Source organism: Lepidochelys kempii, chromosome 5 (genome assembly GCF_965140285.1).
Source record: "Lepidochelys kempii isolate rLepKem1 chromosome 5, rLepKem1.hap1, whole genome shotgun sequence".
In the NCBI taxonomy this organism is placed as follows: Eukaryota; Metazoa; Chordata; order Testudines; family Cheloniidae; genus Lepidochelys; species Lepidochelys kempii.
The window spans coordinates 51,152,115-51,264,949 of record NC_136384.1 but is presented as its reverse complement, the minus strand read 5'-3'; the positions used below and the strand labels follow the sequence as shown (position 1 = coordinate 51,264,949).

Sequence of the window (112,835 nt, the reverse complement as noted above, 5' to 3'; positions counted from 1 at the left end):
GAGGGGGCTGCGGGTTGAGGCAAAGAGTTGGCGTGTGGGGGGGTACTGGGTCTGAGCTAAGGGTGCAGGCTCTGGGGGTGGGGTTGAGGCAGGGGGTTGGGATGCAGGAGGGGGTATGAGCTCTGGGCTGGGGCCAGGGATGAGGGTTTTGGTTGTAGGAAGGGGCTCAGGGCAGGGGCACAGACTTACCTCAGGCGGCTTCGGGTCAGCAGTACAGCAAGGTTAAGGCAGGCTTCCAGCCTGTCCTGGCTCCCTACTGCACCCCAGAAGTGGCCAGGAATAAGTCTGGCTCCTGGAGGCAGGAGGCTTCACAGGGTGTTCTCACCTGCTGGCACCACCCCCCAGTTCCCATTGGTCACTGTTCCCAGCCAATGGGAGTGCAAAGCTGGTGCTCAGGGTGGGGGCAGCACATGCAGCCGTGTGCCTGGCCCCCCCACACCTAGGAGCCAGACTTGCTGGCCACTTCTAGGGTGCAGCGTGGTGCCAGGACAGGTGGGGACTAGCCTGTCTTAGCCCTGCAGCACCGCCAACCGGACTTTTAACCGCCCTGTCAGCAATGCTGAGCGGAGCCGCCACGGTCCCTTTTTGACCGAGCATTCGGTTGAAAACTGGACACCTGGCAACCCTATGTGAATGCCTTATGGTACAGGCCTCAATTACATCGGTGGTTCTCAAACTTTTTTTTCCACGGACCACTTGAAAATTGCTGAGGGTCTCAGCAGACCACTTAGGGTATGTCTACACTATGGAATTAGGTCGAATTTATAGAAGTCAGTTTTTTAGAAATCGGTTTTATATATTTGAGTGTGTGTGTCCCCACAGAAAATGCTCTAAGTGCATTAACTCGGCGGAGTGCTTCCACAGTACCGAGGCAAGCATCGACTTCCGGAGCGTTGCACTGTGGGTAGCTATCCCACAGTTCCCGCAGTCTCCGCTGCCCATTGGAATTCTGGGTTGAGATCCCAATGCCTGATGGGGCTAAAACATTGTCGAGGGTGGTTCTGGGTTCATATCGTCAGGCCCCTGTTCCCTCCCTCCCTCTGTGAAAGCAAGGGCAGACAATCGTTTTGCGCCTTTTTTCCTGAGTTACCTGTGCAGACGCCATACCACGGCAAGCATGGAGCCCGCTCAGGTAACCGTCACCGTATGTCTCCTGGGTGCTGGCAGACGTGGTACTGCATTGCTACACAGTAGCAGCAACCCATTGCCTTCTGGCAGCAGACGGTGCAATATGACTGGTAGCCGTCATCGTCATGTCCGAGGTGCTCCTGGCCACATCGGCCAGGAGCGCCTGGGCAGACATGGGCGCAGGGACTAAATTTGGAGTGACTTGACCAGGTCATTCTCTTTAGTCCTGCAGTCAGTCCTATTGAACCGTCTCATGGTGAGCAGGCCGGCGATACGGATTGCTAGCAGTCGTACTGTACTATCTTCTGCCGGGCAGGCAAGAGATGAGGATGGCTAGCAGTCATATTGTACCATCTTCTGCAGAGCAGCCATGAGATGTGGATGGCATGCAGTCCTTCTGCACCATCTGCTGCCAGCCAAAGATGTAAAAGATAGATGGAGTGGATCAGAACAAGAAATAGACCAGATTTGTTTTGTACTCATTTACTTCCCGCCCTCCCCTGTCTGGGGGACTCATTCCTCTAGGTCACACTGCAGTCACTCACAGAGAAGGTGCAGCGAGGTAAATCTAGCCATGTATCAATCAGAGGCCAGTCTAACTTCCTTGTTCCAATAAGAACAATAACTTAGGTGCACCATTTCTTATTGGAACCCTCCGTGAAGTCCTGCCTGAAATACTCCTTGATGTAAAGCCATCCCCTTTGTTGATTTTAGCTCCCTGAAGCCAACCCTGTAAGCCGTGTCATCAGTCAGACAACAGCAGACAATCGTTCCGCGCCTTTTTTCTGTGCGAACTCCACACCAAAGCAAGTATGGAGGCCGCTCAGCTCACTTTGGCAATTAGGAGCACATTAAACACCACACGCATTATCCAGCAGTATATGCAGCACCGGAACCTGGCAGAGCGATACCGGGCGAGGAGGTGACGTCAGCGTGGTCACGTGAGTGATCAGGACATGGACACAGATTTCTCTGAAAGCATGGGCCCTGACAATGCATGCATCATGGTGCTAATGGGGCAGGTTCATGCTGTGGAATGCCGATTCTGGGCTCGGGAAACAAGCATAGACTGGTGGGACCGCATAGTGTTGCAGGTCTGGCACGATTCCCAGTGGCTGCGAAACTTTCGTATGTGTAAGGGCACTTTCATGGAACTTTGTGACTTGCTTTCCCCTGCCCTGAAGCGCATGAATACCAAGATGAGAGCAGCCCTCACAGTTGAGAAGCAAGTGGCGATAGCCCTGTGGAAGCTTGCAACGCCAGACAGCTACCGGTCAGTTGAGAATCAATTTGGAGTGGGCAAATCTACTGTGGGGGCTGCTGTGATGCAAGTAGCCCACGCAATCAAAGATCTGCTGACATGAAGTGTAGTGACCCTGGGAAATGTGCAGGTCATAGCGGATGGCTTTGCTGCGATGAGATTCCCTAACTGTGGTGGGGCCATAGACGGAACCCATATCCCTATCTTGGCACCGAAGCACCAAGCCGGCGAGTACATAAACCGCAAGGGGTACTTTTCAATAGTGCTGCAAGCTCTGGTGGATCACAAGGGATGTTTCACCAACATCAACGTGGGATGGCCGGGAAAGGTACATGACGCTCGCATCTTCAGGAACTCTGGTCTGTTTCAAAAGCTGCAGGAAGGGACTTTATTCCCAGACCAGAAAATAACTGTTGGGGATGTTGAAATGCCTATATATATCCTTGGGGACCCAGCCTACCCCTCAATGCCATGGCTCATGAAGCCGTACACAGGCAGCCTGGACAGTAGTCAGGAGCTGTTCAACTACAGGCTGAGCAAGTGCAGAATGGTGGTAGAATGTGCATTTGGATGTTTAAAGGCGCGCTGGCGCAGTTTACTGACTCGCTTAGACCTCAGCGAAACCAATATTCCCACTGTTATTACTGCTTGCTGTGTGCTCCACAATATCTGTGAGAGTAAGGGGGAGATGTTTATGGTGGGGTGGGAGGTTGAGGCAAATCGCCTGGCTGCTGGTTACGCGCAGCCAGACACCAGGGCAGTTAGAAGAGCACAGGAGGGCGCGGTACGCATCAGAGAAGCTTTGAAAACCAGTTTCATGACTGGCCAGGCTACGGTGTGAAAGTTCTCTTTGTTTCTCCTTGATGAAACCCCCCGCCCCTTGGTTCACTCTACTTCCCTGTAAGCTAACCACCCTCCCCTCCTCCCTTCAATCATTGCTTGCAGAGGCAATAACGTCATTGTTGCTTCACATTTATACATTCTTTATTCATTCATCACACAAATAGGGGGATGACTACCAAGGTAGCCCAGGAGGGGTGGTGGAGGAAGGAAGGAAAATGCCACACCGCACTTTAAAATTTACAACTTTAAAATTTATTGAATGCCAGCCTTCTCTTTTTTGGGCAATCCTCTGTGGCGGAGTGGCTGGTTGGCCGGTGGCCCCCCCACCACGTTCTTGGGCGTCTGGGTGTGGAGGCTATGGAACTTGGGGAGGAGGGTGGTTGGTTACACAGGGGCTGTAGTGGCAGTCTGTGCTCCAGCTGCCTTAGCTGCAGCTCAACCATACACTGGAGCATACTGGTTTGGTCCTCCAGCAGCCTCAGCATTGAATCCTGCCTCCTCTCATCACACTGCCACCACATTTGAGCTTCAGCCCTGTCTTCAGCCCGCCACTTACTCTCTTCAGCCTGCCACCTCTCCTCCCAGTCATTTTGTGCTTTCCTGCACTCTGACATTATTTGCCTCCACGCATTCATCTGTGCTCTGTCAGTGTGGGAGGACAGCATGAGCTCGGAGAACATTTCATCACGAGTGCATTTTTTTTTCTTTCTAATCTTCAATAGCCTCTGGGAAGGAGAAGATCCTGTGATCATTGAAACACATGCAGCTGGTGGAGAAAAAAAAAGGGACAGCGGTATTTACAAAGACACATTTTATAAAACAGTGGCTACACTCTTTCAGGGTAAACCTTGCTGTTAACATTATATACATAGCACATGTGCTTTCGTTACAAGGTCGCATTTTGCCTCCCCCCACCGCGTGGCTACCCCCTCAACCCTCCGCCCTCCCCGTGGCTAACAGTGGGGAACATTTCTGTTCAGCCACAGGCAAACAACCCAGCAGGAATGGGCTCCTCTGAGTATCCCCTGAAGAAAAGCACCCTATTTCAACCAGGTGACCATGAATGATATCTCACTCTCCTGAGGATAACACAGAGAGATAAAGAACGGATGTTGTTTGAACGCCAGCAAACGTACACTGCAATGCTTTGTTGTACAATGATTTCCGAGTACGTGTTACTGGCCTGGAGTGGTAAAGTGTCCTACCATGAAGGACGCAGTAAGGCTGCCCTCCCCAGAAACCTTTTGCAAAGGCTTTGGGAGTACATCCAGGAGAGCCGCGAATGCCAGGGTAAAGTAATCCTTTCACATGCTTGCTTTTAAACCATGTATAGTATTTTAAAAGGTACACTCACCGGAGGTCCCTTCTCCACCTGCCAGGTCCAGGAAGCAGCCTTGGGTAGGTTCGGGGGGTACTGGCTCCAGGTCCAGGGTGAGAAACAGTTCCTGGCTGTCGGGAAAACCGGTTTCTCCGCTTGCTTGCTGTGAGCTATCTACAACCTCATCATCATCATCTTCGTCCCCAAAACCTGCTTCCGTGTTGCCTCCATCTCCATTGAAGGAGTCAAACAACACGGCTGGGGTAGTGGTGGCTGAACCCCCTAAAATGGCATGCAGCTCATCATAGAAGCGGCATGTTTGGGGCTCTGACCTGGAGCGGCCGTTCGCCTCTCTGGTTTTCTGGTAGGCTTGCCTCAGCTCCTTAAGTTTCACACGGCACTGCTTCGGGTCCCTGTTATGGCCTCTGTCCTTCATGCCCTGGGAGATTTTGACAAAGGTTTTGGCATTTCGAAAACTGGAATGGAGTTCTGGTAGCATGGATTCCCCTCCCCATACAGCGATCAGATCCCGTACCTCCCGTTCGGTCCATGCTGGAGCTCTTTTGCGATTCTGGGACTCCATCATGGTTACCTCTGCTGATGAGCTCTGCATGATCACCTGCAGCTTGCCACGCTGGCCAAACAGGAAATGAGATTCAAAAGTTCGCGGTTCTTTTCCTGTCTACCTGGCCAGTGCATCTGAGTTGAGAGTGCTCTCCAGAGCGGTCACAATGGAGCACTCTGGGATAGCTCCCGGAGGCCAATACCATCCTCCACTTGTCAGGGTGGAGTAAGGAAATCGATTTTAAGAGCCCTTTAAGTCGAAATAAAGGGCTTCATCGTGTGGACGGGTGCAGGTTTACATCGATTTAACGCTGCTAAATTCGACCTAAAGTCCTAGTGTAGACCAGGGCTTAGTGATCTTTCCAATGTTGTTTGTAGCATTAGCTAACTGTTGTAAAGCACTGTGAATAAAAGCACTATATAAAAAAAATTTATAATTAAACTTTTTGTTCTACAAATAAAAGCACACAACTCATATTTTAATATCAGTAGTCTTACCTTTCTAATGCAGTGGATGTGCCTTCTTTCCTGCCGCAGCAGCCCCCAAACTGGGGCTGGGAAGAAAGAGGGTGTCTCCCTCTCTCTCCCACCATAGCAGCCACAGAGCTCAGGCTGGGAAGGAGGGCCGTCTCTCCCCAGCAGCCGCAGCCCCAGAGCTGGGGAAAGTTGCCTCTTTCTCTGGCCGCCACAGCCCTGCACGTCCCAAATTCCCACCACCCCCTCTTCTGACCCCACTCCCTCCTCCCACCTACCCCCTATTCCCACCCAAGGCCACCACCTCACCTTAGAAGTGCATTTTCTTCAGGGTTCAGGCACCTAATTAGTGGAGCCACACCTGCATGGCTCCACTAATTAGGTGGGTGGCCCTTCATTCTCTTGTATGGTGCCGGCCAGGCGTGCACCTTAGAGGGAAATATCCACAGACCACCTGAATGGAGCTAATGGACCACAGTTTGAGAACCTCTGAATTATATGATCACATACTATCCCTAGCCTTGGGCAAGGAGACTGGTATGAGGAGGGGGAGGGTGGAGATTAGGACTGGCTGGATGAGGAGATGAAGACCAGGCCTTACCCAGCGTGTGGAGGAGACTAGGGGGAGGGGAACAAGAGGGATGGACAAAACTGGCACAAGGGTTGGCTAGTGGGACAGAGGCAAAAAGTCTGGGTGAATATGAGAGCCCACTGTCATCCAGCATCTGCTGTGGAACCCAAGATTCCTAACTCTCACCATTCCTCTCTATTTACAGCTGCAATTGAAGTCAACAGGAGTTGTGCTCTGCCTATATCAATGCTACATGAAAAATCAGGCACTAAGTGACTCAAATTGGGCACCCAAAATAAGTGGACACTTTGGATCTTAATCTCTCCTTGCCTCAGATCCTTATTTGTAAAATTAGGATAATAATAGCCTGTCACCTCAAAAGACTGTTATTAAGAAAAAATAATTAATGTTTATGAAGCACTCAGATACTATAGTGATGAATGTCACAGTTTCAGGGCAACTGCAACTGGATTTCTCCCACCATAGTCTCTGGAGGGCACCCACTTGAAGGTTTCTGGCTCCACCTCTTCTGGGTGGAGACCCACATCTCCCTACATCCTGACCAGGAGTTTTAAGGCTGCACAGTTGCCTATCTTACCATATGATATCCCCAGCAAGCCGTGCTTCCTCCCCAAAGGCTGTGACCAGTGTATTGCCTGCAATTGTAAGTTACCACACAGCTCCTTCTAAGTAAGTGTGTTTATTCGTATGGTAAAAGCATTACAGAGAAAACATTAAAACAATAAAAGTTCTTACATACATGTTAAAAAGCTTGCCAGAGGTCACCCTCAGCTCCAACCTAGCGTTCTGGTAGGCGTGGTTGCTCCGGGGCTGGAGCACCCACAGGGAAAATATGGTGGGTGCTGAGCACCCACCAGCAGCCCCTCATCAGCTTCTCCCCTCCTCCCAGTGCCTCCTGCCCACTGGCAGGCCTTGCAGATCAGCGCCTCCCACCTGCCACAATCAGCTGTTTTGCGGCATGCAGGAGGCTCTGAGGGGAGAAGGGAGGAGCAAGGACGCAGCGCGCTTGGGGAAGGGGGCGGAACTGGGTAGGAAGAGGTGGGGTGGAGGTGGGGCCTTGAGGGAAGGAGCGGAGTGGTGGCAGGGCCTCGGGCAGCACCCCCCAGCACATTGGAAAGTCTGCGCCTGTGCTGGTAGGTTTTAATCCTTCAAAACCCACAACTGGATTTTCTCTGTTAGAAATATATCTCTGTCTTAGATCCAGAGCAGAACAAAGGCATAACCTGTTTCTTTATATAGCTTTGATCTTGGCCTTGTGTACCAGGTAATCACCAGACAAAAAGACCCTCTCCTCACTGGGTAGCTTCAAAGGCTGGGTTTTTGCATAACTGGAGATGGGTAATTTGCATTCACCTCTCCTTAGGGATTCCCCAGGAGATCCACTTCACGCTTATTATCCCACAAGTCCATACTCGTCTGGCACATTTTCAATATAGTCTTTTGAACTCCCAGGTCTCACATCACATCTCTCTCCTAGAGAGGTTACATACAATCCCAGCCCACAATAATACATACATTTCGTGCAACAAGATCTTCCTAAGACATTGCAGAATATTCCCATATCCGTTACAATGAGCACCATGGAAAAGCCCATGAGGAAATTAATAATTCTATCTTCAGAGCAGGGTTTGTATAATATGCAGTAAATAAGTAAATAACGGATATGGGAATTTCCTGTGAGTACTATCCATTCTGTGCACTGAATAAGGCAAGGGTCCTATAGGAAAAATAAGTTGTGATCACAGAATTAAAGACTATCATAACGTATACACAAAAGGAGGATGAATTAAGGTTATACAAGTAACCTTACATCACCAGCTTCCTTGTACCACTCTGTCTTAATCCTATTTTGAAGCAAACACTGCATGAAAGAAGGATTTTTTTTTCAGGGGAAAGGCTAACTTAAATTGCTAGTTGGTAACAGTGTCAATTATGATGCTTTTAAAAAGTAGTAATTTAGCCAATAGTAACTTAATCAGAGACCAGGGTCACTACTGACACACACACACCTGCACTCCAGTCAGTCACCTTAACACCTTTCATTCATAATGGCCCTGTTCCACACTTGAGACTGTGACCTTAAGTTGTAAGACTCTGTATCTGAATACTGCCATTTCTTCTCCCCAACACAGGAATTATAATTTATATTTTAGCTATCATAACCAAACCTTACGAAAAGAATATTCTACAACTATTAGACTGATTTTTGTCAAAGCATCTGAACATATTCTCTTATTTTTAAAGCCCTTTAGCAGAAGGCACCATTCAGCATGCCGTCTGCTTGCAGCCTATGCTCTTGTGGAGCTAAGATTGGTACATTTAGTATTTGTTGCAAGATCTCCTTTACAATGCTCAAGGCCACAGATACTTTTGTACTACTTACAAACAATTCCATTATGATTTATATCGTACTTTCAATCTGCATGGAACTTTACAAGTGGCCAATTTCTCAAAGCTGAAAACAATTATGAGCCAGATCAGTTGGGAGGAAGAATCAGAAAAATCATTTAAGAACACCTTTCTAGATGCTCAAAAAAACACAATCCCAAACTCAAGAATGCCATACTGGTTAAAAAAAGTGACCTGGTATAGAGGGGAAGTGAAAGAAGCTATAAAAATAATACATAACAAATGGAAGAAGGGGGAAGTTGATAGTAATGAATATAAATCAAAAGTAAGGAATTGTAGAAAATTAATAAGGGAAACAGAGGAACACAATAAGCCCCACAAAAGGAGAATATTTGTCTAAGTACTCTGGTTTGATAGAAAATCACTGCTAGACCCAAGAGGGAAGAGAAGAGGGCAAATGGCCTGCAAAGACAGAAACTGCCACAAGGGTGTGTGTGCATGGATGGAGCCTATCTTTGGCTATTGCATTAGAAGCTTTATAAACACTAAAATAAGACTGTCCCTACTAGAGCTGGTCAAATTCACTGGCAGGTCCAAAAAAATCAGAATTTTGGTTTGGTTTGGAGGGAACTGAAATAGCTGTATTTCGTGATTCAGAAGCTGGAAAAATGTCATTTAGCCAGCAGTTAGGGCACTCAACTTGAAGGCGGGAGGGGGAAGAGGTGACTTCAAGTCCCTATTCCAGAGCAGAAATGAAAACCTTGCATCTCCCTCTTGCTAGGTTGAGTAGCCTAACCACAAAGCTACAGGGTATACTTGAATAGTCATTCATCCAGAGAGGGAGTGACACTTTAGTTCAATATCTCGGGCACTCACCTTAGAGGGATGGGACACCCAGACTCCAGTCACTCCTGCACTATTTGTGTGTACAAAGTGGAACAGGTTGTTGAGAGACTGAGAAAGATCCCCCAACAGACTAGCCTATAGCTTGGTACGTCAGGTACTCACCACACACAAGAGAAAACTGGGTTCAAGTCCCTGCATTGCTCAAATGTCAGATGAATGCCTTAGCTTAACATTATAAGGGGAAGTGTCAATGCAACCAGTCCTGGTGCCTAAGTCTCCTTGTGAACCCAGCCTGAAAAATCAAAACAAGATGTTTCACAAGCATCAAAACTGTTCATTTAGATATTTCTGATTCTTATTTATTTTCTAACTTGGACTGAAACAATTTGCTGAAGTCGACACAAATTTGCAAAATGTTGTGGTTGACCCAAATCTGCCTTCTTTGTTTAAAAAAAGTTTCAGACAAAAAATTTCACCCAGCTTTAGTCCCTATCCCAGAGAGCTTAGAGTCTTAGATAATGAAAAGATGCAAAAGTGGAAGAAACAGACAAAAGGAGGGTGCAAAGAGCACAGAAGGATGAATGAAAACATCATGCACAGCAAACACCAGTGCCCAAGACCCATTGAGATTGCTGTCCCAACCTCTCCATGCAGAAATAAAAAAGGCCATTAAAAACCTTTCTGAGGTGCTTTCCTCCCACTTCAGTGGTGGAGCTGGAGGCCAAAAGTGAACTGAGCTATTCCTGATTGAAGCTGGAATTTTTCTTTCTATTGTCCTGTCATACAGTCCAGCAGATGGTGTCTGAAAGGGAAAAATTTGCATCATTAGCCCTTCATTCCATCAAGGGCAAGACTTATGACACCACAGTAGTGTGCCATAGCTTCTGCCTTTTGTAATTCCCTTATGTAAGGTGATCACATTCAGAGATTGAGAAATAGATGTTCTATTTATTTTACACTTTTGCCTCCCCCCACCCCCCGATAAACGGCAGAACTCCATGTATTTTGGTTCCTTGGCCACACCATTTGCTGCTGATGCCACTCCTTGCTTCAGGATTGTGATCCAGCACCTAGATGACTTCGAAAAAGTACTTAGGCTCAGGCCTTAAATTCTCATAGAGTATTTCCCACAATTCCCTTTCCCCCATCATTCCCCCATGCTTTAAAAACTCCAGGGGGGTTGAAAATATTTACCAGATCTCTGCTTCAGACAGCTCCGACTGAATTTAATCCCTGCTTAGGCTTTATTATGAGGATAATTTTATACATGTGAATTAAGTGTAAAACTGATGCAGTACTGTGTCACCAGCCAGCCTGAAACAAATGAATGTCCCCCACTTATCTCAAGGGACCGTAAATTTACATTTTCATTTGTTGTTGGACACACTCGTCTAGCTGTGGTAGGAGTTCAAGTCACCTCTGCCTCTGAACACTATTCCTTGGGGAAGCAGGAGTGAGGGGGAAGCAAACAAATTCTCATAGTAGGTATCGCTAGTGCACTCTCATTACTGGATGATATTATGGAGTGTATGATTTTTTGTTTTTAAAAAACACATGCACCTGAAAGCAACCTTTTTAGGAATATTTTTATAAACTTGGAAAATAAAGAATGCACATAATATGTCAAACTAGGGCTTTGTCTACACTACACAGCTTTTAACGACAGGTCCATGTCACTAAAAGTCGGGCAGTGTAAACGCTGTTTATCAGCACTTTTGCCAACAAAATACTTCCACCCCATATGAGCAGGGTTCATGTTGTCAACAGAAGAGCACGCCTGCCAACAACAAGCCATTTACACTGCCACTTGCTACAGCAAAACTTTGTCTTTGGGGCGGGGGGGGGGGGGGAAGGGGATTCTTTAAGCACCTGTGAATGACATTTTTGTCATTCAATTGGCGGTGTAGACAAAGCCTTAGTCACTACAGAATGAGTAATTAAGGAAAAAATGACAGGTTTCAGAGTAACAGCCGTGTTAGTCTGTATTCGCAAAAAGAAAAGGAGTACTTGTGGCACCTTAGAGACTAACCAATTTATTTGAGCATGAGCTTTCCGATGAAGTGAGCTGTAGCTCACGAAAGCTCATGCTCAAATAAATTGGTTAGTCTCTAAGGTGCCACAAGTACTCCTTTTCTTTTTAAGGAAAAAATGTAAACATTTAATATACATGCTACACAAGAAAAAAAAAGTTTTATGGTCTGTTTTTCAGAGGTGCTCAGCAACCCAATCTTGTCAACAGAAGCACCTTTGTAAAGTTAGGCCACTACTGTAAGACTCCATCTAATGTACACATGTATGTATTGCCTGCATCACTACAATGCTGATTGATATAATACAGAATTTCATACTCAAATTAAAATATATTCATTTCTGTAAATGTTACAATTATCATACAATATGTGAAATGTTTGTGCCAGCATTTAAAACAATTTTAGAGAGGAAAGAAAGATGGGTAAAGAACAACTACAACATTGTTTAAAGATATTGCATTTCACATTTGGACTAATAAAAGTATTTTAATTCACATGCAGTTGATATTTCACAGAAATAAAGTCACCACTGATCTGTCCAGAAAGCACCAATTGTATGTGGACTCAGCAAGTAAACTTTTCTTGTAGCTTTCCTGATTTAGGAGATATAGTTAAGACAGTGCTCCTGTAGAACTGAAAATGTAAAGATAAATACAGCCATAAATTAACTGACAAGGAACATAGTGCATTCAAAAAGCCCCAAAGGTATATTTTTCTTACATTTATAGATCCCATTGACAATCATGTCATTCTCAAGTTACTGGAGTTTATTGGAATTTTTTTATTAACAATTATAATAAAAAAACAATAGTCTTTGCTAAGTACAGTCATAAAGACTTGTATTCCTAAATAAAAACTGAAGAGGATGTAAGTACAAGCAGTCCAATAGTAGTAAAACATTTAACAAATATTTTAGCTTATATTGAGATTTTATTTCAATAAAATGTATGTTTAAGTTTCAAAAATATTATTCTCTGTGGTTAAATTTCATCATTTATTATTCATGTTCTGCAAGCACCTAGTGAGGGGCTATACTGTACTAGTTGAAATCCCCACCAATTTCCAGGGAAACAGCATTGGGCCCAGAATCTTTTAATTTATAGGAAATTCAGTACTCACGGTGACTAACAGTGACTAACAGCCTTGGCATAGCGTTGGCAGGTGATCTGAAAGATTTCACAGCTCTGCTAATGTATCTTAGGGACGATATGCATTATGAAATTGTCTGTGTTAAAACACGTTTGGGAACCACCATGTTACAACTCTGCTTTGGTCCTGGTCTTTGTGGACAGGACCAATGTTATAACCAGGATAAAGTACAAAACAATTAACCTGTTTTGGACTTAGTCTTTATCAAGTTGGTCCCCAGCTGTATTAAATCATCACGCTTTAAAATAGTCACCTTCATAACATAGATGGGAGCAGGATTTGGGCCTGTGACCTAACTAATTAACAGCAAAATTCACATACCCTTCAATGAGACAAGGCTTTTGTCCTTAGTCCCTCAATATACTAGTCTTTAGCTTCCTTTGAGCAGAAACTACTGATCATTCCAAATTTCCTGAATTGCTAACAGAGCTGAAACCTTAAAAAGTATATTGTTCTTTTTGCTAGTTCCCTGTCTGAACCTGAGCATCCTCCATTATATCAGAATTGGTCTGCGTACAGATTGTTAAATACTATTCAATGAACATGTATGTCAGCAAACTGCTGTTTTCCTGAACCGTTTAGCCAAATAATATTTGGTTTAACTGTTTGGTCAAATAATATTAACTGAAAAGATTTTACTCTAAGAATAGCAGCAATATCAATCAAAAATATTCGAACTTATTTTTTCTGGTATTCAGCCTGTTCTAGCTAGAAATGGAGTTTATTATGTAACTATTTGCTGCAAATGCAGCCAAATAGAAATAATATTTCAGGAAATGACAAGTACTTGCAAATATTAAAGAAAGCCATGGAGTGATAGATATTTTTAATGAATGAGACAAAACCAACTTGGAACTGGAAGGCTATTTCCCAGAAAGTTTCAGTGTAAGTCAACTTTTGGACTGTGTCCAAATAGCTGATAAAAATTATGTTTAAGTGTAGTCTCAGAAACTTAATACCTTATGATAAGTAGGGCTCTACCAAATTCACAGCTATGAAAAACACATCACAGACCGTGAAATCTGGTCTTTTGTGTGCTTTTACCCTACACTATACAGATTTCACGGGGGAGACCAGCATTTCTCAAATTCGGGGTCCTGACACAAAAGGGAGTTGCAGGGGGAGGTCAGTTGCGGGGGGGTGTCACAAGGTTATTTTAAGGGGGGGCTAGGTAGTATTGCCACCCTTACTTCTGTGCTGCCTTCAGAGGTGGGCGGCTGGAGAGCGGCAGCTGTTGTCCGGGTGTCTAGCTCTGAAGACGGCACCCCACCAGTAGCAGTGCAGAAGTAAGGTCAGCAGTACTGCAACAACCCCCTACAATAACCTTGTTACCCTCCCACAACAGCTTTTTGGGTCAAGATCCTTTCAATTACAACACCGTGAAATGTCAGATTTAAATAGCCGAAATAATGAAATGTATTGTTTTTTAAATCCTACAACCATGAAATTGAACAAAATAGACCATGACTTTGGTAGGGCCCTAATAATAAGGTATATCAAAACACTGGTATAATTATAACTTACATAATAAAACAAAACAAACACTGAAACCATGAAGCTATTTGTTGTGACTTAATCTGGAATGGTCTTTGCTGCTGTGTGTTACATACAGGATTTTGAAATGCATCCAGCATTGCTAATGTTAATTAATGAACTACAGATACAGCACAGCACGACTCTTGGCTTTTCACACATTTCTTATGCCTTCTTTTTAAGCACATGGCAGAGTTGGAAGAGAATCAAATGGTTTTTTAACATCTTTATTTTGGTTATCAGACATAAGAGGAAAAGAACAGGTAAAAGACAAAACCATCCCCACAGCAAAAACAAGCCACCTTGATTAATTAATCTTTCCAAAAACTTTTGACCGACTTTTTTTCATAGTAGCAGGCACACACAGAAGCAGACAGTAAACAGACAGTTTATAAAGTCTAAAAAGTCTTTTACAGTACAACATAATTAAAAAAAATAAGTATTTTAACATTTTTAACCTGAGTATTGAACTATGTTCTTTAGAAAAGTAGTTCATAAACCAGATATTCCTGGAATTTTATTACAGAATTAGAGTTTAAATTTAGGGATGCCTAGGACGTGGTCTACAAGGCTTACTTGTGCCTTGGCACTATCACAAGTTATTTTTTAATTCTGAGTGTTCTTGATATGTACAATTCATATCTGTAGTTTCAGCTATACCTTGCACATAATTTTCTTTACAATTCCTGGATGGCCAGGAATGTGATTTTTTAAGTGGTCTTGCTGATTTTTTATATATTTTCGTGTTGAGAATTGAGCAAGTGTTGTCCTGAGAGCCAAGATTTTGGCAACATAAATATTCAGGATCAGTTGGCTCTTGAGATTCTGAAGCTGTACACTGATGGTTCTTCAGAATAATGTTCTCTCCTGAAAGATTGGTTTCGTTACTCTGCTTTGATGCATCTTCTTTTTCCTCCATTGTACGAGCCAGCATATAACTAACCTTTCTTTGATGAGCCAAAGCCTCTTCTTTATCATTCAACTGTATTCGTATTAAAAAGGAAAAAGGAAATCTAGTTTATAAATGATTCCTTAGAACATCATCATATGTGAGTCAACAATATTTGTTTGCTCAGAGGGAACAAAGCCAACTTTGATCAATATGCCTTTTTGAGATTTTTTTAAGATACTAACCAAATCTATTAGCATCCTAAGGATTTCATGAGGATTATCCAATTCTTCCATTTTCCTACAGTCAGCATCAGAAATAAGCATGCCCGTCAACTTTTGTCCCAGATTTTTCTTGTTCCCTTGCAACATAACAAGTCCTGAGAAAAGGAATGCACTTCATTTGAAATACACAAGGACATGAAAACTAGTATTCTTTAAGCAAAAAAGAGGTTGACTTTGGGAAAAAATATACATTTACAAAGTAAGATATGGAAGGAACTACGGCTTATAAAGTGGTAATCCAAATTATAGTTGACTTTCATTGGACACAATATGGAAAATGGTTTTGCATGCAATGCTGTGCTGGCCCACACCAATGATAAAAATAGTCTTTTTATTGAAAAAATGGTTCAACAAAATGGAAACTTCTGGAACTGCATGAGAAATACACTTTGGCTCTTCTATAAAGACTGTGAAGTCCTTTAAGATCTACTGATGAAAAACACCATACAAGAGACTAGGTATTATTATAACAATCCCAACTTGTTTTGTTTTTTGTTTTCTAAAAGGGACACTATATGCTAGGTTAAAAAAGGTTTTTTGAAATAAATGTAAAAAGCTGTAAGTCTTAAACTGCTAAATAGATATTTTTTAAATTTCAATGAAGATTAAAATAAACGAAGGATAAACTATCCTGAGTTAAGTCTAGAAATATATGCTAATATCCCACTATAAAAAGAGTGTGGAATTTTTAAGTTCTTTTTATGTTTGCTGAAGATGCCTCAGGACATATAATTAGCGAACAAAGACACCAGAATAATCAGTAGTTTAATGAAAACTTCTAAAATATATCCCATGTCAGAATGTTACATTCTGGGGGCTCTTTAGCAAACAAAGAAAAAACCCCAGCAGATTTCACAAACCACAAGAGCAGTGGGTCACATGGGACTGGAAGTGGATTCTGTTCCCAGCTCTGCTGTGGATTAATGAACAAAGCACTTCATATTTTCTGTTCCTCGGTTTTCCTATGTGTACAATAAGGATAATGATATTTACTCCTCTCCTTTACAGATCAATCTGAGATCTGCAGATGGCCAGTGCCAAGTATTATTGATAATAAGAATGTTTTCTAAAAGTAGTTAAAACTTGTTTTTATATTATGCAATATTTCTTAAATTGCCTAGGGAGTGGGGGATATTCAACACACATTTCTGTGCTTAATTCAAAGTTGTAATTCCCTTACCGTGTGAATTTATCATACATCATAATTAAGGCTAAGATTCTGTCACACATATTTTTAGTAAAAGTCACGGACGGGTCACGGGCAATAAAAAAAAAAAATTCACGGAAGCCCGTGACCTATCTGTGACTTTTACTAAAAATATGCATGACAAAATGGGGAGCTGCAGGCTCCCCACATCACCCAAGGGGACCTGGGTTGGAGGTGCAGGGTCCCCTCACTACCTGTGGTGGTTCCAAGCTTGGGGCACCTTGGCCACCCATGGAGGCTCAGAGCTCCATGCTTCCTGCAGAGGCTCAGTGCTTGGTGCCACCTGCAGTGGCTCCGAGCCCTGGGGTGTCCACGGAGGCTCCGAGCCCCATGCTACCACTGGCGGCTCTGTGCTCCCGGGCACATGCAGCGGCTCCATGCTCCAGGGAGCCCACAGCAGCTCGGACTTCCCGGGAGCCCCGCTGCCCGCAGCAGCCAGGAGTTTGGGGTCTCCCCGTTGCCTCAGAGCTCTGGGAACCCTTGCCTCCGCCCCAGCTGGGAGTTGCCTGCAGGGCAACCCTGCCTCCCTCTGCGGCTGGGAGCTTGGCCCCCTGAAGTTCCCAGCTGCTAGGGGTTGCAGGGGACCCTACAGCTCTCAGGAGCTGGGGGCTCAAGTCACCAAGGTCTCTGGAAGTCACGGAATCTGTGACTTCCGAGACCTCTGTGACAAAATCATAGCCCTAATCATAATACTTCTATAAAATAAATTAGTACTATCAACAAATTTTTCTCTTTTATAAAAAAAATATAGCAACTAAAACTGTAGGTTAAATCTTGCCCAGAATTAAGATTTGTAACAATAAACTGGTATAAATCCTAAAAACAATATAAATCTTTTCACAAAAGGTCATTACAATTCTAAATAAAAGTTGTTGTTGGTTTTTTGTTTTTTTTTAAAAGAAAAGAGTACTCACCTTGTGCAGTAACTGCGGTTCTTCAAGATGCGTGTCCTTATGGGTGCTCCTCTTCAGTTACTTCAGGTGCCTCTCAAGCCATTGGTCAGAGATTTTCCATTAGCAGTGTCCATTCGACTCACACATGCCCTCTGTACAACCACAGGCCACACACCAACAATATATAGGGCTGCACAGGCAAATTGCCCTCAGTTCCTTCTCTATCTGACCGTGCAACAAAGAGCAGTCTGAAGCAGGGGGGAGGAGGGTGGATAGTGGAGCATCCTTAGAGACACATGTCTCAAAAAAACAGAGTTACCCCACAAGGTGAGTAACTTCTTCTTCAAGTAGTGTCCCTATGGATGCTCCACTTCGGGCAGCTCCCAAGAAGTATCCCCACAGGGGATGGGGAGCTTCGGAATCAAGTCCAAGACTGAAGACAGTAGAGCAGAACCAAGTGTTACATCAGATCTGATGGCAAGAACCAAGGCACAATGTTTAGAAAAACTATGCACTAAGGCAGAGCTGCTAGATGGGCCCATCTCAAACACTGAAAGGTTTTTGACTAAAGCTGTGGAAGTTGCCTGCAATCTGGCAGAATCTGTATTATCCTTTGGAGGGGTATAGCACCAGCTGCATCGTAGCAAGCAATAATACACTCAGAGATCCACCTTGAAAGTCTCTGTGAAGAATTCATGGATTCCTTGAATCTTTTTGCAATGGAGACAAACAGTCTAGATGCTTTCCAAAATTGCTTGTTCTGATCCAGATAAAAGGTCAATGCTCATCTCAGATTCCATGTATGAAGGAAGGTCTCATGCTGAGTGGTTTAGGAAAAAATACCAGTCGATGAATAGAATGGGTAAGATGGAAATCCGTCAGCACCTTAGGTAAGAATTTTGGATGTGGTCATAAGTAGACCTCGTCCTTGAAAAATATCATAAATGGGGGGGTTTCCCACCAAGGCCCCATTCTCCCCAACCCTGTGGGCTGACATGATAGTGACTAGAAAGACCATCTTCATAGATAAATGAAACAAGGTGCTAGTCACCACAGGTTCAAACAGAGGTCTCATAAATTATCTAAGTACTAGTTTGAGATCCCAAGTTGGAGTAGGATCCTTAACCTGGGGGTGGGGTCAAGGTTCCCCAAACTCTTAATAAATCTAGAGGACACAGAGTGAGCAGGTATAGAAAATCCCTCTAGTGGGGACTGAAATGCTAATATTTCAGCCAAATAAATCTTAATGGAGATAACTGATAACCCTGATCTCTTCAAGTCTAGCAGGTAATTCAGGATGGCTGAGAGTGAAGAAGATTCAGACACAAGGCCGTGACAGCGATACCACTGGTTGAACCTTTTCCATTTCTGAAGGTAAGTTGACTCCCATCTACTGTTTAGTAATGCCGGTTGTACTCCTGTCAAGCAGGTGGATTCTAAGCCTGTGGACATCTATGAGCCATGCTTGGAGTTGAAGGATCTCTAGGTTGGGGCAAAACACACAATTTGTATCCTGAGAAAAGAGATGACAGATGGTCAAAAGCTTAAACGTCAGTTGGACACACCGATTAAGAAGATAAGGATACCAACTTGGCCTCAGCCAGGTTGGTACTATAAGGAAAACCCTGGTCTTGTCCTGTCTGATCTTGTTCATCACTCTTAAAATTAGTCGTGTTGGAGGGAATGTATAGAATAAGCCCTTTGTCTATAGGAAGGAAGGAGAAAGGCATCTCCCAAAGACTTTGGCCTCCTCTTGAGCAGTATAAGGGGCACTTCCTGTTGCTGGATGTGACAAATATGCCCACCTTTGTAAGTCCCCACCTGTGGAATATCACACGAAGAATTTGAGAGTCCAACTCCCATTCATAGTCCTGGAGAAGCCCCTTCTGGGCGTATCATCTGTGACATTCTGGACTCCAGAGAATTAAATGGCTGAGATCTGAATCTGATGGGCTATTCACCAGTTCCATAACTATAGCTTTGGCACATAATCAGGGGGATTTTGCTCCTCCCAGTTTGTTGAACATGCAAGCCACACCATCCCTCATGATCTTGACTGATTTGCCCCGATAAGAGGTAGGAACTGAAGGCAGGCATTCCTGACTCCTCTGAGTTCCAACAGGTTGACAGGGAGACTGGTTTCCTGAGATGACTATCTGCCCTGAGTTGTTAGGGTATTGAGGTATGCGCCTTACCCTAACAGTAATGCGTCTGTTGTCACAGATATTGTTGGACCTGGGTGGATGAAAGGGATGCCCACGCAGACACTGAACTGATTTTTCCACCAGTCTAGGGCACTCTTCACCCAGAAGTGAACTGTGGACTGTTTGTCCGAACAGTCTCTGGTTGAGGAACAGATCCTTTGGAACCAACCCTGAAAACAGTGGAGGCATAGTCTTGCACGCTTGGTCATGAAAGTGTAAGCTGCCATATGACCCAGGAGCTGCAAACAGTTCCTTACTGTAGTGCAAGGGCTTCCTTTAATTGTCTCCACCAGTTTTGCCAAAATTATGAATCTGTCTGTGGGAAGGATGGCCCTGGCTGCCAATGAATCTAAATATACCCCTATAAATTGTATTCTCTGTAAAGGGGCTAAATTGTTTTTTTTTTTCGCATTTAGCTTCCAATTCCTGCAAGAGAAAGAGAGAGAGGGGGCTATCTGGATGGAAGTTAGTACTAGTTCATAAGATCAGTCCTTGAGTAGCCAGTCATTGAGATATGGGGAGACTAAAATTTCTTCTTGCTGAAGACAAATGGCTACTATCGCAAGAACTTTTGAGAACACCCTTGGGGCTAAAGCGAGGCCAAAGGGAATACTCAATATTGAAAATAATCGAGGTCCAGGGTGAAATATAGGTATTTTCTGTGTGCAGGATCTACTGCCATATGGAAATAGGTGTCCTGTAGGTCGAGGGATAAAAAACAAACAATCTCCTGCCTCTAGAGAAGGGATTGTAACTGCCAGAGTCACCATTCTGAACTTTTAAGACTTTACAATTTGTTCAGTCACCCCTGATCCCACTGTGAGGAGATGGGACTTGTTCTATCACTTCTAAACGAAGGAGAGAGTGTATCTCTTGACTCAGTATAGTCTCCTGAGAGGCGTCCCTGAAGAGGGATAGGGAAGAAAGTGGGACGGACGTAAAGTGGATGATGTAGCTGATGTTATAATGTCCATGGCCAACTTGTCTGTTGTAATAAGATGCCAGGCCTGTTGGAAATGGGAAAGACAGTCTCAAAAAGTGGGATGGTGGGTGAAAGTTTGCAGCTTGCAAACTAGAAGAGAAGAAGGAGTTGAACCTCATCCATCAAAACTGTTGTTTTGACAAGGACTGGGTGTTCACTGAAGGCAGGTGAGAAGGTCTTTTCCTCAGGAATTTTCATCTCTTTCTAAGTATCAGAGGGTAGCCGTGTTAGTCTGTATCCACAAAAACAACGAGGAGTCTGGTAGCATCTTAAAGACTAACAGATTTATTATTTATTTATTTATTTATACCACAAGTACTCCTTTTCTTTTTGCGAATACAGACTAACACAGCTGTTACTCTGAAACCAGATTTATTTGGGCATAAGCTTTCATGGGTAAAAAAACCCACTTCTTCAGATGCATCTCTTTCTAGCAGATTTGGTGGTTCAGTGAAATCCAGAGAACTGGGCCAGGTACAATCTCTATGCGATTTGAGAACTGCTATATCTCCTCTTGTTTGTAGAGGTACACATACCTAGAGACCTCATGGTGGTCCTGGAGTCTTCAGCATGTACAGGGACTCATTCACAGTCCCTATGACAATCACAGAGAAGAGTCCTCAGTAGTATTCTGAACTCTTTCAGGAATACCGACAGCTGAGAGCCACAACGCCCCATACACGACAATCGTGGTGGAGATGGATCTAGCCACAATGTCCCTGGCATCTAAGGACACTTGAACAGAGGCTCTTGATAATAACTGATCCTCCAAATTGATGGCCTAGAAATTCTCTCTATGCTCCTGTGGAAGATATTTAATAACGGTTGTAAAACTAGTTGTAATTCATAAAGTCATACGTGGCCATGATTGCCTGCTAGTTTGTGATCCAAAACTGGAGGGTCATAGATGAGTACGCCTTTCAGCCAAAAACGTCAAACCTCTTCTGATCCTTATCATAAGGGGTAGACCTGGCATAATGCTGTTTACCACCTTGTTTATGGCATCCACCACCAGGGAATTAGGTGGGAAGGAGGAAAAACAAAAATTCTGAATGCCTATAGGAAACATAATATTTCTTATCTGACCATTTACTACTTGGTGGGATGGTGGCAGGATTTTGTCACGCAGTCTTTGCTGGATCCAGAGGTACAATCATTAATGGGTAGCACAACTGGGGTGGGTGGTTGTCAACTGCAGAATGTCCAGGAGATTGTGTTGTGGGTCTTTAACCTCCTCAAGAGGTATCTGGAGGGTGTCAGCCATCTTCTTCACCAGGTCTTGGAACTGGCGAAAATTGTCTGACATCGGTGGTAGCGGACGCATAACTGCATTGTCCAGGGATGAAGACGAAATAGGAGTTTAAGGGGTGGAATCTTTGCTCACCCCACTTGCCTGTTCCTCAAAGGTCTCCTCATGCCAGGGGTTTGGTGGAAGAGACGGTGAAACCCTCGTCTCCTGGTGCAATGGAGCCATAAGTCTGGCAAATTGCTCCCAATATGCTGCCCGAAGATCTCAGTATAGCCACTAGGGAGGCCTCTACAGGAGAAGGGGTGGTACCCAGGACTGATCCCACCATCCCTGATATGGATAAGAATCCTTGTCAAAGTATGGGTTCCTGTAATGATGCGAAGGGAACTCTGCACTGACAAGGAGATCACTTGAACATCTCCTTCATCCTCCTCAATGTCCTTTAATGGGGAGGAGGGACCCAGTAGAAAAGGGTGGGAAATCCTGAAAGGTAGCAATGGTAATCTGGTAATGGGGACTGGGGTCTCAGTACTGAAAGTCAGTCGGCATCCATTAGCAGTGAGGCTCCAGCTCGTCTAACACTGACAAGTCCCTGGAGTAGCAGAATTCCTGGGGTAGCAAGTGGGTTGGTACTGATGCAGCAGTTGAGGTGGAGGGTATTGTTAATCTGGAGCATATAGATGCTGAGGCCAAAGGAGTCTGGTGCTTTGATTTTGCTGGTACTGATGGACCAGAATGCAAAGACACCACTGCTGAGTCTGATGTAGATGGTGCTGTTCTACAGGAGTATATGTCCTGGGCCACTCTGTCCTCCCCAGACGGTACCAAGGAGCTGTGCTTCTCCAAAGTGCTCCAGGATCTCCCAGCCCCACTGGTACCAGAGGAAGAGTCCTTCACCTCCATGGTACTGAGTCAAGAAGGCAAGGCCTCTGACACTGCAGACTTAGAAGGAGATTGGGGCCTTTTGGGAGCTGGCTCTTGTAGTGGAAGACCAAGGTCCTCTTCTTCGCTACCTTCCTTGAGTCCTCCATGGTCTTCCCCCACCCCTCTTAGGAAAACCTTAGCTGAGGTCAGGCACTGGAGACAGATTATAGGAGGCAGTCCCTGGACCTGACTTAGAAGTGGGTTGAAAGGAATGCTCCATCATCCAAAGCTTCGATTTGGTTTCCCGATTCTTCCATGCTCTAGATTTTAGAGTCAGGCAGAAGCTACTTTTGGGAGACTTGGGACTCTCCCAAGCAACAGCAGCACTTAGATTGGCCATCACTGACCAGACAGCTTCCCGACAAGAGAAGCAACATTTGAAACCTGGGAAGCCAGGCATGCCCAGCCAGGCCAAATAAGCTCCCCAGGGGGAAAAAAAGGGGTGGGGGAGGGAGGAAAAAATCCAAACCTCTCACTACTATCTATAACTAATTCTAACTAGACACACTAAACTAACAATAGAACAACAGCAAAACATGTTGATGCATGCACAAGGTGGACACACTAGAGCTCCATCTCAGTCCGAGGTTGTAAAGAAGGAACTGAGGGCAGTTTGCCTGCTATATAACCTCGGTGTGTGTGGCATGAGGTTGTATAGAGGGCATGCATGAACTGAATGGACACTGCCTATGGAAAATCTCTAATCAAGGTTCTCAAGAGGCACATGCACATCTGAACTAACTAAAGTAGAGCATCCATAGCGACACTACTCAAAGAAGAACAAACATTTCCTCTGCAATATTTACAACTGAAATGTGATGCACTGTGCTACTACAGGATAACCTAAAAGTGAGATTGACTAAAGAGACCAGTCTACTTTCACAGTCCAAGTTGCATGCAAAAGATAAACAAATATCATAAATGGTGTAAAGTATGTTTGATTTTGAAGATCTCTGTAGCTATAATATCCAATATGTTATTAGTGCTATAGTTAAGGATTTTTTTCAGCGGTTTTATTCAGACCATATCCTCTGAGTGCAGGATAAAAAAATTAGATTAAAAAACCTAGACTGATAGATCCAATATACTGTTAAAGTTATTGTTAGTGATTACAAGAAAGTTCTTTTTACATACAGAAGTCCTAAAATAGAAGTTGTGAAACTCCAGCAGAAAATCCCTAACTAGTTGACACAGTATTGTGATGTATTTGCAGTTTTCACATCACTTTTCTCCTTTTTTCTTGATTCTCAGGATTCTTAGGTCAGCAATTGGATCACAGCTGTGAATGAAACTCTTGTTGTAACTCTTTAATAAACCTATCCTCTTTCCTATTGATACTTATTAATTTTACTTAAATTCCAACAACAACAAAATTATGAAACATCACAGTTACCATCCTCTTTCAGGCGTTTCCAGTTTATAAGTTTTGTTTCTTTTTTACAGATCTTATTCACTTGTGTGAGCCTCAAAGCCTGGTCCTTCCTCTGCATTAACTGCTGCTCAAATGCAATTCTGAAGGCATCTGCCATTATATACGCTTCTTCTTTACTCTTCTTCAGAGCTTCACACTATTTTTAATTAAGAGAAAAATAGAATGTATCACACAAACTAGGAAACCAAAGCAGTTAAAAAAATGTAGACTGTGTCTATTAACAGATAGTAGGACTTCTTATACTATCAGGGAAAGAGCACCGCCAACACAGACACACTCATACCAGGCCTTTATGGTTGAATGGAGATAGAGGAGGAGCTAGCTCAGTACTTTTAGGGAAGTGATGACATCAGTCCTTTCTTCAAAACAATCTTTTTTTTCTTTTTAGAAACAAACTAAACACTATTTTGTTAAAAGAATAATTTTGAAGTGGGGATTGAAATCCTTACCCCTGAATGTGTGTGTGTATATATCTACATACACACACATCCTCTTCACTAATTGCCTCTCCTGCAGTACTGTTTGCCCTTCCAGAACAGCTTGAAGAGGAGCGGGAATCTTGCATGCCAGTTACACTCAGCACTGCTGTCACAGCTAGGCTGTGAACATGTGCAATACAGTTCTATGTTATGAGAAGTTGAGGCACTAGTGTCAAGGAGAACAACCCATGTACAACAGTGCCACGATAGCATCATTTCCAAATCTGTGCTGCTCTTTGGAAAGCGTACTGTTGCCCTACAGCTGCAGGACATTGAGGAAGGATACCATATTTATAAAAGTAATAAAACAAAACAAAACAAAAATGCACCACACAAATTACGGCTTTAACTAAATCTATTCTTTAAGCAAGATAGATAGGAAACACTTTTTCAGACATGATATAAATGACTAGAAGAAAGTCACAGTTGTACGTCTTTAAAAAAGAAAACGATTGTAGGACTTGCTTTTTTTTAAACAGACAAGCTATTTTCCCCCAAACGTTCTTGTTCAGGGTACATTCCTGACGGACATTTTTAGTTCACTTTACTTTTTCTTTGCCATTTTCCTGTTCAATCCAAATGAATCTTCAAATTGATGACAACTTCTGTGGAGGACTGTTACATATGCACAATGGACCTTTCAAAATAATACTTAATCTTACAGTCTCAAGATTTCCAATGGGCTTCCAACAAACTAAAACTAGAACTCACAAATATCATTTTCCATCTTTGAGGGATGGAACTTAGGTTATTCAATTTTAATTGTGTTTCTGTGCCGCTGTATTTATTATTTGTATTGCAGTAGTCCTAAAAAGTCTAAATCAGGATCATAATTCTATTGTGCTAGGAGCTGTACAAACACATGACCCTATTGTGCTAGGAGCTGTACAAACACATGACTATTGTGCTAGGAGCTGTACAAACACAAAAAGTCTAAATCAGGATCATAACTCTATTGTGCTAGGAGCTGTACAAACACATGATCCTATTGTGCTAGGAGCTGTACAAACACAAGCTGTACAAACACAATCATCCTTAACCCAAGGGGCTTAAATATACTTTGAGAAGATGCAACAAGTAAATGTGACAAACAACAGGAGGAAAAAAGAAGGACTGATATAGGGAACAATAAGTTCACATGGTTTCTATAGGCTAGCTCTGTGTAAAACTTCTGAAAAATTTCAATGTACCACACGTGGGTTCTCTCTCTCTCACACATACACATATATATTAATAAAAGTGTGGCCACAACTGGATATCTGCAAAAGGCAGCACTCTTAAATTAGGAGTGTGTGTGTGTGTTTATACACCTACACACTTATACCAGCTAACTCTAAGCAACAAATCAGTTTAGACTTTAAATTTGTAACATCCATTCAAACAAATGCATCATACCTCTTAATAATTAAGACTAGTATATGATTACCATGCTCAGGATCACCTATATTTAGCTTTAAAACAAGACCCTCATGCAGCAAATCTTTTTTAAACAGTCAAATTCCAAGAACATCCTTGTAAAGGAGCAGCCCTGGAAGGTCAGGACTGCTCCCCTGTCAATTAAATATAATTCCACAATATATATGCTATTGGGCCATAAAGTATCCATTCACTGTATGTTGTGAGGTACTCAAAAGGATTACGTGGGATTCAGCAACTGAACATAAGATTAATAAAATCAAAGCAAATCTAGACTCATTTTACAAATCCTTTTCTCAATCCTGCAAGCTTTTTATAGCATATAAAACATTAACTTATGTTAACAGATTACATTAGGGCTCCAATACAACAAGGAGCAGTTGTTGCTATTTTCAAGTCCTCTTTGAATCCTAGGAATGATGATAATGTGCTATACAGGGATGGTGCTTTTACACCTGAAAAGTGAAAAAAGTTATGAAGCTGTGTACGCGTTTCCTGTTCTTGGCCTTTTTTTCCCTTTACTGATCAGTAAGAGTTTAAAACTATCAATTTGCTTAAAAACACCCACAACTTTTGAAGTACTCATAATTACAATTTGGAGAAAAATTGGGCTCTGGTTTAAAGGCTGCCGCATCTTGCACATAATCAACTGTGGCAAAGATTGTAAGAAAAATAAGGGAGCAGTCCATCTCGGTTAAACAACAGGAGGAGAGATTTATAATGCTAGCAACTTGGATTTAAGAAAAAATTATGCCTGGACTATAGAAGATTGTATGAGTTGCAGAAGTGATATTCCTGATCTCTAGGGCACAGTTTTCCTCTATGGAAAATTGCCACACTTAATACCTGAAGTTAGTGCTGAAAAACTGATTTGGAGGCAAAAAGATTTCTCTGCCTCTCATGGAGTTCCTCCCTCTCTCTGGGAACTGCTAAATCCTCCCTACCAGTTGTGACTTAAACCTAGTAAAAATGGCTAGTAGAGAAGTTTCCTGGTATAGATATACTGGCAAACCTTCCTAGTATAGATGCAGCTTATACCAGCGAGAGTGCTTTTGCTGGTATAGGTTATACTGGTTTATCTAACAAAATATGCTACACTGGCAAAAGTGCTTTTTTGCCAATATCACCATCTACAATAGGGCTTTTGCCAGTATAGAAATGATGTAAAACAAAAAATTACTACACAAGCAAAAGTTTCTAGTGTGTTATTACTACTACTAATTTGTATTACCATAGCATTTGCTAAAGCCTGCAGAGACTTTTGAAAAGCACTATTTTGTTTTTGAAATGTACTAGATTCAAATAGCAGGTATACTCTAAACTTTTTCATGAAAAAGACATCTATGCTGCTCCACATCCAACTTAGGCTACATTACCTCTTGTCTGAGCTGAAGGAGTTGCTTTCGAGTTGCAGCTGACATTTTAGCACAGGAACAGGGCTCTCCTCCAGGAGCATTACAGGTGCAGGCTCCAAGAATCGCCAGCTTCAAATCCAAGAGCATTACACACCAGTTACTCAAATACCTCTATGTGCACACACAAAGTAATTTAAAAAATCTAGATCTTTACCAATAAAAATATCTTGAAATCCTAGTGGAATAGGGGTTAGGGAAACCCACATTATCTACACACACATGCCATTTATTTTTAATTAAAATAAACAAGTAATAAAAACTATTCAAACTTTACAACATTCATCATCAACCGCCCCTCCCCTCCTTCACAATATTTTCTCTATTACTAATCATGCCAGTTTGGTATTTGCAATATCTTGGGCAGAGGAGGAGAAGGGAAGTAAACCCTTTTGGAGAGCATCCCCATAAGAGTTTAATGTGCTTTAACGTCACATATTTAGTTAATTCTTGACTGTCCCCATGTAGACAAGCCGAGAACAGAAAAAATTTCAAAGTCAGGGACAGATACTAGTGCTATATTATACGCTCTGATTTTATCTGGGACATGTGCATGGATAAACTTTTTTTTTTTTTCCCCTTTTTAGAGTTTACCTGTTTGGGTACATAAAACCTGGAAAGATGTATTCTGCAAAATTAAGACTATGATTATGTTATGGAGGTCATGGAATCTGTGATTTCCAGAGACCTCCGTGACATTGGGGAACTGCAGCAACCCAGCCTCTGCCGGCAGCAGGGGACCTTCTCGCAGCAGCCCTGCCGTGATGGGCAGTGGGGGACCCCTACAACTGATCAGCCACTGCCCCTGGCAGGGCTGCCCAAGCTGCCTAGCCACCAGTGCTGCTGGTGGGGGACCCGGAGCTCTCTAGCTACAGCAGGCAGTGGGGGGACCCCGCAGCTCTCCAGCCGCCGCAGGCAGCGGTGGATCCCCACCAGCTCCCAGCCCCACAGGCGGCAGGGGATTCCCTCACCAGCTCCCAGTCCTGCGGGCAGCGGGTGCCCCCAGAGCACCCCAGCCACCACCAGTGGTGGAGGGTCCCTGGCAGCTGCTCAGCCACCGCTACTGGTGGGGCCCCCCCTCAGCTCCGAGCCCAGCAGGGAGGGGGAGATTCCCCCCCCCCACAGCTCCCTGCCACTGGGCATGAGTGGGGGGCCGCAGCTCCCAGCTGCTGCATGCAGCGGGGCAGGGTGCTGGACCCTCCTCCCTCCCCATTTTGTCAGTCATGCTTTTAGTAAAAGTCAGGGATGGGTTACGATTTCCGTGAATTTTTGTTTATTGCCCATGATCTGTTGTGATGGGGTGGACTAGGCCTATAGGCCCTCTGCTGGAGACCTCAGGGTCCTGCCACACTCATCCCAGGTAAGGAGCAGTGGTGAGATCCTTCAAGCAGGCTAGAGTGGCTGCAGGGGAAGCAGCCAATCAGGGCCCAGGAGAGCCCTATGAAAAGGAGCTACAGGGGAAGTTCCTTGCTAGAGCTGGATGAGCATGGATGGTGTGGCTGGCTGAGGGAACTGCAGCACAATGGACAGCCCAATCCTAGTAGGGACCAGGGGAGCAAGGAAGAACTCCTGGCTGGCTACTGCGTCTGAGCTTAGAAGAGCCCTGAGCTGGAGTCTGGAGCAGTGGGGGGGCCTGGGTCCCCGCTTCCCCATAGGCCACTGGGGAAGGGCCTACAATTGGACATCAGTAAACCCGCAGAAAGGGACTGAACTGTCAGAAGGCCCTGCTGAAGACTGGGGCCAAAACAGACTAAAAGAGCAAAACCATTGCCTCCAGGGAAGAAATGTCAAGCTATTCCCTGAATAAATGGGTAGACAAGGTATTACTGACCTCATCAGCCTATGAATAAGTAGCAGTCAGATATTTAACAAATGTGGACATACCCACACATATTGTATATTATGAGATTATTAAAAGGTTGAGGTGCAGATTTTAAAAATGCTTAAGTGATTTAGGGGCACAAATCCCAATGACTTTCAATGGCAGTTGTGCTTCTAAATCCCTTAGCTTTTGAAAATGTTCTCCCTAGTTGTAACTGAATACCTAAGTAATAAAGAGACCATTACGTTGTCATCTTGCTAGAATGAACATTTCCAGGAATGTGGATTCAACCTGTCATGTCATACTATTTTTCCTTGTCAATAGGATTCTCCCCCTGGAAAGTTAAGGAAGTCTTGGATATATTCCAGCCTGCTCTCTGGAAATCTCAGACCTTGAATCACATACACTAGATTCTTGGTTGTTCGCCATCATTTTTGCCACATTTGCAGCATGACAGACAGGATAGTGGAATATCTTCCACTGACCAGGAGCCTGCTAGAAGCATGGCTTCTACCATACAGCATATGGACAGTCAGAAGAGTTGTCAGTATGTTGATACTGCTCCCTGAAGACCTCAAAATTGGTCTCCTCTCATAAGAGAAGTGCAGAGCTTGAGGAGATAGTGCTAAACCCATTGACATTAGTAGGATATCCTGATGATTCTTCAGTCCGCTCTTCCTTTCCACAACAGTAGCAAAGCAGATAATTGCCCAGCAGGCTCAGACCATTTATTGCAAGCACTCCATTAATAACAGGAGGCATATTTCTCATTTGCTATAAAAGTCATACTGTATTCTGATGCATTATCAAAATGAATTTTTGGAAGGAAATGTTTCATGAAACTTCATTAACTGGTCAAACAAAATGTTTAAAAAAAACCACACACATATCTTCCAACCAACCATACTTACTGAAATAAAGAAAACAAAATTCTCACTTACTTCAAGACCTGTAATTTCTGTAAAGCCACTTTTATTAATGGACATATTTTCCTGAATTATTTTCTGTTGTTTTACATCAAGCATTGCAAGAAATTCCAAGCGCTGTTGATTCAAAACTATGAAATTCAACATTGAAAATAATTAGTTTTTCATGCTTCTAATCTCTCAATATCTGACTTTGCTTACCAAGAAATTATGACAGAGTGATAGCTCTCCTACAGTTAAGGTTAAAATCAGCTTTCTGTTCAAAGCTTGACTCTGCTGAGTGCTCTAAAATCTACACTATTAGCTGTATTGCTTTGTAATGTGGTGTGCTGGACATGGGTTTCCGTTCGTGATCCAAATTTGGGGCCATTTGACCAAAGCATACCAAGATACAGACCCCGAAAAAACCCAGCTTCTCTTAAAGTTGAGAGTTTCTGGCAACTTTTTTTTTTTTTCTTACAGCTAGAAATCAAAACATGGCTCAGATCATTGCATCAGGGTCTCCAACATTCAAGGGTTGCCCCAACGAAGTGCCTGGTATCCAGCAGCCCTTTGGGCAAAATCAAATTAAAACATTATTTGAAAAAGATTTTGCTTCTCCAGTTAGGCTCTTTGCAAGCCTCGTGCTTATTCTCATTTCCAATAGATTATACTAAGAATGCATGGACAGAGGAGATAACAGGACTGTTACCTGCATATAAACTTGATAGCTCAAGGGGATAAGTAGTAGTCCTTTGAATCTGACTCATCCAGCCAGTGTCTGTTCAAGTCACACCGTGCGTGAAAAGGCTCGATGGCATATTGCTAAATCTGTCTGTTAGTGGGTTTACTTTGGGATAATATATTTTTGAATTTAAAAAACAAGTAGACGTGAATGTTTGCTGAGAGGTGAAAGGGGTTTGCTGTAGGGCTGTCAATCGCAGTTAACTCATTAACTCAAAAAAAAATCACGATTAAAAATATTAATTGTGATTAATCACAGTTTTAATCGCACTGTTAAACAATACAGTATCAATTGAAATTTATTAAATATTTTGGATTTCTACATTTTCATATATATTGTATTCTGTGTTGCTACTGATCATGATAGAACAGACACGATTTTTTTTTTAAAGTTACTTCATTGTAAGCTCATTCAGAGTGCCTTACTTCATTATTTTAATGCAAAGAGTGGCAACTAAAACAACTACCAGTGTGGAAGAAAAGATTTCAATAGTCAAATCATACATCTAACATGAATTTTGAGTCTACATTCAACCTATCATTCTGCCCTGTCTTCCTCATCCCAGAGAAAATACCCCAAATCTGCAACGCCAGTAGGACAAGGAAGAAAAAGTCAAAGACAACAAAGGTGGGGCTCTGTTGCTAAAGGTGAATATCCTATGATCCATCACAAATATGTCAGTGACGCTCCAACAGGTTGCTAAAGAACAGTGCTCAAGTTATGGCAAAGAGTCACATTTTAAAAGGAGATCGTGAGTGTGTCTCTCTCTCTCTCTCGCACACACACACATCCCACTCCTTATTATATTATGTAAAATATCAGTACATCCTGAAGTCACAGTTATGAAGGTAAGTTGAAATGAATGAAAAATTTTGTAAGCCACATCTGGCTTAAGATGGTATCTCCAGACATCAGCTGCTAAAGAAGTTTTCCAGATCCAAAGTTAAACAAAGCAAGATCAGATGAACATGAAGGCACCACTGAATAAGAATGTGTTGGCTCTTAAAGTAAAATAAACCTCTTTTGTGACACGACAGGTGCAATCTTTACCACCATGGCTGGCATACACCCCCATTTCCTGGGACTCGGAGCTTTCATCATCCTGATCCTGAGGGATGTCCTGACCAGACCGAAGAGAGGGACCTGGATAACATCACCACCCCTATGAGCTCAAGCTGAATCCCAAACACCATCTGGGATGAAATGGGATCAGACTTACAATAGCTCTAGCCCACCTCAAGTAACTTCTTCTCTTTTTCCCAAAAGGACAGTTATGATCATATTTAATACCATCTAAAAGTTTGTCAACCAAGGGGATTTTCCTTCTAAAAGGATGTTTAATAATATGTTTGCCATGGTAAGCAGGCTGTGATTTCTGTATAACAAATCCCAAACCTTGTTTAACATAGTTTTTGTCCAACATTAAACAACGTTAACACCTTTGGCCCATATATTCCAAATAAATTAATACGACAAACCCCTTATGCTTAACGATCTGTTCCAATTTGAATTTAGACACTCATTACATTCCCAAGACCTGAAGAACTCTGTGAAGCTGTCCATTCCATCCACAGAAGTTGGTCCAATAAAATATATTACCTCACCTATCTTGTGTCTCTCATTAAAAACAGTACGTTTAAAAAGGGTAAAGTATTGAGCTATGCAGTGTTTGCTTACTTGCATTTTCAGATTTAAGAGTTCTGACTTCGTCTGTTCTGAGCTTCAATGTTTCCTTAAGGGCTGCATTTTCACAATATATCCTGCAGAAGTTGGAAACAAACACAGACTGTTTTAGCTTTGAAATAGTTATTTTAAAAAGGACTCAAGTTAAAATCAGTTGTGTCTTAAAATGTTTTCCTTAGCTTTTATATATATCAATATCAATTAGAATTACTGAAAGATTAGAGAAAAATCCCCCTGCCCTACTTTTTTTTCAATTTGCTTACTCTGTGCCTCTGACAAGACTGTGGGCTGGTCTTCACTACCAGAGAGATCTACGCTGCTGCAGCTGATGCATCAGGGTTCGATTTAGCAGGTCTAGTGAAGACCCGCTAAATCAATGGCAAAGCGCACTCCAGTCGACTCCGGTACTCCAGCTCTCCAAGAAGAGTAAGGGATGTCGACTGGAAAGCGTCTCCTGTCAATGCAGCACAGTGAAGACATCGGGGTAAGTCGACCTAAGCTACATAGACTCCAGCTATGTTATTCACTTAGGTCGACTTACCCCCATAGTGAAGACAAGCCCTGTGTGTGGAAGCAGTTTCCTATTTTGTTTGTGAAGATTTCCCACAGCAATGGAAAGAGAAAAAAATATGTAGAAGAAATGGAAGATACTGTATCATAAAATTACAAAAACTGGCAGAGGGTTGGTACAAATAGCAAAATATAGAACCTGAAACTGCTTTTAACTCTTTAAAAAAAACAACAGCTAGATATTAAGCTGATAATGTCCCTTCTACAGTCAATGATTCTTCGTGGGAGATTCTGCTAATAATATTTAGTGTACTGCCCATTATATAACAAACACAAAAAGAAACAAAAGTGCATATTCAAAGCCTTGCAAATAAGAAACATTTTGAAAATCTCGAACAAGTAAAATGGAACATAAGATACCTGTAAAACACCTGAACTTGAGAGAAAATGGAAGATACTATATTGTCACTGGGGACAGTCATTAAAAAGATATGTAAAAAATACATAATTATGGTACTTTGAAATATTTGTTAGACAATCCATAATGTCCATGAAAGGTTAAAATACAGTGATTTTATTGGGCACATTTGTCTGTTACGATATGGCTTTGTCCTTAGCAAACAGTGCAAACTTCCTGTTTCCTTAATTACGGTTCTAAAACACATCTGTTCTTTTAATTCTGGAGTATATCAAAATGTAATGCACTTCACCTTGCATTTAAATTTTTCCTGTTCCTGGAAGAGAAAGGGACACAAGCCTTGTTTCCATACAATTTGTTCTGATATTGTATTAATAAGACTTTTCCTGGCACATCTCCGGAGTTTTTATTAAAATACATTTATTTACATCTCATGGTTTTGGTTTTGTTTGTTTTTTAAACAGTTAACTGGTGGACTGAAATCTCTTCCTTTAAATATACATCTTAAAGGCAAAAGACCCACACTTTTCATCTTGTTGCCTCAGGGATCAGAAAACCTTTTGAAAAATTGATTGAACTCTTGAATTATTGCAGTTTTCTAAAACTGTTTCTCAATTTCAGTTTCCAATCGAACTTTATTCTGGCCTACTCAGCAACTCTTGCTAGACAGCACACAAGTTCCTCTTCTATGCAATTCTAAGCATTAACAGAGTACCGATATACCGTTTTTTTCCCTGGCCCTTTTTGTGTGATTCCACAGCATGTGAGATCAGCTGCGGTGCTCACATTCATGCACTCATGATTTAAATCAGGGGTCTCAAACATGCGGCTATTTTCTCAAACATGAGTTATTTCCTGCGGCCGCCAAGCTCCCCTCCCCCGCTGCTCCCCAGCGCACCAAATCCCCGCTCCTCTACCTACCTCCAGGCGTTTCCCGCTGCCAAACAGTTGTTTGGCGGCACATAGCTAGTTTCCAGAAGGGAAGGGGGAGGAGCAGGGAGCCACACGCTCAGGGAAGGAGGCAGGGAAGAGGCAGGGCAGGGGCGGGTATTTGGGGAAGAGGTTGGAATAGGGGCAGGGAGGGGCCAGAGTTGGGGTGGGGTCTTTGGGGAAGGAGTTGAGATGGGGGCAGAGAAGGGGTGGGAAGAGGCAGGGCAGGGGCAGGGCCTCATGGAAGGGGTGGAGTGGGGGCAGGGGCCGGGGGCAGCAGGGGCAGTGCCTGTGATGCGGCCCTCGGGCCAATTTATTCGTCTTCATGTGGCCCTCCTGGTAATCTGAGTTTGAAATCCCTGATTTAAATGGTAAGGGTCTGATAGCAAGCCCTTATATGAGAAGCCCTTAATTCTGGAACTTCCTTCCTCATTAGCTGGACAAAGGCAGAGTATGACCATCAGGACATGCCAAAAAGGCCTGCCTATCTGTTATACTCAAGCTTTCAAGAAGAGAGGATGAATTAGGAGGGTGTAGGTGTTTTTAAAGAGTATTTGTTGATAATCCTGATAGGTTAGATGAGTAGGAAAGAGCTGATAATTTACAAAACATAACAAACAAATACATAATAATCAAATAATTTACATGTACTTATTCCTTTGTGTGTTTTTAAAAAATCTAATATCTTCACTGGAATAATTGAAATTCTGCTGTTTGGACTTCAGAGAAGTTACTCATGTCTTTAAATACTCAAAAGAAAAAGTCTGGTGGGAGACTGCTTCTTAGTGCTCTCAGTGTCTGTTATTGGATTACTAATTCAGTGTTTTTGGTTTGTCCTACATACCCAACAAATAACAGCTGCTGTCAGTCAAAAAGCAATTTTTATTAAAATGTGGGGCAAGTGGTCGTATCACATTCCACTTGAGCACACTCTTACTCATAGTCATAGTGTAAAAAATAAAAATATCATTAACCATTGTTTGACACTACTATATGTATGCATGTTTTCTACACCTCATTAAATAAAATGTTAACTTATAAATAGTTTTGTACCAGTTGGTTAACATAAGGAAAGACACTTAATTGAAAGCTCAAATCAGCAAAGCCACTTAACATATACTCTTCAAACAAGAGTAAAGAATTGCGAGTTAACAACTATAGTGCTCAATACTTAAAAACTAACATGTCTAGCATACTGATGAATGTTAAATACTTCTGAAATCCACAAGTAAATTAACATGAAGAACCAGAAAATCTGGTATGTTGGGGCATACAGATGACATTAGAAAAACTTCACGCAAGAGTCAACAAGATATTTAAAAATCAAGAGATTCCATAATTGGATTCAAATACCTGTCACATTTTTCTGACAATGTCTCTTCTATGTTTTTAAATCTTTCCTGATCAAATTCAATTTCCCATTGCAAAGTATTTATTTCCTAAAAAGAAAAAACAGCAACAGTTAATTACAGGAATGAGTCTAAAAGCACCACAATATTTAGTTAAAAAAAAAAAAAATGTCCATAGTTCCAGACTTTGTATCCAAGGAAACTCTTGGTTCTGCTTTCCCTGATGTCAGAGTTCAGTTTCACTCTGTTACACCGCCAACTAACAGTTCTCTTTAAATTTAAACTGTTTTTAAAAAATACTTAATTGGTAATTTTACATGACTCGTTGAAACTAACTATACAGGAGATTTAAAAATAAACACACCTAGATTAATAGTGTGGAAAGCATCTGTAGGCAGCTTCCAGATTTGGTTACAAACTGCTGGAATATTTATCAGGATTTACAACATGGTATTAGCTTGTCCTTTTCTCTGAACATAGTCGGAGGGCAATGTGACAGACTACAGGATTGTCTGTACACCGAGTTGCATTGGTTTAAGGTGTGATTTTAAATGGATTTAGTTAAACTGGTGCAAGTCTGGTTTAAACCAGGTTTATTTTGGTTTAGTTTAAGATTATTAGGAACGGATTTAAAATAAACTGAAATAAGGGCTTGGCTACACTTGCAAGTTAGAGCTCATTACATTAGCCCAAGGCGCCCTAACTCCTGAGGTGTCCACACTGGCAAGGCATGTAGTGCACCTGGACTCTGCACCTGGAGCACTCCTGATAATCCACCTCCATGAGAAGCATAAAACTTGCTGCACCCCGGCTGAAACACCCGGGTGTTACAAGTGTTGACGATGTGTTGCATTACTGTGATTGGCCTCCGGAAACGTCCCATAATCCCCTGAAGTCAAGAGGCCGCTCTTGTCATTGTTTTGAACTAGGCTGCAGGCATGCGTATATCCCCTTTCAAAGCTCCTTTTCTGACAGCCAGCATGCGTATCTGCTCTGGGACAAAGCAAACCATTACTGTGGAATGCTGTGTGTGAATGAGTGAGAGAGAGGTGGGGGGAAGGAGAGGGTCTGCAGCTGTCTGAACTTACAAGATAGCATGTTGACACACTCTCTGCCCTCCAAAGCACACTGTCTCTCCCCCCACATACACACAACACACTCCCGTCACACTCCACCCTCCTCCCATTTGAAAAGCACTCTGCAGCCACTTTTTGCAAATACAGACTAACACGGCTGTTACTCTGAAACCTGTCAAATTGAAATTATTTGTATAAAGAATATCAGTATGTGTAGAAATCAGACCTAAATCTGGATGTAGCAGATAAAATTACTGCTTGACAGATGGCACACTGTTAGATACATACTGAAAAATTCCCACTCTGCTTTAATGGTTTTACTGTGAAATTTTGTCACCACTTCTCTGCAGTGGTGACAGTTAGCAACAATCTTCCACTGAGAGCACAAGAGGTGTGTTTTACCTAAATACATTAGGCTGCACTCAAGTGGATAATGGTAAAGTTCTCCAGTATCCAAGTGACACTATCTCATGGTAACACTGCAGTAAGGTACCTTGTTCTACACTCACCTTTTTGAAGAAAAATTCTCCAAACCGTCAGTGTAATGGAGAAATTGATGGTGTTAGCTGCTTTTGAGTAATAGTTCACTTGGGAGAGAGATCACGTGATTATCCTCCTTCTAACATGCTATCATTCCAACTAATCCCTTTGCCTCACTACATAGCAGTATATAGTAGATGAAGAGGAGAAGCAGGTTTTCTGCATATTAGGAGTGGCACTATTAATAGCTTTAGACCCAAGTACAATTGAGTCAGAGAACTGGTTATAACATGTTTTTCTCCTAACCCAACTACAATTATATAACCCAATTATAGTGTACAAGGAAACTGCACTGTATCCAGTAACTGTACTAAAGCAGTAGGGATTTCCAATGTCCTGCCTATACTACAAATTGTAAGTGTTGTAGCCAGGTGCTGCAACTCAGTTTTATTTGCAGTGCGGACAAGTCTTCAGGATGGATTCCATGTGTTGAGGCAGTTAGGCCAGACGTTTTCCACAGGCATTCATGTAATCCCTATGTCTTATTCAGAAGGAAAAGCTGCCTCTTTGTGGCATATTACAGTATAAATTCACTGTGAATTAATACTGTTCACTTATGCATACTTAATTGCCAGATAAAAGGTGGAATTCTGTGTCCATATGTCATAAATATAAAGGGAAGGGTAAACCCCTTTGAAATCCCTCTTGGCCAGGGGAAAGCTCCTCTCACCTGTAAAGGGTTAAGAAGCTAAAGGTAACCTCGCTGGCACCTGACCAAAATGACCAATGAGGAGACAAGATACTTTCAAAAGCTGGGAGGAGGGAGAGAAACAAAGGTTCTGTGTCTGTCTGTAGTCGTCTTGGCCGGGGACAGAACAGGAATGGAGTCTTAGAACTTTTAGTAAGTAATCTAGCTAGGTATGTGTTAGATTATGATTTCTTTAAATGGCTGAGAAAAGAATTGTGCTGAATAGAATAACTATTTCTGTCTGTGTATCTTTTTTGTAACTTAAGGTTTTGCCTAGAGGGGTTCTCTATGTTTTTGAATCTAATTACCCTGTAAGATATCTACCATCCTGATTTTACAGGGGGGATTTCTTTATTTCTATTTACTTCTATTTTTTATTAAAAGTCTTCTTGTAAAACACTGAATGCTTTTTCATTGTTCTCAGATCCAAGGGTTTGGGTCTGTGGTCACCTATGCAAATTGGTGAGGCTTTTTATCCAACATTTCCCAGGAAAGGGGGGGTGCAAGTGTTGGGAGGATTGTTCATTGTTCTTAAGATCCAAGGGTCTGGGTCTGTAGTCACCTAGGCAAATTGGTGAGGCTTTTTACCAAACCTTGTCCAGGAAGTGGGGTGCAAGGTTTTGGGAAGTATTTTGGGGGGAAGGACGCGTCCAAACAGCTCTTCCCCAGTAACCAGTATTAGTTTGGTGGTGGTAGCGGCCAGTCCAAGGATAACGGGCGTAATATTTTGTACCTTGGAGAAGTTTTGACCTAAGCTGGTAAAGATAAGCTTAGGAGGTTTTTCATGCAGGTCCCCACATCTGTACCCTAGAGTTCAGAGTGGGGGAGGAACCGTGACATGGTGGCAGTGGTGGAATCATGTCACGGTTCCTCCGCCACTCTGAACTCTAGGGTACAGATGTGGGGACCTGCATGAAAAACCTCCTAAGCTTATCTTTACCAGCTTAGGTCAAAACTTCCCCAAGGTACAAAATATTACGCCCGTTATCCTTGGACTGGCCGCTACCACCACCAAACTAATACTGGTTACTGGGGAAGAGCTGTTTGGACGCGTCCTTCCCCCCAAAATACTTCCCAAAACCTTGCACCCCACTTCCTGGACAAGGTTTGGTAAAAAGCCTCACCAATTTGCCTAGGTGACTACAGACCCAGACCCTTGGATCTTAAGAACAATGAACAATCCTCCCAACACTTGCACCCCCCCTTTCCTGGGAAATGTTGGATAAAAAGCCTCACCAATTTGCATAGGTGACCACAGACCCAAACCCTTGGATCTGAGAACAATGAAAAAGCATTCAGTGTTTTACAAGAAGACTTTTAATAAAAAATAGAAGTAAATAGAAATAAAGAAATCCCCCCTGTAAAATCAGGATGGTAGATATCTTACAGGGTAATTAGATTCAAAAACATAGAGAACCCCTCTAGGCAAAACCTTAAGTTACAAAAAAGATACACAGACAGAAATAGTTATTCTATTCAGCACAATTCTTTTCTCAGCCATTTAAAGAAATCATAATCTAACACATACCTAGCTAGATTACTTACTAAAAGTTCTAAGACTCCATTCCTGTTCTGTCCCCGGCCAAGACGACTACAGACAGACACAGACCCTTTGTTTCTCTCCCTCCTCCCAGCTTTTGAAAGTATCTTGTCTCCTCATTGGTCATTTTGGTCAGGTGCCAGCGAGGTTACCTTTAGCTTCTTAACCCTTTACAGGTGAGAGGAGCTTTCCCCTGGCCAGGAGGGATTTCAAAGGGGTTTACCCTTCCCTTTATATTTATGACACCATATTTGACAGGTTTCAGAGTAGCAGCCGTGTTAGTCTGTATTCGCAAAAAGAAAAGGAGTACTTGTGGCACCTTAGAGACTAACCAATTTATTTGAGCATAAGCTTCCGTGAGCTACAGCTCACTTCATCGGATCCATTCAGTGGAAAATACAGTGGGGAGATTTATATACATAGAGAACATGAAACAATGAGTGTTACCATACACACTGTAACAAGAGAGTGATCACTTAAGGTGAGCTATTACCAGCAGGAGAGCAAGAGAGAGAACCTTTTGTTGGGATAATCAAGGTGGGCCATTTCCAGCAGTTGACAAGAACGTCTGAAGAACAGTGGGGGGTGGGGGGGGGAATAAACATGGGGAAATAGTTTTACTTTGTGTAGTAACCCATCCACTCCCCGTCTCTATTCAAGCCTAAGTTAATTGTATCCAGTTTGCAAATTAATTCCAATTCAGCAGTCTCTCATTGGAGTCTGTTTTTGAAGTTTTTTGTTGAAGAATTGCAACTTTTAGGTCTGTAATCGAGTGACCAAAGAGATTGAAGTGTTCTCTAACTGGTTTTTGAATGTTATAATTCTTGACATCTGATTTGTGTCCATTTATTCTTTTACGTAGAGACTGTCCAGTTTGACCAATGTACATGGCAGAGGGGCATTGCTGGCACATGATGGCATATATCACATAGGTAGATGTGCAGGTGAACGAGCCTCTGATAGTGTGGCTGATGTGATTAGGCCCTATGATGGTGTCCCCTGAATAGATATGTGGACACAGTTGGCAACGGGCTTTGTTGCAAGGATAGGTTCCTGGGTTAGTGGCTCTGTTGTGTGGTGTGTGGTTGCTGGTGAGTATTTGCTTCAGGTTGGGGGGCTGTCTGTAAGCAAGGACTGGCCTGTCTCCCAAGATCTATGAGAGTGATGGGTCGTCCTTCAGGATAGGTTGTAGATCCTTGATGATGCGTTGGAGAGGTTTTAATTGGGGGCTGAAGGTGATGGCTAGTGGTGTTCTGTTATTTTCTTTGTTGGGCTTGTCCTGTAGTAGGTGACTTATGGGTACTCTTCTGTATGTAATATTCTGTACTTGTCTAAATCCCACTTGTATATCTATAAAATGCCCATGTATTGGACACCTTAAAGGCTCAGTACCAAGCATAAAATTGCAGTAACGTTCCTTAGAAAGTCAGACAGCTGACAGTCTAACATTTGATTAGAGATACAAGTTCAAGTCTTAAAAAAATGAGTTAAAATAGTTTCACTCACTATCCTTGCCCTCAACTCTCTCCACCAGTTTCTAATGGATCTACATTTATATTCCTATTCTCAGAATGTCTCTCCCCCGTCTTGCTCCCCTATGTTTGAAAAAGCCACCCACCCACTCATAAAAAATGAGAGAGAAAATGACTAAAATTGGAGAGCTGGACACTTAACTCTCTTAAGTTCCTTTGAAAATCCCAGCCTATAAACAAAGTGCTGTCAAATTCACAAAGTGAACAAGTTGAAAAACATTATTTTTTCTGTCTTTTCAATATAGTGATCTTAAGAATTATTTGTAAATAGAAGGTACAAATGTTCAGACATAAATGTGATAAGTTAACATTGTCTCCTTAAAGCTAAGTGGGATGAGACTTCTGTCAGCAAAACTTAAAACAAATAAAGTCAGATATGTATTATATTCAAAAACAGAGGGACCACCTTTGTCACTTCAGAATAAATCCTAAATTATTGGTTTAGCCTCACAAATTACAAGGAATAAAGCCACTATGATATTAGCATGATTTTGCAGAGACAAGAAGTCTGCACCCTTACCTTTTCTAAAGCTCTCTTTTGTTCCTCAGTTTTTTGAAGCATTGCTTTTGTATGACTTGTGGCTTTATTAAACACTGTCTGTGAAAAAGATGAACAACAACAAGATCATATAGATAAATCTAACAGTATTATATAACTAAATTAATGTATCATTTTACATCATGTGGAAACTGCCATTCTAGACTTACAGGTGGTATAAAGGATTATAAGCTTTGTAAGAAGAAGCTTGGCAACATGTGACCTCCAGAAGAGGTAAGCGGAATGTCCGGGTTCCAGTAACACAGACACAGGTAACTAACCGCTTTCATGTTCTCTCCACAGGTATCGTTGCGGAGAGTGGACCAGATGATATGTCTGGGGCGAGAAAGCAGAAGGAGACTCTGCTGGTTGGAAGGCCAGAGATGCACTGTCCTGAGGTTGGGAGTTCCATGACCACCACTCCCAAGAGGAGAAGGCGGGTGGTGGTGGTCGGGGACTCTCTCCTCCGGGGGACTGAGCCATCTATCTGCCGCCCTGACCGGGAAAACCGAGAAGTCTGCTGCTTGCCGGGGGCTAAGATTCGCGATGTGACGGAGAGACTGCCGAGACTCATCAAGCCCTCGGATCGCTACCCCTTCCTGCTTCTCCACGTGGGCACCAATGATACTGCCAAGAATGACCTTGAGCAGATCACTGCGGACTATGTGGCTCTAGGAAGAAGGATAAAGGAGTTGGAGGCGCAAGTGGTGTTCTCGTCCATCCTCCCCGTGGAAGGAAAAGGCCTAGGTAGGGAGCGTCGAATCGTGGAAGTCAACGAATGGCTACGCAGGTGGTGTCGGAGAGAAGGCTTTGGTTTCTTTGACCATGGGATGGTGTTCCATGAAGGAGGAGTGCTGGGCAGAGACGGGCTCCATCTTACGAAGAGAGGGAACGCAGATAGATGACTCAGTCCCCCGGAGGAGAGAGTCCCCGACCACCACCACCCGCCTTCTCCTCTTGGGAGTGGTGGTCGTGGAACTCCCAACCTCAGGACAGTGCATCTCATGCCTTCCAACCAGCGGAGTCTCCTTCTTATATACAAATGCACAAAGCCTTGGAAACAAGCAGGGAGAACTGGAGATCCTGGTGATGTCAAGGAACTGTGACGTGATTGGAATAACAGAGACTTGGTGGGATAACTCACATGACTGGAGTACTGTCATGGATGGTTATAAACTGTTCAGGAAGGACAGGCAGGGCAGAAAAGGTGGGGGAGTAGCACTGTATGTAAGGGAGCAGTATGACTGCTCAGAGCTCCGGTACGAAACTGCAGAAAAACCTGAGTGTCTCTGGATTAAGTTTAGAAGTGTGTGCAACAAGAGTGATGTAGTGGTGGGAGTCTGCTATAGAGCACCGGACCAGGGGGATGAAGTAGATGAGGCTTTCTTCCGGCAGCTCACGGAAGCTACTAGATCGCATGCCCTGATTCTCATGGGTGACTTTAATTTTCCTGATATCTGCTGGGAGAGCAATACAGCGGTGCATAGACAATCCAGGAAGTTTTTGGAAAGCGTAGGGGACAATTTCCTGGCGCAAGTGCTAGAGGAGCCAACTAGGGGGGGCGCTTTTCTTGACCTGCTGCTCACAAACCGGGTAGAATTAGTGGGGGAAGCAAAAGTGGATGGGAATCTGGGAGGCAGTGACCATGAGTTGGTTGAGTTCAGGATCCTGACGCAGGGAAGAAAGGTAAGCAGCAGGATACGGACCCTGGACTTCAGGAAAGCAGACTTCGACTCCCTCAGGGAACGGATGGCCAGGATCCCCTGGGGGACTAACTTGAAGGGGAAAGGAGTCCAGGAGAGCTGGCTGTATTTCAAGGAATCCCTGTTGAGGTTACAGGGACAAACCATCCCAATGAGTCGAAAGAATAGTAAATATGGCAGGCGACCAGCTTGGCTTAATGGTGAAATCCTAGCGGATCTTAAACATAAAAAAGAAGCTTACAAGAAGTGGAAGGTTGGACATATGACCAGGGAAGAGTATAAAAAGATTGCTCGGGCATGTAGGAATGAAATTAGGAGGGCCAAATCACACCTGGAGCTGCAGCTAGCCAGAGATGTCAAGAGTAACAAGAAGGGTTTCTTCAGGTATGTTGGCAACAAGAAGAAAGCCAAGGAATGTGTGGGCCCCTTACTGAATGAGGGAGGCAACCTAGTGACAGAGGATGTGGAAAAAGCTAATGTACTCAATGCTTTTTTTGCCTCTGTTTTCACTAACAAGGTCAGCTCCCAGACTGCTGCGCTGGGCATCACAAAATGGGGAAGAGATGGCCAGCCCTCTGTGGAGATAGAGGCGGTTAGGGACTATTTAGAAAAGCTGGACGTGCACAAGTCCATGGGGCCGGACGAGTTGCATCCGAGAGTGCTGAAGGAATTGGCGGCTGTGATTGCAGAGCCATTGGCCATTATCTTTGAAAACTCGTGGCGAACCGGGGAAGTCCCGGATGACTGGAAAAAGGCTAATGTAGTGCCAATCTTTAAAAAAGGGAAGAAGGAGGATCCTGGGAACTACAGGCCAGTCAGCCTCACCTCAATCCCTGGAAAAATCATGGAGCAGGTCCTCAAAGAATCAATCCTGAAGCACTTGCATGAGAGGAAAGTGATCAGGAACATCCAGCATGGATTCACCAAGGGAAGGTCATGCCTGACTAATCTAATCGCCTTTTATGATGAAATTACTGGTTCTGTGGATGAAGGGAAAGCAGTGGATGTATTGTTTCTTGACTTTAGCAAAGCTTTTGACACGGTCTCCCACAGTATTCTTGTCAGCAAGTTAAGGAAGTATGGGCTGGATGAATGCACTACAAGGTGGGTAGAAAGCTGGCTAGATTGTCGGGCTCAACGGGTAGTGATCAATGGCTCCATATCTAGTTGGCAGCCGGTATCAAGTGGAGTACCCCAAGGGTCGGTCCTGGGGCCGGTTTTGTTCAATATCTTCATAAATGATCTGGAGGATGGTGTGGATTGCACTCTCAGCAAATTTGCGGATGATACTAAACTGGGAGGAGTTGTAGATACGCTGGAGGGGAGGGATAGGATACAGAAAGACCTAGACAAATTGGAGGATTGGGCCAAAAGAAATCTGATGAGGTTCAATAAGGATAAGTGCAGGGTCCTGCACTTAGGACGGAAGAACCCAATGCACAGCTACAGACTAGGGACCGAATGGCTAGGCAGCAGTTCTGCGGAAAAGGACCTAGGGGTGATAGTGGACGAGAAGCTGGATATGAGTCAGCAGTGTGCCCTTGTTGCCAAGAAGGCCAATGGCATTTTGGGATGTATAAGTAGGGGCATAGCGAGCAGATTGAGGGACGTGATCGTTCCCCTCTATTCGACATTGGTGAGGCCTCATCTGGAGTACTGTGTCCAGTTTTGGGCCCCACACTTCAAGAAGGATGTGGATAAATTGGAGAGAGTCCAGCGAAGGGCAACAAAAATGATTAGAGGACTGGAACACATGAGTTATGAGGAGAGGCTGAGGGAGCTGGGATTGTTTAGCCTGCAGAAGAGAAGAATGAGGGGGGATTTGATAGTTGCTTTCAACTACCTGAAAGGGGGTTCCAAAGAGGATGGCTCTAGACTGTTCTCAATGGTAGCAGATGACAGAACGAGGAGTAATGGTCTCAAGTTGCAGTGGGGGAGGTTTAGATTGGATATTAGGAAAAACTTTTTCACTAAGAGGGTGGTGAAACACTGGAATGCGTTACCTAGGGAGGTGGTAGAATCTCCTTCCTTAGAGGTTTTTAAGGTCAGGCTTGACAAAGCCCTGGCTGGGATGATTTAACTGGGAATTGGTCCTGCTTTGAGCAGGGGGTTGGACTAGATGACCTTCTGGGGTCCCTTCCAACCCTGATATTCTATGATTCTATGATTCTATAAGCTCTAGGAGTTTTGGAAGAAGGAAAGGGAGGGGAAGCAAGATAGAAATTAGAATATGATTTTAAGGTTTGATATCTCAAAACCTGTAAAGGTTAGAACTAACCAGCATATGCTTTTGGAAAGCTGGGATATCAAGCCCTGTTTTTGAAAGACCAAACTTTAAATCTGTCATTAGTCCCTCAGCTTAGCTGTTCTTTTTGGCACTAGTTAAGGACAGAATATAGAAAATGCAGAACCTCAGACTGGTTTTCAGTTCCTAGAACACATGTGCGTGGAGACTCATGGAGAGATTAGGTATTTAACTCCCAAAATTAACCTGCTCACTGGTGACAAATGTCGGCACCTGTGAATCAAAGGGAGCTCTTCTTGACCATAGGTTTTATAGATTCCAAAAGCCACATTTTGCTTTCATGACAAGGAGCAACCACTTCTTAAAAACTTAAGTAGATTGATATAGCATTATCTATAAAAACAAAACAAAACAAAACAAAACTGTGGGTCAGAGTTGTGAGTGCAATTCCTTACTGACAGGTTAAGTCACATACACTTCCTCATATCAACAGAATCATAAGGAAGATAAAGAAAACTCTTTAAATTAAATTTACATTTAAACTGATTACAAAAATCCTAGTGGTTTTAGTATTCAGGATGTTAAGCTTTCAATAGCTGGGCTGCAACCACAGCTGTGTTTCAACTCCTGCTAGTCTTTGTTATTTTTAAAGTTTAGCAGCATTTCAAGAACATAGGAATGGCCATAATGGGTCAGACCAATGGTCCATTGCAGCACAATATCCTGTCTTCTGACAGTGGCCAGTGCCAGATACTTCAAAGGGAACAGAACAGAAGACATTAATTTCAAATGATCCATCCTGTTATGCAGTCCCAGCTTCTGGCAGTTGGCAGTTTAGGGACACCTGGAGCGTGGGGCTCTGTCCCTGACCATCTTGGTCAACAGCTACTGACAGACATATCCTCCATGATCTTAACTAATTTTTTTTTGTAACCAGTTATACTTTTGGTCTTCATAGCATCCCAGGCAATGAGCTCCACAGGTTGAATGTACATTGTGTGAAGACATATGTTCCTTATGTTTCTTTAAACCTGCTGCATATTAATTTCATTGGGTGATCCCTCATTCCTGTATTATGTCCAGGGGTAAAGACCTCTATTGTATCACTCCTTAGTTGTCTCTTTTCGAAGATGAACAGCCCCAGACTTCTTAATCTCTCCTTCTATGGAAGCTATTCCATACCACTAATCATTTTTGTTGCCCTTCTTTGTACCTTTTCCAGTTCTAATAGATCTTTTTTGAGATGGGGCAACCTGAACTAAATGCAATATTTAAGGTGTGAGCGTACCATGGATTTATATAGTGGTATTATGATATTTTGTTTTTTTATTTCTCTCTTTCCCAGTGGTTCCCTACATTCCATTAGATTTTTTTGACTGCTGCTGCACATTGAATGGATTGTAACAGCTAATTTAGAACCCATTATTTTGAATTCATAGTTGGGATTATTTTTTCCAATGTGTATTACTTTGCACTTCATAGAATACCACAGTTGGAAGGGACCTCAGGAGGTCATCTAGTCCAACCCCCTGCTCAAAGCAGGACCAATCCCCAATTTTTGCCCCAGACCCCAAATGGCCCCCTCAAGGATTGAACTCACAATCCTGGGTTTAGCAGGCCAATGCTCAAACCACTGAGCTATCCCTCCCCCCTGTCAAATAAGTCTCAAAGAATTCTAAAGATAGGTGAGACATGATTTCCCTTTACAAAAGCCATGTTGACTCTTCCCAACATATTGTGTTTATCTGTGTGTCTGATAATTCTGTTCTTTTCCCAAGAGGTTCCCCAGTTCCTAATAAACCTAAAACCCTCCTTCCTACACGATTGTCTCATCCATGCACTGAGACCCTTCAGTTTTACCTGTCATTCTGGCCCTGCGTATGGAACTGGAAGCATTTCAGAGAATACTATCAGGGAGGTCCTGCACTTTAATCTCTTACCTAGCAGCCTAAATTTGGCCTCCAGGACCTCTTTCCCTATGTCACTGGTACCTACATGTACCACAACCACTGGCTCCTCCCCTGCACTGCACATAAGTCTGTCTAGATGTCTCATGATATTTGCAACCTTCGCACCCAGAAGGCAATTTACCATGTGATTCTCCCAGTCAACACAAACCCAACTATCTATATTTCTAATAATTGAATCCCCCATTACTGTTACCTGACTCTTCCTAGTAACTGGGGTTCCTCCTCAGGAGAGGTATCCTCAGTGCAAGGATACCATGACATCATCTGGAAGGAGGATCCCAACTATGGGATTGTTTCCCTACTATTGGATTGTTTGCCTCTGCTTCAACTTGACAAAAAAATATTAAAAAAATCAAAAAGATCCTTTTTTCTTTTAAGGCCTGTCTATGTTACAAAAGTAACTTTCAAGGACCCAGGGTACTGTATGGATGACCATTGACCCAGGTACAATGCCGATACAATTTTAAATGGACGGGACCTAACAGTACTGTAAATGGATTGTGTAACCACACTAAAACCTTAGAAATTGATTTTAATAGTAAACAAAAACATCACAACACATACAAAAAAGGGATACCCTAATAGTTATTAGGTATTGTCTCTTATTATGAGAGATCTGGGCATGAACTGAAAGGAACCTCTAATTTGTGATGAAAGACACAGCACAGGAAGTAACATTAGTAAAAGGAGTCAAGGGAAGATAGCATCCACTGAATAAAGTGGATAGATCCTATAAGGTCAAACTACCAATGTGCTATTATAGCGGAACCTCTTTCAATAATAGTTGTGACTGTGTGTGGAAAGGAGTAATAAAATCATAATTGCTAGCTCTTTAATATTCAGGTACAGTTAATACTTTAAATTAAAACCGTATTAAATAAGCTGTTAATTTAAAAGCACTTCTTACCATATTTTGCAGAATTTTAAGTGCTTCTTCTTTTCCTTCAAGTTGTCTCTGCGATGCTTCAAGCTCTACTTTTAAAATCTCTACCTCCTGCAAAAAAACAAAAACATAAAAACTAAAATAAAAGCCAGAACAGTCTTGTTATGTCTCAACAAGTTGTTACCAAATGAGCTCCCTTCACAAGGTTAATCTTTCCTATTAATATGATTTACAGCTTGTTTCCAATATGACATAATGCTAATGAGAATGCAAATTTAAACAAAATGTATAATCAAGCATACATACAATTACTATTTCTTCCCATTCTCTGCAAATGTACTTTAAAAACATATGATTTCATTCTGTAGTTCTTTTGTTTCATGTTTATTCTGGCACAGGCTTTTGAACACTATGCCCTGTTCTGCTCTCTCCTTTTAATTTGCTACAACAGTCTATGGATATTATATAATATATGGATACTATTCTAGCATTATTTTGTATATCGATAATTAAGCAGCTGTCCAGGTAAAAAAGCTCCTACCCAACTGTATCCTCATTTGGATGCCTGGATCACCTTCCCTTCTCCTCTTACAAGGAGGTCAGTTTGCAATTTCCAAGAGTTAAAAAGAAAAACCACTCACTCCCTCTGCCCCTCTTCCATTTCTGGTGAGAAGCAACAATGACCTGCAAGCACACACACACAAACACAAAAGTTCTGTCTTGGAACTTTAGGTGAGTCAGAGCAGAAAAGCAATGTTAAGGACAAGGTCTCAGACAAAAATGTCCCAGATTCTTTTAACTGAAGTTCATGTTAAAAATAAGAAGTCAGTCATATTAACAGATGAAATTCATTTTGCAGATTTGTAGGTGGTAGAAACCTGACTGGCTGCCAGAACTAGATTCTGCTCCAAAATCGATGCTGACAACCAGCATTTGTTACAATTCCACTGATTCAGCAACTGATACTGAAATGTGCCTGTATTTGGAGGACTGACTTGGGTGTCCAAATTGAGCCATTCAGTTGAATATCTCAAAACAAATGGACAAAAATAAACATTGGTTGAACAGATAATGGCAATTGATTCATTCAGTACAGAACATGATTATATGTGCCCTACACAATCAAGAGTTCAAGTATTTTAGCGTTTCAAAAGTAGTCCTTTTCCTAGAAAATGACAATTTCCTTATCCAGTGATTTTAGCCTTCAATCTAGACTATATAGGCACATGTGCTTTGTATTTAGTTTCCACCTTACATTTGGTCTCCAGAAGCAGCACACGCCAAATCTTTGGCAAATCATTCCTTTGAAGTACTTCATGTTTAAACTGCAGGACTAAGTAGAGAATTTCAATAAAATATGTTCTTTCTCTCGCCAACAGATTCTCAGATGCATGATGCAGAGCAATCCTATTGAGTACAGAGTGCCTCTTGGGAGTTGTTGAACACCTTCAACTCCCACTGAATTTAGTGGAAGATGAGGACACTCAGCAAATCCTAGGTGTTGAGCACCTTCAGGGACTGGGCCCACATTTTATGCTGTTTGATGGCTAATAGAATGCTTTCTGACTTGCACATCCTCTCTATGCCAAAGCTTGCTATGCCTTTATCCATATACCCTCTTGAAATGGTTTTCATTTTTACTCTGCTAGAATGAATGCTAGCTTTAACTGGAGGCTCCTATTTTGTTCTCTTTACTTAGCTTTTCATTTTTGTGGTGTGTTTATCTTGTTACTAAGACAATACTAATGTGTAAAGGGTTGTTTTTGGTATTTGTTTTACTTTGATAGTAATAAAATTTGTGTTCCTATGTTTGTCCTCAGGTAACAGAAGTTGCACCACAACACATTCAAATGACAATTTTTCTTTGTACTGTACATCATAGCACCCCAGTTTACCAATATTTGATTAGTAAACTTGGTGATGTTCCTTGAGATTTTACTGTGCTCTGCATGCCAGGGTCCCTTCAACAAAGCTGGCTTGAAGTAGGCCTGCCAGCTTCCATGTTGGTGCTCCAGGTTTCCAAACTGAGAGTGTAATGAAGAGACTGCTGCTAAATGAAGTATTTTCCCTTTAAGGCCCTCCACACTTTGGGAATCTAGAACAAAGAGTCTGCCTCTTCATTGCACTCCAGAATTAGAAAATCCAGAGGATACAGTGACCTTCAGTTTATAGATCCTGGGGCACAGAATCTTTTAAGTCTCCGAACTAGCTCTCTGATTGACAGAGCTCATATTTACCCAAAGTTTTGGGTATTCTAAGGTCTTCCAATGAAATAACATTGTATATATTTTATTACATTATAATAAACAAGCATTTCAAAAAAAGCCCATTCAGGACTAGTACTAACCTCTATAGCCTCCCGAAGTTGTTGTCTTAATTCTTCATTTGACACTTCAGAATTAGACTCTGTATAAAATTGATGAGATATCAACACATTCACAAAACTCCCAATTCTTTTAGTTTTCTTTACCTTTATATTGATAAGAGAGCCCATTTAGACACTCATTATCATCCGTGTAATTTTTATGAGGCTAAATAACACAGAATTACAAAATACATTAGAACAGTATCTATTATCTGGTCTGCAATATTTCACATGTAAAGACGAAAAGTTAGAAAAAGAAAAGTTTAGCCACACAGAGAATAAATTAATTTCAAGTGTTTCCTTTTATAAAAAAAAAAGAGAAACCTCTTTCCCCCCCCAAATGCATTTTCGTTTTTCCTGTATATTTATGAAAAAAAGTGTTTTCAGTTTTCAACGATTAAAAAACAAGACAACAGCTAGCTACCAGGTGTTGAAGAACTCTAATTGCATAGAGTGTGGATGATTTGCATGAGCCTTGCAGGAGTACACGGAGGGAAGCACTGCACTGGATCCCCTCATTCAACTCATATAGATCCCAGGTGCTTATTATGGGCAACTGCTTTTTCTCACCTAGGCCCTGATCCTTCAGAGACCTCCACTCCACATAGGTAGACCCCTATGCAGAGGCCCAATGAATTCAACATGGTTCCATGTGGGCTCAAGCTCTGCTTGCATGGAGCTCACTGCATAGACCCTTATCACTTAGGGTGCAAGCAGAAGCATTATGAAATTGACTGGGATTGCACAAGTCTAATAAATTTCACACTGGTCCTGCTGACACCAGCAAAAGAGCAATTATGTTGGACAGTCTGGTTTATGTTGGAGGGGGCAGGAGTGAACCAGAGTGACTAGAACACCAAAGAGGGAAACACTCAGTTGGGGGAAGTAAGAATAACTGAAAAGATATTTGAAGGAGAGGGGGGAAAAAAGGAGAAGCACTAACTGTGGTTGACTATATTCACAGCATTGCCACTTTTACATAAAATTCAGCACTAATAATGAGAAAAGAGAGAGAGCTTCAAATGCTGTAGAGTAACTTTTTAAGGGTGAGATTGTTCCTGAACTATAATTTCAGTGAAATATCAAGCACACATGTTTGATATTTAGCTGGAAACTAAATTTGAGATATAATTTCAGGGATGATATACTTAAGCAACTTACAGACACAAGGAAGTGGAACAGGACTGTGTCATTCCAATTCCTCCATAAACAAAGAAAATTAGTCTGCTTCTTCCCCTGCGCCCTTATTTCCTGAGGTCTTTGTCAAACCTCACTTTCAATGACCCCATGAAAGAGGGGTCATAGGACCAGTAGCTGGAAGGGAAAAATCCAATATAGCTTCAACCCCTACCATTTGAAGAGGCTGGAGGGAGAGCTGAGACCATCCCCAAAGTAAACTGAAATTACAGTTGAATGCATTTGGCTGCATTTATACAATAGTTCAGTGTTTATCATGCTAAATCAACTCCCAAATTCTAATGTAAATAAACATTTTTATTCAGCAATTCAGTGTCTACATATTCTTCATTCTGTCATAAAAATATCTCAGCACTGCAGAGCAATATCAGAAAATATAAACAGCATAAGTAAAATTCTTAAGCAATATTAGACTTCTAAGGGTGACTAACTTTACAGTGACATGACATGAGCTCGAAAGACTGTACAACACTAACTTTTAAGATTATATCAGTTACTAATGTATTGTGCAAACATTACAGGCACATCTTAAAAATATTTCATTAGAGGTTCTCAAAATGTTTTAGAAACATTTTGAATAAAGCTTCATAACACTCTGAGAAAATAATCTACCTCACAAATTTCACAAACAGAGAAACTTTAGGGGGCAAATAATGAACTAAAAGTTAGTCTTACCAGAACTATTTTGTCGGCTGCATCTAGTAATGCCACTTATTCCAAGCTTTTTGGATGACACATCATACAAACCATTGCATTTTGAACAGTGAAAAATTGCAGCATCACTTTCTTCCCCTTTCTTTAGCAGAAGCGGGTTGAAGATCTTATCAGACCCTTTCCTAGATCTAAATGTGTGCACATTTAAACCTTCCATTTCATAGACACCACCAGGTCTTCTACCAAGTCCATTTCCCAAGTCTCCACATGTCATGTCATCTTCTTCACCTTCCGAGTCTTTCTCCTCCTGTTTGCTCTGTAATGTGAATGCCTCACTCATTGGCAATGTGAATGGTGTCTTCTTCAGAACTCTATATACCTATTTGAAAGGGAAAAGATCCTCAGACAAAGTAGCAGTACAGAAGGGAATGTAGTACTTTGTCTGAGATGAAGTGAAAAATCTTGTGTTTTTAGAGTCCCAGTGTTTTCCAACACCATGTTCAGGATCCCAGAAAATGTCTACTGTGCACATGAACAAAACACATTAAGGTAATCTAAGTCATTTGTGCATAAAATTCCCTGCTAGGTATGCAGGAGTGATTCTGGTGACTTGAATCTAAGATTAAACAAACAGATTGGTTTTAACTGACACAAAAGCAGCAGATATTTTCGGTTTGTTCAAAGTATGTTTCCAATAACATAAAACCATACCAGTGTTCTGGTCTCTGCCAACAAGGCACAAGAGAACACACCTACCCACCAGGTTTCTTTACTTAAAAAAAGAAGGCAGTAAAGAGGAAGTATTATTAGGTTTACAATTCACTAGGTACAAGAGTCACATCAAGTTCTCTGAAGTGTGTAACATTTAGTTCATGCACAAGTAATTCATGTACGGTAGAAGTGTAAGAAAAATTATTCCCTTCTGAACTTCCTTGAATTTAATGGATTTAGTTTTAAACAATTTAATACTATTTTCAATCAAGGCTTGTTAAGTGATAGACATTTAATTTATAAAAACAATTAAACCTTTATAAAGAGGAAACACTTTATATCCTTTCCTTAGTCATAGATCACCTTCATTCTGTGTGGATTATTTTTAGCATGTTGAAATGTCAACACCAGCTGACTTGGTAACATTTTCAATACTACAATAGTTGCAAGCTGATGTAAACATTTCTAAATCATATCCCACTAATTTGGACTTTACCCGTCTTCATTTTCAATGTGATTTGATAGATGTTGGAACCAGTAATCCCAGAATTTTTTTCTAAGAAAGGGGAGGTCACCATTTATCTTTTAGGCATTTCCATTGTGCCCATCGCCATGATGTCTAGGACTAGAAATTAAAAATCGAAAAACAATTTATCTCCAAACTTCCAAACTCAACTGCTGCTACTTATTTGGTTTACAAGCTCAATTCTTCCTGCCAACCCTGTCTCCTTATCTTCTCTCATGGAAGAAACACAGTGATAGACAGTCCTGGATTATTCTAATTAACAAAAGTGTGTAAACTCTAGTCACATTTGAAATATATTTCAAATTCCTCCCAGATGAAACAGAGCATCCTGCAGCCAGGAAACACAGATGATCATGCTGATACTGCAAGGTAAGAAAATCAAAGGCCAAATTCTGTCTCCAGGTATACTGGCAGTGCAGAGCTTCATCCTTCCTTGTGAGCAGAAAGTAGCAACACAGACCAAAACAGATATTCTAGAACAGCGATTCCCAAACTGTGGGTTGGGACCTCAAAGCGGGTCGCAACCCCGTTTCAATGGGGTTGCCAGAGCTGGTGTTAAGACTTGCTGAGGCCCAGGGCTGAAGTCCAAGTCCAAGTCCTACCACCCAGGACCAAAGCAGAAGCCTGAGCTCTGCTTCGGTTTTGGGCCCCCTGCCTGGTTTGGCAGGGCTTGGGCTTTGTCTTTGGACCCCCTCCTGGGATAGCAGGGCTTGGGCGGGCTCAGGCTTCGGTCCCCACTCCTGGGGTCATGTAGTAATTTTTGTTATGAGAAGGGGGTCATGGTGCAATGAACTTTGAGAACCACTGCTCTAGAATCAATAATTCAGACGGACAGCCTACTGGATAGTGTGCATATTGGAGAGTGTATGAATATTGACTCGTTAAATGTTTATTCATTAGCAAACCTAATTAAATTTCTATTCACAGTAATTTTTCGACAGACTAATGGATTATTTTTTCAGTAATGTTAGTTGAGTGGCCCACTGAACAAATATGTAAAGTTTAAAATTGCACCACTCTGCTTAGAAACGCATCTATCTGTTGAATAAGAAACTCTCAACATACACCTGGCTGTTTGAAAGAGGGTAATCAGCAAAGTCTGTGTCTAATCAGTTATTTCTTATTAGACTCAAATTTATAAGACTAGAGCAGATATTCAACATAGGGTAAATTCCTACTCTTTACACAAGGACATCTAGAAAGATGAAATGATACTTAGTTATTATAGTGAAGAGCACATTAGAAATACCACAGTGAATAAACTGTTTTGACAGTTTAATGATGAGCTCAGTACAGCATGTATCACAGAGCTGAAAGTGCCCAGTAATCACAAATGAATACTTTAGCTCAGAGGTCAGCATCGTTTCAGAAGTGGTGTGCTGAGTCTTCATTTATTCACTCTAATTTAAGGTTTTGCATGCCAGTAATATATTTTAACATTTTTAGAAGGTCTCTTTCTATAAGTCCATAATATATAACTAAACTATTGTTGTATGTAAAGTAAATAAGGTTTTTAAAATGTTTAAGAAGCTTCATTTAAAATTAAAATGCAGAGGCTTCCGGACTGGTAGCCAGGACCCGGCCAGCGTGACTGCCACTGAAAATCAGCTCACATGCTGCCTTTGGCACACGTGCCATAGGTTGCCTATCCCTGCTTTAGCTAGTTACAAACCATGATTTATACCTATTGTGAAAGAGGCTTACTTAGAATGTAAAAACACAACCTCTGAGATCCATCCTTAGGCAGCCTTCTGTATATAAGCAGCTATGTTAGGAACATAATAGCTCATTTTTCTACTATCAGATTGAATAAAAATATTAAAGCTCTCAGGTCACTGTAAGTCTTGTAGTCAGTTACTGTTCAGTTAGTGCTTATGTGCGAAGGAAGTTTCACAAGAGGTTCACAAACAACTAAAGATTTTTTTAAAACTAGGTTTGTGCACTTTTTTGTACTTTATAATTTATATAGGTCAAAAGGCATTTTTTAAGATTCTTTTTTCCCTGCCTGTTTTTACACTAAAAATTCAAGTCACATCTAGCCTAAAGGACTACATGGCTTTGTTTACATTGGGAATTAAAGGTCTGAAAAATTCTAGCTGTGTAGCTCCATCACCAGTGGAATCGGTGGAGGCTACAGCATAGACAAGGCTCAGGCATTTTTACAGTGAGACCATTTTTAATGTCTGAGCCTATCTAAGTTTTGGCTACACTACTGGTTCCTCTGCTGCACCTGAGGTAAACCACAGGTATAAAAAAAAATCCTGCTAGATACAAAGACAGAGAGTCTTTCAGCCTAAATAGGTTCCGAATGTCTAATTTAAAAATATAGACAACTGTTAACCTTTTCAAGTCTTCTTTACACATCCTAACACCAAAAAAAGCAATGTTTCTCCTTTTGCAGGACACTTTTAAATAGTAGTGAGATAATGAAAGTCAGGGCCAAAAAGGTATTCTGGTCAACATGCAGGAGTGAAAAAAGTATCATAGAATATCAGGGTTGGAAGGCACCTCAGGAGGTCATCTAGTCCAACCCCCTGCTCAAAGCAGGACCAATCCCCAATTTTTGCCCCAGATCCCTAATGGCCCCCTCAACAATTGAACTCACAACCCGGGGTTTAGCAGGCCAATGCTCAAACCACTGAGCTATCCAGTTTGGCCAATGTACCTGGCAGAGGGGTATTGCTGGCACATATCACATTGGTAGATGTGCAGGTGAACTCTAGTAGGTGGCTCTAGCCATGAAGCACCTAATTCCAGGAAGTGTGTGATGCCATTAACTAACACTCAAGAAATCAAACCCTTTGCGCTTCCCTGTGCACACGTGTGATTTCTCCTAAGGAGCGAGGAAAGAAATCACACCTGTGTACAGAGGAGCACGGTCCCCCGCACTTAAGCTCTGCAGCATGCCCCTAGGCGCCTACTCAGCCCTGACCCCAGAGAGCCTGGCAGCACCTGAACCCTGGGCGCGTACACCCCCAGCACCCACTGCGTATTGCTGCTTCACATTGTGCAAACCCTGCTTTATTACCAAACCCAACCGCCTGCACCCCACCCCCACCAAGGCCTCCTCCTGCCCCCAGGTCCCCAACCTTTCCCCTCAGCCTCCCTGGAGCGCCCAACCCTGCAGCCCAGCCGCACCCCTCGCAGGCTCCCGGGTGCTGCGTTCCCACCGCAGCCGGGGGGAACTGCCCCAGGCGGCGCCGCTGCTGCCCCTTCTAGCCAGGGCGCGAGGGCCCCTCCGAGCCCGGTGGCGGGAAACCCCGCGGAGCTCCCCCAGCCGTCGGGACAGGCCCGGCGGCAGCCAACGGGAGGCTGTGACCACCCCGCGGCCCACCAACCTGGGTCTCTAAGCTCCGCAGCCACCCGCGCTTCCTCGTTCCCCGCCTGCGAGTACCTGCAGCGCCGCCCGCCCTCGGGGGGCAGGGCCTCAATCAGGGCCGCCCCCCCTGCAGGCGCTGTGCATGGCAGCGCTACTGGCTTTCCGTGTGGGGCCTCAGCTAGGGTAGGAGTGGGGCAGGGAGGGAGAGAGCAGGTCGTGATGCTCCCCGGCCCCAGAGCCGTGGCCGAGCCCGCAGGCAGAAAGCAGCCAGGAGCCTGTGGCAGTGAGGGCATGAGCAGAGCTCAGCCTGGCTTCCAACTACCCTCTTAGCATTTATTATCTCCTGTGCCGCAGGAGAGAGGATGGGCTTTATACACACAGATGGGGTATATGCAATTGCTGGTACTCATAGCCAAAAGGGGGTTAAAAGTTCCCCCTGCAGAGTGGATTCCATAACTGACTCTTGTATAGATGGCCTCTTGTAACTTCTAATGCATCTGGTGCTGACCCCTTCCGGAGACTGGATTCCACACTGGATGAGCCATTGGCCTGATGTCCTGTGACAATTCTTATAGGACAGGAGACATTGATGGAGCATCCCACAGAGTTAAAAATATTCAAAGAGCTATTAATGGTTAGTGATGTTGTCATAGAAGATAAAAAGCTAAAATAGATGTAGAGGCATACAAGTTACATGTCATAAGAACGGCCACACTGCGTCAGACCAAAGGTCCATCCAGCCCAGTATCCTGTCTACCAAGAGTGGCCAATGCCAAGTGCCCCAGAGGGAGTGAACCTAACGGGTAACAATCTAGTGATCTCTCTCCTGCCATCCATCTCCACCCTCTGACAAACAGAGGCTAGGGACACTATTCTTTACCCATCCTAGCTAATAGCCATTAATGGACTTAACCTCCATGAATTTTTCCAGTTCTCTTTTAAACCCTGTTATATAGCCCTAGCCTTCACAACCTCCTCAGGCAAGGAGTTCCACAGGTTGACTGTGAGCTGAGTGAAGAACTTCCTTCTATTTGTTTTAAACCTGCTGCCCATTAATTTCATTTGGTGGCCCCTAGTTCTTATATTATGGGAACAAGTAAATAGCTTTTTCTTATTCACTTTCTCCACACCACTCATGATTTTATATACCTCTATCATATCCTCCCTTAGTCTCCTCTTTTCCAAGCTGAAAAGTCCTAGCCTCTTTAATCTCCCCTCATATGGGACCCATTCCAAACGCCTAATCATTTTAGTTGCCCTTTTCTGAATCTTTTCTAATGCCAGTATATCTTTTTTGAGATGAGGGGGCCACATCTGTATGCAGTATTCAGGATGTGGGTGTACCATGCATTTATATAAGGGCAATAAGATATTCTCCATCTTATTCTCTATCCCTTTTTTAATGATTCCTAACATCCCATTTGCTTTTTTGACTGCCCCTGCACACTGCGTGGATGTCTTCAGAGAACTATCCACCATGACTCCAAGATCTTTCTCTTGACTAGTTGTAGCTAAATTAGCCCCCATCATATTGTATGTATAGTTGGGATTATTTTTCCAATGTGCATTACTTTACGTTTATCCACATTAAATTTAATTTGCCATTTTGTTGCCCTTAGTTTTGTGAGATCTTTTTGAAGTTCTTCACAGTATGCTTTGGTCTTAACTATCTTGAGCAGTTTAGTATCATCTGCAAACTTTGCCACCTCGCTGTTTACCCCTTTCTCCAGATCATTTATGAATAAGTTGAATAGGATTGGTGCTAGGACTGACCCTTGGGGGAGAGGGTTAACTAGTGGTGTTCATTCTGAAAATTTACCATTTACTCCTACCCTTTGTTCCCTGTCTTTTAAGCAGTTCTCAGTCCACTGAAAGGATCTTCCCTCTTATCCCATGACAACTTAATTTACATAAGAGCCTTTGGTGAGGGACCTTGTCAAAGGCTTTCTGGAAATCGAAGCATACTATGTCCCTGGATCCCCCTTGTCCACAGATTTGTTGACCCCCTCAGAGAACTCCAATAGATTAGTAAGACATTATCTCCCTTTACAGAAACCATGTTGACTTTTGCCTAACACTGTCTGTACCAAGCCACTCTTTTCCTGAGAATATAGTTCTAGATGTTACATTCCACAAATCTGATACAAATAAAATAGACCAATTAACATTTTTTATGTTAATGTACTTTAATTTTCATGTTTGGAAAAATACTTTACCAAAAATACCTAAAAAAAAAAAGGCAAAAAAGCCAAAATTGCTTTATGGAAGTACACTCAGAACTTGTTTGCATTATAGTCCTTCAAATCAACCTGAACATTTTTCCTCTTCCAGCAGGTGATAAGTTTAAACAACTCTGGCAATTTCCTATTCTTGTAAGATTTTGTGGTCCTTATTCAAGCAACACTCCCATTGGGTTCAGTGGGAATATAACTTGCAGGATCTGGCTCAGAAGGCTCACAACCCACCATGAACAAACAAGATAAACCCATCCAAATTAAACACTATCCTTTCACATAGATCCTTGTTAACAGAGTCCAATCAGATCATTTACATGCACACAGGCCACTCAAACAGTTACAGTGAAACCTATAAATAATGACGAGCAAAGAGCCTGCTATTATTGTAGTTGTAATAACAGCTGGATGCATAATGCAGTACAATTAATAAAGAGGAATTCTTGCAGGGACTGACATTTAACTGGCCATTATGACAGGTGACCACAGGCAGTCAAGCTCAGGTTTCACTGTAGTCACTTACATCTGTTTTCAAACAGTAATTCACACTCCCCTTTCCACAAAATGATATACTGCTGCTTCTTTAAACTTTCCATTCACAAAAACTTTAAAATTCACCCAAAGTGAGTAAAATAATCAACATAAAATGAGCAATGGTTTATATTATGGAGAAATATATGAGGATATGCTCCCCTATGCTATGAAGAAGCTTCTGCTGTTTTAAAATATCTTAGCGTTTGAAAACAGCTCACAAAAGTAATGCATTTCACATATCTGCCATGAACATAAGCCTCCAAATATATACACGCTCCACTGCAGCCTGGAGCTTTCTCTAATGTAAGAATAGCCTGTGCGCTCCTGACTTCCCTCGATAACCATTTGATAATATAGATCTCAGCTCCTCTCGGTACAAAATCCATCTGTCAGTGATTGGCATTATTTTAATTTAACCATGTCAGATTCATCAGTATGATCAATCGTTATTATAATTCCTCAGTTTTTCCTCAGATTAAAAAGTTATCATTGTTCAATTATACTTCAGTGACTAAAAAAGGTTAATTTACCATGCCAAAATTACAAATTTCATTTATTGAACAGCCAGAATAACCTGAAAAAAAAAAAAAAAGTCCGTGTTCCTTTTTCCTCAGATTTCAGTTGTTGTCTTTCATCCACTGCTCAATCCACTGTATAATCTGATCTAAATTCCGCTCCAGGTCCTCTGGCGTGTTACTAGGCAACTGGTGTACAATTTCTTCCTTATAAGATGACATTGCCTCTTCATAAATAGTCTGAAAAATCTCACATTGAATGTTGTCCTGTAGTTTTTTCCCTTTGTACCCTCTAAACACAAAACCAAAAGAACACTTAGATAAGCAAATATAAAAGAAAGAGGACTTTATATCCTTATCTTATACAAAACCCTGAATTTATACTCTTGAAAGGCTCCTGTGAATCCGCATGACAATTCACCTTCATTTACTCCACTGATTTACCTGCTTTCAAGTCTGTCGTACAGAAATGAGTTTTCAGTGCGAAGTACAAATACTATATGAAACCAGCGTTCTGGGAAGAAGTCACAGCCATGATAATCAACAATAACTCCACCTTCATTCATTTTGTCTTCTAGTTCATCAATTACCTACAGAAAAGTCAGACAAAGGCTCAAGAAAACTAGATGCAGCTTCTTTGTACAGTAAAAGCTTTGTTATCTGGCAACATTGGGGGAGTGAGGGGTGCTGGTAAGTAAAAAATTCTGGTTAACTAAGAGGGAGGGAGTTTGGGTGGGGTCTCAGGGTTGAGGTGTGGGGGGTTGGGGGGCTTGAGCTCTGGGAGGGAGTTTGGGTGCAGGAGGGGGCTCGGGGCAGGGGTGCTGGATCCAGGCCATGCTTACCTTGGGCGGCTCCCCGCAAGCGGCAATGTGTCTCTGCTGCTCCTAGGCGGAGGCGTGACTAGGCAGTTCTGCGTGCTGCCTTCCCCAGCAGGTGCCACCCCTGCAGCTCCCAGAGCCCATGCCCCGCACCCCCTCCCGCACTCCAAACCCTTTGTGGCTTTTCCTCTGCCTAGGAGCAGCAGGGACATGTCACTGCTTCCGGGGAGCCAAGCAAAGCCAGGTAGGAAGCCTGCCAGCCCCACGCCAACCGGACTATAAACCAGACTTTCAATGAAGATCAGAAAAGCCGGCTTACAGAGCTTTCCGGTTGGTAAAGTACCAGAAACACAGCTTTTACCGTAATTAACCCCACCCCCACTTTCAATATGATAGATTTTGAAGTTGGACTCACTCGGTCTTCATCCAAAATTGGGCATTCATATTCCTCATCAAAGCCTTCATATAATTCCCCTATAGAAAAAAAAAGAGTCCATGTTATTTTGTGAGATAATGGTAGTCATTTGACAACACATTTATGTTAATCTGACACTGACAGTCAATAGAAATTATGTTTATTTTTCAAATTCTTTAAAATCTATTGTATAGATTTGTTTCAATAAAACAAATGCCATGGATAAAAGCATTAGCTTGAACATTAAAGCCGGGTGGATTGATTTAAATCAGCAAACAGGAAAACTGGATTTAAATAACTGATTTTAATCATGTTTTGCGTTTGACCTTTTTAGTTACTTTCCTTGGGAAAAAAATTGATTCTTCTTGGTTGGTACCAATTAACATACTGATTTACAACTAAATATGGCCTTTTCACTAAATTTGTTGCTTCCATTTGCAAACCAGGAGGGCACTACAGCTATATAAATGTATTTAAGCAATCATACAGCTTAATTTACATTTATCCAAATTCTTGATTTTTACAGTTTTTATGATGTTAGAATATGGTTAATGATGCATTTCTTATTTACTAGATGATTAATTTTTTATTTGTGATTTATGTCAGGCTCTCTTTAGATTTTATGCATTTCTAATTGAATATTCAACAGAATTTTTATTTAATAAAGTACCTTAAGATACATAAGAAAAAGGTTTATCAAAACATGTTTTGCACTTGAAACTAATATATTAAACAAAGGAATTACTCTCTGCAGTTAGTGAATCAAACTGATTATTTCTGGACACCATGTCCTTCAAGATTTTAGAACTAGTAAATATCATCCTATTGCAGCTAGTATTTGATTCATATATTGGAAGAGGAAAACAAGTGCTTCTCCTTTTTCAATTTCCAATTGGTTTCCTAACTTTGAATGAACTAGTTGAATAAACTGAAATGAAGAAAATATTCTCTCTGCACCTCAAAAGAGGCTATAGCTGTCAAAAGCTGGTTTAACACTTCAGAGAATTCTCGTTCTAGGTGCATAGGCATTGACTTCTATCAGTTCAGTAGTCTGGGGTTTCTTTAAAACTTGTCTGCAAATATGTATTGCTTCATATTATTTCTGGTATTTAATTTAAATGACTAATAGATTATAACAAGTGTAAACCTTTACATAGGTTGTCAATTTCAAATTTAAATAGTTTATTTTATAAAAATCCTGTTTTTAATTTAAATAAAAAATCCAATTCATTTTTAACATATCAATTTTTATCCACACTTTATTAAAACATCTGTCATACCACAAGCATCTTAGCACTGAATTATGCCTCTACATGGCAAAGCTACTGAGGGAAATGAAGACATGAGGTGCAATTGTATAAGGGTGGGAGGTATGGTGAGCAGCTGGTCATGCTTAACCTTTAAAAAGGTGCAGTTAACACTTTTCCGTGTTTATCTTTCAGTTGTCTCAGGGCTTCATCCTGCAACTCTCACTCCCTTAAGTAGTCCTCATTGATGCAAATAGTCCCACTGATTACAAAAGCCCGATCTTGCATCCGAATCTATACAAGCAGACCCCCATGGGTGGTGGGTATCATAGGTGAAGGAGGCTGTGCCTCCCCAAACAGCCGGGGTGGCCCTGCCCACGTTCCGCTCCATGCCCTCCCTGCTTCCTTCCCCCTATGCAGTGGCCTCGGCTTGGGCTGGGTCCGCGCCACCTGGTGCTCCTGGGGCTGGGGGAGCTAGCCTGGGTGAAGGCCAGTGGCCACAGTGTGGAAGCTCTGGGTTCCAGCAGTTGCAGAAGAGGTGAGACCTTGTGTGGAAGGGGCGGGGCGGGGCTCGGCTCGCCTTCTTCAACCAGCGGTTCACATGCCACCCATGCAGACTCCTATGTCTACATGGGTCTACTTGAAGGAGAGGGGCCAGCGGGGCTGTTTGCATGAATGAGGATTGCAAGACAGAGCCCTGAGTTTGTAGAAAACTTTTTTGAGAAACAGTTTATCACATAATTAGACTATAATGTAATGCCTATGCTCAAGGGAGCAGAGTTAAGGTTATGCACGAGACTCTGACCTTAGCATCTCCAGATCTGAGTGCCTTACTGTGCAACCTTAATTTTCTCATAATGTAGTTCTTCAGATGGAACAAGAAAATACAGTACTGAGCACTAAATCATGCTCTTGCTTTTATACTAGTGAGGAAGATAAATAAAAAGGAAGGGGAGGCTGCTGAAAAAGAAGTCACTGGCTAATATCCCTATTATCCTACCCTGGCTTGTCAGCACTAAGGTAGGACTTTGCCCTAAAATGCCATTGTCAAGGTTCCTTCCCCACTCTGAACTCTAGGGTACAGATTTGGGGACCTGCATGAAAGACCCCCTAAGCTTATTCTTACCAGCTTAGGTTAAAACTTCCCCAAGGCACAGATTTCCTTCTTGCCTTGGGAATCAGCTTAAGTTAAAAACCTGGTACGCTGCCACCACCAAGCAATTTAAACAAAGAACAGCGAAAGAGACCACTTGGGGGGATATTTTTAGGAAAGATGTCTCCAAGCCCTACACCCCCTTTCCTGGGGAAGGCTTAATAATAATATCCTCACCAATTGGTACAGGTGAACACAGACCCAAACCTTTGGATCTTAAGAACAATGAAAAATCAATCAGGTTCTTAAAAGAAGAATTTTATTTAAAGAAAAGGTAAAAGAATCACCTCTATAAAATTAGGATGGTAAATACTTTACAGGGTAATCAGATTCAAAACATAGAGAATCCCTCTAGGCAAAACCTTAAGTTACAAAAAGACACAAACAGGAATACACATTCCCTCCAGCACAGCGAATTTCACATCCAAAAAAACAAAGGAAAATCTAACGCATTTTCTAGCTAGATTACTTACTAACTTTACAGGAGTTGGAAGGCTTGCATCCTTGATCTGTTACCGGCAAAGGTATCATGCAGACTGACAAAACCCTTTGTCCCCCACTCCAGATTTGAAAGTATCTTGTCCCCTCATTGGTCATTTTGGGTCAGGTGCCAGCAAGGTTACCTTAGCTTCTTAACCCTTTACAGGTGAAAGGATTTTTCCTCTGGCCAGGAGGGATTTTATAGCACTGTATACAGAAAGGTGGTTACCCTTCCCTTTATACTTATGACAGCCATCAAGTCACATTTGGAGAGATTGAGGAAAGGAAGAAAACATAGCAAAGTGTAAGAAAAAATGTGTATAATGGACATCAGTCTGAACTGTATTTTGTAAATGCACTCAGTGTGATGGACAGATACATGATCAATATGGTGGCATCCTATTAGACTATTAATTTAACAAGGAATACTTATTATTTTAACAGGATTTACATGAACATAAGTCTAGTATTTATCTCAAAATAAATTATTACAAGCTCTCCTAAATGTATCACGCCCATCAACCCACCCAAAAAAATTATAATTTTGATTAAGCAGCAATAATGTACATTTAATATTTACCTATTGTTTGCAAAAAGAAAAAGAGTACTTGTCGCACCTTAGAGACTAACCAATTTATTTGAGCATAAGCTTTTGTGAGCTACAGCTCACTTCATCGGCTGTAGCTCACAAAAGCTTATGCTCAAATCAATTGGTTAGTCTCGAAGGTGCCACAAGTCCTCCTTTTCTTTTTGTGAATACAGACTAACACGGCTGCTACTCTGAAACCTATTGTTTGCATGTCTCTCTTATACAAAGCAAATATATTCTAAATACTCCAATGGAGTATACATTGTTATACAACCTACCTTCTTTTGCCAAATCACCCACATTAACATATGTTGCCCCTACTCTTCCTGCAAGCTCTTTGCCCAGTGTAGTCTTCCCTACACCAGGAGTACCTATAAAACGAATTATATAAAGTGATACATTATTTAAATCAATGCCATAAATATAAAGTATTTGTATCATACCTAACGTAAGTACTTTAGCAAATAAATACATTATGGTACATCACAACCATAAACTCATTGATAAGCAGAAACACAATTATGTTAAAATGTTTAAAAAATAAAGTTTAGATTTACAGGAACCAACTCAGCTGTGCAGATCTTAAAGGCCACAAATGTCTCTTTAAATAAGTCAGCCAGAAAAGTGTACCAAAAAACCCCACAACAAAATAACTACCACTAAACCCCACCCCCACAGAATAACAGAGGAGAAGGGGGAGAAGAAAGTTTGGCAAGAAAATACAGATCTGAATGGCATCAGCAAATAAAAGTGAAATCTGCTCCACACTACGCAATTTAAAACTGACCCCAAACTGACTCTGGTATCATCATATGGTTATGGTAAAGTAAAGTCCTAGCAACACTCTGCCAAAACCCTGAATTTGAAAGCCAGTTGTCAGACTACTTGTGCGAATGCATCACTGCCATTCTCAGCGAAGAACTGATGGGAAAAAACTCCTCGATCAGACCGTGACGTATCAAAAGCTGATAACGGATCGAACAAAATTAATGAAACAATCGTTAAGCCACTTAACCCAAAGCAGTTCCCTAGTTTCCGGACCACTCCCAGATCCCCACTGGCAGGGACAAAGGAAACGGACATTTGCAGACTCGGCTGCGGCTTCTCTATGGATCTCGTACTGGTCGCTCAGGCCAGCAGCGCACCCCTCGTCGCTCAGCGACCACTTGCAGCGTGAGGACGCACAGCTCAGCCAGCCCGGGGCAGGCGGCGGGGCGACCCCGCGCTGCCCCGGGATCCCATGTCGCTGCTCCGGCGACAGGGGCGCGGCTCTCACGGTTTCTTACCCGTGAGCAGGATGTTGGGCCGCCGCATGTCTGGCGTCTCGCCGGCTGCTAGGACGAAAGCCGCAGACGAGTCACCTAGGAGACACGTGAGCACCGGTCCAGGGCCTTCCCTGGCCTCCTGGCGCGGCGCACCCTGAGGTCGTCAGCAGCTGCGCCGCCGCCGCCGCTTGTTCTGTTTGTTCGGCTCCCTTTGGCCCGGGTGCGGGGCAGGCGCTGTGCGGGCAGCTAAGTGCCGCGGAGCGTGGGAGGTCCCTGCGGCTGCAGAAGGCTGGGTCGGTTTCCCCTGCGTCGCTCTTCTCCGCTAAGGAGAGGCCTCGGCGGCTGCGCGCCCCAGTCCTGCCCGGTGCCTCCCCCTCCCCCTCGGCGGAAGCGGGTGGTCCGGCGGCCGAAGCGCGCTGTGCCCAGGTGTTTGTGCTGCAGGGTCCCGCGGTCGCTAGTGCCGGGCCCCGGGAGGGGGAGCTCGATCTCCGCCCGAGCCCTGCGGCGGGACCCGACTACAGGGGGAGAAGAAACAATTCTGTCAGCTCGCCCGCCCCAGCGCCCGTCTGGGTCCGTGACAGCAACGGGGAGGGGGCTCTGAGTTCACCGGGATTGGGCCCCTCGCCTGGTGCAGGCGGGGCCCCTGATTAGCCACGGATGGGCCCGTGTACGCTACAGCGACAAGCGAGTCAGGGGAGCTGGTATCGACAGCCAGACTGTGCCCGGACACTGTTCCAGCCAGTGCCAGGGAAAGCTTTACGCTGGGTGCCTCTGTAACCGGGTCACTGCCCTTGGGCAAGGTAGGGCATAACCCAGTTACAGGGTTGCAACCCAGTCCCGCCCACACTACAGCTGGGTTGTAACCGCCCTCGCCCTCCCCCGTCTCCTTTGTAGAGCAGATAGGATGTATTTTTAACCTTGTATTTGCATATACATTTATTTAAATATCACTTAGTAATTCACATAGCTTCAGTTAGAAGACTAGTTAATCTTCAATGGCTACAAATGGTTTAGATTCTTTTCATCAAGAAGGAAAGGATTATTCTTAAGGTCTGTTCCACCACCTTTCAGTTTCAGGTCACTTTCTTTAACGTGGTCATACACTGCGGATGGGAATGATAAAGGTTGATGATGTCAAAAAATTCTTCTAGAAGAAAGATAGTGCCAACTAAAGTAGGTGATTGATAATTAAAAATATTTTTTAAATAAATTGTTTTGGATTATGTGTGTAAATTGGAGCTTTAATCTTGCTACAGCACAAGCACATCTTGGTACAAGTGTGTGTAATTAAATATAATTTTATGATATAGCAATAAGCCATTTCTACCCTTATATATTAATTAGAAACTTAAATGAAGGCGAAAGTGCAAATAATCTTTTGCCTTTTTTCCTATGTTCCTTGTTTTTATGCTGAGTGTAATTACAGTGTTCTCTTGGAATGGTTTAATTTGTTTTTCATACTATATGACAGTTTGTGTTAAATCTGAGGTCAGTTTAAGTACTGATTGCTTTGTATCATCTTTTTTATACCTGAATATTGCTTTTGCCATCATTGTGGCTTAAAGTGAGCCATTTAAAGGAAACCAATTTGAAAGCTATCCTTAAAAATAATAATTAATAATAATAATTTAAAGTACTTCCAAGTACTGCAAGTGCTCCTTAATCTCTGTGCCAGTATTTGTTATCCAGTCACATTTTCCTATACAAAAAGGTTTTTTCCTCTCACTGATGCAGAGTGAAAAATCCATATGAATCAAAGAGATTACTGACTATTAATTCACACAATGCTGTCGAGTGCACAAATTTATCTGGGAAAAAAAAAACAGTTCTGGTAATCTTAGATGTTACTTGTGTGATTAAAAACTACTTGAAGCTTAAAATCAAGTCTGATTTTCTTTTTCCAGTTGATGGTACCCCTTTCACTCAGTGGAACATTTTTAAGCCCTCTGCAAATATGTGTTGGTTTTGTAAAAAGTGTGCAGAGTACTGAGTATGCACGAACCCTCTTGATGGGGATAATATTGATTTAATTAATTCTTATTAGGTTCTTTCAGGCAGGGCTCTGTGTATTGTGCAGCTATAGAACATGTGATGGATTCCACAGAATTGTTCTTTAGAATCTAAATTTTCATTTTAAAAAATGGTTCTAGCCCAGCGGTTGTGAAGATAACCTTGAAAATGTGGACAGAATGTAAACTGTGCAGTGTTGTCGTTGAGTGTACGTACAGTTTGAAAAAGAGCTCTGAGTTATATAAACTTCCCCACCTGTGTCAACGGGCTATTAAATCTAAAACCTAAAGATAAACATTTTAATGTTAGCTTTGTTAGCTATTTCATTACGGATCATCACTGTAGGAGAAACTTCTGGTAAATGTGCGTGACCCACAATCCAAAATCAGTTTCCATATCTCTCCCTTTATCGAAGCCCAACTGTTTTCTACTGAGCTGCCAAAACCTGTTTCTGCTGCGCATGCGCGCACACACACGCACACACTTAAATTTGTGCATTGTAAATACAAAAATGTGCAGCACATCAAACATTCAAAATATCGAGGCAATGTTAAATACATTGAATAATATAAAAATACTGAAGAGGCTATTGTGTTCTTTATTTCATTTTTAACTCATTCTAAACCTTGGCTTTTTACTTAATAAAGGAAGCTGCTCCAGAATTTCCAATGTGCTCCACAAGAGTGCGATGATACAATGTCCTTGCCACGGAATTTAGGTCAAGCTTCTTGTGGTGCATAAGAGGCTTTCATTGTAGAACTTTAGTTAGTGGTGAGCAAGCGAACATTTGTTTATAATTATCAGTACCTCCTAAGGACTTCTAAGAGCTTCTTTTCAAATATTAAAGGGACAAGTTGAATGAGATACTATCTTTTGGACCAACTTCTGTTAGTGAGAGACAAGCATTCAAGCTTACTCTTCAAATATGGCATTTCATTATATTTTCATAAGGGAAAATGATTGGTTGTTACTGAAAATATTCAAGATGTAAATTTATGTATTTGATAGATAATGCCAAGTTATTCAGAGTCAACTGCAGCTGAATATAGAGCAAAAAAGAAGTGAAAAACTGTCTGGCATTAACCTTCATAAATTTGTGTTTTGTCAGGTAACAGATTGGGTGGCATCTTCATTTGATGATTTCTTTGGGAATACAAATACTTCATCTAGTACCCTTCTTGTGAAGTCATCTGGGGAGGCTAATCAGCATCAGAAGAGAAAAGATCATTCCTCTGTGCCAGAAAGTAACAAGAATAAGGTTCTGGCCAGAATCAAGGGAAAGTCATCTTCAATTTGTGATCACTCTAAACAAAATCAAAGCCAGTCTCAAAATGAACCATGGGTGGATAAATACAAACCAGGAACACAGGTATGAGAAGTATTCTAAATGTTAGATGTGGTAAGGGACATAAAATCATTTTTGTGTAACTTATGAATTGTTCTATTTCTGCAAACTAGTCCTACCCAGAGTGCAGTTTCTAAATGTTAGATTGTCTTGCATCACTGTAAAATCTGAATTATTAGTTGACTGTGCCAACTATCTGTAGAGAAGACCTTGAACAAACTCAGGTTTTCACAGCTATTTATCCACAGAACTTGCATTTTTACTGATGCATTTCAAATATGTTAGTGTGTGTATTACCTATTACTCTCGAAATGAAGAACCTTGTGGTATGAACTACTGTGGAGTAGTAAATTAACATTCTTATGCTTTTAAAATAATCCACCTCTGAAATGGCTTTGTTGGTATGTATGTAAATAATAAACAACTGTACTTCAGGGATTGTTTCAGGGCTCATCTTTGATTCTTGGCATTTGGAAAACTGGTGGGGAATTGGAGTTAAAGGAGGGGATTTGTGATGGGTTACTTTCAATTGCTGTGCTTAGGATGTATTTAAATTGTTTAGGGTGGCTAGGTCATTCTCGTATGTAAGCACTGTGTTTGGCATTTTTAGCAACATAAGTACTATTCTTGAACTGTATCAATAAAAGTTAATAAATCAGAGCTTATATGTATTTCTTATATCCTCTCTCATCATTCTAGAATGAGCTTGCTGTACATAAGAAGAAGATTGAAGAAGTTGAAAGCTGGTTAAAAGCTCAAATATTTCAAAGGGAGCCAAAGCAGGTAGTCCATAAATTTTCTTTTTTAAATTTATTTTATTTAATTAAGTTGTAAGAAGTTAAACTTGCAAGTAATCATACAAATGACACGACAGACCTTTTATAGCTTATATAGACTCCACGTCACTGAAATAGAATGAATTATGTGGGGTTCATGGGATTCATTTGGATAAACAGGATGTGTCTTAATGCACAGCTGAAGACAAATCCAAAATTGGCTTAATGGGGTTTGAAGTAAGAGAGAGCCTCTGTATTTTGTTTGGGAGACACTGTGTTTATACATTTAAAGAAAAAATGGACCCATGTGACAGATCACTGCGATCTGAAGGAGCTCATTGTGAGACAAGCATGACACCACAAACAATAAGAAAAGGAGTACTTGTGGCATGTTAGAGACTAACCAATTTATTTGAGCATAAGCTTTCGTGAGCTACAAGCTCACTTAATTGGATGCATACTGTGGAAACTGCAGAAGACATTATATATACAGAGACCATGAAACAATACCTCCTCCCACCCCACTCTCCTGCTGGTGATAGCTTATCTAAAGTGATCACTCTCCTTACAATGTGTATGATAATCAAGTTGGGCCATTTCCAGCACAAATCCAGGTTTTCTCACCCTCCCCCCCCCACACACACACAAACTCACTCTCCTGCTGGTAATAGCCCATCCAAAGTGACCACTCTCTTTACAATGGTTTCAGAGTAACAGCCCTGTTAGTCTGTATTCGCAAAAAGAAAAGGAGTACTTGTGGCACCTTAGAGACTAACCAGTTTATTTGAGCATAAGCTTTCATGAGCTACAGCTCACTTGTGTAGCTCACGAAAGCTTACGCTCAAATAAATTGGTTAGTCTCTAAGGTGCCACAAGTACTCCTTTTCTCTTTACAATGTGTATGATGATCAAAGTGGGCCATTTCCAGCACAAATCCAGGTTTTCTCGCTCCCCCCCCCCCCCCCCCCAAAACACACACACACACAAACTCACTCTCCTGCTGGTAATAGCTCATCCAAACTGACCACTCTCCTTACAATGTGTATGATAATCAAGGTGGGCCATTTCCAGCATAAATCCAAGTTTAACCAGAACGTCTGAGGAGGGTGGGGGGGTAGGAAAAAACAAGGGGAAATAGGCTACCACAAACAATGACACTCATTTGAAAATATAACTTCTATTTTAAACTGCTGTGTACAGATGCTCAGAAATGCTTGTCTTGTTGAAAACTGAATATCTTGGAAGTTTAATATAATGCACAAGGTAGTTCGGATTCTATTTTAATATTGAAAGGACTGTGTTCACATTTTAATATCATATAAAATTATTCTAACAATGTAGGCGAGAGCTTTACTTTTCAAACTTACTTATTCTTATATCCCTTCAGAGTCTGTATCCGTAGGAGAAACAAGAACTGGATTCTATTTCTCCTTCAACAGAATTATTTACTAACTTCTGGTCAGTTTACACCTGTACAATCCCATTAAAAGTAATGGGGTTGCACAGGTGTCATGGAAATCCTAATTTATTCTGCAGAACTTCTGTTGACAATATGTTAGTGTGCAGGAACTAAGCTTGAATTATATAATGGCAGATTGATTTTGTAGAACTGGTACTCGTACTTGTAAAAGGATGGCTTTTCTTCATAAACTGAAAACACTGATGAAGAATCATTGAGACACAATTAACATGTAACCCCAGATGTTGTTTCTGATCATTTTTCAGAAAAGAACCAAATTATAAATGTTCTACCGTTGCCTTAGAGGAAATCTCAAAATGAAATGTTTAATACTAAACTGGATGAGCCCTAGACACAGATACAGCAGGGGAACAATTTGACATGGTCAAAGGGATGGTCTCTAGAGAACCTGAAAAAGGCCCTATCCTGTTTTCTTTGTACACCCAACATTCCCATTGAAGCCAAAAGGGAGTTTTGGTAGTTCATGGAATGGAGGACTGGGCCTCTACTAGGTCATTTTCTATTGCATTTTTAAGATTTTTCTGTGAAGGCCCATTTTAAAGCAGGACTGGTGTGCAGCATCCTATTGCGGGGGTCTCAAATTGTATCTCTTATTAGCAAAATAGTATTGCGAACAATGGGTGTTATAATGTAGATTATAATTTTATTTTTCAGAATTATTTCACATTTTATCTATGGTGAAGTGCTACAAGGGATATGAACTTTCAGATTCCGTAACTATGGGCCATTTTGCTCAGTGTTTTAAAATGGCAAGTCCACACCTCTTTTCTTACCATCACAATCCAGAGAAAAATACATAGAATATATTTATGATAAATTGTCATTTCTCCTCTGTCCACTAATTATGTAGCTTTGTATATTCACCAAGTGTGAGTCAGATCATTGAGAGATAACAGGCACATGCATACAAATAGTTACTGATAGTCTTCACAAGGTGGAAACTGAGTGCCTGAGTCTCCAGTTCACTAGATCAGTGCTGTACCAATATATTATTAGAACATTAACTTGACAAAAATATTTTTAACACTGAAAATAGGACTATAAAATTTGTCATATCAGACCAGACCAGTGGTTCAACTAGTCTGGTAATCTGCCTTTGCCAGTTATAAATACTTTAGATCAGTGGTCTCCAAAGTGGGGTGCGCGCACCTTAAGGGGTACGCCAGACGATCCCATGGGGTGCGCGGCAGGAGGAGCACTGCTGGATGGCACTCTGCCGTTTTTTTTCCTTCGGCGGCAGCTCTGCACACCTGCAGCAGGTCTTCCCTTCCGGCGGCACGCCTGCAGCAGGTCTTTCCTCCTTCTTTATATACACACAGAGAATATGAAACAATACCTCCTCCCACCCTAGGAGGAGGTATTGTTTCATATTCTCTGTGTGTATATAAAGTCTGCTGCAGTTTCCACGGTATGCATCCGATGAGGTGAGCTGTAGCTCACGAAAGCTCATGCTCAAATAAATTGGTTAGTCTCTAAGGTGCCACAAGTACTCCTTTTCTTTTTACATCTAAACAGTAACAAAACATTTATATGCATTTGATGAAGATATTTACAAATGGGCTAAACCCCGCATGTTTAGACCCATATTGGTTGGCTCCAATAGGGGGAAGCAGGTATTAGCAATGAACTCTTAAAGAGTTTACTTTTTATACTCTCTAACAAACGAGTGATGTCATTGCCAATTACTGACTTCAGCTAAAAACCAACTGGAGATCGTTCACCCTTATTTCCAGTATTAATCCGGGTAAGATATAGAATCTCCTTTTTCCCTCAAGGCCTTTCCTCCCCATCTTCTGGGTGTGAAACAGTTTTTCTATTGCACCTGGGATTATGTGGGCTTTAACACTGGTGTGAGAGTTGGGTAAGGGCCATGTTGGCTCATTTTAAAACACATTCTCTTTCTGTGATTTTAAAATCATCTGCAGTCACCCTTGGCGGTCAGAGGCCTTCTTTTTAGAAATTTCCCCTTAGCTCATTAGTTATTTGTTGAACCAGAGACGTCCTCCCTATTTTATTCCTTCTGGCCTGATTGCTTCTTTATTTTCAAGACATTCCTTCTACTTGCTAGTCAGGGTCTTTCTTTACAATACACACATTTCCTTAACCAAACTTAAGTTAACTTTAATTCTATACTTCGCCTACATAAGGTAAAACAATTTAAAATTGGTGTGTTGGGTTGGGTTTTTTGTCATTCGTGTTAGAACCTTTACTGACGTGGCCAGATCTACTTAGGCTCTGCATTGGGATCCTTTAGCATCCCTGGTGTACCCATGAGGAGTCCTTTTGACTTTGAGAGTGGATCTCCATGTAGAATTGAGGCTTAAATATTGCATGCAGTGTGTATAAAACTAACCTTTTCCCATTTTAAAAATCAGGTTTTTAATAAAGCAGTGATACAATACTTCAAAAGAATAGAAACCTTAACCCAACATTTCTCCTCTGTCACATTTGAGTCTTGGCTTATAGTGCTCTTTTTGTTACAGGGTGGCTCTGTTTTAGTGTTAACTGGACCCCCCGGTTGTGGAAAGTCTGTAACTATACAAATATTAGCTAAGGAACTTCATGTTCAGGTGCAAGAATGGACCAATCCAATATCTCTAGACTTTAGGAAAGAAGACTTCAAGGATGCTTTTAACTATGGTAATTTCCCCCCAATTATTTTTATAGTTTCTTAACTGTAAAAATTTTTAACACCTCAGAACCATTAAATAAGGAATAACTTTACATTTCTTTCTGAGAGATTTCATGCTAAAAAACATGCTTGGCAAAAAGATTGTTTTATATATTTGTTTGATGTGCAACGTCAAATTAAGGCCAAAATGCAACGTTCTGTTTTTTAGTTTTTGTTTGAAATGTGATTTTTATTTTTATTTTTTTTTAAAAGGTCTGTTCAGCTGGTGGGTGAAATTCACTTCCGTATGGAGGGCCTGTATAATGTCCTTAGCACCATGTAAGCCCTCTAAGTGAGGGCATGGCTACACTTGCAGATGTAGAGCGCTTTGAGTTAAACCAGCCTTTGTAGAGCGCAGTAGGGAAAGTGCTGCAATCTGTCCACACTGACAGCTACAAGCGCACTGGCGTGGCCACATTAGCAGCTCTTGCAGTGGCCACAGAGAGCAGTGCATGTGGTAGCTATCCCAGCATGCAAGTGGCTGCAATATGCTTTTCAAATGGGAGGGGTGGGGTGGAGTGTGACAGGGAGTGTGTTGTGTGTATGTGGGGGGAGAGAGAGTGGGGTTTGGGGGGGCTGAGAGCATGTCAGCATGCTGTCTTGTAAGTTCAGACAGCAGCAAACCCCACCTCCCCTCTCTCTCTCACAGCATTCCACAGTAATGGTTGCTTTGTCTCAGAGCAGATAAGCATGCCGGCTGTCAGAAACGGAGCTTTCAAAGGGCATATCCGCATTCCTACAGCGAGCTTAAAACAATGAGAAGAGTGGCCACTTAAGGGGATTATGGGACATTTCCGGAGGCTGATCAGAGTGCAGTAATGCAACACCTCGTTCACGCTGACGCCTGGGCATTTCAGCCAGTACGCAACAAGCGTTAATCTTCTTGCCGAGGTGGAGTACCAGGAGCGCTCTAGCCGTGGAGTCAGAGCGCTCTATGTGCCTTGCCAGTGTGGACGGGTAGTGAGCTAGGGCATCTGGTGCTGCCTTAGTGCACTCTAACTCGCAAGTGTAGCCAAGCCCTGAGACTTAAATGTATCAGAGGGCCTTTGGCAGACCCATTGCACTGGAGTCAACTTTATTCTTTAAAAAGAGATTTGGCATATATTTGACAGTAGACTGTTAAATAGTCATTAACAGAAAATATCAAGGGGATATGATGGCTCTTGTATGAATATTTGATATAATATGGTAAAAAAAATTTCATGCATTTTCCTTTTCCAGAATCAAGTTTTCAGATGCTTCCCAGTCAGGCCCAGACTACTCTCTTTCAAGACTTTCTGTTAAGAGCAAATAAGTATAACAAACTTCAGATGCTAGGGGAATCCACAGAGGCAGCTGATAAACTTATTCTCATTGAAGTAAGTAAAAACTCTTGAAATTATTTACTTGTATTACCATAGCACCTAGAGGCCCTCATGATGGACCAGGATCTCCTTGTGCTAGGTGCTAGAGGACAAACAAAGGACAAAAAAAGACACTCCCTTACCCCAGAGAGTTTACGTTCTAAGTATAGGACAGGAGATAAAAGATAATTCAATACAGACAGTACAAAGAAACACTGAAACAGCATTGGTCAGGGTGAAAGGTTGTGGTCCCAGCACAATTAGTATCCTAACCATTGTCATGTTTTTGTAGATATCGCAGCAGAGAGGATGAAGGAGGATAATGAGGGAGCTTTGTGGATGTTTATGGGAGCTTCTCCCGAGCACGAGGGGCAGCACAGGAGGAAGCACAAAGCTGCTTGTTTGAAAATTTAACAAAGGGTGATGGAGGCTGACATCACTGGCCAATTGAAGGCAGGAGTCAACGTGTTGACAGTGAATATGAGATGATATGTAGGATAGGGATAGGCTATCAGAGCCTTGAAAATAAAGACAAGTAGCTTATCTTTGATACAATAGAGAGAAAGGAGCTAGTGGAGGGATATAAAGAGAGAGGAGACATGGTCAAAGCCGCAAGATAGGAAAATGATCTTTGCCGCAGCGTTCTGAATGGATATGAGTGGGGCAAAATTGTATTTGTGAAGGTCAATATAAAATATATTGCAGTAATCAAGTTAGGAGATGAGCATCTGGATGACAGTTTTAGCTATATGGGTGGACATGATAGGTTATGATGAGATTATAGGCCAGAGTGACAGGCAAAATGGTGGTGTTGTCCGCAGTAATTGAGAAAGAAGGTAGCAGAGAGGACTTTGGGGAGGGGAAGATTAAAGAGTTCTATTTTAGATATGTTGATCTTGAAGTTGATGGGTAAACATCTGTAAGGAGATGTTAGAGAGACAGGCTGAGATTTTAGTTAGGGCAGAGAGGTAAAACTGACTGGTAAGCCTAGAGAAAGAGTTCAGTTGAATTTGTGTTCGCAATGAGATTATCAAGAGAAAAGGTGTACAGGGAAGAGACCGGGACCAAGGACAGATGTGTATGGAACCCCCACAGAAATCTAGAGGGATAGAGCCAGAGGGGAGAGAGGTTAAGGAGAAAAGTAAGGGGGGGATGAGAGTGGATGGTGTAAGGGAGATCAGCAAATGGAATGGGGCAAATTGAGGGGTTAGAGGAGGAAAGTAGACAACTAACTTCTGGTCATAGGAGGGAAAGGAAAGATACGATGAAGGGATGGAGAAAGTTACTTCATATTTACCAGTTTCCTCTTGGAAGAAATTGAGATCCCATGCAGAGAAAAGTGGAGGTATGAGGAGGCGTGGGTTTGAGGAGCGGGTCAAAGGTGGCAAAAGGGTGCTATTGAAAGCTGAGATTCATGATCATTTATGTGAACATGATATTAAATGGATACTATGTTTCCAAAGGGTTTTGTATCGCAGACCAGAGTTCTGCAGTCTTCCTTGAAGCTGTATAAGTGGCTTTAGTTATACCCATGTGAGTTGATTGGAAGGCAGAAATTGCTTTAACCTCTGGCCATAGAAGGGAGTGAGTGTGCTACCAAGGGATAGCTCAAGACAATGTTGAAGAGCAGCACTCACACTCGGTTCCCATATATAACTTTAAAGGTAGCCTGAAAAGTGAAATTATTTGTGGTTGTACCCTCTTTTTGCTGTTTTGTGATGTATAAAGAGAGCCTGAAAGATTTGTTTTTTAAAATGCTTTAATTCTGCTTGGTTTTCTCCTTAGAAATATCAAGGATGTAAAGTCTAGTCTTCCTTGTTTTGTTGTGGGACGTTCTTGGAGGGCTAAGACATGTGAGTGTGGATCTTTCACTGTCCTCACTAGAAGGGGCCAGGAGAATAGTCTTTTCTTCCAATTATTTGTTCAACCATTTTTGTTTAACACCTATTTTAATCCATTTTAAACAATCTGAATGAAAATCACCCCTTGTCAATCATGTTTCTCTGGAATGATCATTCTGAGCTCATAAGTCTCCTAGTTCTCTAGTTCTCCAGTTCTCCATAATCTCCAGGATAAACAAAGTAGACAGAATTTGAATTCCTAATTTAAAAAAAAAAAAACCAAGAAAACATTTTTTTGGAAAGCAGGGAAATTTTCAGGCCTCTTAATCCATAATAGTGGTTCTGTGTCCTTTTTCTTCTGCTGCTCTGTTCCTATATTAAGTTTATTTGAAAAATTATTTAACTAGACATTTACGCAGCTTATCTGACCACATGTTGAATTTTGCTTGAAGCCAGTGTGGATTGGAGAAAAACTCTGTTTTCATAGAGGGCTTTAACTTTCAGTCCACTAGCAGAGAACAGATACACTTGAATTACAATACTTCATTTGTTTTCAATAGGATATGCCTAACCAGTTTTATCGTGACCGTGACAGTTTACACGAAATTCTGAGGTGAGTTGTAAGTAATCTGCTTATGGGCTAAAATCGTTAACAACTGCCAGTAAACCAGAGTTTGTGACCCTTGTTATGCTTATTTTGTGTTTTAGGAGGTTTGTGCGGACAAGTAGATGTCCCCTTGTATTTATAATCTCAGACAGTCTGAGTGGAGATAGCAACCAAAAGTTATTATTTCCAAAGGAAATTCAGGAAGAACTGTGTATATCTAGTATTAGGTAAGAGATTATTCACTGCATAAAATTGACCAGAAGGTTAAGTATAGAAGCAATAGTTTAATGAAAATTTTTTCTTATTGAATTTGATAGTTTTAACCCTGTGGCTCCAACAATGATGATGAAAGTTCTTAATCGAATAGCTACAGCAGAAGCAAGTATGGTAAGGCATCAACTGCTTGACTTCCACATGGTGCTAGGATCACAGCAAAACATTGCAGGCTGTTAAATCTAGAATATTAGTTTTTGATCATGTTGTGGTTTCAGCCCTGTTTTCTTGTAATCCGGGGATCAAGCTTTCAGAAGTGGCTTGTTTGCCAAAAGTAGTGACTCTGGATTCGTAGAGAGGGGTCTGGTCTAATTCCTGAGGTGACTTTTGAAAATTCTTCTGTATGCTACAAAAAGCACCTGCTAAAGCATATGAAGCAAATTATTTTCACAGTGGTGATATTGCAGATGGACTCCACGCTGGCAGTAATAGTAGGCCATGGGTATTGTGGTAAACCCAGAACAAACAGCTACAAAAGAGGGGTAGTAATTAGTCCCAGGGGATTAAAAGGCCCCTCCCTATCCACTGAAGAGAGAGAGAACCAAGGGGCAATAAGGTTCAGCTGGAAAAGGGGTTGCTAGGGAACCAATTAAGTTCAGCTGACTCCAACTACTTGGGACCTTTTTAAACCCTCCCCTGGGTGGTAGGAGGGGGGGAGTAGGGAAGTTGCCAGTAGGCTGTTTGCAGCAAGATACCAGACCTTCCTAGTAGGGAGGCTGCACTTGCTCCCCAAAAGGGAAGGAAAACAAGCACAAGGGACTGACTGAGGAGAGGAGTAGCAGGACCCTGTACCAACGATAAGGATTCGCCTTGCCACAAACCTGAGTCTCCAAGGCTAAAAAGGACTGAGCCTACTGAGACGAACAAGGTATTTTGCCACAGTATGCAGTAAAAATTTGAAAGTTGTTTTTGCAATTATTTTTGCTTTTATCTTTTAGAATGGAGAGAAATTTGCTGTCCCTGAGAAAACCTCTTTAGAATTGATTTGTAAAGGCTGTTCAGGTGATATTAGAAGTGCAATAAACAGTCTTCAGTTTTCGTCTTTGAAAGGTAAATATATAGAACTTAGCTAAAAAATATAGGATAGTATCTAACCAGTTCTGTGGTAGAGACTTTTATTTATTTATTTATTTTTTAAACCCAACTATGCCAACCTTGCAGAAAACCCTCTCCAGATGCACATTGCCGGCAATAGGAGGGAGGAATTATTTTAATACTGTGGTTGAGTGTCTTAGATGCCTTACCTTAATATTAGCATAAGAGCAAGAATTTTTCTTAATATTAGCCAACTAGACTTTGAGTTAATACACAGCTTTGGAGGAAAGGGGGTGGGGGTTAAGATTTTTAAATTATTATGCTCTTTCTTCTTCCTGACTCCTGATGTGTTTTCCTTTTGTTTGCTTTTACCAAGCAAAGCTTTCATTACACACTACTTAATCTGGAAACAGATGTTTGCCCACCCACAGAGCGCAGCTCCCAGTCACCCCCACACCCCAACAGTCCTGCTGAACTGGCCTGGGGAGGGAGATGGAGAGAGTAGCAAGCGATGAGGAGGGAAAGAGGAGCAGTGGGCAGGGCTTCGAAGGAAAGAGGCAGAGCAGGGGATGTGGCCTCAACAAAAGAGGCAGAGCAGGGTGCAGGAGAGGTTCTGTGTCTGGTTTTAACACACTAGAAAGTTGGCCACCCTACCTGCTCCCAGCTCGGAGGGTGATCAAATAATCCGTCAGCGTCCAGTCTTTTGTTGGCTGAGGGAGGGCAATACTAGGCCTGACTAAAGCTAAGGGTTTCCAAGTTTTATTTTAAATGTCATTTACTTAAAGGAGAGAACTTCCAGGAAGTAATGTACTACTTTCTACCACACAGATAACAACCCTTCAGTGACTTTACAGGAACTACAACTCCACATTCGACTCTTCATGGCATCCAGAATTCTGTAACAAATTATTGTAGCAGAAAACAGATCATGCCCATAAAATCGGAATAATAAAATTTGTGAACTAATAGTAATGGAGTTATTGATACATCTGGAAAAAAATAGACAAGGGACAGCAGATAGATAAATAGAAATCTGGCTCTCCTTTATTGTTTGACTATAGAATGTTCACCTGTCACCAAACTGAATCATCTATGTTACTCTTGAGTATTCGAGAATTTGAGTAAGGGGCCTTTTTTTTATGGTTCAGGTCACTGCAGAAGCAGTAGACTGTTGGAAGACACACCGCAAGGACAGAGTCAGTCAGTCTCTCTCTCCCCTTTCCCCATCCAGTTGGACTAGGATGTTGCATAGAAGATTCATATATATGATATATTGATAACTGAATGGAATGTAACTGACCCATCGCAAATATGATTCCTGTGACATGTTAATAAGGAGATAATGTCAAATAGCGTGTCTGGGAGGGATTTTGTACTTGTTCATATATATGAAAGCTTCTATAAAATAATTACCTAAAAAAGCAAGCTAGGTGACTTGGGCACATTTTTTCAAAACTTGAGTGAGTAAGTTTGAGTGCTTAGTTTTTGAGGGGGCTTTCATCTTGACACTGAAACAATTATTTTGTCACTTCGGTATTAGCCTATAGTATAAATGTGGAACAGGACAATGACTTAGGTGCATATGTACCATCAGAATAAATGAGCTTGGTACTTGTGTCCATTACTTATTAATAAATAGGAAACACATTAAAATCTGTGAAATAGAAGACTTATTTGTTTCAAGATGAAAATCAGTCTCTTAATGAATAAGAGGGCTAATATAGTTCTAAAAAGTGACGGTTCAGGGGCTCTCCCTTTTTAGTTCACTAATGTTAATACCTGCTTTATTCTAGTTGTTTTGTTGCTTTGATTGTTAGAGTACTCATCAGAGAACAACTTGTGGTCAAGGAAAAAAGGGAACTCTACATTAAAAAGTAATACAGAAGCATCCAGAACCAAGAAGAAAAAGAAAGCTAAGACCTTAGAAAACCAGGAGATACAAGCTATTGGTGGCAAAGATGCCTCCATCTTTCTTTTCCATGCTTTGGGGAAAATACTTTACTGCAAAAGTAAGAGGACTTTATTTACTTATTATTCATTGTCTAAATAAGAAACAATTAATGATCTGTAGATGGTCACTGGGTTTGCAAAACTATGTCTTAGAATTACCTGTAACTCAACTGTTAGTTTAATCATTAGTGGTAGTGTAAAGAGGTTAGCAGTTGCCAACAGCAATTTGTTTCTCATAGCTTGGACTGTCATTGGCTGTCCACATCCAATGTGTAAATAATGTACACTTCAGAAAAGCTTTACTATGTGAATATACTAAGATTATATGGTTATAATTCCATCCAGTGATTCAGATGTTGTCATAAGCCATGAGGGATAACTGCTGTGGAGCCTTCAGAACTCTGATGAGATAGTTGCCTTGTAATATAAAAACTACTTTTCTATGTGATATGAGATGTGGAGGTGTGCTCCTTGTAGCATCTCCATGTCCTCTTAATGCTGCCTATCTTTTCCTGCTCCTACTGAAGGATCCTGCTACCTTCAATCCACTGCTATTTCCCGAACTATTGCTATTGCTGCTACCTTTTCCTTCCCTTTTTAAGGATTACATTTGCTGGTTCTTCTCTGGGCTGTTACCCTTTTCCCTACCTCCTCGTTACTTTTTCTGCCTTACTACTATTGAGGCTTTTGCTTTCCATACCTGCAGGCTCACTCAAACTTACTTTTTTTTCTGATCTGTACACTTAATGATCTTTCCTTCGTTGCTACCCACTGCAGTTCCCTGCTGCCAGAGTAGCTTTCCTTTACTCTTGGTGGCTCCTCTTTAGCTTTCATGGGAGCAGCTTTGACACTTGCTCATCTCTTGGAGTAGTTTGTCTACTAACATGATAGATCGATTTGACATACCATTTTTAAAAAGCTATAATTTAGTTATTTATTTAACACTTTTATACTGGAGTACCTCCTAGAGATCTAGTTGGTCAGAGCCCGGTTCTGCTAGGTGCTGTACAGACAGAAAATCAAGTCCGTGTCCAAAGGGAATATTAGAAAATGGGGAGACCAGAAAATACTTTCTGCAAGTGGTTGATGACATCACAATTAACCCATAATGAGGGTTGTCAAGCTTTTAAAAAATAATTGCATAATTAATTGTGCTGTTAAACAACATGGTAATAGAATACCATTTATTTAAATATTTGTGGATGTTTTCTACATTTTCACATATATTGATTTCAGTTACAACACAGAATACAAACTATACAGTGCTCACTTTGTTTATTTTTGTTGCAAATATTTGCACTGTGAAAACAAGAGATGGTGTATTTCAATTCACTTAATACATGTCCTGTAGTGCAATCTCTTTATCATTAAAGTTGAATTTATAATGTAGAATTTTGTACAAAAAAAAACTGCACTCAAAAATAAAACATCAAACTTCAGAGCCTACAAGTCCACTCAGTCCTACTTCTTGTTCAGCCAGTTGCTCAGACAAACAAGTTGCAAGATATTTACTTGCCAGATGCGCTAACAATTCATATGTCCCTTCGTGCTTCAACCACCATTCCAGAGGAAATATGTCCATGCTGCTGATGGGTTCTGCTCGATAACTATCCAAAGCAGAGCAGACCGATGCGTGTTCATTTTCATCATCTGAGACAGATGCCACCAGCAGAAGGGTGATTTTCTTTTTTGATCTTTCGGGTTCTGTAGTTTGCACATCAGTGTGTTCTTTTTCTAAGACTTCCAAAAGCATGCTCCGCACCTCATCCCTCTCAGATTTTGGGCAGCACTTCAGATTCTTAAACCTTGGGTTGAGTGCTGTACCTATCTTTAGAAATTTCACTTTATCTTCTTTGCATTTTGTCAAAATCAACCTTCTGCTGGTGGCATCTGACTCAGATGATGAAAATGAACGTGCATCAGTCTGCTCTGATGTGGATCTGCTTTGGATCGTTATCGAGTAGAACCGCCCCTCGCAGCTCCCATTGGCCAGGAATGGGGAACCGCAGCCAATGGGAGCTTCGGGGGAGGTAGCCACAGGTGAGGGCAGCAGGTGGAGCCCTCTGCCCCCCCTTTCTGCAGGGGCCACAGGGATGTGGTGCTGGCTGCTTCCAGAAGCCGCACGGGGCCAGCACAGGCAGGCAGGGAGCCTGCCCTGGCCCCACTGTGCGCTGCTGCCACCCCGGAGCCAGTCCAAGTAAGCAGCACCGAGCCAGAGCCTGCACCCCAACCTCCTGCCCTGACCTCCCTGCTGCACCCTGCCTGAACCCCCTTCTGCACTCTGCATCCCCTCCTCCACCCCAGCTCCCTTCCCTGAGCCCTCTTGTACTCCCCACACCCCTCCTCTGCCCCAACCCCTTGCCCTGAGCCCCTTCCTGCACACTGCACCCCTGCCCAGCCCTACATTCATGGCTCCGCATGCAATTTCCCCACCCAGATGTGCCCCTTGGGCCAAAAAGTTTGTCCATCCCTGCTCTAGGCTTTTCCTAGCAATTAAGAACCAATGCAGTAACCAATAGGAAAATAAGACTTCATTCTCAGTATTCTAATAAGCTGATAATTGCATCTTATTATCATTATACATCTCTAGCATTACCCCCCACCCCTTCTTTCCCAGCATAAGTTTAAATATAAAATATAAGGCTTGATTTTATTCCTCATTTTTTTTATTAATGTTCAGTACAAACATAAAAACAATGCTATGTTTAATATTAAAGACTGTGGGACTATTTAAATTGCTTATAGGAGAACCTCTATCTGATTCAGAATTTCCTCGGTTACCTTCTCACCTATCTGAATATGACAGAGACACCTTACTTGTTCAACCTGAGGTAAAGGCCTTTGTTAATCATTTGATATCAATTAATAAGACTTACTGGTATTGATGCAATTTGATGGACTCAGCACTTTTGTCATTTAGTGTGTATATAATTATAAATAAAATATATGTATTTAATAACATTACATGACACTTCTCTTTGTGCAGAACATAGACTAATTTGTGTATTTTTATTTTTTTTTAATTAAATAGGATATTGTAGAAAAGTGTCACATGCCTGGGGACCTATTTAATTTATATCTTCACCAAAACTATGTAGATTTTTTCACTGATATAGACGATCTTGTGAGAGCCAGTGAATACTTGAGTACTGCTGACTTCCTCTGTAGTAACTGGAATGTAAGTTTGATTCATTTTCACTCTTAATTTTCATATCCTGCAGCCACATATCTGTGCATTCTTACTGATGTATAGTAAAATAAAATAACATAAGTTTTTACATTTTAGTTTATCTATAGCTATTCAAGTCTGTCTCCCGAGGGTGTAGGCATAATTGTTACTGTATCCTAAAATATGTGTACATGTTAACCAGCTGTACACATTTTTGGTATGCTTTGTAATAATATTTCCTACAACATACAATAGTGTGTACAAAATACTTGCCTGACGTGCTGTCCTTTTCGGTTTATGTTGAATGCATTTTAAAAATTGGTTCAGAGAATATGCCTTTCACTTGAAATAACTAAGCCTGTTCATGCTTTCATCCTTTAATGAGTGTTCCAAACATGGATGAGTAGCTGCAAATTTACAGGAATATTTACTCACCTTTATAGTCTTCCACAGTGACTCAGCAAATTTCACAATTTGCATAATATGTTTTGTTTTAGTCACGACCTACACTCAGAGAATACAGTGCATCTGTGGCCACAAGAGGTGTGATACATTCAAATACTGCTAGAGCTTTTGCCCATTGCCAAGGAGGAATGGGTTTTCGGCCTTTTCATAAACCCCAATGGTTCCTAATCAATAAAAAGGTAAATACTTCCCATTTAAGGTACTTTTGTTTAAATTTGGAAATGTAACTGCTGTGATTTGTAGTGTTGTTTATGAGACTATTCATGTTAGAAACAGTATACTAAACAAATATAGAAGTGTATGCGAATACTTTTTTTTAATCAGTTTTCAGATGTGTTAGGGGGCTTATTCCTTCACCCACTTACTTCCCTAGTCCTTCTCACATGAACAGAGAGCAGCAACAATACCCAAAGTCCAAAGGTGCAAACAATTCGATGTTTATTGGGGTGAACTTCCAGCAAGCATGATTCTAGTTTCCTTCCTTAGTGTCCCCCTTCCCAGCTCTGAAACCACAGAGCCTTACACCTGTGTCCCTGTTCCCATTCCTGCCCTTAGCCAAACATGATTCCAATTTCTCCACCCCCATTCCCTGTTCCCATTTCCCCCACCCACACACCCACCCACTCACTTCCTGATTGACTGCAGACTATATAGTAAAACTTGAGTTCTGCTTAGCTATACCTTTACCAATCATTTTCCTGAAATTTAACTAACCAATCCTAACATATTATAACATGATTATGTAACCAATTATATTCCACCACCTTAATTAGTTTACACCCAGCAAAATTAATTATACAGCAGACAGAAACAATCACAGAACCAGACAGAGATTATACAGACAAACAATAGCAAAGTGGGAACTATAATGACAAAACAATACAGAAGTGTGGATTTCACATCCCAGCTATTGATAAGTGAGTTCTTGCCAGACAGGATGTTATCGAACTAAGTTTCCTTTTACATCTTCGAGGCCCTCCCTTTCTCTGGAGGCGATAGGAATACGCTCCTGTCCTGATAATGCCTAACAGCCCAATAGCACCTTTCAATGTGACTAGTTTGGAATGTGAGGATGTGACCGGTCACTTCCCAGCTTATGGCTGCCTCTGTTGCTTAGCCAAAGGCCTTAGCCTAAGAACAGGGCCTCAGAGTGTCACAGTAAGAGAAGGACCTTACACCAGCAGACAGTGATTTTGATTCTTTTATACCTCTATAACTAGCCAAGTGATAAGAATACACCTAAATTCTTAGAGTACAGGCCTTTACAGACAGGCCGGAATATCTATATCCTAACAATATGGACTTATTTTCTACTAATTAGAAAATAACTAGAGGTCCCAGAAAACAGCCTGTTTTCCACCCAAAATGAATATATTTCTGAGATCCTTGAAATTCAAATTCATACAGTACAAAATTAGTGCAAAAGAAATATAATGAAGTCTGTTGTAAATGAAATCAAACTCATGCCCCTTAAGCTGTCTTAGTCTGATTTGTAAGATGGACAATTTTTGATTCCCTTACTATTGCCTTGCCTTATGTGTTTGTGATAAACAGCTCAACTATAAGATTACAAGGCTCTTGAAAAAAATTTGTACTTCATTTAAAAGGTGCCTTATTCTGTCTGAAAAGTGTGAACGAGGCATCCTGTAATTCAGTTATAAGAATCCTCAGGAAACTTGCAAGAGAAACACAAGACAGATTTGAAGGAAATAAAATTAATAATGTTTTGGTTTTTTTTTTTTAATTAAACCTGGTTGCTTATCTTTTGTCTGAACCCTCACCCCTTAATGGCTGTTTGAAGAACAGTCCAGTAGGCTAGGGCAAGGCTTATTATGCTGTTTTGTATGATGTGGAATGTTCGGGTGAACATTCATTACTGTTTTTAACATATCGTGGTAACCTACATAATTATACTGACAAAATAACAAAGCTTTCAGGTAGTATGTTTTCTCACTTGTGGGTTTTGTTTTTGTTTTTTTCCCCCAACCTTTTACAGTATCAAGAAAACTGCCTTGCTGCAAAATCTCTGTTTTCAAGTTTCTGTTTATCACCTTTATGCCTTCAAACCCAGCTGTTGCCTTTTCTTGCCATGCTGACAAATCCAATGAGAAACCCAGGTAGTATAAACATAACTTTTTTGTTTTAAATTAAAAAATAAGTTTAAATTTCTATCCATAGTACATATGGAAGGTTCTTGTGAGCCAAAATCAGAACACAGTCTGCAGTGTTGCCTAGATAAGAAAACAGCACATTGTGGAATAAATAGGTATGTGTAAGACTTCCAGATCTATTTTTAGCAACATCATTTCAAGCCCACAATGCTTTATTGGCTTAATGTTACTTAAAAGATATTTTAAAAATATTATTTTACACCAAAAGAATTAAAACAAACCTTAATATACATGTGAGAGACAGTTTGTTTTCAGTGCACCATAAATACACATGGTGCTTTACATATACGCAAGACAATGACCCTGTGCTGAAAAGTCTCTAATTGAAGAGCCCAATCCTTCTCCTTGTTTGTATTCCTTCTGATTTCAAGCATTAGGGAGTAACATTTTGCAGGATAGGGTTCTATATGTCCCAATCTGTTTCACAATTTAGGTCCCACTCAAATACATAGTAATTACTTGGACTGTAAGCCATTTGGGAGACAGACCATCTTTTTGTATTGTTCATGCAAAGCCTGGCACAATGGGATCCTGATCCATGACTGGGGGTCCTCGGTGTTACGTATATCCATATATAATATATAAAGTGATAAATACTAAATTATTTTGGTTCTTCATAGTACTTGTCAATGTTCTACATTTTCTGAGCTATGTCAATTAAACATGGACCGATTTAACAGAAGATACTGAATTCTCTGTAAGAGAGGCCAATAAATACGTTTAACTAGGTTAAATCCTGCTGTCCCTTTTACTTCAGATATTTCTGGAAGACTCATATACCTCAGTCATTCACTTTAATTTAAAAAGTTGTATCACTGTGTAAAATAGTAATGTAGATACAGAACTGCCACCGGGATCACCATATAGCAACAAAATTTTATATTAGTTTGAGTCCAGTATACTTCCCTGTGTGAGTAAGGGGTTATAGATATATCCCAAATGTTCTTAAATGACAGGATATTTGGGTCTCTTTCTTGTGTTGAGGTAATGCACATAGCCATAAACAAGGTGACTCATTTGAACAGGAGTTCCTTGCTTTTGTATGGCATCTCCAGATTACGTATTGCTATTGAGGTTTTGTACTGCAACCTAATCCTTAATCCAGTTCACTTCATATGGCAGGGGTCGGCAACCTACGGCATGCATGCCAAAGGCGGCATGCGAGCTGATTTTTAGTGGCACTCTGCTGCCAGCTGGGGTCCTGGCCGTCGGCCCCGCTCATCCCGCTGCCGGCCTGGGTGGACGGAACCCCAGGCTGGCAGCGGGCTGAGCAGGGCCGGTGGCCGGGACCCCAGGTCAGCAGCCGGGACTCCAGACTGACAGCGGGATGAGTGGCTCAGCCTGCTGCCAGTCTGGGGGTCCGTCTGCCGGCTCCTGCCAGCTGGGGTCCTGGCTGCCGGTCTGGGGTTTCGTTGGGGGAGCCCTGTAAATGTAAAATTATTACTGGCACATGAAACCTTAAATTAATGAAGTCTTGGCATGCCACTTCTCAAAGGTTGCCAACCCCTGTCATATGGAAGACACTGTTAGTTTTTCCCAATGAGATATATATTTTGATTGCTTTCATTGCACCTCTGCATTCTTTGACAGTACTTCCATTTACTAGTGGATAAGCCAAAAGGCTGAAGGCAGAGTATCTTATCGAAGTGCAGAAATCTGATTATACTATAATAGGAAATCAGAGAGGGTCATGATATTGCTGTTTATAGTAGAAGTTTAGCTGCCCACTTTATTTGAGGTTTAGACAAAATAAGTTGTATCTTCAACAATTCCATTTTTTCATTTTCTGGCAGGTTTAGGAAATGTGTTTTTTCTTCCATTTGTATGGAGAGTATGGGAAATATGAGGCCACTCAGTTCAGGAAGTTGATGGCAATCTCAGTCATTTTATTTAGAATAAAATTATTTGTGACATATCACAAAGGTCATTGTTTGGACAACGGGATCCACTTATTAGATATTGAACTAGATACCTTTAAGCATACATAAACCTGAGATAAGGCCCTTCCAGTTTCAAGATGAATTCATCCTGAAGGCTATCTGAATTGGTTACTATAACATAATTACAGATGCATGCATAGGATGATAAATCCCAGCCAGTTTATTCATTGCTAGTCCCTAATTTGATAGGTGTATGGCATAATACATTGTAAAAATTCATAACAGTATAACTTTAACTACTATACCAAAAAATCTTGCAGACATTTACAAGATTAGTGAATTACATTTTTATTTTTCTTGTGTGCTTTATTTTATGTGCATTATGACCAGTCCAAGGTGACAGTGATTCTATCTTTATTCTCAGCTCAGATTGCCTTTATCCAGGATGTTGGAAGGCTTCCCTTGAAGAGACACTTTAGAGGGTAAACTTAAATCTTATTTGTGTTAGAAAAGTCCCATTCATGTTTATACATTGAAAATCAAAGATATTCTACAGTGCATCATCTTTCCTGCACAACATCTCCAAGATCAGCAAGGAAATACCTCTTCACACTGGCAAAACAGTCTCTCCAGCTCTCATCATCTCCTGCCTTGGCTACTGCAACCTCCTCCTCTCTGGCCTTGATGTCTACAACCTGCCACCACTCAAATTCATTCCAAATACTGCTGTTAAGATCATCTTGCTGGCTTGTCACTCTGACTATATCCTCTCCCCATTGGCTTCCTCTCTTCCACTGCATCAAATGCAACCTTGTGCTGTGCCTACTACCATGGGGACGTGACCTGGTTGAGGCTTGTGTGTTACTAAATGTTAAATGAGTACAAATTAACTTACGAAAGCCAAAAAGAAGAGTAAAAATTATTCTGTCCTTTTACTCCTCACATACTATGAGATCACCCCTGACATTTTGACACAGCGCTATATTAAGTGTAATATTAGATGAGCGAGAAAGATGATATAAAACAAAAACTATTCTTATCTTCTTTGAAACAGTTATACATTTATAAAATTATGATCTATTGAGAAAGTGATTTCAAAGTATTCCTATTACTTTGAAGTTAAAAACATTTTTTTAATCATGGAATTTTATACTATTGCTGTGTGAATATTTGGGAACTATTTTTGAATATAAAATAGGCATAAGTTAATTTATAGCAGGCTTATTATTTGTACTATATATGCAGTTATGAATTTCCATTGTCTGTGTTCTAAAAATCCTTGCATAAGGGAGACAAATTGATAGTCACAGGGACCAAAATCCTACTTATCCACAGAACATGTAGAGCTCAGACAGTGACACTGCAGCCTATCCCATACTTTGAGATCATTGGGCCTCAACTAAAGGACCTATTTCTGACAGTTAAGTTTCCATAACCTCTCAGTCCTTGATCTCTGAGACCAGCAGTTTTAAATGTGATGTGTTGGTGATTTTTTTTTGGTTTTGGGGGAATTTTTTTTGGTGATATGTGAACTTGATCACAAGAAACTGGAAAGAGATTATTAAATCACTTGACCTATCAAACTGTTGATCACTGAACAGATCAGATGGTTATGACTTTGACCCTCTACCTACTTTAACTGAATTTAAAATAGTGACTCTGAAGTGAAAGCGTCTATTCCCATGTTTCCCAAGAAATGTAATTTTAGAAATAAAAGCCATTTAACTTAAATAGATTACGGGAAAAGCACCCTTGCATTCCCACTGACTGATTAAAAATTGAGAAATGCACTAGTCTCACATTATTTTTTAGACTTCTCTATGGAATGTCTCTGTCTGAAGCAGACTTTTAAGAGTGTGATAATCCATTAATACCTGCATTATTGGGTATTGCTGTAGTATTTTGAGACGGGTTTCACCTGCAGGACCACTTCCTCTTGAGGGGAAGAAAAAATTTCAGGTTATAGCTCATTAAGTATTTTTGGAGATGGGGTAAGGGGAAAAACATTGGTTTACCATTTTAATGCCACTAAATACATTAATATATATTAGTAATGCTCTGTTAAGTATTGTTGGAGCCTTGTTGGTCTCAGGATATGAGAGATACAAAGTGAGTGAGGTAATACGTTTTATTGGACCAATTTCTGTTGGTGGGAGACAAACTTTTCGTCTCTTCCACCAACAGAAGTTGGTCCAATAAAAGAGATTGCCTCACCCACCTTGTATGTCCCATGAAATATATTGACACTGGTAAAGCATTTGGTACTGTCATGAAATTCTAACATAAGAACGGCCATACTGGGTCAGACCAAAGGTCTATCTAACCCAGTATCCTGTCTGCCAACAGTAGCCAATGCCAGGTGCTTCAGAGGGAATGAACAGAACAGATAATAAAGTGATCCATCCCATTTTGTCCATTCACAGCATCTGGCAAACAGAGGCTAGGGACACCATCCCTGCTCATCCTGGCTAATAGCCACTGATGGACCTATCCTCCATGAATTTATCTAGTTTTTTTTTAACTCCATTATAATCCTGGGTCTTCACAACATCCTCTGGCAAAACATTCCACAGATTGATGGTGTGTTGTGTGAAGAAATACTTCCTTTTATTTGTTTTAAATCTGCTGCCTATTAATTCCATGTGTTGACCCCTAATTCTTGTGTTATGAGAAGGTCCCAGTCTTAATCTCTCTTCATATGGAAGCTGTTCCATGCCCCTAATCATTTTTGTTGCCCTTTTCTGAACCTTTTCCAATTTCAATATCTCTTTTGAGATGGGGCGACCACATCTGCATGCAATATTCAACATTATTGAATACCATGGATTTATAGCGGGGCAATATGATATTGTCTGAACCTAAAAAGAAAACTAATTCATGTTGCCTAGGATAGGACCACTGTCATGGGTAAAGACTGTAAACAAAGAGTTAATATATATTAGTTTATCAGTTGGAAGTGTCTAGTGGGTTACTATGGGGATAAGCATTAGGACCAGTCCTGTCAACATTTTTAATTATCTGGAAGAGGTAAAAAAAATCATGTTTCACCAATTAATATCATCTCCAGTTTCCATTAAGGTGAACACCAATCATGACATTGTAGTAATACAAAGAGACCTAGATTAGAAACATGATCAGAAAAGCAAAATGAGAAATAGTAATCTTTTCCTTCCCCCTTTCTGATCTTTTATACTGTAATTCCGTAAGGGGCAGGGAACAATGCCATCTTCTGTGTTTGGAAAGTGTCTAGCACACTGTACGCACTTGTAGAAATAAATAATTCAACTTGTAACAGTTTACATTTTTAGGCAAAGTAATCCAACCACAAATGCGTCATGGCAGAGAAAAATCTAAAGCACTAAGGCTAAAAGAGACTTAAGGGGTGAAGCAGCAAATGTAGCAATGTGATATCCTTTAAAACCAGCTATTTGTAGTTTTGAGCTGCATACGCAAATGCAGCACTTAAAGAGCAAGGAGCAAGTACTCCTATACAGCTCTGCTGTAAGTGCGCTTGCAATGTTGTGTTTAGTTTTGGGGGGCAAATTTCTGTAACTGGAGGATGCACAAAGAAGAGCAATACAAATTATTAGAAGTACTGATTTAGAAAGGAGGAGAATGTATATTTTAGCTATGGTTATAACAATGCAAATATTTTGAAAGCTGTAAATACCAAAGAAGAAAAAGGATTATTTGGTGTGATAGATACATGGGTGACTTATTCCATTTCAACTTCCATGATCTTGTGAAAGAGAGTGCTTCATTTTATTTTTTCTCGTTACTGATGGTTATTATGATTTTGCAGGTTAAAGCTTGAAACTCTTACAGATAAAGATCTTGGTATGCCAGGCTTTGAAAATATTGATGAAGGGGACCTTTCTGCCACACAGCCTCTGGAGGTGCTAGTCCAGTTGGAGAAAAACCAAATAAATGAGACTGAGCCAGATGAATTTCCTCTTACTTCCAGCCAGGCTAGTGGAAGCGAACTACCAGGTAGTCAACCCCAGCCTATTACAGCACAAGCAATCATGGAGGAAGATGAATTAAAAATAGATGAATATGATAGCAACTGAGTGCAACAAAATGGCAGTGGCATTGGTCTAACATTGTTTAACGGAATTTTTTTTTACTTTGTGGTAAAAGTCTCTTCCTTAACTAGATTGTAACAAACAAATGATGTATTAAAGCGTGGACCAATTCTATAGTAATTCTACCTTAATATTCCTGTGACTATTCACATGAGAGTATGCTACAGCCTTAAGCCCAGTGTGTACTGGGGGAGTATCAAGATGCTAAACTTCCTTAACTTACCTTGACATTGCAGTATTGAGCCCCAAGTGTGTGTACTTTAATCAAAGGTGTTGCTCCCTGCCTGTCCTGAGCCATCAAAGTAACCTATATTTAAACAAAATTAAAATTATAAATGAGCTGAAATATTTGAAAGAAAATTAATGGTTACTAGTAAATCACATTTATTTTTATATTTACACTTCTTTTAATTTAATCTTGCAGTTTCTGGGTATACCTTGTATACTTTTTTGTCAGCACTGTGAGGTTTTACTAAATCTCACGTACTTCTTAAGACATTTACTATTGTTTTGAAACCTTCTGAGGGAAGAAAGAATAAAATGTAAATTGTAAAAAGTTAACTCAGTATTGATGTAAATAATGTTGCTGTTAAAATTTTGTACTTTTGGCTAGATACTTAATGTATGTTTATAAACAGATGCATATGTTGTAGATTATTTTAGTTTTGTTTTTTTTAATAATTGCATAATCAAGGAATACGCCATTACAATTAAGTGCTTTGTATTCTTTAGAAAATTAATACTTTATCCTGAAGACATTTTTTCCTCTAAATGACATCTAAATTCAGATATACTTTACGGAAGGTATCTATTTAAATAAATAAAATCCTGTGTTATGGATAAATGAGGAGATATAGGAATGTAAGTATTCTTTATGAATAGACCATAAAACAGCATATGAAGGTGAAAACTTGTATATCCTTAGTACAGCAGTAAATAATAGAGTTGCTTGATCTGTTCTTATACTGAAATTTCATCTAGCCATCCCTCTAATCTTAATCGTGGCCTAATCCTAGGGTGACCAGATACCCCATTTTTAAAGAGACAGTCCTGTTTTGGGGGACTTTTTAATACAGGCACCTATTATTCCCCCACCCCCTGTCCTGTGTTTTCACAGTTGCTATCTGGTCACCCTACCTAATCTTCCATACTCAGGGGAACTTCTGCTTGAGTCAGGACGACAGGTCAGGTTTACTCAGCGCAAGGCAAAGTTTCAGCTACAGCAGTAAACACAGAGCATATCCATAGAGCATGTTTTAACTCATGGTGTTCAAAGGCTTACCATGGTCTCACTTTAAAAGCTTTCATTTTCTATATTTGGCAATCAGCAACCAGAAATCAGCTACACTATGGCCCTTTATAAGTGTTATGGCTGGAAGACACTGGCTCTTTTTATCTTAAAAGTAGGAAAACAGGACTGAGTACGTTAACATGACAATTTTCTAATTTTCCATTTAAATAGAAACATGTATCTCTTCAGAATGTAAGCAAACTTGAGACAGGTTCTTCAAGATTGAGAAAAGATATCACAGGGAAAGTGATCATTCTATGTTTTAGAAAAGTTATAAGTCATTACAACGTTGAAACCATCTTTTTGTTAGTCTCCTAATGAACATGAATGCAGTAGTTTATTACATCATTAGTACTCCAGTATGTTTCTAGGGGCAGGGGAATGAGATACTAGTAACTAGTGCTTAGGTTTTGCTCTGTGGTACCTTGAAGGTATGGGGTGTGCTCTTGTTGTAGCTCAAGGCAGTAGCGGTTATGGGCCGCACAAGCTTCATTCTCAGCTCTCCCCGCTCCCAAGGCCTGCCTCATCCTACCCCTTTACATGGCCTTCAGCCTCTTTCACCTCGCTGCCACGCAAAGGAGCCTTGGTTTAGTTGAAAGAAAAGTAGTACTTGGGGCACCTTAGAGATTAACAAATTTATTAGAGCATAAGCTTTCCGGAGCTACAGCTCACTTCATCGGCTGCATACAGTGGAAAATATAGCAGGGAGATTTTATATACACAGAGAACACAAAACAATGGGTGTTACCACACCGACTGTTAACACCAGTGGTCAGGAAAAGTGAGCTATTACCAGCGGGGGGACCTTTTGTAGTGATAATCAAGGTGGGCCATTTCCAGCACTTTACAAGAACAGTAGGAGGGGAAATAAACAAGGGGAAATAGTTTTGTTTTACTTTAGTTTGCAGCCCAGGGTAAAGCACGGCTCAGGCAGGTTCCCTGGCCTCACCCGCCCCATAACAGTTGGGATTTACTGCCGGAGGCTGGCGTGAGGACGGGTCCGTAGGTTTCTCGCTGCAGAGGGAGCCCGGCAGGCGGGGGCGCAGAGCGCTGCCGTTCCGCGTAACTTACCGTCTCTGCCCCCAGGGCAAATGGCGCATGGACGGGCCAGGCCGAGCAGGGCGCAGGTGCCCGCGAGGCCCGGGCTGGAGGCGGGGCCGGCAGGTGAGTTCCCGGGGCGGGGCTGGAGGGGATGGGCGGTCGCCTGACTCGAGGGGCGGGAGCGACCCAGGCGACCGCGGATCCAAGCGGAGCGGCCCGGCCCGACCCCACCCCACAGCGGCTGGGCGTTGTGCGGCGGGGCCGTGCGCGGAGCTGAGAAGTCGCTGGCGGGACGCGGAGGCTCGCGGTGAGCGGGGCGGCCCTTTGTCTGGCCGGGGGGAGAGGCGAGGAGGACAAGGGCTGTGCAGGGGCGGAGGAGCCGGCTCTCTGCAGATCCCCTTGCAGAATCGGGGCCCAAGACCCCCTGCTCCTGGGACTCGGTGAAACAGCGGCCAGAGAAGTGCCTCGTGGGTCTCTGCGCGTCACTTGATTGGGACGGGCTCGGTATAAAATCCTTGGAGTTTAGTTTATAGGCAATTAAACACTTCCCCACGCTTCGCTCTTAGACCTTGCATTGTCAACGTGAAATGGCTGCTGCGGTCATTGTTGGTTTCTCTGCGTTACCTTCGCTGTAACGCTAGAGGATAAAATATGAAGCATGATTGTTTCCAGGGGGAATGGGTTTATTTTTTTTTCTAAAGTGTTGGCCTTTCTTTGAAGAATGCCCCAGTTTTGGTGGGGTTGTAAGTCTGTCGAGGAATAGTTTTTATTTTTGGCTTGTTCAGTGCTGAGCCCGTTGTTGGTATTTAACAGTTTCTTCAATGATGTTTATAGGAACCGCACATGAAGTGGGAAGGGGATAACTTATAAATATTCATACAATTATCTAGGTGTTCCTAGAACAGGAGATCGAATCACAAATGTCTTCCAGAAGTGCGTTGTCGCAGCACAGATCGAGGGAGCATGGCAGAGCTACACAATATGATGAAGTATACGTGGATTCCTCTTTTTTGGAAGATACAGCAAGTCTGCCTCAAAGTTCACAAAATGCTGAACTGCTACTGAGTGTGGATGCCTTGCCAGCACCACCTCTCCCACTGCAACCACCTCTCGGCCCTGAATTGTACCCAAGTGATCAAGAAGAACCCTCTGATCTCAAACCAGTCAGGCGCTTCATTCCAGACTCCTGGAAGAACTTCTTCAAAGGGAGAAGAAATAATCCAGAATTGGATAAGCCAGCATCAGATATAAAATACACTTCTGGTGGAGTTGAGTGTTCTCCACCAGCGTCTCCAGTACAGCAAAACCACAAGTCAGCTGCTAGTTCTTATAAAGACCCATATGGAGGGTCAGGTGGAAGCTATAATTCAGGAAAAGAAGCTGAAGCCATGCTTACCCAAGATCTTTATCCCTCCCTAGAACGACATACTCAAATGGCTCTAACTTATAGTGAGAAAGTGGAAGCTTATAATTTGAGATACTCCTACATGAAATCATGGGCAGGTTTACTCAGAATTCTGTGTGTTGTAGAGCTGCTTTTAGGTGCAGCTGTCTTTGCTTGTGTCACAGCCTATATACACAAAGATAATGAATGGTACAACATGTTTGGATACTCACAGCCGTATGGTTTTACAGCAAACAGTATATATGGAGGCTATTATTATAGTGGCCCCAAAACCCCTTTTATACTTGTTGTAGCAGGCTTGGCTTGGTTAGTGACCATAGCGCTTCTAGTGCTTGGCATGTCAATGTACTATCGAACTATTCTTCTGGACTCGAATTGGTGGCCTTTAACTGAATTTGGAATTAATGTTGCATTATTCATTCTGTATATGGCTGCTGCGATAGTCTATGTGAATGATGCTAACCGAGGTGGACTCTGTTATTACCAATTATTTAAAACACCAATGAATGCATCATTTTGCCGCATAGAAGGGGGACAGACAGCAGCAATGATCTTTTTGTTTGTCACAGTGATTGTCTATCTTATTAGTACAGTCGTTTGCCTAAAGCTATGGAGACATGAAGGAGCAAGGAGGCATAGAGAATTAATGGAACAAGAGGTAAGTCAAAAACTATCAGATCAAACTGATTGCATCAATTTTCTTGTGTGCATTTAGAGTGCACGTTGCAAGGTGGGATTAAGTAGTAAACATTGGGTTCCAGTTATCATTGTGCCTTGGGCTAACTGTTACATTAGGCACGTCATCTTGGTACTAGTTTTCCCAACTATACAACAGGAATATTTACCCACTTTTGTAATATTCTGAGCTCCCTAAAGGAAAGTGTCACATTGCAAGGTGCATTTCAGACCAGTGAGGGGTTGTCACTACCTGCCCTCAGTGCTTAATTTGTAATGAAAGAGGTGCTGGGGCCCAAGCAATTTTTTTTTTTTTTACTTTCATAACGATGCAGCAACCCCAGAGGTGCCAGGGCTATGTACTGCCAAACCCAAAGGTGCAACGAGCCGCCCTGGCACAAATGAAGCACTGCCTGCTCTGTAATCTTGGGTGCCTCACAATGCTTTGCTGCTGTCGTTCTCAGCTAGAGCAACTCACAAACAGCCTGCAGGTCACACTCTGAGTGTGTTTGTGTAGCTGCAGCTCTGGTCCATCAGCTCAGACCCCAGCAGCCTGTCAGCAGCATCCAGTCACACTCTGGCCTTAGTTATTATTTGCAGGTGATCCCAATACATTTCCAGTCCTGAATTTTCAGATAGTAAAGGTCCATTGCCCCTGTAAAGAGTCAACATGGAACAGTTTGCTACTTTAACCGGAGTTACCAAACGGTTCAGTTTAAACACAGCACTGAATTAGTTTAGATGAATAATAAAACAAGTTTATTTTACTACAAATAGAACGATTTTAAGTGAGTATAATGTATTAAAGTCAGAAATAGTTACAAGAGAAATAAAGATAAAATGCTTCCTAGTAGCTGAAATTTAACAAGCTAGACTTGGTTCAAAGTAAAGTCTTTTCCACATTTCCAACAACATGGCTGACTAAATTCTAGGTCACACCCTTTCCCGCCAGCCCCCACAATTCAAAGGGGTGGTTTTGCACAATTATTACAGTAGTGTGTAGGGTTTGAATACAGGGGTGGTCACAGAAAGGCACTAGCAAAGCACCTGATCCAGCATCCATTGAAGTCAGTGGTAGTCTTTCCATTGATTTCAGCAGACCTTGGGTCATGCAGTCACATGGAAAATATTGAAGTACTTTCCCTAAGTCAGCTGGTCAACTGCTTCTTAGTACATACTCTCTTCTGAAAAAAAGATAGGGAAGAATATAGTATAAACTGACTTACTTTAACACTTTAGTAGGAGGCCTTAAAGCAAATGAGCCTTTGAAGACCGAACTTTCAATTTAGAAGTTTGTCAGAGCTACTCTAAGGATATTAGAAACTGATTTTGTGAAGTGTGCGAAATACCAGACCACCACTCCTGACATATCTATGCATTTTCAGCTTTCCTCACACTACTAATTCAACACTGTGTTCTTGGATCTGAGAAGCCAAAGCCAAGCCTAAGTATTTGTCACTTATGTAATGATAAAAAGAAAAGGACTTGTGGCGCCTTAGAGACTAACAAATTTATTTGAGCATAAGCTTTCGTGAGCTACAGCTCACTTCATCGGATGTGAGTGATGAAGTGAGCTGTAGCTCACAAAAGCTTATGCTCAGATAAATTTGTTAGTCTCTAAGGCGCCGCAAGTCCTCCTTTTCTTTTTGTGAATACAGACTAATACGGCTGCTACTCTGAAACCTGTCATGATGTAATGATGTTTCTCTGATATTTAGAGTAAGAAAGGTTGGCAATTTTTTAAATACAGAAAGCTAGATAACTGAGTGCTGCTTTTTACTGGTTTCCTATGGTCTGGATATCCTGTGTGAAACAAAAAAAACTTTAATGCATTAGTCCTTAAATTCTAAATCAGTTTTCAGGTCTGTTCCTGCAAGCCCTTTCTCATTAGCATATTTACACTGTTTGTATGCCTTGTAGCTCTTGTATTAAAAAAAATCATAATTCTTGATTTACCATGGTCAAAAAATCATAATTCTAGTTGTTTTAGCAATGTTGGGCATAGGTGGAGTGGCTTAAGGCTTAAAAGGAAAAAAAATCCACTGAAATGAAATATATATTGTCATTATGCAGCCTACAAATATGCTATAAAGCATCATGCTGTAACTTTGATAGAGTTCAGTACAAATTATGTTGTAGGGGCTCTAAATATAAGACTGCAGAATCACTTGTACTCTGTTTCAACTATTTTGCAAATGGATTCGCAACATATTAGGAACATCCTTTATTATTAATTGCTTAATCTCCTATCTGGTGGATGATAACAGAAAATTTGTTTTATTTTTGCTTTATCAGCTAAAGCATTCCAAGTGGGTTGTGCAAAGCATGATCAAATTGAAACTCACATTTTATTAAAAATGACTAAAATATCACATTCCACAAAATTCAGAGGATATACTTGAGCCACACCTAAATAGGATTCAGTTTTTGATTTTCCTTCTCTCACTAGAGAGGAAGAACAGTGGATTTCCTCCACTTTCTAATTTCAAACTTTAATTTTTCCTTTGTAAAATTCTCCTTAAAAGACACAGTTTTACTCATGACGTGTCCTAATTTTAAATTAAATGAGTAGCTGTATCATTCTCACAATATTCTTGTTAGAAGATTAATTTTATATTATAAAAATCTGAAAAAATAAGTTTTACTGAAGTTTATATATAAAATGATCAATTTATTCCCACCCACCGTCCAACATTCTTCTACTCTATTTACTTGAAAATATTCCTAAATAGATTATTTTTATAGTGGTTGGTTTGACTGAGCTGAGTATGATGGAAAATTGTTGAGGGCTGAGTTATTTTCCCAAAACAGATTTTAAAAAAAGAATGATTACTGCCCCCAAAGAGTTCATGGGTTAATATCAGACAAAATATAAGAGAGTAACAAAAATGGTCGGGAGGAGATTGAAGTAACTGAAAGCCTATGCTGTCCCACGGGTGTAATTCTTAAAGTTGTGTGTGTGGTGTTGTTTTTAAATAAATGCCAAAAATGGCTCAGAACTAAACTGGATGGTGGTAAACTGAATCTCATTGATGGTTCAACCTGGTGTTGAACAAAAAAAACAACCTGTCAGCCATTCTTGCAACCGTTTCTATCACTTCTCAGTGACTCAGCAGACATCCTGGGCTGCAGAGTGACAATCCTGGAATCTTCTTATAAAATGCTCCAAATAAACTGGTCTAAATTGTTACAATATTTTTTGAATTACTGGCTTCTCTTTCAAATTTTCTTTAAAACTAATGACATCATACTGCCACACACAGCTTTCCTGAAAATAATAGATTTATTCATATTTAAACATTAATTGATCACAAATACCCTGTGTCCTATGACTTTTATGGGGTTTAGGATATTAAAGGTTTGTGCTTTTGCAGAATACATGTGTGATTCAAACCTTCGTTAAGCAATAAACTGTCTCCTTTTTTTTTTAGATGAAAACACAATCTTTTTTACCAAAAAGGATGGTAAGAATCAAATTTCTTCTCTCCTGTGTCTCTCTCCTAATTTTCTGACTGATATTATTATAGGATGGAAAGAGGTAAAGTTTTCCAAAGTGCTGACCAGAATAAGTTAATCTCTGTGTCAGATTCTCGCATTAAGTCTTAGCTCCTTAACACAAGACCGGTGGAACGCCACTATTTCTCAATCTTTTCTGGTCCTGAGGGAAGTCGTGGTCAGGTAGAACTCAAGCAATACCCCCTTTGGAGTATATCAACATTGCCTTCTGAATATTGTGGTTAACTTCCTTGACCATGGTAAACAAAGGAACTCCCTGCAGGAATGAGCAGCACCCATTGTTCCAGCTCTCCTCTAGAGCTTAGTGATGCTCATCAAGTGGCCTTTCTTGGTTTCAGCCTTGTTTTCCAGCTGGATCTGGTTCAGAGCTCTAAATTCTAATTCTTTGCCTCAAGTGTTTTGGTGCACCTGTGGTGCCTTTTTGTCTGTGTGTCAGTTTCTTGTTTTCAACAGACTTAAGACGGTTTGTATCGGTGCTTGGTCTGCTACTTTTTTGAATATGCTTGGGTTCAGTACTTCTTGGCACACATTTCTCTTGTTGTTCTGGTGCCTCCCTTGACAGGTCAGGACTTGACCCATTCTCCTCCCCCTTGGTGTTTTGGCAAGTATGACAGTGAGGAAGAAAGAAAGTTCGGTGTCTTCACATCTTGGCCACGTTGTAGGACAGGGGTGGACAAACTTTTTGGCCTGAGGGCCAGACTTGTGGGGAGGAGGGAACTGCCCCCCCAGCACTTGCTGGCCACGCGGCTGGGAGCCAGGGGAGCGGAGCAGGGTCACTCCAGTTCCCGCAGGAAGTGGCCAGCCCGCCCCCCGAAGGAGGCCTGGGGCCCCACACAGCCCCCCCAAGGCCCAAGGGGGCTGTGTATGTCACCAAAATAGCTAGGGACGGCCCTGCAACCATGATATGCAGGATATATCTGCACATGTCATCTGATGAGCAAAAAGGTGTGGGAAGTGCCTCCAAACCGTTATTGAGGCACCCCAGAGAGAAAAGGCTAACCCGGAGCACTTTGAAGGGTAAATCCTTCAGGCTGAAACCTGAGTTAACCAAGACTACTGTGCCTTCTCTGCTCAAACCCCTAGTTTAGCAGTTTAAACTAAACCAGTTTAGTAAGAGTCGGGCAGTTTTACCACCAAATGCCTTGTGTAGTCATCAGCGAAGCTTTGCCAAGTGTTGGAATCTTGGGAATTTAAAGTCAAGGATATTGAGCGGTCTTTCCTCAGATGAGGCAGAGCCTCTGAGCAAGTGGTTGAATAAGGAGAGAAACTCTGCTATTCTCCAGCATGTCTGAACTTAAGCTCATACTTCAGATAGTTCCACACTGAGACGTCTGGATTTTCCCCTCTTGTGTGCCCAGAAAAGAGAAGCCAGTGATTTTGGGTAACTGTGTGTGCTCAGTAATCGAATCCAGGGCTCCTGGATCTCTCTGGAGAAGCCCCAAAGCCCACAGTATCGTTCTGGAGACACACCTCTAACTGTGCGCCAGCAAAGGCAGTATCTCTTGGTGCAGCCAGAACGCTTTTTGCACTGAGGCAGATGTTTATGCCCAGAGAAGCTCTGCCTTAGACACCAGTGCCCACAGCACTTCCTGTGCAGGGGCTCCAATGGTACTGATGCTCCCAAGGCAATACTTCCCACACAACCTTAACTCTGCCCCCATAAAAACTGGGAACTTCACCGTGACTTTCTCCTGCCTAACAGAAACTACCCTTTTCTCTGTGCCCACCACAACACCAAATAAGGATTCTTATTCCTACACTCCAGCAGGACCCTCAGGGAACGGGAAAAAATTTTGCTGATTGACAGAGATTAAATTAGAGCCACTGAGCTACCTTTCTTCATAGTTTTCTTGTTGCACAATCACAATTAGTCTAGTAATACCTTAGGGGACTTCCTTAAACTTTCCAGTACTTCATTCAAGTCACACAAGACTAATACAGTATTCCCAAGCCCCCAGAGGAATGCTGTATTAAGGAACTGGTGTCACTACTGGGGCAGATTTAAGGTGGTTGTGTTGTGTGAGAAATCTCACTTTATATTTCTATATCCCGTGGTGGTGTAGCCATGTTGGTCACAGTATATTAGAGAGGCAAGGTGGGTTGGTCCAATAAAAGATATTCACCCACTTTACATTTTCCAGTTTTCTAACTCATGCTTTGTTTTTGTCTCTGATATTACAGTTGCATTCAGGAAGGCATAGGAAACCGTTTAATACCTGCAACTTTAACTCCACACTAACAATTATTTTGTGTTTTTTTATGTTTATCATTTTTACTTTTAAAATTAGTATGAAAGTGAAGACAGACCAAGGGAGGTCAATTACAGACAATTTAAATCGGTGGAAATGAAACCTGAACTACTTAATGGCCACATACCATCAGGGTACATTCCTAAGCCTATAGTGATGCCAGACTACTTAGCGTGAGTGTTTTTGAAATTTTCCATTGTTTGTTTCATCAAAGAGGTGGTATTTTTTCTATTGGCTTATTTTAGTATCTAACCACTTTTTCATGCTTCATACTCTATTGGTCTCCAGTTTCTTAGACATGAATTTTAAATAAGAGAATGATGGCCTGTGGACGTAGTATGTACATATTTAATATAAATGCATACTTTAAAAAATCAAAATTTTGTAATAGATTAAATAATTAAAATATCTAACAGAATATTTACCAAGGGGATGAGGAAAGGACATACAGTGATACAAAAATAACTGAGAGAATAAATGTACAGGCATTTCTTTGAACTTTTCTAGAACCTGCAATACTTGTTAAACAGTCTGACTGACAAAATCAGAATCAAACCTTAGCAAAGGAAATTTAGAAATGAGTAAAATTCACAGAAAGTAATAGTCTTTGCAAGCTAATGAAACGCCATAGGTCCATAAGGACATGTTTCAAATAATGTTAATTTGCATAACACTTAACTCAGATTTCAAAGTCTTGCGTATAACCTGCTGAAGTTTGCATGTGCTCAAAAAGCCACATTTACAGCTTTTTTGGAAAGTCAAAACTCCAGCACTAATAATCGTTTTTCTTATAGGAAATACCCAGCAATTCAGACAGACGATGAGCGAGATCGCTATAAAGCTGTGTTTAATGATCAGTTTGCTGAATATAAAGAGCTCTCTGCTGAAGTTCAGGTGGTCCTAAAAAAATTTGATGATTTGGATGTATTGGTGAGCAAGCTGTCCCTTCACCCTGTAAACATGCTAGTAAGTAGATAATTAGATGCGTGTGTTTTTAAAAAAATTAATCGCAAAGCTAAACTAATTTGTTTTTGAGAATTGAGCACAATCTTAAACAGCTAGACTGCCTATGGGAAGAGAGAGACCTGATAATGCTAAAGATGAACAAACAGGATGGATTTGATCTCCTGAAAACCTATTATCTTCATATTAAAGAAATAGTGAAACACTTCATAACTAGCTTTGACCCATATTTTCATCTATTTTTATTTTAGTTGTTTTCAGTTAGTTTCCATCTTAATTGAAAGTTTTGACTAATTTTAGTTGTTAGTGTTGACAAATTCAAACTAATGTTTTCAATGAAAACAAAAACTAAGCTATATCTCAGTTCACACATTTGACAAGTCTGGGTAGAACTTATGGGAGAACACTAACAACAAACATAAGGTTTTTAAAATGCTTCACCATTTTGTTTTAATAGGAACATGACAGAATTTCAAAAGTTCTGCAAGAATACAAAAAGAAGAAGAATGTGAGTATTTTCAGATTTACGTTTTAATACTAGTTTGCAACAGGGGCATAGGCATGGTGGGCCATGGCCCACCCACTTAGCATCCAGGCCCAGCCCCAGCACCCCATCCCACTTCCTGGCAGGAGCACTGCGGGGAGGCAGAGTGGGTAGGGTCACGGGAGCTCCCATTTTTCTGGGCCCCACCTGGGCACACCCCCTTGGCCCAGTGGCTAATCTGCCAATGGGAGGAGGGCAGGTGAGTGAGCAGGCAGCCCACCAGCAGCAGAGGAACCCTCCAAAAGGGTAGGCCTGCCATTGGGGGAGCCAGGCCCAGTTTGGGGCAGTGTAGATGGGAACTGTTACCACTGGAGAACGCAAAAAGAAAAGGAGTACTTGTGGCACCTTAGAGACTAACCAATTTATTTGAGCATGAGCTTTCGTGAGCTACAGCTCACTTCATCGGATGCATACCGTGGAAACTGCAGCAGACTTTATATATACACAGAGAATATGAAACAATACCTCCTCCCACCCCACTGTCCTGCTGGTAATAGCTTATCTAAAGTGATCATCAGGTTGGGCCATTTCCAGTGCACACCTAGGGCTCAGGGGCCTCTGGCCAGAGCGTCCATCGCCCGCCGCAAGGCCGGCTGGAGGTGGGGACGAGGCGGCCCCGAACCCTCATGTCCTCCTTCCTCCACCCCCTTTTGTTGCCCACCCACCTGAAGTTGGGGCCCACCCAAGTGTCCCGTCCTGGCTATGCCGCTGGTTTGCAATGATCATCCAATGGGTGGTTAAGAGGATGTAAGTCAGTGGTGGGCAACCACTCTGCTGGCGGGCCGTGAGACAGTGTTTACATTGACGGTCCACAGGCACAGCCACCCGCAGCTCCCAGTTCACGGCCATTGGGAGCTGCGGGCGGCTGTGCCAGTGGATGGTCAACGTAAACGCTGTCTCGTGGCCCGCCAGCGGATTACCCTGACTGGACGCAGGTTGCCCACCACTGATGTAAGTAGACAAAAGCAGCTTGAACGGCAGGCACGATCTATTAGTTAAGGGCATGCCCAGCCTTTGCATGTTACGGTGTTCAGTGTACCTGTCACATAAAACGCTGGAGACTTGAGAAAGCAGGTAAAGTTTGTTGTCCAACTCATTACAATTTCATGTTGGTTGCATCTTGTGATAGCTCTAAATAGATAAACTAGATTTCAAAAGAAACCGTTGATGTTCTTTGGCTAAGATGTTTTTCTGTTTGACGGTAGGTCCCATATATTAATGTCTTGCCTTGAGAAGGCTTGCTAACATTGTTCAGTTATTTTTTTGGAACCAATCCATTTTCCATCCACACATGCAACAAAAAGCCAACATTCCTTGTAAGTGATTAAAAACAACAAGGTACATATGCTTAATCTTGAAAGGAAGTCTCTCATTTTCTTTTTAATCAACTCTTTTTTGGGGGGTGGGGGGGTGGACTATATATTAGTTGCAGAATAACTATTGCTGGAATCCAGAAGGGGTTCTATTTTATTGCTATTAAGTAGGTTAGGTAGGGGTGTGTGTAATTACTTGCATTCCAGTAAAATCTTGGCAATATAATCTCGTGATTTGTACCTTTTTGGTTTTTTTATTCAATGCAAATTGACGGTTCATATTAGTCTGTTGTGTCATTTGTTTTGTACATTCATTTTTTTTTGTTAAAGATCACCAGATACAAACCATCAGAACACAAATATATAACTGAAACAGGGCAGCACAACAAATAAAATTGCATTACTTTACTAAATGGCTAAAATATATCAAAACCACAGCCCGTTTTCCACCCACCAAGAAAGCAGGAAAAGGGCAGGTAGAAGAAATTATGTTCAGGAAAGAACAGCATGTGTTTGGAAGGCATGTATCCATATGCATATGTGCTGTCCTCAGCCAACTACATTATTGATTGTTCTTGGAGAAAACTGAAAGATACATTGTATTAATATGAGTTGTTCGTTTGCTTGTATATTTCTTGCAGGATCCTACATTTCTGGAGAAAAGGGAACGTTGTGACTATCTAAAGAACAAACTTTCTCACATAAAACAAAGAATTCAGGACTACGATAAAGTTATGAATTGGAACACACAGCCATAGTATCACTCTAACTTTATGTGGAAGCTGCTTAGTATATTGAAAGAGAAATGATTTTTAAATATTTATCTTCAAAATTATCAACTTCCTAATGTGAAACTGATTGCTTCCTCAATCAATGCCGATATGTAGTCTCTTTAAATCTTGTGCATTTCGAACCAATTTTGCACAGAATCATATTTTAAATGCAATATAACAAATAAGTTAACAAGCTGTTTTATGGAATCTACACTAATTGTATGTTTTATTAATAGATAAATGCCTAAGTCTGTCCCTTTTTATGCAGTCATAGGTATGGTTATTTTTACTCATCTGTTCTCCCTTTCTTTTGTCTCTCTCTTTCCATGTGTGCACCCTTTCCACCAGATCTGGTTCTTCTAGATCTAGTCAAGAACCTGTGCAGTAGTGCTGTAACAACCTCAGATAATGACTTGGTGTATTTCCTGTATAGTTAGAGCCCTGCAAATCTGCAGATATCCACTTCATATCTGCAGACCATGTTTGTGGATCAGATGCAGATACAAATTTTGTATCTGCATAGGGCTTTACGTATGGTACTGGAAAAAACTGCCGCTATGGAACTAGCACTCTCTACAAACCTCCCCTTCGTGACATAGGTAGAACTGCATGTGTTAAATTAAGGGAAGAGAACACCCAGAGGAACATGACTTTCTTGTTTTGAGAAAACTGGAGAGAGTAGCTGATGCAGGTAATTGTAAACACTAGGAGTCGAATGTACATAGTAAATTTTAAACTTAATTCTCAGTATAAAACCTCCCAAAAAAGTTATGGTACATAAACCATAAGCATCTGATGTAAATCCAAGTGAAATGTTTTTCACTGGTGAGACACAAGCCTCCAGAGATTTAGCGTACCTTTATACTAAACCTTACAATGTGGTCTGAATTTGTAAATCTGTTTCGTATCACAGTTGTAAATACTTACAAACTTATGCAAACAATGTCATCTTATATGAATTTTATCTTTGTATGAACTTTTTTTTACTAATTAAAATACACTAAAATTGTTAGTCATTTTCTCATCGGTATTAGCTTCTTCACTGAACAGTTTTCTAGAACCAATATGTCACTGGACATTTCATTTTGAAATATGTTATTTAAATGTCCAAAACATAATACTTGCTATAAGTACTTGGAACCAATTGCTTTTGTTAGGATTACATCATGGCTTTTGTTAGTCTTTTTTCTGAAACTTTCCATGCTTGGTCTCAGTTTAGAAGGGATTATATCGCTAAGCTATCATCAGTTATTAACTATGGTAGCTTTCCAAGTGTAGAGGAGAGGTATGTTCACAGCTTCTAGTGTAAGGCTGTGGTGTTTCCATGTGACCTTACACCGCTGTTCTAAAGCACTGCAAGTGTCTGTAACTCAAAGCCACTTCTAGCTCCCCCCCCCTTTTTTTAAAAGAAATGGGGAACACTTAAAGTGAAAAGAATTATGTCACTGTAATATCAGTGATGGGTTTCAGTACTCAAGATATGAAATTGGGATCATTGACTTTTCAGCATGCTATAAACTGGTCACATTGCTTATCCCATATATTTGAGAGCTTTATTATGCTACACACTTAAAAAGATAACCAGGAATAAAAACGTACATGCCACATGACCAAATGAATGTTAGTTCAAGAACCTAAACTCAGGTTCTGACAGCTGAGAATTTAAACTGTAAACCTAAGTTTTTTTACCAAACATACGTGTGTGTTTCTAGGTATATTGTAGGTAATCTCTTGTTAGTTTTAACAGCTGGTCTTAAAATGTGTGCCCATCCAAATAACCAGTAAATCTATAAAATACTTATCAGAAGGTTCATATGAGCTAGATTTAACATTTTTGGGGTACTATGAATTGAGCCTGTGAAGTTTCTTTTTTTTAAATATAATATTTTGTTTTATTTTTGGGGAATGTGGTGGTGTCTTTGTTTTGTCCCTTGGGGAATAGGTTGCCAGGCCCTGCTCTCAGGGGTTGGGGCCACTGGAGGGGGGTTGCAGAGTGAACCCACTCCACACTTGTGCTGCAGTGGCGGCTCCGGTCCCACAGGTCTGGGCCTGGCTGCCTGCTTTGGGTGCTTGCGTACGGGGTCACAGTGCCACTCTCAAATTTTGGTCCCACAGGATAGATGCCACTGGTTTGGGGTGAGATTTTTTGTTCTATTTTGTTTTGTTTTTCATTTTATTTTGTGGTGTTTTTCAGTTAAAAACATGAGGCTTTAACTATGAAACATGGCTCTGGAATTTACACACACACATTTAACTTTCACATGTTTATATTCTCTAGTATGTAGAAAGTTTCACTTGTCACAATCTGGGTCTGTTCTGTTTCTTGTGGATGGTCACCAGTCTCGTAAGCTCCCTGAGTCTGGGTAGTGACCATTCAATATTATAACTTTGCATCTCTCAGGCACACCCCCAGGTGCAGACGCTGTCTGGATTTTAACTGTTGTTGTCTTTCAATGTTAATGTAAAAGTAATCCACGACTGCTGCATGATTTCCTCCCTTCTATAAGAGAACTTGTGCTGCTTGTGTATATATGGCAAAGTTCTATTTCCATTGTTGGATCATATTAAAGAAGTTCTGTATAAAATCACAAATAAGTTTGATTCCCCATAGTTTAAATTCTAGAGTATTACTAATTAAGAGGTCTCTTGGTTTTTGGTACTGTTTCTCTCCCTCTATGTGTGAAACTTGCAAGCTGCTAATTGCGTTAGTACATTCTAAGACAGAGTCTGTTCTCAAAGCAATTCACAGAGAGAGAGACTCAAAGCAATACTCTGTAACAACAGAAACAGCACCCAGAGACTCCCCGCCCTTTTGTTGTATTAACAATTGTGATTAAAATAGAGATAGAGGATGTATGTGGATGGATGCTTGGTGTGGATAATAACTGAATGATCAGGGAGGTGCCAGCCTAAGAATCCAATGTCCCTCCGCTGAAGAAGGCGTCAAGTGGAAATAACCAGAGGACCCTCGGAGGGCAGACTGGAATCCACCCAACAGCCTCAAGAATGGGAGAACCAAAGAACAAGATAACATCTAGCAGCACGGAGCTGTCAGGAATGTGCTATCTGCTGATGGATTCAGCAACAGCATGATGAAGCAATTCCCATAGACTGACATAGGAAAAAACTCCTATAAAAATGGACTCTAGAAAGTGAGAACTTTGGGGTCTGATTCTGCAAACCAACTTCCAGGAGCATCAGATGAGCATCTGACAAGGCCCTGCTCCCTCCTCATGTCCAGGCCACCTGGCCAGTAGCTTGGCATGAGCAACTCTAAGGCTGGTAACTATGATGATAACCTTGCAGAACCTGTGTGTGTATGTGTGTGTGTATGAATGAATGTGTGAATAAATATGAAATTGAATGGAGTGTTTATAGCTATAACTGCTTACCATGATTCTTTCTGTATTCACAATAAATGTGGTATTTTGCCTTTTCCCCTTTAATAAGATCCTGATCCTGCTGGTTTTTATTGGTATAACGCCACTGTGTTAATATCAGGATGAAAAAGCTGCATTTCATAAATGATTCTTACCACTTTCTGGACCATACAGTCCAGTACAATTCTAATTCCAGTATTTACAGAATGTACTTAAGGTTTGTGTCATGGGGCAATTATTCTGATGTTAGTTTTAAATTACAGATAAATCTGCTGCATGAGCAGTTTTGCACACCTGATATGCTGCTTTTCATATAATTACTCTTGGGGAAAAAGATCTAGGAATTACCTGAGTTCTTTATCAAAACATGATATGAGAAAGAAAGAAAGAAAGAAAGAAAGGCCTGAGATGTAGGAGAAATTCTTTAGGACAATGGTGCAACTACATTACAGTGATAAACTAGAACTCAGGGTGCACTATATGTAATAGATTGCTCACACTGTTAGACGTATCATGTGTTATAGATTCATAGATTCATAGAAGGTTAGGATTGGAAGGGACCTTAGGAGGTCATCTAGTCCAACCCCCTGCTTGAAGCAGGACCAATCCCCAATTTTTGCCCCAGATCCCTAAATGGCCCCCTCAAGGATTGAACTCACAAATGGCCCCCTCAAGGATTGAACTCACAACCCTGGGTTTAGCAGGCCAATGGTCAAACCACTGAGCTATCCCTCCCCAGTTCCCATTCATTTTAATAATCTGCTCTTTTACTATGATTCATGGCTTGGGTGAAAGAACTCTGCTCATAACTAATTGTTAAGTAGACACATGTAAAGAAAGCATGCCCTTCCATAATTTAGTGGAAACTTACGTGTTTTACTCCTCTTAGCAGCTATTTATTTAGAAGCCTGTGTTGTTTTACAAAATGGTCTTTATGGTAGATGGTGAAAATAACTGAAGTCTATTCCTTTAACGAATGCTTAAGTATGAACTCTCATGTGAAGTAGTTATGAAAATTTTATTTTTGTTTAATCTGAATGTGGGCCTTATGTCAGCTTTACAGGTTTGAAGTTCTTTACCCATGCATGAGATATAGCTTAGCAGTAGCAATAGCAATTTGTGCTATCAGTGTGTTTTGGCAGGGTTTACTGCTAGGATATGAAGGTAGCAGAGTCTCTTTGTTCACTCAGGGCTTGTCCACACTTAAAACAGTGCAGTGGGGCAGCTAGGGTGGCCAGATGTCCTGATTTTATAGGGACAGTCCCAATATTTTGGCCTTTTTCTTATATAGGCTCCTATTATACCCCACTCCCGTCCCAATTTTTCACACTTGCTGTCTGGTCACCGTAGGTGCAGCTCCCCCGACCCCTCTGTTTAGGTATTCCACCCCCGTGCAATGTAGTAGCTAGGTCAACAGGAGAATCACTGAGGGGGTGGATTTTTGTACTTATACTGACCTAATTTCCTAGTGTAGACCAGGCCTCAGTCTCTGCTGGATTTGCCAACTATTTACTCTTAGGGCACATCTACACTTGCAAAGTTACAGCGCTGCTCAGCGCGTGCTAAAGGAAAACCGCTGTTGTGTGTTCACATTGACAGCTGTCTGCGCAATAGCGTGTTCACGCTTGTGGCGCTATTTGGAGTGATGTACTCTGGGCAGCTATCCCACAGAGTACCTCTTTCTCTTTTGCTGCTAAGACCTGTGGGAAGGCAGAAGGGGAACGGGGCTTCCTGGGTGCTGTCCCAATGCCCCGTGATGCATTGCTTTGAATCCTAGCAATCCCTGTGCTTCAGTCCGCATTTGGCGCCATCTTTCAACGGTTTGTGTACTGCGTGCCCTGCCCTGCCTCTTTCGGGCTGCAGGAATGGATCCCGAGCTGCTGACCAGTATGCTGCTCGTCATGAATGGCAGTGGAGTTATTCCTTAAATTACAAAGGCAAGAGGAGTGCGACATTGATCTTGCCACGCATACTAGCTAGGACACAAGATTGCTTGTGGCATTCACAGAGGTGCTGAACACTGTGGA

General features: G+C 41.4%; 4 protein-coding genes across 19 annotated transcripts; 2 read left to right on the top strand and 2 right to left on the bottom strand.

Annotated features, from left to right (window-relative positions):
- Nucleotides 1-11,489: 11,489 nt before the first annotated feature.
- Nucleotides 11,490-57,575, bottom strand: CCDC125 (coiled-coil domain containing 125). Of its 4 annotated transcripts, none has more exons than XM_073344351.2 (12): nucleotides 57,327-57,575; nucleotides 52,773-53,130; nucleotides 50,883-50,941; nucleotides 48,560-48,646; nucleotides 41,717-41,794; nucleotides 35,825-35,910; nucleotides 32,608-32,690; nucleotides 30,222-30,337; nucleotides 27,423-27,530; nucleotides 24,113-24,287; nucleotides 15,222-15,355; nucleotides 11,490-15,069 (listed from the first exon to the last, which is right to left on the bottom strand). In XM_073344351.2, exons 2-12 carry the CDS (start codon nucleotides 53,089-53,091, stop codon nucleotides 14,680-14,682), a joined length of 1,635 nt encoding a protein of 544 aa, XP_073200452.1. In that variant the 5' UTR covers nucleotides 53,092-53,130; nucleotides 57,327-57,575; the 3' UTR covers nucleotides 11,490-14,679. The 4 variants fall into 4 exon arrangements, with proteins under 4 accessions (XP_073200452.1, XP_073200453.1, XP_073200454.1 ...); XM_073344352.2 differs by having other exon boundaries at nucleotides 57,383-57,450; XM_073344353.2 differs by lacking the exon at nucleotides 57,327-57,575 and adding an exon at nucleotides 57,127-57,152.
- Nucleotides 57,576-60,411: 2,836 nt separating this feature from the next.
- AK6 (adenylate kinase 6) lies at nucleotides 60,412-96,105 on the bottom strand. Of its 6 annotated transcripts, XM_073344346.2 has the most exons (7): nucleotides 96,021-96,105; nucleotides 93,882-93,965; nucleotides 65,571-65,663; nucleotides 64,697-64,945; nucleotides 61,824-61,882; nucleotides 61,035-61,180; nucleotides 60,412-60,882 (listed from the first exon to the last, which is right to left on the bottom strand). In XM_073344346.2, exons 4-7 carry the CDS (start codon nucleotides 64,818-64,820, stop codon nucleotides 60,693-60,695), a joined length of 519 nt encoding a protein of 172 aa, XP_073200447.1. In that variant the 5' UTR covers nucleotides 64,821-64,945; nucleotides 65,571-65,663; nucleotides 93,882-93,965; nucleotides 96,021-96,105; the 3' UTR covers nucleotides 60,412-60,692. The 6 variants fall into 6 exon arrangements, with proteins under 6 accessions (XP_073200447.1, XP_073200446.1, XP_073200448.1 ...); XM_073344345.1 differs by lacking the exons at nucleotides 93,882-93,965; nucleotides 96,021-96,105 and adding an exon at nucleotides 66,308-66,572; XM_073344347.1 differs by lacking the exons at nucleotides 93,882-93,965; nucleotides 96,021-96,105 and adding an exon at nucleotides 66,308-66,572 and having other exon boundaries at nucleotides 64,697-64,910.
- RAD17 (RAD17 checkpoint clamp loader component) lies at nucleotides 66,429-93,772 on the top strand. 6 transcript variants are annotated; one of them, XM_073344336.2, is made up of 17 exons: nucleotides 66,429-66,983; nucleotides 67,629-67,730; nucleotides 69,676-69,936; nucleotides 70,612-70,695; nucleotides 74,652-74,808; nucleotides 76,061-76,197; nucleotides 78,584-78,636; nucleotides 78,732-78,857; nucleotides 78,948-79,017; nucleotides 79,842-79,953; nucleotides 81,756-81,947; nucleotides 84,655-84,719; nucleotides 84,920-85,066; nucleotides 85,555-85,701; nucleotides 87,519-87,639; nucleotides 89,998-90,055; nucleotides 93,376-93,772. In XM_073344336.2, exons 2-17 carry the CDS (start codon nucleotides 67,686-67,688, stop codon nucleotides 93,641-93,643), a joined length of 2,043 nt encoding a protein of 680 aa, XP_073200437.1. In that variant the 5' UTR covers nucleotides 66,429-66,983; nucleotides 67,629-67,685; the 3' UTR covers nucleotides 93,644-93,772. The 6 variants fall into 6 exon arrangements, with proteins under 6 accessions (XP_073200437.1, XP_073200438.1, XP_073200436.1 ...); XM_073344337.2 differs by having other exon boundaries at nucleotides 84,634-84,719; nucleotides 90,003-90,055; nucleotides 93,376-93,465; XM_073344335.2 differs by having other exon boundaries at nucleotides 66,432-66,850; nucleotides 84,634-84,719.
- Nucleotides 95,828-110,877, top strand: MARVELD2 (MARVEL domain containing 2). Of its 3 annotated transcripts, none has more exons than XM_073344341.2 (7): nucleotides 95,828-96,113; nucleotides 96,881-98,053; nucleotides 101,502-101,534; nucleotides 103,875-104,008; nucleotides 104,630-104,801; nucleotides 105,256-105,306; nucleotides 107,297-110,877. In XM_073344341.2, exons 1-7 carry the CDS (start codon nucleotides 96,048-96,050, stop codon nucleotides 107,411-107,413), a joined length of 1,746 nt encoding a protein of 581 aa, XP_073200442.1. In that variant the 5' UTR covers nucleotides 95,828-96,047; the 3' UTR covers nucleotides 107,414-110,877. The 3 variants fall into 3 exon arrangements, with proteins under 3 accessions (XP_073200442.1, XP_073200443.1, XP_073200444.1); XM_073344343.2 differs by lacking the exon at nucleotides 95,828-96,113 and adding an exon at nucleotides 96,158-96,297; XM_073344342.2 differs by lacking the exon at nucleotides 101,502-101,534 and having other exon boundaries at nucleotides 95,831-96,113.
- Nucleotides 110,878-112,835: the final 1,958 nt, after the last annotated feature.

Excerpts from the sequence above, each read along its gene's own strand:
- CCDC125 (XM_073344351.2), bottom strand. The coding sequence starts at position 53,091 with ATGAGTGAGGCATTCACATTACAGAGCAAACAGGAGGAGAAAGACTCG. Across the intron at positions 35,911-41,716 it reads AAAAGAGAGCTTTAGAAAAG|GAAATAAATACTTTGCAATG; the intron begins GTAAGGGTGCAG and ends TTTTCTTTTTAG. Across the intron at positions 30,338-32,607 it reads TCTTAAATCTGAAAATGCAA|TTTTGAATCAACAGCGCTTG; the intron begins GTAAGCAAACAC and ends TGAATTTCATAG.
- AK6 (XM_073344344.2), bottom strand. The coding sequence starts at position 65,766 with ATGTATTTATTTGCTAAAGTACTTACGTTAGGTATGATACAAATACTT. Across the intron at positions 61,883-65,570 it reads GGGTGATTTGGCAAAAGAAG|GGGAATTATATGAAGGCTTT; the intron begins GTAGGTTGTATA and ends TTTTTTCTATAG. Across the intron at positions 61,181-61,823 it reads CAATTTTGGATGAAGACCGA|GTAATTGATGAACTAGAAGA; the intron begins GTGAGTCCAACT and ends ACTTTTCTGTAG.
- RAD17 (XM_073344335.2), top strand. The coding sequence starts at position 67,686 with ATGATGTCAAAAAATTCTTCTAGAAGAAAGATAGTGCCAACTAAA. Across the intron at positions 74,809-76,060 it reads CAAGGATGCTTTTAACTATG|AATCAAGTTTTCAGATGCTT; the intron begins GTAATTTCCCCC and ends TTCCTTTTCCAG. Across the intron at positions 87,640-89,997 it reads AAATCCAATGAGAAACCCAG|CTCAGATTGCCTTTATCCAG; the intron begins GTAGTATAAACA and ends CTTTATTCTCAG.
- MARVELD2 (XM_073344341.2), top strand. The coding sequence starts at position 96,048 with ATGGACGGGCCAGGCCGAGCAGGGCGCAGGTGCCCGCGAGGCCCGGGC. Across the intron at positions 101,535-103,874 it reads CTTTTTTACCAAAAAGGATG|TATGAAAGTGAAGACAGACC; the intron begins GTAAGAATCAAA and ends TTTTAAAATTAG. Across the intron at positions 104,802-105,255 it reads TTCACCCTGTAAACATGCTA|GAACATGACAGAATTTCAAA; the intron begins GTAAGTAGATAA and ends TTGTTTTAATAG.